The sequence below is a fragment of the Chiloscyllium plagiosum genome, unplaced genomic scaffold (genome assembly GCF_037043375.1).
Source record: "Chiloscyllium plagiosum isolate Xiang-an unplaced genomic scaffold, Cpla_swu_hap1 HiC_scaffold_4, whole genome shotgun sequence".
Lineage (NCBI taxonomy): Eukaryota > Metazoa > Chordata > Chondrichthyes > Orectolobiformes > Hemiscylliidae > Chiloscyllium > Chiloscyllium plagiosum.
In genome coordinates, this window is record NW_028270142.1 from 103,533,135 (window position 1) to 103,655,030 (window position 121,896).

At 55.6% G+C, this 121,896-nt stretch overlaps 1 long non-coding RNA gene across 1 annotated transcript; it reads left to right on the forward strand.

Moving 5' to 3' along the window:
* Window positions 1-27,857: 27,857 nt before the first annotated feature.
* Window positions 27,858-109,254, forward strand: LOC148150193 (uncharacterized). The gene is made up of 3 exons (XR_015756852.1): window positions 27,858-28,054; window positions 103,037-103,119; window positions 109,032-109,254. It is a non-coding gene; the product is annotated as an uncharacterized LOC148150193 (long non-coding RNA).
* Window positions 109,255-121,896: the final 12,642 nt, after the last annotated feature.

Here is a 121,896-nt window from a genome sequence, read left to right on the forward strand (position 1 = left end):
TGAAAGAGCAAAAATGGCCTTTAGTAGAGTGATATGTGCTTCTTGTCAGATGTGGGAATTTAAAGAGATTTTAAGGGTTACTGTGGATTATATCTGCAATAAATGCTGTTGGTTGCGAATCTTATCAGATTGAATGGAGAGATAGTTAGAAGCAATGAGGAATTTGCAGCAGCACCAGTATGTGATGAATGGCAATTATAGGAAGGGGAGAAAGTCTCAGATACAGTCACATAGATGGGTTAACTCCAGGGAAGGTAAGGGAGGTAGACAGTTGGTGCAGGAGTCTTCTGTGGCTATTCCCATTTCAAACAAGTATACTGTTTTAGAAAATGTAGAGGTGATGGATTCTCAGGGGAACATAGCACGAACAGCCAAGTTTCTGGTATTGAGACTGGCTCTAATACAACGAGGGGTACGTCAGGTTCCAAGAGATCAATTGTGTTAGGGGATTCTCTATTCTGAGTTACAGACAGACATTTCTGTGGCCAGAAGCGAAAAATCAGAATGGTGTGTTGCTTCCCTGGTGCCAGCATCAAGGATGTCTCAGAGAGAGTGCAGAATGTTCTCACAGAGAGGGGAGAGGGGAAAGCAAGAGCTCATTGTCCACATTGGAACAACGACATAGGAAGGGAAAATGTTGAGATTCTGAATGGAGATTAGAGAGAGTTAGGCAGGAATTTAAAAAGGAGGTCCTCGAGAGTAGTAATATCTGGATTACTCCTGTTGCTACGAGTGAGTGAGGGCAGGACTAGGAGGATAGAGCAGATGAATGCATGGCTTAGGAGCTGGTATATGGGAGAAGGATTCACATTTTTGGATCATTGGAATATCTTTTAGGGTAGAAGTGACCTGTATAAAAAGGACGGATTGGAATGGGACTAATATACTGGCAAGAAGATTTGCTATAGCTGCTCGGAAGGATTTAAACTGGTAAGGTGGGGGAGGAACCAGGGAGATAGTGAGGAAAGAGATCAATCTGAGACTGATACAGTTGAGAAAGAAGCGAGTCAAACAGTCAGGGTAGGCAGGGACAAGGTAGGACTAATAAATTAAACTGCATTTATTTCAATGCAAGGGGCCTAACAAGGAAGGCAGATGAACTCAGGGCATGGTTAGGAACATGAGACTGTGATATCATAGCAATTACATAAACATGGTTCAGGGATGGGCAGGGCTTAATGTTCCAGGATATAAATGCTACAGGAAGGATAGAAAGGAAGGCAAGAGAGGAGGGGGAGTGGCATTTTTGATAAGGGATAGCATTACAGCTGTGCTGAGGGAGGATTTGCCTATTAAAAAAAGACTATATCCATTCATCCTATCGATGCCTCTCATGATTTCACACACCTCAATAAGGGTCACCCCTCATTTTCCTACATTTCGAGGAATAAAATCCTATCCTAGTTAACCTCTCCCTATAAGTCAGGGCAATTAGTCCTGGCAACATCCTTGTAAATATTCCCTGCACTCTTTCCAGTTTAACTATGTCTTTCCTACAACAGGGTGACCAAAACTGTACACAATACTCCAAGCATGCCCTCACCAACAAGTTATACAACTGTAGCATAATGTCCCAACTCCTGTACTCAGTGCCTCGACCGATGAAGGCCAGCATGCTAAGTGCCTTCTTCACCATCCTATCTATCTGTGACACTGCTTTCAATGAATGATATACTTGTACTCCTCGGTCCCTCTGTTCCTCAACAATCCTCGGGACCTTACCATTTACTATATAAATCCTACCTTCACTTAACTTTCCAAAGTGCAACACCTCACACTTATCTGTATTAAATTGCATTTGCCAATCTTCAACCTACTTTACCATCTGATCACGATCCCTCTGTTATTTTTGATAATCTTCCTCAGTATCAATGATACCTCCTAATTTTATATCATTTGCAAACTTTCTAAACATGCCTTGTACATTCATATCCAGATCATTTATGTAAATAACAAACAACAAAGGTTCCAGCACTGACTTCTGTGGCACACCAAGAGTCACAGGCCTCCGGTCCGAGAAACAACCTTCAACCATCACCCTCTGCTTCATACCATCGAGCCAGTTTCATTGGCAATAAATTGAGAGAGAGAATATGCATTCAGATAATAATCTGTCTTCATGTTTTTGCTACCAAAGTAGATAACTTCACATTTATCCATATTATACTGCATCTTCTGTGCATTTGCCCATTCACTCTGTTAGTTCAAATCACACTGAATCATCACTGCATTCTCCTCACAGCTTAACCTCCTGCCCGGCTTTGTGGCATCTGCAAATTTGTAGATATTACATTTAGACCCCTTATCTAAATCATTAATATATATTGTGACTAGTGAGGATCCAAGCACTGATCCCAAGGTAGCCCACTAATCACTGCCTGCCTTTCAAAAAAAGAGCTGATTATTCCTACTCTTTGTTCCCTGTCTGCCAATGAGTTTTTTTTATTTATCTCAATACACTAACTCTAATTCCATGGATTTTAATTTTATGTAATGATCTCTTATGTGGGACTTTGTTGAAAGCATTATCTCTGCATTGAATTTCAGCTCCCATCTATCCACTCGCTCCGTCAATTGTCTATGACCTTTTGAGATTCTACACTGTCTTCACAGCTTAAACAATTTTGTATCATCCACGAATTTTGCAAATGTCCTCTACATACCAAGATCCAGATTATTAATATATATCACTCAAAACAAGGGTCCCAGCACTGATCCTGATGAACTCCACTACAAATTTTCCTACTGCCTGAAAAATTACTCTCTGCTTCCTATTGATCAGTGAAATTTGTTATTAATCCACTTTTATTCCATGAGTTGTAACTCTTCCAGCAAGTGTATTGTGTTGCATTCTGGAAGTACGTGTACACAACATCAACAGCACTGCCCTCTTCTACCCTTGCTGTTACCTCTTCAAAACTTTCTAGCAAATTAGTCAAATATAATTTCCCCTTTAAAAATCCCTGCTAGCTCCTTTTAATCAACCCAGATTATTCCATGTGACTACTAACTTAATTCAGAATAATTGTTTCTCGAAGCTTTCCCACCACTGAAGTCAAACAAGCTGGTCTGTAATTGCTGGGGTAATGCTTATAACCGTCTAATGTCAAATTGACTAAGACAATTTTCTGGCATCTCATGTAGCCTTTCAAATAATGTGTGTCCTTTTGCATATTCTAATTAACAGCCGATTACTTATTTAAGAATTCTTCAGCAAAGTTTTTCAGCTTCAGATGGACTTCAGTCTCATTGAAAAGATACATTAGAATATCATAAATTTGAAGGTAGAGCAGTGAATGAAATATAAAAGTGTTAAAAATGGCCTGAAGTGAAGAGGGAAAGGTACATCAAACAGTGGATAAGCTGAAATAAATTCATAAAGTGACAAGGTGACTGTAGAAAATAACAGGCTGTGTTGCTGGGAGAATACTCGACATGCCACAAACATTCCAAGAAGATGCCTGCGGCATACGCTACCATTGATGTCAACGCCATGAATTATATTTCAGTGATACAACATAGCTGCAGAGGAGTAAGCCCATGAGTAGTCTCTGCAAATACATTAAAATGCAACACTTTCATTGTATATAATGATTACGAACATAGAATCAGTATGACATTACTGTTATTGCCAAACCTACCTAATTTGTTAAATTCCTTCTGTTTTTGAAAAAAGGAAGAATGTATTTTACGTTTGTAAACAATACAGGCATTCAAATTTGGAAACCTAACTAAATAGGATGTTTGAGTGTCAAACATACTTATAGTTTATGACTTTTTTTTTAATAATAGGAATTTATCATAGGATGATGATGTGATGCTTCCCCACTGCCAGGGATCCAGGATATCACAGAATGAGGGCATAACATTTTTCCGGGAAGACAGAACAGCCAGAGGTTGTGGTCCATGTCATCCCAATGAATTAGGTAGGAAAGAGAACCCTGAAAGCAGATTTCAAGGAGTTAGGAAGGAGGTTGAAATCAACACCTGTAAAGCAGTGATCTCAGGATTACTCCCCGTCCCACATACTAGTGAGTATAGAAATTAGGAGCATTGAGCCACTGGCTAGCACATGAATGTTGGAGACAGATATCGGATTTTTGAGACATTGGGACTGGTTCTGTAGCAAGTTGTACCTGAAGCATCGGAGGTACTAAATAGAATCAGAAGAGGATGAACAGAATGAACAGAATTAAAATGAACAGAATTAAAAGCAGCCTATAAAATGCAAGTAGTGTTTGAATGCATAAATTGATGTAATGGGGTTCAATTGCCATTAAAGAGATGTGGTCACAAGGTGACTAGGATTAGGAACTAAATATCTATGGTTATTCAGTGTTTAGGAGGAACTGATAAAAAGGGAAAGTACATGGGATAGCACTCTTAATAAGGGATGAGATGATTACGTAGGTATCAGAGGACACATTGACAGATCGAGATGTAGAATCAGTTTGGGTGGAGCTAGGAAACAATAAAGAACAATAAACATTGGTGGGAGTGTTTTATAGACGACCAAACTAAGGTAGTATTGTTGGGAACAATCTTGATTGGAAATAAGGAATCTTTGTAATATGGGTAATACAAGAGAAATGGGCAACTTCAATTTTCATGTCATTCCTGAAGCATGTACTACATGCATTTCTGGACCAATACATTGAGCAGCTATCTAAGGATTAGGCAACTTTGGATACTGTGTAATAAGAAAGGGTTCAATAATACTCTTGCTGTAAAGGAGCTTTTGGAAAATAGTGACTACAATAAAATAGAATTTTACATTAATTTTGTATGCAATATAGTCGGTTCTGCTATAACATGTGTTTGTTCAATGTGAATTAGCTTTAACATGATCTAAGAACTTAGACTGCTATTTGTAGAATGTGAACTTTCCTTACCTGTATTGGCTATAACACGTTTCCAGCCCCATCAATTTAAAGGGCATAGCTATTGCACGATATATTTTATAATGCGAGATCACACGAGAATGGAACTATTATATTATATCAGAACCAACTGTATAATTCATTCTGAAATTAGGGTCTTACATCTGAGCAAAGGAAACAATGAGGGTAGGAGGGGCAAGTTACCTGTGGTGGATTGGGAAATGCACTACAAGCTTTAATAGTACACAGACAATAGCTAGTAGTTCAAGAAATGCAATAAGGTCTACAACAGATATAGATTCTTCTAAGGCACAAGCACCAGAAGAGAAAAGTAAATCAACCATGGTAATGAAAAATGTTAAATATTGCATTAGTTCAAAGGAAGTGGCCTATAAGGATGCCAGAAAGAATGGCAAATCTGAGGATTTAGCTCAACATAGAATGGATCAAAGAAGGACCAAGAAAGTGATTACTAATGGGAAAAGACAATATGAATGCAAATAGTAAGACAGATGTAGACTGTGAAAACTTCTTTGAGTCTGTGTAAAGAAAGATTAATTAGCACAAATATGGGTGCTGTAAAGGTGGAAACCGGAGAATATATTGTAGAAAACTATATTAGCTCAAAAATATCATACTTCTGAGAAAGGACACACTTTGTTAGAGCTTTTCATCTTGCACTTATCCAGACATTTGTGGGTGGCACAGTGGTTAGCACTGCTGCCTCACAGTGCCAGAGACCCAGGTTGAATTCCCGCCTCAGGCGATTGACTGTGTGAAGTTTGCATATTCTCCCCGTGTCTGCGTGGGTTTCCTCTGGGTGCTCCAGTTTCCTCCCACAGTCCAAAAATGTGCAGGTTAGGTGAATTGGCCATGCTAAATTGCCCATAGTATTGGGTAAAGGGGTAAATGTAGGGGACTGGGGGGTTGTGCTTCGGCGGGTCGGTCTGGACTTGTTAGGCCGAAGGGCCTGTTTTCACACTGTAAGTAATCTAATCTAATTTCATGAGAAAACAAATACAATGGAAATCCAATACTGAAATTGAATGAAAGGACAGTGGTGATTGGTTGGCAAGTGGACACTGATGGTAGAGGCATTACAACAGAGATTGTACCCATCATTTTGTTTAAACTTTAAACCAGGGAGGATGACATTGCATGAGAAGTGAATAAGAAAATGGCTGTTACTTGCTTTGCTGAGTTGACCCAGGCACAGTGTATGTACCTGTCTTTCCCCCTCAAAGTACAGGGCCCTGTGTGTTAACATTTGTAGTTCCTAGTACATGCCACACTATAAGCTCAAAAGATGTCAATGTAAATCCTCACACATTCAGGATTATCCAACAAATGGTCAACTACAAGATCACATCTCATGTATCACACTGTTGCAAGTTTTATGTTGATTGGGTATGGTCAGTATTTTGCTTGTTGAAAACAGCTGCAGGGACATGTTGTGTGATGGGAACCACCATATTTTGGGAGGTACAACTTGTACATCTGGCATCACACCATCTTCAGCATCAATATCACATTGTCCTAACTGTTATCAGTTCTGGTGAAGAGTCATTGGACTCAAAAACATCAACTCTGCTTTCTTTCCACAAATGCTGCCAGACCTGCTGAGTTTCGCCAACAATTCCTGTTTCGGTTTCAGAATGTAACAGATTTCTGCTGTGAAAAGGGGGTGTGGTTTGCTTTCTGCTAACAATCCTGCACTAACATAAAACTCTCGGATTGGAGGCATTGCTCTGCATTTCTGAAGGAATCCTGATCGGAATCCTTCTTTGGCAAAAAAGAAGGGCTGGAAAGGTCTGTGCAAGATTGCTATTCCAGAAATTTGGGCCCATTATTTAAACACTCGTAGCTTATTCTTTATGAAACAAACATCCTATGGTATAGCTGATTGTGTGCTAAGCATCTTTTGCATTAATACTGTAATTTTACTTTGTAAAATCTAACAAATCCTTCTGCAACTGTAGCTACTGAGAAATGACCCAAGTAATAGAAACATTTATTACAAGTGTGTAAGAAGAAAGAGAAATTCTGTTCCCGAGGACAATAGAGCCTCCTTTGCTGAACAGATGATTTATATTCTCAAGTAGTAGAGTGTCTTATTGTGCAGGTAATTGGCGAAGAGCTTGACCTGAGAATGAGGTATTGTATCTAATCACCTGAGTCAAGGGAAGCAATAGAAAGGAAAGTAGAAGCCCCATCTGTCAGACTGTAATGATTGTGCTATTTGAAGGCAAAAAGGTTTGTCTGTAGCAGCTGGTATCTCTCTGAGTGACCTTTTACCATTTCTCTTCTTGCAGTCTGACAGATGTGTCAACTCGATAATTTCAAAAGGCCTTGAATAAATAACCAATTGTGAACAAGGATGACCCAAAGCGATGACAAAATGGGTGCATGCCGCGCATTATGGCAAAAAGCTCAAAACATTATATAGTAAAGAGTCTTTTGCTCTTTATTTTTGGCTAAATGACTTTCATGCCTACAGATCCAGTTTTTGTTTCTGAAAAGAAGGAATGCATAGTGAATTGTAGGTTGTTATAATGTGTTTGCCCTTGAAGGAGTGCTATTAGCTGGTCACAGGACTCAGCTGGTGTGTCAGAATACAGAATGGATTCTTGCTCAGACACACAGCCACAGCTGAAGAAGAAGACTTAGCCAAGCTAATTGGCTCTGTGAGTTATTGGAGAGTTGCAGAGAGATGACTGCAATCAGACCATGTTTTATAGAGCTTAAACCTTCTAAATAGTTGGAGAAAAACTGACATGACTGCCTCACACCATTGCCAGCACACCTGCGACAGGGGGCTGTATAAAACGGGAACAGCAATAAAAGGTTTGAAGAAGCTTATTTGCCTCTCTGTCCTCTCAGGTCAAGGAGGTTATTTGGAGGTGAAATTCCAGGAGGGAGCAAACTACAGTGAGGCTTCTAATTTTGACTTTGTGTGATCCTATAAAATTGATAATATTGATTCAACTTTTTGTTAAACATCCCTCTTGACTTTTATTTCTATTGACTTCAATTTGGGTGAGATGCATAAGGGGCAATTGAATTGATAACATTAGTTTTAAACTTTGATCCAACGTTAAACCACCTTACTGAGTGTACTATGGATGTGAACTATGCTTTAATTTTGCAGGTTCTGCAACTGTGGATTTATGTTCTATTTTAGAATAGCTAATATATTTTACATTCAAAATGAAAAAGCAGTTGTTGTGATTGTGATGTTAGACTGACCTGAGATTCATAATAATTAAATCAGTTCTGCATTCTAGTTTACAGCAATTAAAGCATTAAGATCTTGTGAATGTAACTGAACATTAAAATATCACTTCTTATGAAAGAAATGATTTGAAGTTCTCAGTGTAATTTACTGTTGATAAAATACACAATGTTTTTTAATAAGCCCTGGCTTTGTAGATCAATAAAAATTGGACTGAGTGTTTAAAGTGAACTGTATTGAGGAACAAATCCACTGTATGACATTTTATGATATAAAATATATGCTATAAAGGAAAAATGATCATCATGTATTTTTCTAATTTAACAGCTTGACTCTTAATATCAACCTTTTTTTATTCAAAACAAAGCTATATCAAGATTTTCAAGCACTTACCTAATATAACTGATTACGAATGCTAAATTATTCATTTAGTTCTGTTTCAATGTTCTTTTACAGCTTCTTTGAGATATTTCTTAGCTTGGAGTGGGTAGACAGTGCATCGTACTGAACTATTGGGAAGCTGTATTTCCATAATTCAAATATCCCTTACATCACGTTCTCAGCTTTCTGCTCCTCACCTCTTACTTCACAGCGACCAATCCCCCTCCAGCCTCAACCTCCATCCTCAAACTGTATTCTGTTCAATAATGCATAGAAAAATGTTTTGGCTGTCCTTCCCACAATCTTTCTTCTATGTAACATGAGAAGAGTGGTTACCACTTCCTTGTTGCTACCGGGGTACTCCTATATTTTAGATGACAGCACACATTCTTCTGTTGAAATTTTCTTTGAGCCTCTCCATGATTGTCCTTCACTAATTTACTCCAAACCTCTGCAAAATTAATGTACGTCATATTTTTAATTTAACTTTCAGTGTCTCCTACAATGTTCTCTCAGTGGCTTGGGTCCCTGCATCATTTAAATTCCTATTGGGCCTTTCTCACAATGTTTCTCTGCAAAAGTATTTATACATTTCCTGAGCAAACTGAAAGTTGAACTGAACTTTTACCTTTCAAGTTACTGAACGCTTTAGTCAAGAACACCATTTATCAAACTTCAAGCGTATCAAATCATCACAAATGTTTTAACTTCTTGATTTGTATTTGTCAATATACATCACATGGTTCTTGCAACATTTCACATTAACCTTTAAGCACATGTAATTTTATGAATTCAGAAAAGTACAGAATAGCATTTAGATTTTTTCTTAAATATGCCCAGGTATTTAAGCTGAAAGAATATGTACCAACAAAATGTGTTTACCAATATGTGGGAACTTCAACATTTGTTTTTGAACATGGATCAGTGCCCTCTGATCACATAATTCATTAAGTAACACTTAATGCCTTTGATGAAATCCCAAACTGTGTTATCTGATAAAGTTCTGAAGAAGGGTCACTGGACGCAAAACATTAACACTAATTTCTCTCACAGATCCTGCCAGACCTGCTGAGATTTCCAGCAATTTCTGTTTTTGTTTATAATTTCCAGCATCCACAATTCTTTTTAATCCTCTAAGGAATGGATATTTCTGGGACCTTTTGTTGACATGACCACTTCAGTCAATTGTCATTTAAGAATAAATCGGAAACATTGAGATTGATTGACAGAATACGCAGAATTATGTTCTGTACCTATGTTCTATATTGGATCTTGGGAAATGAAAAGGAAAAAAATCAATTGTAGTAGAGGGATAACAATGAAATATTTTTAAATCCTTCAAAATGTGATGATTGATTCAATTGAGAAGAATGCAAACAGAAACCAGTATAAAAATTGTTAAATTCAAAGGAACATGATGAAACTATGACTCACTACAAAATATTTCAAAGTGACAATTTGAAAATCCTGCAGAGGAGCTTAAGACTTCTGCCAGTCTAGCATGGAAAATTAATTAAAAGGATTTAATATCCTTTGAAATGCATTAATCAGATGAGCTGATGTATGACAAGATTTTTCATTTCAAACTTACCATTTACATATTAGACATTATTTTGTTGCATTGAAAATAAACAATAGTTTTTTTCCACAAAAGATTTAAGTCTTAATTATTGATAGATCCATTCATAGTATGATTGTTTATTTGGTATATTTGCCAGTTCATAATATTAAATGAAAACGTATCATATTGCTTTTATTAAATCAATATGTTTCAAAATGAACCTGATATTCATAATGACTGGTTAATCATTGGATTTGGATGGATATTTTGAAATGCTTGTATCATCTAACTGATAATATCCATGGCTAATAAGTCTGTCAAACTGCCACGAAAAATATAGGATTAACTTCTTGGCAAGTCATTCAGTTCAGTCTATCGTGTGAGTATGTTATTTGCAAGGTGAAGGTTGATTATTTCATTGAAGGCACAGAGTTATAAGTTGTTTACAATCACAAGAAAGGTAAAAATCCAAACATAAATGTTTTTAAAAAAACTAATTGAACCAGTTTCCCTTTACCCTCCTCCCAAAACACCATCACAAAACTTACATTGTTTTTATGTGAAGCCAAAAAGATTATTGCTGTCTTAATTGATAAATTGATATTGTCATTTCTTTTTTAAAACAGACAGTGGTTTTGTTGCTTCTTGATTTGTTGCAGAATGTATTAAGTTCGCTTTACACTTATTGCTGAAGGTAATGTTTGGTCTTTTATCAACTACCAATTTTAGATGTCTTTTGAAGAGGCAATATGTTGACTTGATCTGATCCTGAGGTAACTATATTTGTTTGAATCTTAACAATAGGAATTTTCCTTACTTCTACTTCATGCTACTTGAACAAAAATTCAAGCCATCCTTTATCTTCCATCTCTGCACTAATATTCTGATACTTGCATTGATTCATCTACTTGGTGTTTGACACTAGTGACACCTCCTTACCACTTTCTTTCATGGAAGACTGCAGAGATGCCAGAACTGTTGCTTGGCATGGTTAGCACAACAGCACAAATTTGTTCACAGAATACAGTAACTTTAAATTGTCACAGCACGTATAAATGAAGTTATACAAATTGTTTAACTCATCAGATGCTGGCAATACAAACATTCTGCCATGTCATCTATGAATTTGGTAAGTTTTCTGGCTTTTGTCAATGTGATACCTTTTGACCTACTACACTGACATTGCTAAAGTATTTAAAACCCAAGCTGTTGCATTCACCTCTGATAGAATGCTTCCAGTGTTGTCCAGAACTCGTTTCATTTTTCAAACAATGAGATGAGTAATTGGACTGTAGAATGCAACTGATTTCTGTTGGCTGTGGCTGAGATTGTAGAACTGTATTGTCCTTTCTTGAGTTGTTTAAATTTGCTAAGATTCACATGGAATGTTTTGACAGGCACTGAAGGCAAACTCTACACATACCAGTTCTCCCAGTATTGGGTGCAATAGTGGGCATGTCCCTTGAAACACAGCAGGATTTGGAGAATAAGCATTTGCAATGCAGAGCAGGATAATCTGGTAGAAGATGACGAAAGATAAAGGGCGGCATGGTGGTTCAGTGGTTAGCACTGCTGCCTCACAGCATCAGGGTCCCAGGTTCAATTCCAGCCTCGGGTGACTGTCTGTGTGGAGTTGGCACATTCTCCCTGTGTCTGAGTGGGCTTCCTCCGGGTGCTCCGGTTTCTACCCACAGTCCAAAAATGTGCAAGTCTTGTGAATTGGTCATGCCAAATTGCCCATAGTGGTAGGTGCATTAGTCGGAGGGGAAATGGGTCTGGGTGGGTTACTCTTCAGAGGGTCGGTGTGGACTGGTTGGGCGGAAGGACCTGTTTCCACACTGTAGGGAATCTGAAAAAAAGGGTTCTTTGCCAAAGTCCATATCCACTCTGGATGTTCACGAAGCAACTATCTTAGCTAAAGCTCAGCAAGGAACAGATGATCAATTTTTCAGTAAGGACATTTTCACAGAAATCTGTTGCTGACTGTAGCCAAAACAGTAATCTAAAAGCAAAGTAAGGACCATATTACCAATGGCTGTGGAGGTGACCATGAACTTTGATCTTTATACTGCTGCTTTGTATTGAAAGAAAACTGAATATTTCCCATTTTCTCTTGCAAGAGAGCAGCAGGTGGAGAGAACATGTGCCTTCACTAGGATTACAGACTGCCTATTATGTGAAATGCAATTGACTGTATACAGGAACATACTACAGGTCCACTCTGAATGTACTGCAACAGAAAGAAATTCCAAACCCTCTGACTAGCAGGTTTGTGATCAAACCATCGCTGAAGAAAATTTAGATGAAGAAAGCAGTAAAGTTTGTACAAATATGTAGACAATGAGAAAAGGTTGAGAAGAACAACCCATTTGAGCTCTTTGGCAAATGTTTACCTAAATTTGTTCAGGCACTAACACAGCCTGTTGAACAAAATATAACTGTAGATTTAAATATGACAGCTGATGGTACAACAACGCAAGTCCAAGAAAAAAACATCTGATGAAGAATTATTAGTGATAAATCAACAGCAATCTTGAAAGTAACCTGGCTGAAGATGTGAACAACTTGGGTTTAGCAGTGCAAAAATCATTGAGGGCACATGAAGACTTTCAATCTAACCCACAAGTTAAAATAAAGTCTTTATCTATTTCAACACAGACGTATCAGCAGATTGAGAATAAAGATGTAATTACACAGATTGGTGGCGTACTAAACACGATTCCATGGAAGGGATTCTGGATCAGTGGTGCTGGAAGAGCACAGCAATTCAGGCAGCATCCGAGGACAGGCAAAATCGACGTTTCGGGCAAAAGCCCTTCATCAGGAATAAAGGCAGAGAGCCTGAAGCGTGGAGAGATAAGCTAGAGGAGGGTGGGGGTGGGAGAGAGTGGCATAGAGTACAATAGGTCAGTGGGGAAGGAGATGAATCCAACATTGAGGTGGGAAGGCCAATGTTCACAGATTCAGGATATGGTGAAGAAGAAATTGCTTTGTCCAGGCTCTGGGATACTGAAAAAAAGAAATACCTGCTTCAACAGAGTAGCCTTAATCTCAGAACTATTAAGGGCTTCCAGGTGATCTTATGGGACAACAATTTGATTCAACAGCGAACAATTCCTCTGCAAAAGAAATTCAAGACACTAGGTTCCACCAGGTGAATTATTTAGTTTAGCAGGGATGATGTCCTCAATAAAGAGCATCCAGGAGATTAAAAATCCTCCAGTGTAGAGAAACTTTCCAGACCACACAGGGTCAACAGCAAAATCAAAATTTAGATGAAGCATCCTCAAAACAAAGATCTTCCAAGTCAGAAGAGGATGAATTCATATTAATATACGTGAATGTACAAATGTTAACTATAGAAAAGTCTTGGAGGATGAGATTTTGTGTTAGATCATGCTTCTAAAGGGTCAGGTTGGAGAACACATTAAACTCCACCAAATCTGATGATAAGGACTTGGGTAAGAAAACGCAGAACATCACAAGATTCTGTAGGATAAAGTCCTATATCCACACATCTCCCAATACTCTGAGTAACATTGGACCATAAGACGGAGGAGCAGGAGTAGGCCATTCAGTCCATTGAGTCTATTCCACATTCAAAAAGGGCAAGGCTGATCTGATAATCCTCAACTCCACTGACCTGAATTTTACCTTTAACCTCTGATTCTTTTGGGTGTACGACCATTCGGCACAGCCATTCTGGCACGAGCGATTCGGCGTGGCTGGTTTGGCGTGACCCATTTCGGCGCAGACCCATTTCGTTGCGAGCGATTTGGCACAGCTCTTATTTATTCCTTTTCAGGCACACTTACAAGCATTAATGAAAGCAATAAAAAGGAAAATAATGTTTATCCTCTTCAGTAAAAATGTTAAAAAGAAAATAAAAATGAAAGAAATAAGGCAAACACAAAATTGTTGATGGCATTTTAACGGGGTTTTATTTTATTTTAATAATTTGTATATTAATATGTTTTATTTTAATATAGTTTAATAATTTTAATAATAGTAGTTTAGTAACTACTACTGAATAACTACAAAACAGTTCTGTGCCAAATGGGTCTGCGCCGAAATATATTTTATTTTATTAATTTTGATAATTTGATAATTTTAATAATAGTAGTTTATAACTATTACTGAATAACTGCAAAATAGTTCTGTGCCAAATGGTTCTGCACCAAAATATATTTTATTTTATTAATTTTGATAATTTGATAATTTTAATAATAGTTTAATAACTATTACTGAATAACTGCAAAACAGTTCTGCGCCAAAATGGGTTGTGCCAAACCAGCCGCGCCAAATCACTTGCGCCAAAGTGGCTGCGCCGAATGGTCCCACTCCGGATTCTTTTACTGATTAAAAATCTGTTTTTGCCTTCAATATACTTTGTGATGGAGCCTCAATGGCCCCCTATGGTAAAAAATCGAAACACAGCAGACATCCACATGGAATTTAAAATATGTATGCGACATACAGAGCTATGATTTTAAGATTCAGGTGTGTTCAATGAAGAAAAAACAAGCCATTAAGATCTTCTTAGCAATGGGACTGCAGTTCAACATAGACTTAAGATCCCCAAAATATCTGAACCACATGAAGACTAAATCAGAAGATGATTAAACTTCTGTATTAATCGACTCAAATTATGTCATTTAGACACAAGTTTGCTAAATCTATCGATCATTTTGTGAGCAGAGACAGATTAAATAACTCATTTTGATTTTTCAGTTAGGGTTCCAGAAAACAGAATTGTTGGGTGAAAACATCCACCCTCAGGGAATATTTCCAGAAAGGTTTTCAGGTCCATCCAAAAATACATAGTATATTGAATGATTGCCATAATTATGATTGACACAATAACGTCACATATCTCTACAGGTCGTTCTTCTATAATGTGCATTTGATTAATGCAAATTTGGTGTAATGTGATCGATAAACCGAGGACACTGTTCCTAAACCGCGAACTTTTAAAATGTGGGTTGGCTGTAACACAATTAGATCGCTAACACTTTAAGCACTGTTTGTAAAATGTGATTTTTCTGTAATGCGGAGTTGCACAAGATCACAACCAGAAGAACTGGCTACAATGGCTTTTTTTCTGCCTTTTTTTAAGCTTGCCATTTTCCAAAACCAACAGAACCCTTCATTGTTCAAAATGTTGTTATAACCTTATATCTGTGTTTTAGAAGCTCAATATTTTGAAATAAGCTACCACTGTATTATGTTTCCCACTATCCTTCAAACACAAACTTCATAAACCTGTCAGTTATATCATTTGCGATTTAGTCAAAGATTGCAAAAGTATATACTTGTTTCTAACAAGTTCTTACTGGTATATCTTACTTGGTCAACTCACACATTCCAATTGCTGTGTCACATGACAAATTACACCATATTCTGTCTTACAAAGAATATAAATTATGGACTAACCCACATAAAACATGCTACAACACTAATAACTTGGAGTTTCCAGGCTATTTAATTGCATTGACTTCTTCAGATGAAAGGAGAAGTGTTAAAGAGCTCACCAATCATTCTCGTAAATCAATCACCATGATTGAGAATATTTTATATGGTACTGTTTAAAATTACCTCAAAACTCATGAAGATAGTCAAGAGGAATTATTATGCCTCATTAAAACACTGGAACGTATTGAGGAGGAAATTAAATTCAATGAACATGACAATCCAATCAATATTATCGATACATTTTCTAGAAATCATTTTGTTCCACATTTGTTGCCTATAAAGAAAAATAAAACTTTGCAGTGATTAGCAAATAGGCTAATTAAATTGAAAGCAGTTTATCAAGCATTAAGCTGCAAGTTTTGTTCAAACAGGTTCTGCTTAAGGGTAGTGGTGAATGGTGTTCTGCAGGAATTAACTCTGTATCATTAACAGTTCAATGTTTGTAATGCGTTATATGACCTTTGTTGATAACAGAAAGTGTAAAAGAGGATTGATTGCCGACTATGCCGACTATACCAATTAGGAGGTAGTAAAGCATGATGAATGGATTTAAAATAAATATAAATGCACATATGTAAGAAATATGAAAAGTGAGAATGAGGCAAAAATTTACTTCAGATAATTCAAGATAATAATACTGTATTTCAACTAACTCAGACAATGGCAATCTATTTAATGTGAAACTATCATTGAAAGCAAGGGAAATCTTGTCATCTAAGGGGTGGTATCCTTTCTCTGAGCCAGGGATTTGAGTCCCACTCTCAAACCTGGTGGCCATGGAAGGCATATTCATAATGTGGCCAAAGAGGTTGATTATCAGCCTGTTAATCCTATAGCAGGCAGTAAGAAAGGGTAGGTCTCCTGACTGACTATGATTAATATGGCTTGTCAATCTTCAATTACTAGCCACTGGTGAGAGCAACCTGTTCCAGGACAAACTAGCCATGGATGCATGCAGGACCAATTATGCTGTCTCCTTCTTAAACCAAGAGGTGTGGGAAGAGTCATAGAGTCATAGAGATGTACAGCATGGAAACAGACCCTTCGGTCCAACCCGTCCATGCCGACCAGATATCCCAACCCAATCTAGTCCCACCTGCCTGCACCTGGCCCATATCCCTCCAAACCCTTCCTATTCATATACCCATCCAAATGCCTCTTAAGTGTTGCAATTGTACCAGCCTCCACCACATCCTCTGGCAGCTCATTCCATACACATACCACCCTCTGCATGAAAAAATTGCCACTTAGGTCTCTTTCATATCTTTCCCCTCTCACCCTAAACCTATGCCCTCTAGTTCTGGACTCCCCATCCCCAGGGAAAAGACTTTGTCTATCTATCCTATCCATGCCTCTCGTAATTTTGTAAACCTCTATAAGGTCACCGCTCAGCCAAAGATTAAAATGTTTTACTGGCACAGACCTAGAACATGTAAATGAAAAGTGATGGACATCACTCTATTCCAATCTTGCATTGCCATTTGTAAAAGCACATTGTTTTTTTAATGGATTCACAGGATAAGGGAAATCACCGGCTCAGCCAGCATTTACTTATATGCCTGAAGTAATGGTGGATAAGCAGGAGACTGGAAAAACACAGCAAGACAGGCAGCATCAGGCGGTGGAGAAGTCAACGTTTCGAGTGTAACCATTCTTTAGGACTGGGGGATGGTTGTAGTAGAGCTGCAGTTACAGCGAGGGCATGGAGAAAGATTTGGGTGAGGAGAAGTCCAAGTGGTGAGTTAGGCATAGGTGAACAAAGGCAGAGGGTACGGCCTGGTTGGTCAATGGGAGGAATGAATCCGGTTGGTGGCTGGCAGAAAGGGCCGGTCAGAGGAACGGAAAGCTTGGGGGAGGGGCTGGGAAGGGAGTTGAGCAAAGGGAGGTTATTTGAAATTGAAGAACTCAACATTGAGTCATCTCGGCTGTAGGCTGCCCAGGCAGAAGATGAAGTGTTGTTGTTCCAATTGTGGTCTGATTCACTGTGTCAATGGAGGAGGCTGAGGATGGTCTTATCAGAAAGGGAGTGGGAAGGGGAATTAAAATGAGCGGTGACTGGGAGGTCAGGTCATCTGCTGTGGGCCCGGCTGAGATGCTCAGCGAAATGTGCTTCTCTTTACGTTTGGTCTCCCCAATGTGGAGAAGACCACATCAGGAGCAACGTACACAGTAAACTAAGTTGGAGAAGAGGCAGGTGAACCTCTGACTCACCTGGAAGGACTGATGGGGCCCTGGATGGGGGTTTGTGTACCAGCAGGTTTTTTCCATCTTTTACAGCTGCAGGGGAAGGTATCTGGGGCTATGGGTGGCTTTGTGGGGACAGTGGCGTGCACCAAGGGATTAGCGAAGGGAATGGTCCTTGTGGAAGGGGTGGGGAGGAGACGATGTTCTTGGTGGTGGGGTCTAATTGGTATTGGCGGACGTGTTTCAGAATGATTCGTTGGATGCAGAGACTGGTGGGGTGTTAGGTGAGGACAAAGGGGAACCCAGTCTTTATTGGGTTCAGAGGTAGTGTGATTTAGAGAAATGGAGCAAGAAATGGAGGTGATGTGGCGGAGAGCTGTCTGGAAGACAGAGGGGGAAAAACACATTATTTAAAATATGTGAATATCTGGGATGCTTGGGAGTGGAATGTCTCATTGTCCGCTCTGATGCGGCCAAGGTGGAAGAATTGGGAAAACAGGATGGAGTTCTTGCAGAATACTAGGTGAAAGGTGTAGTCCAGGTAGTTGTGGGAGTCTGTAGGTTTATAGTAAATGTCTATATGTAGACTGTCGCCAGAGATGGAAGTGGAGAGGTCAGGAAAGGAGAGGGAGGTGTCTGAGATAAATCAAGTGCATTTAAGAGTAGGGTGGAAGTAATGGGTGAAGTCGATGAACAGCTCCAGTTCAGCCTAGGTGCAGGACGCTGCACTGACGCAGTCATTGATGTAACAGCTAGAGAGATGGGATGTAGTGCCTGTGTAGGTAGTGAAGAGGGACTGTTCGACATAGCCAACAAAGAGGCCGGCGTAGCTCGGGCCCATGTGAATGCCATGGCCACCCCCTGGATTTGGAGGAAATGTAAAAAGTTCAAGGAAAAGTTATTAAGGGTGAGGACCAGTTTGAAGAGGCAGAGGAGAATATTGGTGGAAGGGGACTGGTTGGGTCTGTTGGAGAGGAAGAAGCTGAGGGCCTGAAGGCTTGTGGAGTATGGACATGAATAAGGATTGTACATCCATAGTGAAGGTAAAGCAATAGGGGCCAAGGAACTGGAAATTACTGAAGAGGCACAGGGCGCGGTTCGTGTCACAGATGTAGGTGGGAAACAATGGTGAGCTGCTTTATTGATCCACTGAAGTCCACATGGATATTCTACATCCACAGTTCTGTTAGGGAAGAAATTTAGAGTTTTGAGCCTGTGGAAGTGAAGGATGTCAATTGTTCCAATAAGGATGGTGCGTGGCTTAGAGGTGAACTTGAAGGAAGTGTACTCCACACTCCATAAGGATTTCTTACTTATACAAATTCAATTTACTATTTGAGTCACTGGAAGAGTTTAAGAACTGAACAGACTCCCATTGTACTTTGCTAGAAAGACCTAAGATGGTGGTGTTTACCAACTGCACCTTGGCAACAGCTGCCCCAAGCTTTAATGCATCCCTTAGCATGTAGTCCTGGACTTTGGAGCATGTTAGTCTGCAACGCTCAGTTGAGGTCAACTTCTGGCATTAGAAGATTGACAAGTTTCAGGCCGACCAAAGACCACCAAGTTGATAGTCCTCCAGACCCAGTTGATGTTTGTCTCGGTGGGCGTCCTGGGGAACAGCCTGTAGAGCACAGAGTCCTGCATCACGCAGCTGCTCAGAATGAACCTTGACAAGAACCACTGCATCTCTCTCCAGACTTCCTTTGCAAAGGCACATTCAGCAGGAGATGTGTTACAGTCTCCCCTCCCCGATGCCTGCCCCCCACTCCCACTTTGAGGGCAGCATGTGGAAGCACAGAGACCGGGCATGGAGTGTGGAGTACCACTTCCTTCAAGTTCACCTCCAAGCCACACACCATCCTTATTGGAACAATTGACATTCCTTCACTTCCACGGGGTCAAAACTCTTAACACACGAAGGATCTGACAGGTCATGCCCTTATCAGCCACAGTATGTCTTGGTGTTTGTTGGAAAGTTCTGGTGATGAAGGTTTCTGCCGAATGACTTTAACAGTCTGTTTAGTGAACAGCTGCCTGCGTTGAAAGATCAGCTTCTCTAATTGTATGCATATGTGTAGGGTTACGCCAATAAATCTGATCATTCACCTTGTACAATTGAGGTGACAACTGCTTAACACAGGTCCCAAATTGTCATATGGGTGCACTCTTGCAGAGGACACAATATTTGTACTCGACTGACTCTCCAATGCTCTGACAAGGTCTGAGCAGGTTGATCAAATTTACCCTGATTTTGTCACTTCCACGTGTCACTACCTTTGGCTCTGTAGTTTCTTTCACTATCAGAAGAATAACTTTGGTTTGGCTTGGCATTAGTTTTTGGACTAAACGATGTTCCATGTTTTCAATAAGTCTATTTCTCCATACTAAGATTACACTGTACCAGTCTGTACTTGATTTGCTCGACATTTTTATGATCCCCTTGCCAAATATCATTGCAACCTCAGCCTTTCTGTAGTAATTGGGACCAGGTTGACCTCATTAACTACAAGGTTCTTGATCAGGGTTGTTAACCTGGGACAATCAGGAAAGCCCTGGCTGACCGATATAACCAGGAGAATTTGAATCTCCTCAGTTTAGGGCACTGACTCTGTGCTGGCTGGGCCACAGGCAGTGTGTTACTTCTGCTGTTGGTTTCTGCTTTCTATTTTTGGGGGGAGAACCTGATTCCTAAACTGGCTGGTTTTCAAAGCCAGTTTTGTTCACCAGTATTCCTTTATATTTATATATAAAAAACCAGGAGATCCAGATTCTCCTCAGTTGAGGACAGAGTCTGAGCTGGCTGGTCACAGTCAATGTACTGTGCACTTGTAAATAAAGGGTGACTTAGTGACGGGATCTAGTCTCTGTGCAGTTATTTCAGTGGTGGTGGGAGAAAACAGGATGCACCTGAGGAATATTCATTTACAACTGTCATCTTGGAGTTGGGGGTAAGCATTTCTAGCATTCTGCCTCGAGGGAGTTTGACTGACTTGACCCTGCTGGGCCCTGTATGTCGAAAGAACATGATTTTTTTCTGGGCAAATGACACTGGGGCAGATGAAAAGCAATGAGTAATCTTTCTGACTGTGTGTTGAAGGGTTTGCCAGACTATTCAGGCCTCTTGGCATCATGGTAGCCCACAAACCCACCAACACACTAAAACAGCAGCTAATGAACATGAAAGACTCTATACAGACAACAAGCAAAACTAAGTCATTTACAAAATACGTTGCAAGCACTGTAACAAACATTGGACAAACAGGCAGACAACTAGCCACCAGGACATATGAACATCAACTAGCCACAAATAGACATGAACTACTGTCACTAGTATCTTACATCCAGATGAGGAAGGACACCACTTCGACTGGGACAACACATCCATCCTAGGACAAGCCAAACAGAGACATACACGAGAATTCCTAGAAGGATGGCACTCCAACCAGAACCCTATCAACAAACACATTGACTTGGATCTCATTTACCACCCCATGGGAAAAAGAACAGGAAATGACATCACCAACCTAAGGAAACCTAAATACATAAATAAAAAGCAGGCTATACCACCAGTGCTTCACCCGGAGGCTCACTGATGGTTTTACCTAGTATGGTGACGAAACATCTGAAAACAAGCCTTCCAGCTCAGCGAGCACACATACATCCAGAACACCATGTGAGTGTAAGTAATCACAGAGCCTCATGTGGGGCATGTCCTTAGCCAAGGTACCCTAGGACAGCCCACAGCAGAAGCCCATAACAAAGCCAAGCCTGGGCCAAGCGGCGAAACAGTTTTTCAGGATCTGGCCCCAAAAGCCATGGTAATTGCTGCTGGCATGTGGTCTTACTGAGTAGGAAAACTCAGCGGCGGGTACCCAGGAGACAGCAAAAATCAGGAAAAATCCCCCTACTTGTATGATGTAATAATTAAATTGTTTAGTGACACCTAAATTGGAGCCAATTAAAATTAATGTTTGGTTAAATGGTCACCCAGTTCCCATGGAGGTCAATACTGGCATGGTTGTATCTGTGGTTGCAGAGTCTGTCTATAACAAGATTCACTTGGGACTCCAACCTTTAAGTTTGTGCAATACCTCAGCCAAACTGAGAATATACACTGGGAATCATTGCAAATTAAGGGTATAACTTTGGTTCTGGTCTCTTATGAGAAATAGTTGGTGCCGTCACCACAGACAGTAGTAAAAGGCTCGGACCCAAGCCTATTGGAGCAAAATTGGTTGAGAAAGATTTGGCTGGTTTAGATCAATATTATTCAATTGGAAAATGGCTACCTCAGTGAAGTCCTAGTGAAATGCCCAGGAATATTTCAAGAAGGGCTTGGGACTATCAAAGGAGCCAAAGCCGCTTTATGTGTTCACCAGGAAGCAATTCTGCAATTTTGCAAGGCCTGCCCGGTGCCATTTGCCTTGTGGGCAAAAGTAGAGGAGGAAATAAGGAGGCGAACGAATAATCAGACCAGTGCAGTTTGTAGATTGGGCAGTACCGGTCTATGAAGCCTGAAGGTTCAATTTGCCTTTGTGGGTATTTTAAGCAAACAGCAAACAGCTTCTTGACCCTGGATAAATGTCCCCCACGCACAGAGAACTTGTTGGAGGGGTGGCAGGCAGCGGGAGATGGGTGTGTTGGTGGTGGGGAGGGGGTGCTAACCTTTATGAAGCAACACTTTCCTGCAATTGTGACTGGATGAGGAGTCCCAAAAGTACATTACAATTAATAACCTTAAGGGTTTATATATCAATAAACAAGTTTGTCATTTGGGGTCAGCCTGTACTCTTTTCCAGTGGACCATGGAGAACCCCAGGTAGCCATTTAACTGGATGACTCACTGATAACAGGCAAGACCAATAAAGAGGATTTGGAGAACTTGGACATGGTCCTTAAATGTTTCTCCCCAGTGGAAATAGAATGTTTCTCCCCAGGTGGGAAAAGAATGTATGTTCCAGGCACCCCAAGTGACCTGCTTGGGTTACAGAATCAACAAAATTGGTTTACACCCTTTGGGAAATAAAGTGAGTGTGATCAAAAGAGCCCCATCTCCCACAAAAAATTGAATGCTGGGGATCTGAAATAGAATGGCAATTACTGGCAAAACACAACACATTTGCCATTTTTGGTCTTGTAACTCTTCATCAGAGCCATTTAATTCACATCTGCAATTGGCTGTAAATTCCTCTTCTCAATAACACATGTTGGAATTACAAGTTTAAAAATGTTCACAATATTCAAGGTTCTGACCTATCATCGTGAGGTTAGCTTAATATTTATTACAAGTATTGCACTGGTTGATGTAGTCCTTAAATTCAATGCTCATGTTTGGCCAGTGTAGCACTTAGCTTGTCTTTGTCAAACTAGAGGAGAAAGTGAGGTCTGCAGATGCTGGAGATCAAAGTTGAAACTTTATTGCTGGAACAGCACAGCAGGTCAGGCAGCATCCAGGGAACAGGAGATTCGACGTTTCGGGCACAGGCCCTTCTTCAGGAATGAGCAGAGAGTGTTCAGCAGGAGAAGATAAAAGGTAGGGAGGAGGGACTTGGAGGAGGGGCGTTGGAAATGTGATAGGTGGAAAGAGGTCAAGGTGAGGGTGATAGGTCGGAGTAGGATGGAGGCGGAGAGGTCAAGAAGAAGACTGCAGGTCAGGAAGGCGGTGCCGGGCTGGAGGGATTCGGCTGAGACAAGGTGGGGGGAGGGGGGATGAAGAAACTGGTGAAGTCCAAGTTCATCCCCTGTGGTTGGAGGGTTCCCAGTCAGAAGATAAGACGCTCCTCCTCCGACCGTCGCGTTGTTGTGGTTTGGCGGTGGATGAGTCCAATGACCTGCATATCCTCGGTGGAGTGGGAGGGGGAGTTGAAATGCTGTGCTACAGGGTGGTTGGGTTGGTTCGTCCGGGTGGCCCAGACCGCCTCTGGGATCGCCGCACAGACAACCTGCTCTGCGATCGTCATGAAGAAAATCACCAACAGATTGGCGACCTCCGCGGCTACGGGGAAGAACTCTGTCTGCGTGGTCGCCGCAGCTACTTCCGCCCCCAGTGACGTCAGCAATCTACGTTTGGACCACATCGCCGCATGTGTCTCCGCCCCCCCGCCGCGTTCCATCACCACGCCTAACCCTGCCCCCCGCTGCGTTCCATCACCGCGCCTAACTCCGCCCCCACGCCGCGTTCCGCCACCGCGCCTAACTCCGCCCCCACGCCGCGTTCCGCCACCGCGCCTAACCCCGCCCCCCCGCCGGTCTCCATCACCATGTCCAACTCCGCCCCCACGCCGACCTCTGTCCCTGCCCCCAGGCCTAACCCCGCCCCCACATCCAGCTCCAGCCCCACACCAGGTCCTAGCTCCCAGCCCTGCCGTGTGTTCACCATCCCTCCAGACTTGCCCCTCTCTGAGGATGAAAGATCAGTCCTCAGCAGAGGTCTCACCTTCGTTCCCACACGTTCTCGGGTCAATGAATTCAATACACGGAGTGACATCGAACAATTCTTCCGCCGCCTTCACCTCCGTGCCTTCTTCTTCAATCAAGACTCTCGCCCACCCTCTGACGACCCCTTCTCCCACCTCCAACACACCCCGTCCACCTGGACACCCCGTGCTGGCCTCCTACCTGCCCTCGACCTCTTCATAGCAAACTGCCGCCGCGATATTAACCGCTACCTGAACTCCCACACCCCTCCCACCCACTCCAACCTCTGACCCTCGGAACGCACAGCCCTCCACTCCCTCCGTTCCAACCCCAACCTCACCATCAAACCAGCTGACAAGGGAGGCGCGGTAGTAGTTTGGCGCACTGACCTTTACACCGCTGAGGCCAAACGCCAGCTCGCAGATACCTCCTCCTACCGTCCCCTTGACCATGACCCCACCCCCCACCACCAAACCATCATCTCCCAGACCATCCATAACCTCATCACCTCAGGGGACCTCCCATCCACCGCCTCCAACCTCATAGTCCCACAACCCCGCACCGCCCGTTTCTACCTCCTGCCCAAAATCCACAAACCTGACTGCCCCGGACGACCCATCGTCTCAGCCTGCTCCTGCCCAACCGAACTCATCTCGGCATACCTCGACACGGTCCTGTCCCCATTAGTCCAAGAACTCCCCACCTACGTTCGTGACACCACCCACACCCTCCACCTCCTCCAGGATTTCCGCTTCCCCGGTCCCCAACGCCTCATCTTCACCATGGACATCCAGTCCCTGTACACCTCCATCCCCCATCACGAAGGACTCAAAGCACTCCGCTTCTTCCTTTCCCGCCGTACCACCCAGTACCCTTCCACCGACATCCTCCTTCGATTGACCGAAATGGTCCTCACCCTGAACAACTTTTCTTTTCAATCCTCCCACTTTCTCCAAACAAAAGGAGTAGCCATGGGCACCCGCATGGGCCCCAGCTATGCCTGCCTCTTCGTAGGGTATGTGGAACAATCCATCTTCCGCAACTACACTGGCCCCACCCCCCATCTTTTCCTTCGCTACATCGATGACTGTATCGGCGCTACCTCGTGCTCCCACGAGGAGGTTGAACAGTTCATCCACTACACTGACACCTTCCACCCTGACCTCAAATTCACCTGGACAGTCTCGGACTCCTCCCTCCCCTTCCTAGACCTTTCTGTTTCTATCTCAGGCGACCGAATCAACACGGACATCTACTACAAACCAACCGACTCCCACAGCTACCTGGACTACACCTCCTCCCATCCTGCCCCCTGTAAAAATGCCATCCCATTCTCCCAATTCCTTCGTCTCCGCCGCATCTGCTCCCAGGAGGACCAGTTCAAAATACGTACAACACAGATGGCCTCCTTCTTCAAGGACCGCAATTTCCCCCCCGACGTGGTCGACGGTGCCCTCCACCGCATCTCCTCCACTTCCCGCTCCTCCGCCCTTGAGCCCCGCCCCTCCAACCGCCACCAGGACAGAACCCCACTGGTCCTCACCTACCACCCCACCAATCTCCATGTACAGCGCATCATCCGCCGTCACTTCCGCCACCTCCAAACAGACCCCAGCACCAAGGATATATTTCCCTCTCCTCCCCTATCAGCTTTCCGTAGAGACCACTCCCTCCGCGACTCCCTTGTCAGATCCACACCCCCCACCGACCCAACCTCCACTCCCGGCACCTTCCCTTGCAACCGCAGGAGGTGCAACACTTGCGCCCACACCTCCCCCCTCACTTCTCTCCAAGGCCCCAAAGGAAACTTCCATATCCGCCACAGATTCACCTGCACCTCCACCCACATCATCTACTGCATCCGCTGCAGCCGGTGTGGCCTCCTCTATATTGGGGAGACAGGCCGCCTACTTGCGGAGCGATTCAGAGAGCACCTCTGGGCCACCCGGACGAACCAACCCAACCACCCTATAGCACAGCATTTCAACTCCCCCTCCCACTCCACCGAGGATATGCAGGTCATTGGACTCATCCACCGCCAAACCACAACAACGCGACGGTCGGAGGAGGAGCGTCTTATCTTCTGACTGGGAACCCTCCAACCACAGGGGATGAACTTGGACTTCACCAGTTTCTTCATCCCCCCTCCCCCCACCTTGTCTCAGCCGGATCCCTCCAGCCCGGCACCGCCTTCCTGACCTGCAGTCTTCTTCTTGACCTCTCCGCCTCCATCCTACTCCGACCTATCACCCTCACCTTGACCTCTTTCCACCTATCACATTTCCAACGCCCCTCCTCCAAGTCCCTCCTCCCTACCTTTTATCTTCTCCTGCTGAACACTCTCTGCTCATTCCTGAAGAAGGGCCTGTGCCCGAAACGTCGAATCTCCTGTACCCTGGATGCTGCCTGACCTGCTGTGCTGTTCCAGCAATAAAGTTTCAACTTTGTCAAACTAGACTCCGCCTACGATGGCTCATATAGAATGTACTTCAGCTTATTGTTTCTCATTTCACTTTTTGCATACCTTTTGGAGCTGATAAAAGCAGTTTAAGGAAGATTTGCTGAAGTGACCTGTGACCAGTCTCTACTGTCCCTTCATCTCTCCAAAATAAGTATTGATTAAAATACTCACAAGCAAACTGTTCCTCCACATGAGTGTAGTATTGTTCATTTTGTGTGAATGCACTGGATACAAATGTAACTGGTTATTCATGCTGCATAAAGATTGCTCTAAGATATGCCTTTCTGAGGTGACATTGAAATATGAATTTGTCATTGACATGGTAACACTGGCATTGTCATCATTAATTGCTTGATTCCAGTGAAAGCTGCTTCTGGTCTTGTGCTCGATACCATTTTGTATCCTTAGCAATGAGCTTGAGGGCAGATTCACGCTCATGAGAAATTAGACAAGAACTTTGCTAATAACTTGCTACAGCTCTCACCTTGTAAGGATTCAGGCAAATTCCTTTTGCAGTCAATACATGACCTATGTACTTGACTTCAGGCATCATCAAATACATCTTTTTCTTATTCAGCTTCAGGTCTACAAAGTTCATGATGCACCTGGGTCTATCTGACACTTTACATCTGCTTGATACTCTCCTCCTGCAGTCATCGTTCTAGCATTCACAAACTATTTGTCATTTTTAGACCTAATGATGCCAACTTTTTATATGGTGTTGAGTGATTTGTCAGAAGCATCAGCTGACAATTCTCCAGCAGCTATTTTTATAGTTTTGCTTTGCTCATTTCCAGCTCATTTCCATAAACCACATGCAAAATGACTCAGCTACTTTCAATTAAAGTACTGCTTTCTTCCTTCATAGAATCGTAGAATCCCTACATTGCTGATAGAGGCCAGTTGGCCCATGCAGACTGTGGTTTTAATTCTTCCTGAGTTTGTTTTGGTCGCAGCTAGCTCACTTCTAGCTCTGAAAATTGACTCAGTCTCAGCCTTCCATTTCTGACATCTTGGTTCAAGTAATGTGTTTAACCATTGCTTCATGGTGCAAGCTACAGAGGAGGGAGAGATTATGTAACAATGGTAAGGTAGCCAGCGCACTGTGTATGAACGTATTCGCCAATCACATATGTGGGTTATAGATAAGATGTTGGCAGAGCAAGACGCTGCAGCCGAAACTCCTCTGTTCACCAGCTGCTTTTCCTCTCTCTCTTTTTTCTTATTTTTTCTCCTTGCTGCAGTTTTTCTTCAAATCCCCCGCACCCCCCCAAACTTTTAACTTCTAAACGTACTCGATCTGGAAGGAATGGAGAATGGAGTCTGAGACCAGCCCTGTGTAGGAGATGTGTCACAGCGTGTGGGGCTGAGTGCTGGAAGTGAGTCACATCGGAGTGGGTAAAAGAGCAAGCGCAGACCGAACTGGGAGAAGAGTCACCTCCGGAGCCTGGAACGTCAGCAGTGTGAGTGCGAAGCGAGCTGGGAGCAGAGTCAGTGCAGGCCGAGCTGGGAACAGAGCAAGTTGCAGGCTGAGCAGGAAGCAGAGAGAGTGCAGGCCGAGCTGGGAGCAGTGTGAGTGCGAACCGAGCTGGGAGCAGAGTCAGTGCAGGGCGAGCTAGGAGCAGAGTCAGTGCAGGCCGAACTGGGAGCAGAGCGAGTGCGGACAGAGCTGGGAGCAGAGAGAGTGCCGACCGAGCTGGGAGAAAACCGAGTGCTGACCGAGCTGGGACAATGCTAGTGCAGGACGAGCTGGGAGCAGAACAAGTACGGACCAAGCTGGGAGCAGAGAGATTGCGGGCCGAGCTGGGAGCAATGCAAGTGCAGGCCGAGCTGGGAGCAGAGCGAGTGCGGGCCGAGCTGGGAGCAGAGAGAGTGCGGGCTGAGCTGGGAGCAGAGCGAGTTCTGGCCGAACTGGGAGCAGGGGGAGTGCAGGCCGAGCTGGGAGCAGAGGGAGTGCAGGCCGAGCTGGGAGCAGAGGGAGTGCAGGCCGAGCTGGGAGCAGAGGGAGTGCGGACCGAGCAGGGAGCAGAGGGAGTGCGGACAGAGCTGGGAACAGAGTGAGTGCGGACTGAGCTGGGAGCAATGCGAGTGCAGGACGAGCAGGGAGCAGAGAGAGTGCGGACGGAGCTGGGAGCAGAGAGAATTCTGGCCGAGCTGGGAGCAGAGGGAGTGCAGGCCGAGCTGGGAGCAGAGCGAGTGGGAGCCGAGCTGGGAGCAGAGAGAGTTCTTGCCGAGCTGGGAGCAGAGCGATTGCAGACCGAGCTGAGAGCAGAGGGATTGCGGGCCAAGCAGGGAGCAATGCGAGTGCAGGCCGAGCTGGGAGCAGAGCGAGTGCGGGCCGAGCTGGGAGCATTGAGAGTGCAGGCCGAGCTGGGAGCAGAGAGAGTGTGGGCCCAGCTGGGAGCAATGCAAGTGCAGGCCGAGCTGGGAGCAGAGTGAGTGCGGGCCGAGCTGGAAGCAGAGTGAGTGCAGACCGAGCTGGGAGCAGAGAGAGTGCGGGCCGAGCTGGGAGCAGAGAGAGTGTGGACCGAGCTGGGAGCAGAGGGAGTGCGGGCCGGGCTGGGAGCAGAGAGAGTGTGGACCGAGCTGGGAACAGAGTGAGTGCGGGCCGAGCTGGGAGCAGAGTGAGTGCGGGCCGAGCTGGGAGCAGAGCGAGTGCGGACCGAGCTGGGAGCAGAGTCAGTGCGGACTGAGCTGGGAGCAATGCGAGTGCAGGCCAAGCTGGGAGCAGAGAGAGTGCGGACCGAGCGGGGAGCAGAGAGAGTGCGGGCCGAGCTGGGAGCAGAGAGAGTGCAGGCCAAGCTGGGAGCAGTGTGAGTGCAGGCCGAGCTGGGAGCAGAGTGAATGCAGGCCGAGCTGGGAGCAGAGTCAGTGCAGGCCGAGCTGGGAGCAGAGCGAGTGTGGACTGAGCTGGGAGCAGAGAGAGTGTGGACTGAGCTGGGAGCAGAGAGAGTGCGGACCAAGCTGGGAGCAGAGAGAGTGCGGGCTGAGTTGGGATCAGAGAGAGTGCGGGCCAAGCTGGGAGCAATGCAAGTGCAGGCCGAGCTGGGAGCAGAGCGAGTGCGGGCCGAGCTGGGAGCAGAGAGAGTGCGGGCTGAGCTGGGAGCAGAGGGAGTGCGGGCCGACCTGGGAGCAGAGGGAGTGCGGACTGAGCTGGGAGCAGAGCAAGTGCGGACTGAGTTGGGATCAGAGAGAGTGCGGACTGAGCTGGGAGCAATGCGAGTGCAGGCCGAGCAGGGAGCAGAGAGAGTGCGGACGGAGCTGGGAGCAGAACAAGTGCGGACCAAGCTGGGAGCAGAGAGAGTGCGGGCCAAGCTGGGAGCAATGCAAGTGCAGGCCGAGCTGGGAGCAGAGAGAGTGCGGGCTGAGCTGGGAGCAGAGGGAGTGCAGGCCGACCTGGGAGCAGAGGGAGTGCGGGCCGAGCTGGGAGCAGAGGGAGTGCGGACTGAGCTGGGAGCAGAGCAAGTGCGGACTGAGCTGGGAGCAATGCGAGTGCAGGCCGAGCAGGGAGCAGAGAGAGTGCGGACGGAGCTGGGAGCAGAGGGAGTGCAGCCCGAGCTGGGAGCAGAGGGAGTGCAGGCCGAGCTGGGAGCAGAGCGAGTGCGGGCCGAGCTGGGAGCAGAGGGAGTTCTTGCCGAGCTGGGAGCAGAGGGAGTTCTTGCCGAGCTGGGAGCAGAGCGATTGCAGACCGAGCTGAGAGCAGAGGGATTGCGGGCCAAGCAGGGAGCAATGCAAGTGCAGGCCGAGCTGGGAGCAGAGTCAGTGCAGGCAGAGCTGGGAGCAGAGTCAGTGCAGTCCGAGCTGCGAGCAGAGCGAGTGCAGGCCTCACTGAGAGCAGAGCGAGTGCTGACTGAGCTGGGAGCAATGCGAGTGCAGGCCAAGCTGGGAGCAGAGAGAGTGCGGGCCGAGCTGGGAGCAGAGAGAGTGCGGGCCGAGCTGGGAGCAATGCAAGTGCAGGCCGAGCTGGGAGCAATGCAAGTGCAGGTCGAGCTGGGAGCAGAGCGACTGCGGGCCGAGCTGGGAGCAATGCGAGTGCAGACCGAGCTGGGAGCAGAGCGAGTGCGGGCCGAGCTGGGAGCAGAGCGAGCGCGGACCGAGCTGGGAGCATTGTGAGTGCAGGCCGAGCTGGGAGCAGAGTCAGTGCAGGCCAGGCTGGGAGCAGAGCGAGTGCGGACCGAGCTGGGAAGAGAGTGAGTGCGGGCCAAGCTGGGAGCAGAGCTAGTGCAGGCCGAGCTGGGAGCAGAGCGAGTGCAGGCCGAGCTGAGAGCAGAGTCAGTGCAGGCCAAGCTGAGAGCAGAGCGAGTGCGGACTGAGTTGGGATCAGTGAGAGTGCGGACTGTGCTGGGAGCAGAGAGATTGTGGGCAGAGCTGGGAGCAATGCAAGTGCAGGTCGAGCTGGAAGCAGAGCGAGTGCGGACCAAGCTGGGAGAAGAGAGAGTGCCGGCCGAGCGGGGAGCAGAGAGAGTGGGGGCCGAGCTGGGAGCAGAGCGAGTGGGGGCCGAGCTGGGAGCAGAGCGAGTGCGGGCCGAGCTGGGAGCAGAGCGAGTGCGGGCCGAGCTGGGAGCAGAGTGAGTGCGGGCCGAGCTGGGAACAGAGTGAGTGCGGGCCGAGCTGGGAGCAGAGCGACTGCGGACCGAGCTGGGAGCAGAGTCAGTGCAGGCCAGGCTGGGAGCAGAGCGAGTGCGGACTGAGCTGGGAGCAATGCGAGTGCAGGCCGAGCTGGGAGCAGAGTGAGTGCGGGCCGAGCTGGGAGCAGAGTGAGTGCGGGCCGAGCTGGGAGCAGAGCGAGTGCAGGCCGAGCTGGGAGCAGAGGAAGTGCAAGCCGAGCTGAGAGCGGAGTGAATGCGGCCGAGCTGGGAGCAGAGAGAGTGCGGGCTGAGCTGGGAGCAGAGAGACGGGGGGCCGAGCTGGGAGCAGAGTGAGTGCGGGCCAAGCGGGGAGCAGAGCGAGTGCGGACTGAGTTGGGATCAGTGAGAGTGCGGACTGAGCTGGGAGCAATGCGAGTGCAGGCCAAGTTGGGAGCAGAGAGAGTGCGGACCAAGCTGGGAGCAGAGAGAGTGCGGGCCGAGCTGGGAGCAGAGCGAGTCCAGACCGAGCTGGGAGCAGAGAGAGTGCGGACCAAGCTGGGAGCAGAGTGAGTGCGGACCAAGCTGGGAGCAGAGCGAGTGCGGACCAAGCTGGGAGCAGAGAGAGTGCGGACCAAGCTGGGAGCAGAGCGAGTGGGGGCCGAGCTGGGAGCAGAGCGAGTGCGGGCCGAGCTGGGAGCAGAGCGAGTGCAGACCGAGCTGGGAGCAGAGTGAGTGCGGACCAAGCTGGGAGCAGAGTGAGTGCGGACCAAGCTGGGAGCAGAGAGAGTGCGGGCCGAGCTGGGAGCAGAGAGAGTGCAGACCGAGCTGGGAGCAGAGGGAGAGCGGGCCGAGCTGGGAGCAGAGTGAGTGCGGGCCGAGCTGGGAGCAGAGGGAGTGCGGGCCGAGCTGGGAACAGAGTAAGTGCAGACCGAGCTGGGAGCAGAGTGAGTGCAGGCCGAGCTGGGAGCAGAGTGAGTGCGGGCCGAGCTGGGAACAGAGTAAGTGCAGACCGAGCTGGGAACAGAGTGAGTGTGGGCCGAGCTGGGAGCAGAGTGAGTGCGGGCCGAGCTGGGAACAGAGTAAGTGCAGACCGAGCTGGGAGCAGAGTGAGTGCAGGCCGAGCTGGGAGCAGAGTGAGTGCGGGCCGAGCTGGGAACAGAGTAAGTGCAGACCGAGGTAGGAACAGAGTGAGTGCAGGCCGAGCTGGGAGCAGAGTGAGTGCGGTCCGAGTTGGGAGCAGAGCGAGTGCGGGCCCAGCTGGGAGCAATGCAAGTGCAGGCCGAGCTTGGAGCAGAGCGAGTGCAGACCGAGCTGGGAACAGAGTGAGTGCGGGCCGAGCTGGGAACAGAGTGAGTGCGGGCCGGGCTGGGAGCAAAGAGAGTGCGGGTCGAGCTGGGAGCAGAGCGAGTGCAGACCGAGCTGGGAGCAGAGCGAGTGCGGACGGAGCTCTGAGCAGAGCGAGCGCAGGCCGAGCTGGGAACAGAGTGAGTGCAGGCTGATCTGGGAGCAGATTCAGTGCAGGCCAAGCTGGGAAAAGAGTCAGTGCGGGCCGAGCTGGGAGCAGAGCGAATGCGGGCCGAGCTGGGAGCAGAGCGAATGCGGGTCGAGCTGGGAGCAGAGAGAATGCAGTCCAGGCTGGGAACAGAGCGAGTGCGGACTGAGCTGGGAGCAATGCGAGTGCAGGCCGAGCTGGGAGCAGAGAGAGTGTGGGCCGAGCTGGGAGCAGAGTGAGTGCGGGCCGAGCTGGGAGCAGAGAGAGTGTGGGCCGAGCTGGGAGCAATGCAAGTGCAGGTCAAGCTGGAAGCAGAGCGAGTGCGGACCAAGCTGGGAGAAGAGAGAGTGGTGCCGAGCTGGGAGCAGAGCGAGTGCGGGCCGATTTGGGAGCAGAGCGAGTGCGGGCCGAGCTGGAAGCAGAGCGATTGCGGGTCGAGCTGGGAGCAGAGCGAGTGCGGGCCGAGCTGGGAGCAGAGCGAGTGCGGGCCGAGCTGGGAGCAGAGCGAGTGCGGGCCGAGCTGGGAGCAGAGCGAGTGCGGGCCGAGCTGGGAGCAGAGCGAGTGCGGGCCGAGCTGGGAGCAGAGCGAGTGCGGGCCGAGCTGGGAGCAGAGCGAGTGCGGGCCGAGCTGGGAGCAGAGCGAGTGCGGGCCGAGCTGGGAGCAGAGCGAGTGCGGGCCGTGCTGGGAGCAGAGCAGAGCGAGTGCGGGCCGAGCTGGGAGCAGAGCGAGTGCGGGCCGAGCTGGGAGCAGAGTCAGTGCGGGCCGGGCTGGGAGCAGTGTCAGTGCAGGCCGAGCTGGGAGTAGATTCAGTGCAGGCCGAGCTGGGAGCAGAGTGAGTGAGGAACGAGCTGTGGGCAGACTCAGTGCAGGCCGAGCTGGGAGCAGAGCGAGTGCAGGCCGAGCTGGGAGCAGAGGAAGTGCAAGCCGAGCTGAGAGCGGAGTGAATGCGGCCGAGCTGGGAGCAGAGAGAGTGCGGGCTGAGCTGGGAGCAGAGAGACGGGTGGCCGAGCTGGGAGCAGAGTGAGTGCGGGCCAAGCGGGGAGCAGAGCGAGTGCGGACTGAGTTGGGATCAGTGAGAGTGCGGACTGAGCTGGGAGCAATGCGAGTGCAGGCCAAGTTGGGAGCAGAGAGAGTGCGGACCAAGCTGGGAGCAGAGAGAGTGCGGGCTGAGCTGGGAGCAGAGCGAGTGGGGGCCGAGCTGGGAGCAGAGCGAGTGCGGGCCGAGCTGGGAGCAGAGTGAGTGCGGACCGAGCTGGGAGCAGAGTGAGTGCGGACCGAGCTGGGAGCAGAGTGAGTGCGGACCAAGCTGGGAGCAGAGCGAGTGCGGACCAAGCTGGGAGCAGAGTCAGTGCAGGCCGAGCTGGGAGCAGAGAGAGTGCGGGCCGAGCTGGGAGCAGAGAGAGTGCAGACCGAGCTGGGAGCAGAGGGAGAGCGGGCCGAGCTGGGAGCAGAGTGAGTGCGGGCCGAGCTGGGAGCAGAGGGAGTGCAGACCGAGCTGGGAACAGAGTGAGTGTGGGCCGAGCTGGGAGCAGAGTGAGTGCGGGCCGAGCTGGGAACAGAGTAAGTGCAGACCGAGCTGGGAGCAGAGTGAGTGCAGGCCGAGCTGGGAGCAGAGTGAGTGCGGGCCGAGCTGGGAATAGAGTAAGTGCAGACCGAGGTGGGAGCAGAGTGAGTGCAGGCCGAGCTGGGAGCAGAGTGAGTGCGGTCCGAGTTGGGAGCAGAGCGAGTGCGGGCCCAGCTGGGAGCAATGCAAGTGCAGGCCGAGCTTGGAGCAGAGCGAGTGCAGACCGAGCTGGGAACAGAGTGAGTGCGGGCCGAGCTGGGAGCAGAGTGAGTGCGGGCCGGGCTGGGAGCAGAGTCAGTGCGGACCGAGCTGGGAGCAAAGAGAGTGCGGGTCGAGCTGGGAGCAGAGCGAGTGCAGACCGAGCTGGGAGCAGAGCGAGTGCGGACGGAGCTCTGAGCAGAGCGAGCGCAGGCCGAGCTGGGAACAGAGTGAGTGCAGGCTGATCTGGGAGCAGATTCAGTGCAGGCCAAGCTGGGAAAAGAGTCAGTGCGGGCCGAGCTGGGAGCAGAGCGAATGCGGGCCGAGCTGGGAGCAGAGCGAATGCGAGTCGAGCTGGGAGCAGAGAGAATGCAGCCCAGGCTGGGAACAGAGCGAGTGCGGACTGAGCTGGGAGCAATGCGAGCGCAGGCCGAGCTGGGAACAGAGTGAGTGCAGACCGAGCTGGGAACAGAGTGAGTGCGGGCCGAGCTGGGAACAGAGTGAGTGCGGGCCGAGCTGGGAGCAGAGCGAATGCGGGCCGAGCTGGGAGCAGAGTGAGTGCGGGCCGAGCTAGGAACAGAGTAAGTGCAGACCGAGCTGGGAGCAGAGTGAGTGCAGGCCGAGCTGGGAGCAGAGTGAGTGCGGGCCGAGCTGGGAATAGAGTAAGTGCAGACCGAGGTGGGAGCAGAGTGAGTGCAGGCCGAGCTGGGAGCAGAGTGAGTGCGGTCCGAGTTGGGAGCAGAGCGAGTGCGGGCCCAGCTGGGAGCAATGCAAGTGCAGGCCGAGCTTGGAGCAGAGCGAGTGCAGACCGAGCTGGGAACAGAGTGAGTGCGGGCCGAGCTGGGAGCAGAGTGAGTGCGGGCCGGGCTGGGAGCAGAGTCAGTGCGGACCGAGCTGGGAGCAAAGAGAGTGCGGGTCGAGCTGGGAGCAGAGCGAGTGCAGACCGAGCTGGGAGCAGAGCGAGTGCGGGTCGAGCTGGGAGCAGAGTGAGTGCAGGCTGATCTGGGAGCAGATTCAGTGCAGGCCAAGCTGGGAAAAGAGTCAGTGCGGGCCGAGCTGGGAGCAGAGCGAATGCGGGCCGAGCTGGGAGCAGAGCGAATGCGGGTCGAGCTGGGAGCAGAGAGAATGCAGCCCAGGCTGGGAACAGAGCGAGTGCGGACTGAGCTGGGAGCAATGCGAGCGCAGGCCGAGCTGGGAACAGAGTGAGTGCAGACCGAGCTGGGAACAGAGTGAGTGCGGGCCGAGCTGGGAACAGAGTGAGTGCGGGCCGAGCTGGGAGCAGAGCGAATGCGGGCCGAGCTGGGAGCAGAGTGAGTGCGGGCCGAGCTGGGAGCAGAGTGAGTGCGGGCCGGGCTGGGAGCAGAGTCAGTGCGGACCGAGCTGGGAGCAAAGAGAGTGCGGGTCGAGCTGGGAGCAGAGCGAGTGCAGACCGAGCTGGGAGCAGAGCGAGTGCGGACGGAGCTCTGAGCAGAGCGAGCGCAGGCCGAGCTGGGAACAGAGTGAGTGCAGGCTGATCTGGGAGCAGATTCAGTGCAGGCCAAGCTGGGAAAAGAGTCAGTGCGGGCCGAGCTGGGAGCAGAGCGAATGCGGGCCGAGCTGGGAGCAGAGCGAATGCGGGTCGAGCTGGGAGCAGAGAGAATGCAGCCCAGGCTGGGAACACAGCGAGTGCGGAATGAGCTGGGAGCAATGCGAGTGCAGGCCGAGCTTGGAGCAGAGCGAGTGCAGACCGAGCTGGGAACAGAGTGAGTGCGGGCCGAGCTGGGAACAGAGTGAGTGCGGGCCGAGCTGGGAACAGAGTGAGTGCGGTCCGAGTTGGGAGCAGAGCGAGTGCGGGCCCAGCTGGGAGCAATGCAAGTGCAGGCCGAGCTTGGAGCAGAGCGAGTGCGGTCCGAGTTGGGAGCAGAGCGAGTGCGGGCCCAGCTGGGAGCAATGCAAGTGCAGGCCGAGCTTGGAGCAGAGCGAGTGCAGACCGAGCTGGGAACAGAGTGAGTGCGGGCCGAGTGGGAACAGAGTGAGTGCGGGCCGTGCTGGGAGCAGAGCGAATGCGGGCCGAGCTGGGAGCAGAGCGAATGCGGGTCAAGCTGGGAGCAGAGAGAATGCAGCCCAGGCTGGGAACAGAGCGAGTGCGGACTGAGCTGGGAGCAATGCGAGTGCAGGCCGAGCTGGGAGCAGAGAGAGTGTGGGCCGAGCTGGGAGCAGAGTGAGTGCTGGCCCAGCTGGGAGCAGAGAGAGTGTGGGCCGAGCTGGGAGCAATGCAAGTGCAGGTCAAGCTGGAAGCAGAGCGAGTGCGGACCAAGCTGGGAGAAGAGAGAGTGGTGCCGAGCTGCGAGCAGAGCGAGTGCGGGCCAATTTGGGAGCAGAGCGAGTGCGGTCCGATTTGGGAGCAGAGCGAGTGCGGTCCGATTTGGGAGCAGAGCGAGTGCGGGCCGAGCTGGAAGCAGAGCGAGTGCGGGCCGAGCTGGGAGCAGAGCGAGTGCGGGCCGAGCTGGGAGCAGAGCGAGTGCAGACCGAGCTGGGAGCAGAGTGAGTGCGGACCAAGCTGGGAGCAGAGTGAGTGCGGACCAAGCTGGGAGCAGAGAGAGTGCGGGCCGAGCTGGGAGCAGAGAGAGTGCAGACCGAGCTGGGAGCAGAGGGAGAGCGGGCCGAGCTGGGAGCAGAGTGAGTGCGGGCCGAGCTGGGAGCAGAGGGAGTGCGGGCCGAGCTGGGAACAGAGTAAGTGCAGACCGAGCTGGGAGCAGAGTGAGTGCAGGCCGAGCTGGGAGCAGAGTGAGTGCGGGCCGAGCTGGGAACAGAGTAAGTGCAGACCGAGCTGGGAACAGAGTGAGTGTGGGCCGAGCTGGGAGCAGAGTGAGTGCGGGCCGAGCTGGGAACAGAGTAAGTGCAGACCGAGCTGGGAGCAGAGTGAGTGCAGGCCGAGCTGGGAGCAGAGTGAGTGCGGGCCGAGCTGGGAACAGAGTAAGTGCAGACCGAGGTAGGAACAGAGTGAGTGCAGGCCGAGCTGGGAGCAGAGTGAGTGCGGTCCGAGTTGGGAGCAGAGCGAGTGCGGGCCCAGCTGGGAGCAATGCAAGTGCAGGCCGAGCTTGGAGCAGAGCGAGTGCAGACCGAGCTGGGAACAGAGTGAGTGCGGGCCGAGCTGGGAACAGAGTGAGTGCGGGCCGGGCTGGGAGCAAAGAGAGTGCGGGTCGAGCTGGGAGCAGAGCGAGTGCAGACCGAGCTGGGAGCAGAGCGAGTGCGGACGGAGCTCTGAGCAGAGCGAGCGCAGGCCGAGCTGGGAACAGAGTGAGTGCAGGCTGATCTGGGAGCAGATTCAGTGCAGGCCAAGCTGGGAAAAGAGTCAGTGCGGGCCGAGCTGGGAGCAGAGCGAATGCGGGCCGAGCTGGGAGCAGAGCGAATGCGGGTCGAGCTGGGAGCAGAGAGAATGCAGTCCAGGCTGGGAACAGAGCGAGTGCGGACTGAGCTGGGAGCAATGCGAGTGCAGGCCGAGCTGGGAGCAGAGAGAGTGTGGGCCGAGCTGGGAGCAGAGTGAGTGCGGGCCGAGCTGGGAGCAGAGAGAGTGTGGGCCGAGCTGGGAGCAATGCAAGTGCAGGTCAAGCTGGAAGCAGAGCGAGTGCGGACCAAGCTGGGAGAAGAGAGAGTGGTGCCGAGCTGGGAGCAGAGCGAGTGCGGGCCGATTTGGGAGCAGAGCGAGTGCGGGCCGAGCTGGAAGCAGAGCGATTGCGGGTCGAGCTGGGAGCAGAGCGAGTGCGGGCCGAGCTGGGAGCAGAGCGAGTGCGGGCCGAGCTGGGAGCAGAGCGAGTGCGGGCCGAGCTGGGAGCAGAGCGAGTGCGGGCCGAGCTGGGAGCAGAGCGAGTGCGGGCCGAGCTGGGAGCAGAGCGAGTGCGGGCCGAGCTGGGAGCAGAGCGAGTGCGGGCCGAGCTGGGAGCAGAGCGAGTGCGGGCCGAGCTGGGAGCAGAGCGAGTGCGGGCCGTGCTGGGAGCAGAGCAGAGCGAGTGCGGGCCGAGCTGGGAGCAGAGCGAGTGCGGGCCGAGCTGGGAGCAGAGTCAGTGCGGGCCGGGCTGGGAGCAGTGTCAGTGCAGGCCGAGCTGGGAGTAGATTCAGTGCAGGCCGAGCTGGGAGCAGAGTGAGTGAGGAACGAGCTGTGGGCAGACTCAGTGCAGGCCGAGCTGGGAGCAGAGCGAGTGCAGGCCGAGCTGGGAGCAGAGGAAGTGCAAGCCGAGCTGAGAGCGGAGTGAATGCGGCCGAGCTGGGAGCAGAGAGAGTGCGGGCTGAGCTGGGAGCAGAGAGACGGGTGGCCGAGCTGGGAGCAGAGTGAGTGCGGGCCAAGCGGGGAGCAGAGCGAGTGCGGACTGAGTTGGGATCAGTGAGAGTGCGGACTGAGCTGGGAGCAATGCGAGTGCAGGCCAAGTTGGGAGCAGAGAGAGTGCGGACCAAGCTGGGAGCAGAGAGAGTGCGGGCTGAGCTGGGAGCAGAGCGAGTGGGGGCCGAGCTGGGAGCAGAGCGAGTGCGGGCCGAGCTGGGAGCAGAGTGAGTGCGGACCGAGCTGGGAGCAGAGTGAGTGCGGACCGAGCTGGGAGCAGAGTGAGTGCGGACCAAGCTGGGAGCAGAGCGAGTGCGGACCAAGCTGGGAGCAGAGTCAGTGCAGGCCGAGCTGGGAGCAGAGAGAGTGCGGGCCGAGCTGGGAGCAGAGAGAGTGCAGACCGAGCTGGGAGCAGAGGGAGAGCGGGCCGAGCTGGGAGCAGAGTGAGTGCGGGCCGAGCTGGGAGCAGAGGGAGTGCAGACCGAGCTGGGAACAGAGTGAGTGTGGGCCGAGCTGGGAGCAGAGTGAGTGCGGGCCGAGCTGGGAACAGAGTAAGTGCAGACCGAGCTGGGAGCAGAGTGAGTGCAGGCCGAGCTGGGAGCAGAGTGAGTGCGGGCCGAGCTGGGAATAGAGTAAGTGCAGACCGAGGTGGGAGCAGAGTGAGTGCAGGCCGAGCTGGGAGCAGAGTGAGTGCGGTCCGAGTTGGGAGCAGAGCGAGTGCGGGCCCAGCTGGGAGCAATGCAAGTGCAGGCCGAGCTTGGAGCAGAGCGAGTGCAGACCGAGCTGGGAACAGAGTGAGTGCGGGCCGAGCTGGGAGCAGAGTGAGTGCGGGCCGGGCTGGGAGCAGAGTCAGTGCGGACCGAGCTGGGAGCAAAGAGAGTGCGGGTCGAGCTGGGAGCAGAGCGAGTGCAGACCGAGCTGGGAGCAGAGCGAGTGCGGACGGAGCTCTGAGCAGAGCGAGCGCAGGCCGAGCTGGGAACAGAGTGAGTGCAGGCTGATCTGGGAGCAGATTCAGTGCAGGCCAAGCTGGGAAAAGAGTCAGTGCGGGCCGAGCTGGGAGCAGAGCGAATGCGGGCCGAGCTGGGAGCAGAGCGAATGCGAGTCGAGCTGGGAGCAGAGAGAATGCAGCCCAGGCTGGGAACAGAGCGAGTGCGGACTGAGCTGGGAGCAATGCGAGCGCAGGCCGAGCTGGGAACAGAGTGAGTGCAGACCGAGCTGGGAACAGAGTGAGTGCGGGCCGAGCTGGGAACAGAGTGAGTGCGGGCCGAGCTGGGAGCAGAGCGAATGCGGGCCGAGCTGGGAGCAGAGTGAGTGCGGGCCGAGCTAGGAACAGAGTAAGTGCAGACCGAGCTGGGAGCAGAGTGAGTGCAGGCCGAGCTGGGAGCAGAGTGAGTGCGGGCCGAGCTGGGAATAGAGTAAGTGCAGACCGAGGTGGGAGCAGAGTGAGTGCAGGCCGAGCTGGGAGCAGAGTGAGTGCGGTCCGAGTTGGGAGCAGAGCGAGTGCGGGCCCAGCTGGGAGCAATGCAAGTGCAGGCCGAGCTTGGAGCAGAGCGAGTGCAGACCGAGCTGGGAACAGAGTGAGTGCGGGCCGAGCTGGGAGCAGAGTGAGTGCGGGCCGGGCTGGGAGCAGAGTCAGTGCGGACCGAGCTGGGAGCAAAGAGAGTGCGGGTCGAGCTGGGAGCAGAGCGAGTGCAGACCGAGCTGGGAGCAGAGCGAGTGCGGGTCGAGCTGGGAGCAGAGTGAGTGCAGGCTGATCTGGGAGCAGATTCAGTGCAGGCCAAGCTGGGAAAAGAGTCAGTGCGGGCCGAGCTGGGAGCAGAGCGAATGCGGGCCGAGCTGGGAGCAGAGCGAATGCGGGTCGAGCTGGGAGCAGAGAGAATGCAGCCCAGGCTGGGAACAGAGCGAGTGCGGACTGAGCTGGGAGCAATGCGAGCGCAGGCCGAGCTGGGAACAGAGTGAGTGCAGACCGAGCTGGGAACAGAGTGAGTGCGGGCCGAGCTGGGAACAGAGTGAGTGCGGGCCGAGCTGGGAGCAGAGCGAATGCGGGCCGAGCTGGGAGCAGAGTGAGTGCGGGCCGAGCTGGGAGCAGAGTGAGTGCGGGCCGGGCTGGGAGCAGAGTCAGTGCGGACCGAGCTGGGAGCAAAGAGAGTGCGGGTCGAGCTGGGAGCAGAGCGAGTGCAGACCGAGCTGGGAGCAGAGCGAGTGCGGACGGAGCTCTGAGCAGAGCGAGCGCAGGCCGAGCTGGGAACAGAGTGAGTGCAGGCTGATCTGGGAGCAGATTCAGTGCAGGCCAAGCTGGGAAAAGAGTCAGTGCGGGCCGAGCTGGGAGCAGAGCGAATGCGGGCCGAGCTGGGAGCAGAGCGAATGCGGGTCGAGCTGGGAGCAGAGAGAATGCAGCCCAGGCTGGGAACACAGCGAGTGCGGAATGAGCTGGGAGCAATGCGAGTGCAGGCCGAGCTTGGAGCAGAGCGAGTGCAGACCGAGCTGGGAACAGAGTGAGTGCGGGCCGAGCTGGGAACAGAGTGAGTGCGGGCCGAGCTGGGAACAGAGTGAGTGCGGTCCGAGTTGGGAGCAGAGCGAGTGCGGGCCCAGCTGGGAGCAATGCAAGTGCAGGCCGAGCTTGGAGCAGAGCGAGTGCGGTCCGAGTTGGGAGCAGAGCGAGTGCGGGCCCAGCTGGGAGCAATGCAAGTGCAGGCCGAGCTTGGAGCAGAGCGAGTGCAGACCGAGCTGGGAACAGAGTGAGTGCGGGCCGAGTGGGAACAGAGTGAGTGCGGGCCGTGCTGGGAGCAGAGCGAATGCGGGCCGAGCTGGGAGCAGAGCGAATGCGGGTCAAGCTGGGAGCAGAGAGAATGCAGCCCAGGCTGGGAACAGAGCGAGTGCGGACTGAGCTGGGAGCAATGCGAGTGCAGGCCGAGCTGGGAGCAGAGAGAGTGTGGGCCGAGCTGGGAGCAGAGTGAGTGCTGGCCCAGCTGGGAGCAGAGAGAGTGTGGGCCGAGCTGGGAGCAATGCAAGTGCAGGTCAAGCTGGAAGCAGAGCGAGTGCGGACCAAGCTGGGAGAAGAGAGAGTGGTGCCGAGCTGCGAGCAGAGCGAGTGCGGGCCAATTTGGGAGCAGAGCGAGTGCGGTCCGATTTGGGAGCAGAGCGAGTGCGGTCCGATTTGGGAGCAGAGCGAGTGCGGGCCGAGCTGGAAGCAGAGCGAGTGCGGGCCGAGCTGGGAGCAGAGCGAGTGCGGGCCGAGCTGGGAGCAGAGCGAGTGCGGGCCGAGCTGGGAGCAGAGCGAGTGCGGGCCGAGCTGGGAGCAGAGCGAGTGCGGGCCGAGCTGGGAGCAGAGCGAGTGCGGGCCGAGCTGGGAGCAGAGCGAGTGCGGGCCGAGCTGGGAGCAGAGTCAGTGCAGGCCGGGCTGGGAGCAGTGTCAGTGCAGGCCGAGCTGGGAGCAGATTCAGTGCAGGCCGAGCTGGGAGCAGAGTGAGTGAGGAACGAGCTGTGGGCAGACTGAGTGCAGGCCGAGCTGGGAGCAGAGCGAGTGCGGGCCGAGCTGGGAACAGAGCGAGTGCGGGCCGAACTGGGAGCAGAGCGAGTGCGGGCCGAGCTGGGAGCAGAGTCAGTGCAGGCCGGGCTGGGAGCAGTGTCAGTGCAGGCCGAGCTGGGAGCAGATTCAGTGCAGGCCGAGCTGGGAGCAGAGCGAGTGCAGGCCGAGCTGAGAGCGGAGTGAATGCGGCCGAGCTGGGAGCAGAGAGAGTGCGGGCTGAGCTGGGAGCAGAGAGACGGGGGGCCGAGCTGGGAGCAGAGTGAGTGCGGGCCAAGCGGGGAGCAGAGCGAGTGCGGACTGAGTTGGGATCAGTGAGAGTGCGGACTGAGCTGGGAGCAATGCGAGTGCAGGCCAAGTTGGGAGCAGAGAGAGTGCGGACCAAGCTGGGAGCAGAGAGAGTGCGGGCCGAGCTGGGAGCAGAGCGAGTCCAGACCGAGCTGGGAGCAGAGAGAGTGCGGGCTGAGCTGGGAGCAGAGCGAGTGGGGGCCGAGCTGGGAGCAGATCGAGTGCGGGCCGAGCTGGGAGCAGAGCGAGTGCGGACCAAGCTGGGAGCAGAGTGAGTGCGGACCAAGCTGGGAGCAGAGTCAGTGCAGGCCGAGCTGGGAGCAGAGAGAGTGCGGACCAAGCTGGGAGCAGAGTGAGTGCGGACCAAGCTGGGAGCAGAGTCAGTGCAGACCGAGCTGGGAGCAGAGTGAGTGCGGACCAAGCTGGGAGCAGAGTGAGTGCGGACCAAGCTGGGAGCAGAGCGAGTGCGGACCAAGCTGGGAGCAGAGTCAGTGCAGGCCGAGCTGGGAGCAGAGAGAGTGCGGGCCGAGCTGGGAGCAGAGAGAGTGCAGACCGAGCTGGGAGCAGAGGGAGAGCGGGCCGAGCTGGGAGCAGAGTGAGTGCGGGCCGAGCTGGGAGCAGAGGGAGTGCAGACCGAGCTGGGAACAGAGTGAGTGTGGGCCGAGCTGGGAGCAGAGTGAGTGCGGGCCGAGCTGGGAACAGAGTAAGTGCAGACCGAGCTGGGAGCAGAGTGAGTGCAGGCCGAGCTGGGAGCAGAGTGAGTGCGGGCCGAGCTGGGAACAGAGTAAGTGCAGACCGAGGTGGGAACAGAGTGAGTGCAGGCCGAGCTGGGAGCAGAGTGAGTGCGGTCCGAGTTGGGAGCAGAGCGAGTGCGGGCCCAGCTGGGAGCAATGCAAGTGCAGGCCGAGCTTGGAGCAGAGCGAGTGCAGACCGAGCTGGGAACAGAGTGAGTGCGGGCCGAGTGGGAACAGAGTGAGTGCGGGCCGTGCTGGGAGCAGAGTGAGCGCGGGCCGGGCTGGGAGCAGAGTCAGTGCGGACCGAGCTGGGAGCAAAGAGAGTGCGGGTCGAGCTGGGAGCAGAGCGAGTGCAGACCGAGCTGGGAGCAGAGCGAGTGCGGACGGAGCTCTGAGCAGAGCGAGCGCAGGCCGAGCTGGGAACAGAGTGAGTGCAGGCTGATCTGGGAGCAGATTCAGTGCAGGCCAAGCTGGGAAAAGAGTCAGTGCGGGCCGAGCTGGGAGCAGAGCGAATGCGGGCCGAGCTGGGAGCAGAGCGAATGCGGGTCGAGCTGGGAGCAGAGAGAATGCAGCCCAGGCTGGGAACAGAGCGAGTGCGGACTGAGCTGGGAGCAATGCGAGTGCAGGCCGAGCTGGGAGCAGAGAGAGTGTGGGCCGAGCTGGGAGCAGAGTGAGTGCGGGCCGAGCTGGGAGCAGAGAGAGTGTGGGCCGAGCTGGGAGCAATGCAAGTGCAGGTCAAGCTGGAAGCAGAGCGAGTGCGGACCAAGCTGGGAGAAGAGAGAGTGGTGCCGAGCTGGGAGCAGAGCGAGTGCGGGCCGATGTGGGAGCAGAGCGAGTGCGGGCCGAGCTGGGAGCAGAGCGAGTGCGGGCCGAGCTGGGAGCAGAGCGAGTGCGGGCCGAGCTGGGAGCAGAGCGAGTGCGGGCCGAGCTGGGAGCAGAGCGAGTGCGGGCCGAGCTGGGAGCAGAGCGAGTGCGGGCCGAGCTGGGAGCAGAGCGAGTGCGGGCCGAGCTGGGAGCAGAGCGAGTGCGGGCCGAGCTGGGATCAGAGCGAGTGCGGGCCGAGCTGGGAGCAGAGCGAGTGCGGGCCGAGCTGGGAGCAGAGCGAGTGCGGGCCGAGCTGGGAGCAGAGCGAGTGCGGGCCGGGCTGGGAGCAGTGTCAGTGCGGGCCGAGCTGGGAGCAGAGTGAGTGAGGAACGAGCTGTGGGCAGACTTAGTGCAGGCCGAGCTGGGAGCAGAGTCAGTGCAGGCCGGGCTGGGGGCAGAGTCAGTGCAGGCCGAGCTGGGAGTAAAGCGAGTCCGGGTCAAGCTGGGAGCAGAGCGAGTGCGGGCCGAGCTGGGAGCAGAGGGAGTGGGGGCCGAGCTGGGAGCAGAGGAAGTGCGGGCCGAGCTGGGAGCAGAGGGAGTGCGGGCCGAGCTGGGAGCAGTGTCAGTGCGGGCCGAGCTGGGAGCAGAGTGAGTGAGGAACGAGCTGTGGGCAGACTTAGTGCAGGCCGAGCTGGGAGCAGAGTCAGTGCAGGCCGGGCTGGGAGCAGAGTCAGTGCAGGCCGAGCTGGGAGTAAAGCGAGTCCGGGTCAAGCTGGGAGCAGAGCGAGTGCGGGCCGAGCTGGGAGCAGAGGGAGTGGGGGCCGAGCTGGGAGCAGAGGAAGTGCGGGCCGAGCTGGGAGCAGAGGGAGTGCGGGCCGAGCTGGGAGCAGAGGGAGTGCGGGCCGAGCTGGGAGCAGAGCGAGTGCGGACGGAGGTGGGAGCAGAGTCAGTGCAGGCCGAGCTGGGAGCAGAGAGAGTGCGGGCCGAGCTGGGAGCAGAGCGAGCGTGGGCCGAGCTGGGAGCAGAGCGAGCGCGGGCCGAGCTGGGAGCAGAGCGAATGCGGGTCGAGCTGGGAGCAGAGCGATTGCGGGCCGAGCTGGGAGCAGAGCGAGCGCGGGCCGAGCTGGGAGCAGAGGGAGTGCGGGCCGAGCTGGGGGCAGAGCAAGTTCTTGCCGAGCTGGGAGCAGAGCGATTGAAGACCGAGCTGGGAGCAGAGTCGGTGCAGACCGAGCTGGGAGCAGAGCGAGTGCGGACCGAGCTGGGAGCAGAGTCAGTGCAGGCCAGGCTGGGAGCAGAGCGAGTGCGGACTGAGCTGGGAGCAATGCAAGTGCAGGTCGAGCTGGAAGCAGAGCGAGTGTGGACCAAGCTGGGAGAAGAGAGAGTGCGGGCCGAGCTGGGAGCAGAGAGAGTGGTGCTGAGCTGGGAGCAGAGCGACTGCGGGCCGATTTGGGAGCAGAGAGAGTGCGGGCCGATTTGGGAGCAGAGTGAGTGCGGGCCGAGCTGGGAGCAGAGCGAGTGCGGGCCGAGCTGGGAGCAGAGCGAGTGCGGGCCGAGCTGGGAGCAGAGCGAGTGCGGGCCGAGCTGGGAGCAGAGCGAGTGCGGGCCGAGCTGGGAGCAGAGCGAGTGCGGGCCGAGCTGGGAGCAGAGCGAGTGCGGGCCGAGCTGGGAGCAGAGCGAGTGCGGGCCGAGCTGGGAGCAGAGCGAGTGCGGGCCGAGCTGGGAGCAGAGCGAGTGCGGGCCGAGCTGGGAGCAGAGCGAGTGCGGGCCGAGCTGGGAGCAGAGCGAGTGCGGGCCGAGCTGGGAGCAGAGTGAGTGAGGAACGAGCTGTGGGCAGACTCAGTGCAGGCCGAGCTGGGAGCAGAGTGAGTGAGGAACGAGCTGTGGGCAGACTCAGTGCAGGCCGAGCTGGGAGCGGAGTCAGTGCAGGCCGAGCTGGGAGCAGAGTCAGTGCAGGCCAAGCTGGGAGCAGAGGGAATGCAGACCGAGCTGAGAGCATAGGGATTGCGGGCCGACCTGGGAGCAGACCGAGTGCAGACCGAGCTAGTAGCAGAGTCAGTGCAGGCCGAGCTGCGAGCAGAGTCAGTGCAGGCCGGGCTGGGAGCAGAGTCAGTGCAGGCCGGGCTGCGAGCAGAGTCAGTGCGGGCTGAGCTGGGAGTAAAGCGAGTCCGGGTCAAGCTGGGAGCAGAGGGAGTGCGGGCCGAGCTGGGAGCAGAGGGAGTGCGGGCCGAGCTGGGAGCAGAGGGAGTGCGGGCCGAGCTGGGAGCAGAGGGAGTGCGGGCCGAGCTGGGAGCAGAGGGAGTGCGGGCCGAGCTGGGAGCAGAGGGAGTGCGGGCCGAGCTGGGAGCAGAGGGAGTGCGGGCCGAGCTGGGAGCAGAGCGAATGCGGACCGAGGTGGGAGCAGAGCGAATGCGGACCGAGGCGGGAGCAGAGTCAGTGCAGGCCGAGCTGGGAGCAGAGAGAGTGCGGGCCGAGCTGGGAGCAGAGCGAGTGCAGACCGAGCTGGGAGCAGAGAGAGTGCGGGCCGAGCTGGGAACAGAGTGAGTGCGGACCGAGGTGGGAACAGAGTGAGTGCAGGCCGAGCTGGGAGCAGAGAGAGTGCGGGCCGAGCTGGGAGCAGAGCGAGTGCAGACCGAGCTGGGAGCAGAGAGAGTGCGGGCCGAGCTGGGAACAGAGTGAGTGCGGACCGAGGTGGGAACAGAGTGAGTGCAGGCCGAGCTGGGAGCAGAGCGAGTGCGGTCCGAGTTGGGAGCAGAGCGAATGCGGGCCCAGCTGGGAGCAATACAAGTGCGGACCGAGCTGGGAGCAGAGCGAGTGCAGACCAAGCTGGGAGCAGAGGGGGTGCGGGCCGAGCTGGGAACAGAGTGAGTGCGGATCGAGCTGGGAGCAGAGCGAGTGCGGACCAAGCTGGGAGAAGAGAGAGTGCCGGCCGAGCGGGGAGCAGAGAGAGTGGGGGCCGAGCTGGGAGCAGAGCGAGTGGGGGCCGAGCTGGGAACAGAGTGAGTGTGGGCCGAGCTGGGAACAGAGTGAGTGCGGGCCGAGCTGGGAGCAGAGTCAGTGCAGGCCAGGCTGGGAGCAGAGCGAGTGCGGACTGAGCTGGGAGCAATGCGAGTGCAGGCCGAGCTGGGAGCAGAGTGAGTGCGGGCCGAGCTGGGAGCAGAGCGAGTGCAGGCCGAGCTGGGAGCAGAGGAAGTGCAAGCCGAGCTGAGAGCGGAGTGAATGCGGCCGAGCTGGGAGCAGAGAGAGTGCGGGCTGAGCTGGGAGCAGAGAGACGGGGGGCCGAGCTGGGAGCAGAGTGAGTGCGGGCCAAGCGGGGAGCAGAGCGAGTGCGGACTGAGTTGGGATCAGTGAGAGTGCGGACTGAGCTGGGAGCAATGCGAGTGCAGGCCAAGTTGGGAGCAGAGAGAGTGCGGACCAAGCTGGGAGCAGAGAGAGTGCGGGCTGAGCTGGGAGCAGAGCGAGTGGGGGCCGAGCTGGGAGCAGAGCGAGTGCGGGCCGAGCTGGGAGCAGAGTGAGTGCGGACCGAGCTGGGAGCAGAGTGAGTGCGGACCGAGCTGGGAGCAGAGTGAGTGCGGACCAAGCTGGGAGCAGAGCGAGTGCGGACCAAGCTGGGAGCAGAGTCAGTGCGGGCCGAGCTGGGAGCAGAGAGAGTGCGGGCCGAGCTGGGAGCAGAGAGAGTGCAGACCGAGCTGGGAGCAGAGGGAGAGCGGGCCGAGCTGGGAGCAGAGTGAGTGCGGGCCGAGCTGGGAGCAGAGGGAGTGCAGACCGAGCTGGGAACAGAGTGAGTGTGGGCCGAGCTGGGAGCAGAGTGAGTGCGGGCCGAGCTGGGAACAGAGTAAGTGCAGACCGAGCTGGGAGCAGAGTGAGTGCAGGCCGAGCTGGGAGCAGAGTGAGTGCGGGCCGAGCTGGGAATAGAGTAAGTGCAGACCGAGGTGGGAGCAGAGTGAGTGCAGGCCGAGCTGGGAGCAGAGTGAGTGCGGTCCGAGTTGGGAGCAGAGCGAGTGCGGGCCCAGCTGGGAGCAATGCAAGTGCAGGCCGAGCTTGGAGCAGAGCGAGTGCAGACCGAGCTGGGAACAGAGTGAGTGCGGGCCGAGCTGGGAACAGAGTGAGTGCGGGCCGAGCTGGGAGCAGAGTGAGTGCGGGCCGGGCTGGGAGCAGAGTCAGTGCGGACCGAGCTGGGAGCAAAGAGAGTGCGGGTCGAGCTGGGAGCAGAGCGAGTGCAGACCGAGCTGGGAGCAGAGCGAGTGCGGACGGAGCTCTGAGCAGAGCGAGCGCAGGCCGAGCTGGGAACAGAGTGAGTGCAGGCTGATCTGGGAGCAGATTCAGTGCAGGCCAAGCTGGGAAAAGAGTCAGTGCGGGCCGAGCTGGGAGCAGAGCGAATGCGGGCCGAGCTGGGAGCAGAGCGAATGCGGGTCGAGCTGGGAGCAGAGAGAATGCAGCCCAGGCTGGGAACAGAGCGAGTGCGGACTGAGCTGGGAGCAATGCGAGTGCAGGCCGAGCTTGGAGCAGAGCGAGTGCAGACCGAGCTGGGAACAGAGTGAGTGCGGGCCGAGCTGGGAACAGAGTGAGTGCGGGCCGAGCTGGGAGCAGAGCGAATGCGGGCCGAGCTGGGAGCAGAGCGAATGCGGGCCGAGCTGGGAGCAGAGCGAATGCGGGTCAAGCTGGGAGCAGAGAGAATGCAGCCCAGGCTGGGAATAGAGCGAGTGCGGACTGAGCTGGGAGCAATGCGAGTGCAGGCCGAGCTGGGAGCAGAGAGAGTGTGGGCCGAGCTGGGAGCAGAGTGAGTGCGGGCCGAGCTGGGAGCAGAGAGAGTGTGGGCCGTGCTGGGAGCAATGCAAGTGCAGGTCAAGCTGGAAGCAGAGCGAGTGCGGACCAAGCTGGGAGAAGAGAGAGTGGTGCCGAGCTGGGAGCAGAGCGAGTGCGGGCCGATTTGGGAGCAGAGCGAGTGCGGGCCGATTTGGGAGCAGAGCGAGTGCGGTCCGATTTGGGAGCAGAGCGAGTGCGGGCCGAGCTGGAAGCAGAGCGAGTGCGGGCCGAGCTGGGAGCAGAGCGAGTGCGGGCCGAGCTGGGAGCAGAGCGAGTGCGGGCCGAGCTGGGAGCAGAGCGAGTGCGGGCCGAGCTGGGAGCAGAGCGAGTGCGGGCCGAGCTGGGAGCAGAGCGAGTGCGGGCCGAGCTGGGAGCAGAGCGAGTGCGGGCCGAGCTGGGAGCAGAGCGAGTGCGGGCCGAGCTGGGAGCAGAGTCAGTGCAGGCCGGGCTGGGAGCAGTGTCAGTGCAGGCCGAGCTGGGAGCAGATTCAGTGCAGGCCGAGCTGGGAGCAGAGTGAGTGAGGAACGAGCTGTTGGCAGACTCAGTGCAGGCCGAGCTGGGAGCAGAGCGAGTGCAGGCCGAGCTGAGAGCGGAGTGAATGCGGCCGAGCTGGGAGCAGAGAGAGTGCGGGCTGAGCTGGGAGCAGAGAGACGGGGGGCCGAGCTGGGAGCACAGTGAGTGCGGGCCAAGCGGGGAGCAGAGCGAGTGCGGACTGAGTTGGGATCAGTGAGAGTGCGGACTGAGCTGGGAGCAATGCGAGTGCAGGCCAAGTTGGGAGCAGAGAGAGTGCAGACCAAGCTGGGAGCAGAGAGAGTGCGGGCCGAGCTGGGAGCAGAGCGAGTCCAGACCGAGCTGGGAGCAGAGAGAGTGCGGGCTGACCTGGGAGCAGAGCGAGTGGGGGCCGAGCTGGGAGCAGAGCGAGTGCGGACCGAGCTGGGAGCAGAGTCAGTGCAGGCCGAGCTGGGAGCAGAGAGAGTGCGGACCAAGCTGGGAGCAGAGGGAGAGCGGGCCGAGCTGGGAGCAGAGTGAGTGCGGGCCGAGCTGGGAGCAGAGGGAGTGCAGACCGAGCTGGGAACAGAGTGAGTGTGGGCCGAGCTGGGAGCAGAGTGAGTGCGGGCCGAGCTGGGAACAGAGTAAGTGCAGACCAAGCTGGGAGCAGAGTGAGTGCAGGCCGAGCTGGGAGCAGAGTGAGTGCGGGCCGAGCTGGGAATAGAGTAAGTGCAGACCGAGGTGGGAGCAGAGTGAGTGCAGGCCGAGCTGGGAGCAGAGTGAGTGCGGTCCGAGTTGGGAGCAGAGCGAGTGCGGGCCCAGCTGGGAGCAATGCAAGTGCAGGCCGAGCTTGGAGCAGAGCGAGTGCAGACCGAGCTGGGAACAGAGCGAGTGCGGGCCGAGCTGGGAACAGAGTGAGTGCGGGCCGAGCTGGGAGCAGAGTGAGTGCGGGCCGGGCTGGGAGCAGAGTCTGTGCGGACCGAGCTGGGAGCAAAGAGAGTGCGGGTCGAGCTGGGAGCAGAGCGAGTGCAGACCGAGCTGGGAGCAGAGCGAGTGCGGACGGAGCACTGAGCAGAGCGAGCGCAGGCCGAGCTGGGAACAGAGTGAGTGCAGGCTGATCTGGGAGCAGATTCAGTGCAGGCCAAGCTGGGAAAAGAGTCAGTGCGGGCCGAGCTGGGAGCAGAGCGAATGCGGGCCGAGCTGGGAGCAGAGCGAATGCGGGTCGAGCTGGGAGCAGAGAGAATGCAGCCCAGGCTGGGAACAGAGCGAGTGCGGACTGAGCTGGGAGCAATGCGAGTGCAGGCCGAGCTTGGAGCAGAGCGAGTGCAGACCGAGCTGGGAACAGAGTGAGTGCGGGCCGAGCTGGGAACAGAGTGAGTGCGGGCCGAGCTGGGAGCAGAGCGAATGCGGGCCGACCTGGGAGCAGAGCGAATGCGGGCCGAGCTGGGAGCAGAGCGAATGCGGGTCCAGCTGGGAGCAGAGAGAATGCAGCCCAGGCTGGGAACAGAGCGAGTGCGGACTGAGCTGGGAGCAATGCGAGTGCAGGCCGAGCTGGGAGCAGAGAGAGTGTGGGCCGAGCTGGGAGCAGAGTGAGTGCGGGCCGAGCTGGGAGCAGAGAGAGTGTGGGCCGAGCTGGGAGCAATGCAAGTGCAGGTCAAGCTGGAAGCAGAGCGAGTGCGGACCAAGCTGGGAGAAGAGAGAGTGGTGCCGAGCTGGGAGCAGAGCGAGTGCGGGCCGATTTGGGAGCAGAGCGAGTGCGGTCCGATTTGGGAGCAGAGCGAGTGCGGGCCGAGCTGGAAGCAGAGCGAGTGCGGGCCGAGCTGGGAGCAGAGCGAGTGCGGGCCGAGCTGGGAGCAGAGCGAGTGCGGGCCGAGCTGGGAGCAGAGCGAGTGCGGGCCGAGCTGGGAGCAGAGCGAGTGCGGGCCGAGCTGGGAGCAGAGCGAGTGCGGGCCGAGCTGGGAGCAGAGCGAGTGCGGGCCGAGCAGGGAGCAGAGCGAGTGCGGGCCGAGCTGTGAGCAGAGCGAGTGCGGGCCGAGCTGGGAGCAGAGTCAGTGCGGGCCGGGCTGGGAGCAGTGTCAGTGCAGGCCGAGCTGGGAGCAGAGTCAGTGCAGGCCGAGCTGGGAGCTGAGTGAGTGAGGAACGAGCTGTGGGCAGACTCAGTGCAGGCCGAGCTGGGAGCAGAGCGAGTGCGGGCCGAGCTGGGAACAGAGCGAGTGCGGGCCGAGCTGGGAGCAGAGCGAGTGCGGGCCGGGCTGGGAGCAGTGTCAGTGCAGGCCGAGCTGGGAGCAGATTCAGTGCAGGCCGAGCTGGGAGCAGAGTGAGTGAGGAACGAGCTGTGGGCAGACTCAGTGCAGGCCGAGCTGGGAGCAGAGCAAGTGCAGGCCGAGCTGAGAGCGGAGTGAATGCGGCCGAGCTGGGAGCAGAGAGAGTGCGGGCTGAGCTGGGAGCAGAGAGACGGGGGGCCGAGCTGGGAGCAGAGTGAGTGCGGGCCAAGCGGGGAGCAGAGCGAGTGCGGACTGAGTTGGGATCAGTGAGAGTGCGGACTGAGCTGGGAGCAATGCGAGTGCAGGCCAAGTTGGGAGCAGAGAGAGTGCGGACCAAGCTGGGAGCAGAGAGAGTGCGGGCCGAGCTGGGAGCAGAGCGAGTCCAGACCGAGCTGGGAGCAGAGAGAGTGCGGGCTGAGCTGGGAGCAGAGCGAGTGGGGGCCGAGCTGGGAGCAGAGCGAGTGCGGGCCGAGCTGGGAGCAGAGCGAGTGCGGGCCGAGCTGAGAGCAGAGCGAGTGCGGGCCGAGCTGGGAGCAGAGTCAGTGCGGGCCGGGCTGGGAGCAGTGTCAGTGCAGGCCGAGCTGGGAGCAGATTCAGTGCAGGCCGAGCTGGGAGCAGAGTGAGTGAGGAACGAGCTGTGGGCAGACTCAGTGCAGGCCGAGCTGGGAGCAGAGCGAGTGCGGGCCGAGCTGGGAACAGAGCGAGTGCGGGCCGAGCTGGGAGCAGAGCGAGTGCGGGCCGAGCTGGGAGCAGTGTCAGTGCAGGCCGGGCTGGGAGCAGTGTCAGTGCAGGCCGAGCTGGGAGCAGATTCAGTGCAGGCCGAGCTGGGAGCAGAGTGAGTGAGGAACGAGCTGTGGGCAGACTCAGTGCAGGCCGAGCTGGGAGCAGAGCAAGTGCAGGCCGAGCTGAGAGCGGAGTGAATGCGGCCGAGCTGGGAGCAGAGAGAGTGCGGGCTGAGCTGGGAGCAGAGAGACGGGGGGCCGAGCTGGGAGCAGAGTGAGTGCGGGCCAAGCGGGGAGCAGAGCGAGTGCGGACTGAGTTGGGATCAGTGAGAGTGCGGACTGAGCTGGGAGCAATGCGAGTGCAGGCCAAGTTGGGAGCAGAGAGAGTGCGGACCAAGCTGGGAGCAGAGAGAGTGCGGGCCGAGCTGGGAGCAGAGCGAGTCCAGACCGAGCTGGGAGCAGAGAGAGTGCGGGCTGAGCTGGGAGCAGAGCGAGTGGGGGCCGAGCTGGGAGCAGAGCGAGTGCGGGCCGAGCTGGGAGCAGAGCGAGTGCGGACCGAGCTGGGAGCAGAGTGAGTGCGGACCAAGCTGGGAGCAGAGTCAGTGCAGGCCGAGCTGGGAGCAGAGTGAGTGCGGACCAAGCTGGGAGCAGAGTGAGTGCGGACCAAGCTGGGAGCAGAGTCAGTGCAGACCGAGCTGGGAGCAGAGTGAGTGCGGACCAAGCTGGGAGCAGAGTGAGTGCGGACCAAGCTGGGAGCAGAGCGAGTGCGGACCAAGCTGGGAGCAGAGTCAGTGCAGGCCGAGCTGGGAGCAGAGAGAGTGCGGGCCGAGCTGGGAGCAGAGAGAGTGCAGACCGAGCTGGGAGCAGAGGGAGAGCGGGCCGAGCTGGGAGCAGAGTGAGTGCGGGCCGAGCTGGGAGCAGAGGGAGTGCAGACCGAGCTGGGAACAGAGTGAGTGTGGGCCGAGCTGGGAGCAGAGTGAGTGCGGGCCGAGCTGGGAACAGAGTAAGTGCAGACCGAGCTGGGAGCAGAGTGAGTGCAGGCCGAGCTGGGAGCAGAGTGAGTGCGGGCCGAGCTGGGAACAGAGTAAGTGCAGACCGAGGTGGGAACAGAGTGAGTGCAGGCCGAGCTGGGAGCAGAGTGAGTGCGGTCCGAGTTGGGAGCAGAGCGAGTGCGGGCCCAGCTGGGAGCAATGCAAGTGCAGGCCGAGCTTGGAGCAGAGCGAGTGCAGACCGAGCTGGGAACAGAGTGAGTGCGGGCCGAGTGGGAACAGAGTGAGTGCGGGCCGAGCTGGGAGCAGAGTGAGCGCGGGCCGGGCTGGGAGCAGAGTCAGTGCGGACCGAGCTGGGAGCAAAGAGAGTGCGGGTCGAGCTGGGAGCAGAGCGAGTGCAGACCGAGCTGGGAGCAGAGCGAGTGCGGACGGAGCTCTGAGCAGAGCGAGCGCAGGCCGAGCTGGGAACAGAGTGAGTGCAGGCTGATCTGGGAGCAGATTCAGTGCAGGCCAAGCTGGGAAAAGAGTCAGTGCGGGCCGAGCTGGGAGCAGAGCGAATGCGGGCCGAGCTGGGAGCAGAGCGAATGCGGGTCGAGCTGGGAGCAGAGAGAATGCAGCCCAGGCTGGGAACAGAGCGAGTGCGGACTGAGCTGGGAGCAATGCGAGTGCAGGCCGAGCTGGGAGCAGAGAGAGTGTGGGCCGAGCTGGGAGCAGAGTGAGTGCGGGCCGAGCTGGGAGCAGAGAGAGTGTGGGCCGAGCTGGGAGCAATGCAAGTGCAGGTCAAGCTGGAAGCAGAGCGAGTGCGGACCAAGCTGGGAGAAGAGAGAGTGGTGCCGAGCTGGGAGCAGAGCGAGTGCGGGCCGATTTGGGAGCAGAGCGAGTGCGGGCCGATTTGGGAGCAGAGCGAGTGCGGGCCGAGCTGGGAGCAGAGCGAGTGCGGGCCGAGCTGGGAGCAGAGCGAGTGCGGGCCGAGCTGGGAGCAGAGCGAGTGCGGGCCGAGCTGGGAGCAGAGCGAGTGCGGGCCGAGCTGGGAGCAGAGCGAGTGCGGGCCGAGCTGGGAGCAGAGCGAGTGCGGGCCGAGCTGGGAGCAGAGCGAGTGCGGGCCGAGCTGGGAGCAGAGCGAGTGCGGGCCGGGCTGGGAGCAGAGCGAGTGCGGGCCGGGCTGGGAGCAGTGTCAGTGCGGGCCGAGCTGGGAGCAGAGTGAGTGAGGAACGAGCTGTGGGCAGACTTAGTGCAGGCCGAGCTGGGAGCAGAGTCAGTGCAGGCCGGGCTGGGAGCAGAGTCAGTGCAGGCCGAGCTGGGAGTAAAGCGAGTCCGGGTCAAGCTGGGAGCAGAGCGAGCGCGGGCCGAGCTGGGAGCAGAGGGAGTGGGGGCCGAGCTGGGAGCAGAGGAAGTGCGGGCCCAGCTGGGAGCAGAGGGAGTGCGGGCCGAGCTGGGAGCAGAGGGAGTGCGGGCCGAGCTGGGAGCAGAGCGAGTGCGGACGGAGGTGGGAGCAGAGTCAGTGCAGGCCGAGCTGGGAGCAGAGAGAGTGCGGGCCGAGCTGGGAGCAGAGCGAGCGTGGGCCGAGCTGGGAGCAGAGCGAGCGCGGGCCGAGCTGGGAGCAGAGCGAATGCGGGTGGAGCTGGGAGCAGAGCGACTGCGGGCCGAACTGGGAGCAGAGCGAGCGCGGGCCAAGCTGGGAGCAGAGGGAGTGCGGGCCGAGCTGGGGGCAGAGCAAGTTCTTGCCGAGCTGGGAGCAGAGCGATTGAAGACCGAGCTGGGAGCAGAGTCGGTGCAGGCCGAGCTGGGAGCAGAGCGAGTGCGGACCGAGCTGGGAGCAGAGTCAGTGCAGGCCAGGCTGGGAGCAGAGCGAGTGCGGACTGAGCTGGGAGCAATGCAAGTGCAGGTCGAGCTGGAAGCAGAGCGAGTGTGGACCAAGCTGGGAGAAGAGAGAGTGCGGGCCGAGCTGGGAGCAGAGAGAGTGGTGCCGAGCTGGGAGCAGAGCGATTGCGGGCCGATTTGGGAGCAGAGCGAGTGCGGGCCGAGCTGGGAGCAGAGCGAGTGCGGGCCGAGCTGGGAGCAGAGCGAGTGCGGGCCGAGCTGGGAGCAGAGCGAGTGCGGGCCGAGCTGGGAGCAGAGCGAGTGCGGGCCGAGCTGGGAGCAGAGCGAGTGCGGGCCGAGCTGGGAGCAGAGCGAGTGCGGGCCGAGCTGGGAGCAGAGCGAGTGCGGGCCGAGCTGGGAGCAGAGTCAGTGCAGGCCGAGCTGGGAGCAGAGTGAGTGAGGAACGAGCTGTGGGCAGACTCAGTGCAGGCCGAGCTGGGAGCAGAGTGAGTGAGGAACGAGCTGTGGGCAGACTCAGTGCAGGCCGAGCTGGGAGCAGAGTCAGTGCAGGCCGAGCTGGGAGCAGAGTCAGTGCAGGCCGGGCTGGGAGCAGAGGGAATGCAGACCGAGCTGAGAGCATAGGGATTGCGGGCCGACCTGGGAGCAGACCGAGTGCAGACCGAGCTAGTAGCAGAGTCAGTGCAGGCCGGGCTGGGAGCAGAGTCAGTGCAGGCTGGGCTGGGAGCAGAGTCAGTGCGGGCTGAGCTGGGAGTAAAGCGAGTTCGGGTCAAGCTGGGAGCAGAGGGAGTGCGGGCCGAGCTGGGAGCAGAGGGAGTGCGGGCCGAGCTGGGAGCAGAGGGAGTGCGGGCCGAGCTGGGAGCAGAGGGAGTGCGGGCCGAGCTGGGAGCAGAGGGAGTGCGGGCCGAGCTGGGAGCAGAGCGAATGCGGACCGAGGTGGGAGCAGAGCGAATGCGGACCGAGGTGGGAGCAGAGTCAGTGCAGGCCGAGCTGGGAGCAGAGAGAGTGCGGGCCGAGCTGGGAGCAGAGCGAGTGCAGACCGAGCTGGGAGCAGAGAGAGTGCGGGCCGAGCTGGGAACAGAGTGAGTGCGGACCGAGGCGGGAACAGAGTGAGTGCAGGCCGAGCTGGGAGCAGAGCGAGTGCGGTCCGAGTTGGGAGCAGAGCGAATGCGGGCCAGCTGGGAGCAATACAAGTGCAGGCCGAGCTTGGAGCAGAGCGAGTGCGGGCCGAGCTGGGAGCAGAGAGTGTGCGGACCGAGCTGGGAGCAGAGCGAGTGCAGACCAAGCTGGGAGCAGAGGGGGTGCGGGCCGAGCTGGGAACAGAGTGAGTGCGGATCGAGCTGGGAGCAGAGCGAGTGCGGACCAAGCTGGGAGAAGAGAGAGTGCAGGCCAAGCTGGGAGTAAAGCGAGTGCGGGTCGAGCTGGGAACAGAGTCAGTGCAGGCCGACCTGGGGGCAGAGCGAGTGGCGACTGAGTTGGGAGCAGAGAAAGTGTGGACTGAGCTGGGAGCAGAGGATCTGCGGGCCAAGCTGGGAGCAGAGAGAGTGCAGGCCGAGCTGGGAGCAGAGCGAGTGCGGGCCCAGCTGGGAGCAATGCAAGTGCAGGCCGAGCTGGGAGCAGAGCAAGTGCGGGCCGAGCTGGGAGCAGAGGGAGTGCGGGCCGAGCTGGGAGCAGAGGAAGTGCGGGCCGAGCTGGGAGCAGAGGGAGTGCGGGCCGAGCTGGGAGCAGAGGGAGTGCGGGCCGAGCTGGGAGCAGAGCGAGTGCGGACGGAGGTGGGAGCAGAGTCAGTGCAGGCCGAGCTGGGAGCAGAGAGAGTGCGGGCCGAGCTGGGAGCAGAGCGAGCGTGGGCCGAGCTGGGAGCAGAGCGAGCGCGGGCCGAGCTGGGAGCAGAGCGAATGCGGGTCGAGCTGGGAGCAGAGCGACTGCGGGCCGAACTGGGAGCAGAGCGAGCGCGGGCCAAGCTGGGAGCAGAGGGAGTGCGGGCCGAGCTGGGGGCAGAGCAAGTTCTTGCCGAGCTGGGAGCAGAGCGATTGAAGACCGAGCTGGGAGCAGAGTCGGTGCAGGCCGAGCTGGGAGCAGAGCGAGTGCGGACCGAGCTGGGAGCAGAGTCAGTGCAGGCCAGGCTGGGAGCAGAGCGAGTGCGGACTGAGCTGGGAGCAATGCAAGTGCAGGTCGAGCTGGAAGCAGAGCGAGTGTGGACCAAGCTGGGAGAAGAGAGAGTGCGGGCCGAGCTGGGAGCAGAGAGAGTGGTGCCGAGCTGGGAGCAGAGCGACTGCGGGCCGATTTGGGAGCAGAGCGATTGCGGGCCGATTTGGGAGCAGAGCGAGTGCGGGCCGAGCTGGGAGCAGAGCGAGTGCGGGCCGAGCTGGGAGCAGAGCGAGTGCGGGCCGAGCTGGGAGCAGAGCGAGTGCGGGCCGAGCTGGGAGCAGAGCGAGTGCGGGCCGAGCTGGGAGCAGAGCGAGTGCGGGCCGAGCTGGGAGCAGAGCGAGTGCGGGCCGAGCTGGGAGCAGAGCGAGTGCGGGCCGAGCTGGGAGCAGAGTCAGTGCAGGCCGAGCTGGGAGCAGAGTGAGTGAGGAACGAGCTGTGGGCAGACTCAGTGCAGGCCGAGCTGGGAGCAGAGTGAGTGAGGAACGAGCTGTGGGCAGACTCAGTGCAGGCCGAGCTGGGAGCAGAGTCAGTGCAGGCCGAGCTGGGAGCAGAGTCAGTGCAGGCCAAGCTGGGAGCAGAGGGAATGCAGACCGAGCTGAGAGCATAGGGATTGCGGGCCGACCTGGGAGCAGACCGAGTGCAGACCGAGCTAGTAGCAGAGTCAGTGCAGGCCGAGCTGGGAGCAGAGTCAGTGCAGGCCGGGCTGGGAGCAGAGTCAGTGCAGGCCGGGCTGGGAGCAGAGTCAGTGCGGGCTGAGCTGGGAGTAAAGCGAGTTCGGGTCAAGCTGGGAGCAGAGGGAGTGCGGGCCGAGCTGGGAGCAGAGGGAGTGCGGGCCGAGCTGGGAGCAGAAGGAGTGCGGGCCGAGCTGGGAGCAGAGGGAGTGCGGGCCGAGCTGGGAGCAGAGGGAGTGCGGGCCGAGCTGGGAGCAGAGCGAATGCGGACCGAGGTGGGAGCAGAGCGAATGCGGACCGAGGTGGGAGCAGAGTCAGTGCAGGCCGAGCTGGGAGCAGAGAGAGTGCGGGCCGAGCTGGGAGCAGAGCGAGTGCAGACCGAGCTGGGAGCAGAGAGAGTGCGGGCCGAGCTGGGAACAGAGTGAGTGCGGACCGAGGTGGGAACAGAGTGAGTGCAGGCCGAGCTGGGAGCAGAGCGAGTGCGGTCCGAGTTGGGAGCAGAGCGAATGCGGGCCAGCTGGGAGCAATACAAGTGCAGGCCGAGCTTGGAGCAGAGCGAGTGCGGGCCGAGCTGGGAGCAGAGAGTGTGCGGACCGAGCTGGGAGCAGAGCGAGTGCAGACCAAGCTGGGAGCAGAGGGGGTGCGGGCCGAGCTGGGAACAGAGTGAGTGCGGATCGAGCTGGGAGCAGAGCGAGTGCGGACCAAGCTGGGAGAAGAGAGAGTGCAGGCCAAGCTGGGAGTAAAGCGAGTGCGGGTCGAGCTGGGAACAGAGTCAGTGCAGGCCGACCTGGGGGCAGAGCGAGTGGCGACTGAGTTGGGAGCAGAGAAAGTGTGGACTGAGCTGGGAGCAGAGGGTCTGCGGGCCAAGCTGGGAGCAGAGAGAGTGCAGGCCGAGCTGGGAGCAGAGCGAGTGCGGGCCCAGCTGGGAGCAATGCAAGTGCAGGCCGAGCTGGGAGCAGAGCAAGTGCGGGCCAAGCTGGGAGCAGAGGGACTGCGGGCCGAGCTGGGAGCAGAGAGAGTGCGGGCCGAGCTGGGAGCAGAGCGAGTGCAGACCGAGCTGGGAGCAGAGTGAGTGCAGGCCGAGCTGGGAGCAGAGTGAGTGCAGGCCGAGCTGGGAACAGAGTGAGTGCGGGCCGAGCTGGGAGCAGAGTCAGTGCAGGCCGAGGTGGGAGCAGAGAGAGTGCGGACCAAGCTGGGAGCAGAGTCAGTGCAGGCCGGGCTGGGAGCAGTGTCAGTGCAGGCCGGGCCTGGAGCAGTGTCAGTGCAGGCCCAGCTGGGAGCAGAGCGAGTGAGGAACGAGCTGTGGTCAGATTCAGTGCAGGCCGAGCTGGGAGCAGAGTCAGTGCAGGCCGAGCTGGGAGCGGAGGGAGTGCAGGCCGAGCTGGGAGCGGAGGGAATGCAGGCCGAGCTGGGAGCAGAGGGAATGCAGGCCGAGCTGGGAGCAGAGGGAATGCAGACCGAGCTGAGAGCAGAGGGAGTGCGGGCCGAGCTGGGAGCAGACCGAGCTAGGAGCAGAGACAGTGCAGGCCGAGCTGGGAGCAGAGTCAGTGCAGGCCAAGCTGGGAGTAAAGCGAGTGCGGGTCGAGCTGGGAACAGAGTCAGTGCAGGCCGACCTGGGGGCAGAGCGAGTGGCGACTGAGTTGGGAGCAGAGAAAGTGTGGACTGAGCTGGGAGCAATGCGAGTACAGGCCAAGCTGGGAGCAGAGAGAGTGCGGGCCAGCTGGGAGCAGAGAGAGTGTGGGACGAGCTGGGAGCAGAGGGTCTGCGGGCCAAGCTGGGAGCAGAGAGAGTGCGGGCCGAGCTGGGAGCAGAGCGAGTGCGGGCCCAGCTGGGAGCAATGCAAGTGCAGGCCGAGCTGGGAGCAGAGCGAGTGCGGGCCAAGCTGGGAGCAGAGGGACTGCGGGCCGAGCTGGGAGCAGAGCGAGTGCGGGCCGAGCTGGGAGCAGAGCGAGTGCAGACCGAGCTGGGAGCAGAGTGAGTGCGGACCGAGCTGGGAACAGAGTGAGTGCAGGCCGAGCTGGGAGCAGAGTGAGTGCAGGCCGAGCTGGGAACAGAGTGAGTGCGGGCCGAGCTGGGAGCAGAGTCAGTGCATGCCGAGGTGGGAGCAGAGAGAGTGCGGTCCGAGCTGGGAGCAGAGCGAGTGCGGGCCGAGCTGGGAGCAGAGTCAGTGCAGTCCGGGCTGGAGCAGTGTCAGTGCAGGCCGAGCTGGGAGCAGTGTCTGTGCAGGCCGGGCTGTGAGCAGTGTCAGAGCACTCGCCAAGCTGGGAGCAGAGCGAGTATGGGCCGAGCTGGGAGTAAAGCGAGTGCAGGTCGAGCTGGGAACAGAGTCAGTGCGGGCCGAGCTGGGAGCAGAGGGAGTGCGGGCCGAGCTGGGAACAGAGCGAGTGCGGGCCGTGCTGGGAGCAGAGCGAGTGCCGACTGAGTTGGGATCAGAGAGAGTGCGGACTGAGCTGGGAGCAATGCGAGTGCAGGCCAAGCTGGGAGCAGAGTCAGTGCAGGCCAGGCTGGGTGCAGAGCGAGTGCCGACTGAGTTGGGATCAGAGAGAGTGCGGACTGAGCTGGGAGCAATGCGAGTGCAGGCCGAGCTGGGAGCAGAGTCAGTGCAGGCCGAGCTGGGAGCAGAGTCAATACAGGCCGGGCTGTGAGCAGTGTCAGTGCAGGCCGAGCTGGGAGCAGAGCGAGTGAGGAACGAGCTGTGGTCAGACTCAGTGCAGGCCGAGCTGGGAGCAGAGTCAGTGCAGGCCGGGATGGGAGCAGAGTCAGTGCAGGCCGAGCTGGGAGCGGAGGGAATGCAGGCCGAGCTGGGAGCAGAGGGAATGCAGGCCGAGCTGGGAGCAGAGGGAATGCAGACCGAGCTGAGAGCATAGCGAGTGCGGGCCGAGCTGGGAGCAGACCGAGTGCAGACCGAGCTAGTAGCAGAGACAGTGCAGGCCGAGCTGGGAGCAGAGTCAGTGCAGGCCAAGCTGGGAGTAAAGCGAGTGCGGATCGAGCTGGGAACAGAGTCAGTGCAGGCCGACCTGGGGGCAGAGCGAGTGGCGACTGAGTTGGGAGCAGAGAAAGTGTGCACTGAGCTGGGAGCAATGAGAGTACAGGCCAAGCTGGGAGTAAAGCGAGTGCGGGTCGAGCTGGGAACAGAGTCAGTGCAGGCCAAGCTGGGAGCAGAGTCAGTGCAGGCCAAGCTGGGAGTAAAGCGAGTGCGGGTCGAGCTGGGAACAGAGTCAGTGCAGGCCGACCTGGGGGCAGAGCGAGTGGCGACTGAGTTGGGAGCAGAGAAAGTGTGGACTGAGCTGGGAGCAATGCGAGTACAGGCCAAGCTGGGAGCAGAGAGAGTGCGGGCCAGCTGGGAGCAGAGAGAGTGTGGGACGAGCTGGGAGCAGAGGGACTGCGGGCCGAGCTGGGAGTAGAGAGAGTGCGGGCCGAGCTGGGAGCAGAGCGAGTGCGGGCCCAGCTGGGAGCAATGCAAGTGCAGGCCGAGCTGGGAGCAGAGCGTGTGCGGGCCAAGATGGGAGCAGAGAGAGTGCGGGCCGAGCTGGGAGCAGAGCGAGTGCGGACCGAGCTGGGAGCAGAGTGAGTGCGGACCGAGCTGGGAACAGAGTGAGCGCAGGCCGAGTTGGGAGCAGAGTGAGTGCAGGCCGAGCTGGGAGCAGAGTCAGTGCTGACCGAGTTGGGAGCAGAGCGAGTGCGGGCCGAGCTGGGAGCAGAGCGAGTGCGGGCCGAGCTGGGAGCAGAGCGAGTGCAGACCGAGCTGGGAGCAGAGGAAGTGCGGGCCGAGCTGGGAGCAGAGCGAGTGCGGGCCGAGCTGGGAGCAGAGCGAGTGCGGACTGAGCTGGGTGCAGAATCAGTGCAGGCCAGGCTGGGTGCAGAGCGAGTTCTTGCCGAGCTGGGAGCAGAGCGATTGCAGTCCGAGCTGAGAGCAGAGGGAGTGCAGGCCGAGCAGAAAGCAATGCGAGTGCAGGCCAAGCTGGGAGCAGAGCGAGTGCGGACCAAGCTGGGAGCAGAGCGAGTGCGGACCAAGCTGGGAGCAGAGTCAGTGCAGGCCGGGCTGGGAGCAGAGTCAGTGCAGTCCGGGCTGGGAGCAGTGTCAGTGCAGGCCGAGCTGGGAGCAGTGTCTGTGCAGGCCGGGCTGAGAGCAGTGTCAGTGCAGGCCGGGCTGGGAGCAGTGTCAGTGCAGGCCCAGCTGGGAGCAGAGCGAGTGAGGAACGAGCTGTGGTCAGACACAGTGCAGGCCGAGCTGGGAGCAGAGTCAGTGCAGGCCGGGCTGGGAGCAGAGTCAGTGCAGGCCGGGCTGGGAGCAGAGTCAGTGCAGGCCGAGCTGGGAGCGGAGGGAATGCAGGCCGAGCTGGGAGCAGAGGGAATGCAGGCCGAGCTGGGAGCAGAGGGAATGCAGGCCGAGCTGGGAGCAGAGGGAATGCAGGCCGAGCTGGGAGCAGAGGGAATGCAGACCGAGCTGAGAGCAGAGGAAGTGCGGGCCGAGCTGGGAGCAGACCGAGTGCAGACCGAGCTAGTAGCAGAGACAGTGCAGGCCGAGCTGGGAGCAGAGTCAGTGCAGGCCAAGCTGGGAGTAAAGCGAGTGCGGGTCGAGCTGGGAACAGAGTCAGTGCAGGCCGACCTGGGGGCAGAGCGAGTGGCGACTGAGTTGGGAGCAGAGAAAGTGTGGACTGAGCTGGGAGCAATGCGAGTACAGGCCAAGCTGGGAGTAGAGAGAGTGCGGGCCAGCTAGGAGCAGAGAGAGTGTGGGACGAGCTGGGAGCAGAGGGACTGCGGGCCGAGCTGGGAGCAGAGCGAGTGCGGGCTGAGCTGGGAACAGAGTGAGTGCGGGCCGAGCTGGGAGCAGAGTCAGTGCGGGTCGAGCTAGGAGCAGAGAGAGTGCGGGCCGAGGTGGGGGCAGAGCGAGTTCTTGCCGAGCTGGGAGCAGAGCGATTGCAGACCGAGCTGAGAGCAGAGCGAGTGCAGGTCAAGCTGGAAGCAGAGCGAGTGCGGACCAAGCTGGGAGAAGAGAGAGTGGTGCCGAGCTGGGAGCAGAGCGAGTGCGGGCCGAGCTGGGAGCAGAGCGAGCGCAGGCCGAGCTGGGAGCAGAGCAAGTGCAGACCGAGCTGGGAGCAGAGTGAGTGCGGGCCGAGCTGGGAGCAGAGGGAGTGCAGGCCGAGCTGGGAGCAGAGTGATTGCAGACCGAGCTGGGAACAGAGTGAGTGCGGACCAAGCTGGGAGAAGAGAGAGTGCGGGCCGATCTGGGAGCAGAGTGATTGCAGACCGAGCTGGAAGCAGAGCGAGTGCGGACCAAGCTGGGAGAAGAGAGAGTGCGGGCCGAGCTGGGAGCAGAGCGAGTGCGGGCCGAGCTGGGAGCAGAGCGAGTGCGGGCCGTGCTGGGAGCAGAGCGAGTGCGGGCCGAGCTGGGAACAGAGCGAGTGCGGGCCGAGCTGGGAGCAGAGCGAGTGCGGGCCGAGCCGGGAGCAGAGCGACTGCGGGCCGAGCTGGGAGCAAAGTCAGTGCAGGCCGGGCTATGAGCAGTGTCAGTGCAGGCCGAGCTGGGAGCAGAGTCAGTGCGGGCCGAGCTGGGAGCAGAGGGAATGCAGACCGAGCTGAGAGCAGACGGAGTGCGGGGCGAGCTGGGAGCAGACCGAGTGCAGACCGAGCTAGTAGCAGAGACAGTGCAGGCCGGGCTGGGAGCAGAGTCAGTGCAGGCCGAGCTGGGAGTAAAGCAAGTGTGTGTCAAGCTGGGAGCAGAGCGAGTGCGGACCAAGCTGGGAGCAGAGTGTGAGCGGGCCGAGCTGGGAGCAGAGCGAGTGCGGGCCGAGCTGGGAGCAGAGCGAGTGCGGGCCGAGCTGGGAGCAGAGCGAGTGCGGGCCGAGCTGGGAGCAGAGCGAGTGCGGGCCGAGCTGGGAGCAGAGAGAGTGCGGGCCGAGCTGGGAGCAGAGCGAGTGCGGGCCGAGCTGGGAGCAGAGCGAGTGCGGGCCGAGCTGGGAGCAGAGCGAGTGCGGGCCGAGCTGGGAGCAGAGCGAGTGCGGGCCGAGCTGGGAGCAGAGCGAGTGCGGGCCGAGCTGGGAGCAGAGAGAGTGCGGGCCGAGCTGGGAGCAGAGAGAGTGCGGGCCGAGCTGGGAGCAGAGAGAGTGCGGGCCGAGCTGGGAGCAGAGAGAGTGCGGGCCGAGCTGGGAGCAGAGAGAGTGCGGGCCGAGCTGGGAGCAATGCAAGTGCAGGCTGAGCTGGGAGCAGAGCGAGTGCAGACCGAGATGGGAGCAGAGGGAGTGCGGAACGAGCTGGGAGCAGAGTCAGTGCAGGCGGAGCTGGGAGCAGAGCGAGTGCGGACTGAGTTGGGTTCAGTGAGAGTGCGGACTGAGTTGGGTTCAGTGAGAGTGCGGACTGAGCTGGGAGCAATGCGAGTGCGGGCCAAGCTGGGAGCAGAGCGAGTGCGGGCCAAGCTGGGAGCAGAGCGAGTGCGGACCAAGCTGGGAGCAGAGCGAGTGCGGACCAAGCTGGGAGCAGTATCAGTCCAGGCCGGGCTGGGAGCAGTGTCAGTGCAGGCCGGGCTGGGAGCAGAGCGAGTGAGGAACGAGCTGTGGTCAGATTCAGTGCAGGCCGAGCTGGGAGCAGAGTCAGTGCAGGCCGAGCTGGGAACAGAGTGAGTGCGGGCCGAGCTGGGAGCAGAGTCAGTGCAGGCCGAGGTGGGAGCAGAGAGAGTGCGGTCCGAGCTGGGAGCAGAGCGAGTGCGGGCCGAGCTGGGAGCAGAGTCAGTGCAGTCCGGGCTGGAGCAGTGTCAGTGCAGGCCGAGCTGGGAGCAGTGTCTGTGCAGGCCGGGCTGTGAGCAGTGTCAGAGCACTCGCCAAGCTGGGAGCAGAGCGAGTATGGGCCGAGCTGGGAGTAAAGCGAGTGCAGGTCGAGCTGGGAACAGAGTCAGTGCGGGCCGAGCTGGGAGCAGAGGGAGTGCGGACCGAGCTGGGAGCAGAGGGAGTGCGGGCCGAGCTGGGAACAGAGCGAGTGCGGGCCGTGCTGGGAGCAGAGCGAGTGCCGACTGAGTTGGGATCAGAGAGAGTGCGGACTGAGCTGGGAGCAATGCGAGTGCAGGCCAAGCTGGGAGCAGAGTCAGTGCAGGCCAGGCTGGGTGCAGAGCGAGTGCCGACTGAGTTGGGATCAGAGAGAGTGCGGACTGAGCTGGGAGCAATGCGAGTGCAGGCCGAGCTGGGAGCAGAGTCAGTCCAGGCCGAGCTGGGAGCAGAGTCAATACAGGCCGGGCTGTGAGCAGTGTCAGTGCAGGCCGAGCTGGGAGCAGAGCGAGTGAGGAACAAACTGTGGGCAGACTCAGTGCAGGCCGAGCTGGGAGCGGTGTCAGTGCAGGACGGGCTGGGAGCAGAGTCAGTGCAGGCCAAGCTGGGAGCGGAGGGAATGCAGGCCAAGCTGGGAGCGGAGGGAATGCTGGCCGAGCTGGGAGCAGAGGTAATGCAGGCCGAGCTGGGAGCAGAGGGAATGCAGGCCAAGCTGGGAGCAGAGGGAATGCAGACCGAGCTGAGAGCAGAGGGAGTGCGGGCCGAGCTGGTGCAGACCAAGTGCAGACCGGGCTGGTAGCAGAGTCAGTGCAGGCCGAGCTGGGAGCAGAGCGAGTGCGGTACGAGCTGAGAGCAGAGCGAGTGCGGGCCGAGCTGGGAGCAGTGCAAGTGCAGACCGAGCTGGGAGCAGAGGGAGTGCGGACCGAGCTGGGAGCAGAGCGAGTGCGGACTGAGTTGGGTTCAGTGAGAGTGCGGACAGAGCTGGGAGCAATGCGAGTGCAGGCCAAGCTGGGAGCAGAGCGAGTGCGGACCAAGCTGGGAGCAGAGCGAGTGCGGACCAAGCTGGGAGCAGAGTCAGTGCAGGCCGGGCTGGGAGCAGTGTCAGTGCAGGCCGGGCTGGGAGCAGTGTCAGTGCAGGCCCAGCTGGGAGCAGAGCGAGTGAGGAACGAGCTGTGGTCAGACTCAGTGCAGGCCGAGCTGGGAGCAGAGTCAGTGCAGGCCGAGCTGGGAGCAGAGTCAGTGCAGGCCGAGCTGGGAGCGGAGGGAATGCAGGCCGAGCTGGGAGCAGAGGGAATGCAGACCGAGCTGAGAGCAGAGGGAGTGCGGGCCGAGCTGGGAGCAGACCGAGTGCAGACCGAGCTAGTAGCAGAGACAGTGCAGGCCGAGCTGGGAGCAGAGTCAGTGCAGGCCAAGCTGGGAGTAAAGCGAGTGCGGGTCGAGCTGGGAACAGAGTCAGTGCAGGCCGACCTGGGGGCAGAGCGAGTGGCGACTGAGTTGGGAGCAGAGAAAGTGTGGACTGAGCTGGGAGCAATGCGAGTACAGGCCAAGCTGGGAGTAAAGCAAGTGCGGGTCGTGCTGGGAACAGAGTCAGTGCAGGCCAAGCTGGGAGCAGAGAGAGTGCGGGCCAGCTGGGAGCAGAGAGAGTGTGGGACGAGCTGGGAGCAGAGGGACTGCGGGCCGAGCTGGGAGCAGAGAGAGTGCGGGCCGAGCTGGGAGCAGAGCGAGTGCGGGCCCAGCTGGGAGCAATGCAAGTGCAGGCCGAGCTGGGAGCAGAGCGAGTGTGGGCCCAGCTGGGAGCAATGCAAGTGCAGGCCGAGCTGGGAGCAGAGGGACTGCGGGCCGAGCTGGGAGCAGAGAGAGTGCGGGCCCAGCTGGGAGCAATGCAAGTGCAGGCCAAGCTGGGAGCAGAGCGAGTGCGGGCCAAGCTGGGAGCAGAGAGAATGCGGGCCGAGCTGGGAGCAGAGCGAGTGCAGACCGTGCTGGGAGCAGAGTGAGTGCGGACCGAGCTGGGAACAGAGTGAGTGCAGGCCGAGCTGAGAGCAGAGCGAGTGCGGACTGAGCTGGGTGCAGAATCAGTGCAGGCCAGGCTGGGTGCAGAGCGAGTACTTGCCGAGCTGGGAGCAGAGTGATTGCAGTCCGAGCTGAGAGCAGAGGGAGTGCGGGCCGAGCAGAAAGCAATGCGAGTGCAGGCCGAGGTGGGAGCAGAGAGAGTGCGGTCCGAGCTGGGAGCAGAGCGAGTGCGGGCCGAGCTGGGAGCAGAGTCAGTGCAGTCCGGGCTGGGAGCAGTGTCAGTGCAGGCCGAGCTGGGAGCAGTGTCTGTGCAGGCCGGGCTGTGAGCAGTGTCAGAGCACTCGCCAAGCTGGGAGCAGAGCGAGTATGGGCCGAGCTGGGAGTAAAGCGAGTGCAGGTCGAGCTGGGTGCAGAGCGAGAGCGGGTCAAGCTGGGAGCAGAGTCAGTGCAGGCCGAGCTGGGGGCAGTGTCAGTGAGCAGAGAGAGTGCGGGCCGAGCAGAAAGCAATGCGAGTGCGGGCCGAGCTGGGAGCAGAGTGAGTGCGGGCCGAGCTGGGTGCAGAGCGAGTGCGGGCCGTGCTGGGAGCAGAGCGAGTGCGGGCCGAGCTGGGAGCAGAGCGAGTGCGGGCCGTGCTGGGAGCAGAGCGAGTGCGGGCCGAGCTGGGTGCAGAGCGAGAGCGGGTCAAGCTGGGAGCAGAGTCAGTGCAGGCCGAGCTGGGGGCAGTGTCAGTGCAGGCCGGGCTGGGAGCAGAGCGAGTGCCGACTGAGTTGGGTTCAGTGAGAGTGCGGACTGAGCTGGGAGCAATGCGAGTGCAGGCCAAGCTGGGAGCAGAGTCAGTGCAGGCCGGGCTGGGAGCAGTGTCAGTGCAGGCCCAGCTGGGTGCAGAGCGAGTGAGGAACGAGCTGTGGTCAGACTCAGTGCAGGCCGAGCTGGGAGCAGAGTCAGTGCAGGCCGGGATGGGAGCAGAGTCAGTGCAGGCCGGGCTGGGAGCAGAGTCAGTGCAGGCCGAGCTGGGAGCAGAGGGAGTGCGGGCCGAGCAGAGAGCAATGCGAGTGCAGGCCGAGCTGAGAGCAGAGCGAGTGCGGTACAAGCTGGGACCAGAGGGAGTGCGGACCGAGCTGGGAGCAGAGCGAGTGCGGACTGAGTTGGGTTCAGTGAGAGTGCGGACTGAGCTGGGAGCAATGCGAGTGCAGGCCAAGCTGGGAGCAGTGTCAGTGCAGGCCGGGCTGGGAGCAGTGTCAGTGCAGGCCGGGCTGGGAGCAGTGTCAGTGCAGGCCCAGCTGGGTGCAGAGCGAGTGAGGAACGAGCTGTGGTCAGACTCAGTGCAGGCCGAGCTGGGAGCAGAGTCAGTGCAGGCCGGGCTGGGAGCAGTGTGAGTGCAGGCCAAGCTGGGAGCAGAGTCAGTGCAGGCCGGGCTGGGAGCAGAGTCAGTGCAGGCCGAGCTGGGAGCGGAGGGAATGCAGGCCGAGCTGGGAGCAGAGGGAATGCAGGCCGAGCTGGGAGCAGAGGGAATGCGGGCCGAGCTGGGAGCAGACCGAGTGCAGACCGAGCTAGTAGCAGAGACAGTGCAGGCCGAGCTGGGAGCAGAGTCAGTGCAGGCCAAGCTGGGAGTAAAGCGAGTGCGGGTCGAGCTGGGAACAGAGCGAGTGGGGGCCGTGCTGGGAGCAGAGCGAGTGCAGGACGAGCTGGGAGCAGAGCGAATGCGGGTCAAGCTGGGGGCAGTGTCAGTGCAGGCCGAGCTGTGAGCAGAGTCAGTGCAGGCCGGACTGTGAGCAGTGTCGGTGCAGGCCGAGCTGGGAGCAGAGCGAGTGAGGAACAAACTGTGGGCAGACTCAGTGCAGGCCGAGCTGGGAGCAGAGCGAGTGCGGGCCGAGCTGGGAGCAGAGTCAGTGCAGGCCGAGCTGGGAGCGGAGTCAGTGAAGGCCGGGCTGGGGGCAGAGTCAGTGCAGGCCGGCCTGGGAGCAGAGTCAGTGCAGGCCGAGCTGGGAGCAGAGGGAGTGCGGGCCGAGCAGAGAGCAATGCGAGTGCAGGCCGAGCTGAGAGCAGAGCGAGTGCGGTACGAGCTGGGAGCAGAGCGAGTGCGGGCCCAGGTGGGAGCAATGCAAGTGCAGGCTGAGCTGGGAGCAGAGCGAGTGCAGACCGAGCTGGGACCAGAGGGAGTGCAGGGTGGGATGGGAGCAGAGTCAGTGCTGGCCGGGCTGGGAGCAGAGTCAGTGCAGGCCGAGCTGGGAGCAGAGGGAGTGCGGGCCGAGCAGAGAGCAATGCGAGTGCAGGCCGAGCTGAGAGCAGAGCGAGTGCGGTACGAGCTGGGACCAGAGGGAGTGCGGACCGAGCTGGGAGCAGAGTCAGTGCAGGCGGAGCTGGGAGCAGTGAGAGTGCGGACTGAGCTGGGAGCAATGCGAGTGCAGGCCAAGCTGGCAGCAGAGCGAGTGCGGACCAAGCTGGGAGCAGAGCGAGTGCGGACCAAGCTGGGAGCAGAGCGAGTGCGGACCAAGCTGGGAGCAGAGTCAGTGCAGGCCGGGCTGGGAGCAGTGTCAGTGCAGGCCGGGCTGGGAGCAGTGTCAGTGCAGGCCCAGCTGGGTGCAGAGCGAGTGAGGAACGAGCTGTGGTCAGACTCAATGCAGGCCGAGCTGGGAGCAGAGTCAGTGCAGGCCGGGATGGGAGCAGAGTCAGTGCAGGGCGGGCTGGGAGCAGAGTTAGTGCCGTCCGAGCAGAGAGCAATGCGAGTGCAGGCCGAGCTGAGAGCAGAGCGAGTGCGGACCAAGCTGGGAGCAGAGTCAGTGCAGGCCGGGCTGGGAGCAGTGTCACTGCAGGCTCAGCTGGGTGCAGAGCGAGTGAGGAACGAGCTGTGGTCAGACTCAGTGCAGGCCGAGCTGGGAGCAGTGTGAGTGCAGGCCAAGCTGGGAGCAGAGTCAGTGCAGGCCGGGCTGGGAGCAGAGTCAGTGCAGGCCGAGCTGGGAGCGGAGGGAATGCAGGCCGAGCTGGGAGCAGAGGGAATGCAGGCCGAGCTGGGAGCAGAGGGAATGCAGACCGAGCTGAGAGCAGAGGGAGTGCGGGCCGAGCTGGGAGCAGACCGAGTGCAGACCGAGCTAGTAGCAGAGACAGTGCAGGCCGAGCTGGGAGCAGAGTCAGTGCAGGCCAAGCTGGGAGTAAAGCGAGTGCGGGTCGAGCTGGGAACAGAGCGAGTGGGGGCCGTGCTGGGAGCAGAGCGAGTGCAGGACGAGCTGGGAGCAGAGCGAGTGCGGGCTGAGCTGGGAGCAGAGCGAGTGCGGGCCGTGCTGGGAGCAGAGCGAGTGCGGGCCGAGCTGGGAGCAGAGCGAGTGCGGGTCAAGCTGGGAGCAGAGTCAGTGCAGGCGGAGCTGGGAGCAGAGCGAGTGCGGACTGAGTTGGGTTCAGTGAGAGTGCGGACTGAGTTGGGTTCAGTGAGAGTGCGGACTGAGCTGGGAGCAGAGCGAGTGCGGGCCGAGCTGGGAGCAGAGTCAGTGCAGTCCGGGCTGTGAGCAGTGTCAGTGCAGGCCGAGCTGGGAGCAGTGTCTGTGCAGGCCGGGCTGTGAGCAGTGTCAGAGCACTCGCCAAGCTGGGAGCAGAGCGAGTATGGGCCGAGCTGGGAGTAAAGCAAGTGCAGGTCGAGCTAGGAACAGAGTCAGTGCGGGCCGAGCTGGGAGCAGAGTGAGTGCGGGCCGAGCTGGGAGCAGAGCGAGTGCGGGCCGTGCTGGGAGCAGAGCGAGTGCGGGCCGTGCTGGGAGCAGAGCGAGTGCCGGCCGTGCTGGGAGCAGAGCGAGTGCGGGCCGAGCTGGGAGCAGAGAGAGTGCGGGCTGAGCTGGGAGCAATGTGAGTACAGGCCAAGCTGGGAGCAGAGAGAGTGCGGGCCAGCTGGGAGCAGAGAGAGTGTGGGACGAGCTGGGAGCAGAGGGACTGCGGGCCGAGCTGGGAGCAGAGAGAGTGCGGGCCGAGCTGGTAGCAGGGCGAGTGCGGGCCCAGCTGGGAGCAATGCACGTGCAGGCCGAGCTGGGAGCAGAGCGAGTGCGGGCCAAGCTGGGAGCAGAGAGAGTGCGGGCCGAGCTGGGAGCCGAGCGATTGCAGTCCGAGCTGAGAGCAGAGGGAGTGCGGGCCGAGCAGAAAGCAATGCGAATACAGGCCGAGGTGGGAGCAGAGAGAGTGCGGTCCGAGCTGGGAGCAGAGCGAGTGCGGGCCGAGCTGGGAGCAGAGTCAGTGCAGTCCGGGCTGGGAGCAGTGTCAGTGCAGGCCGAGCTGGGAGCAGTGTCTGTGCAGGCCGGGCTGTGAGCAGTGTCAGAGCACTAGCCAAGCTGGGAGCAGAGCGAGTGTGGGCCGAGCTGGGAGTAAAGCGAGTGCAGGTCGAGCTGGGAGCAGAGGGAGTGCGGGCCGAGCTGGGAGCAGAGGGAGTGCGGACCGAGCTGGGAGCAGAGGGAGTGCGGGCCGAGCTGGGAGCAGAGCGAGTGCGGGCCGAGCTGGGAGCAGAGCGAGTGCGGGCCGAGCTGGGAGCAGAGCGAGTGCGGGCCGAGCTGGGAGCAGAGCGAGTGCGGGCCGAGCTGGGAGCAGAGCGAGTGCGGGTCGAGCTGGGAGCAGAGTCAGTGCAGGCCAGGCTGGGTGCAGAGCGAGTGCCGACTGAGTTGGGATCAGAGAGAGTGCGGACTGAGCTGGGAGCAATGCGAGTGCAGGCCAAGCTGGGAGCAGAGCGAGTGCAGGCCGAGCTGGGAGCAGAGTCAGTGCAGGCCGAGCTGGGAGCAGAGTCAATACAGGCCGGGCTGTGAGCAGTGTCACTGCAGGCCGAGCTGGGAGCAGAGCGAGTGAGGAACAAACTGTGGGCAGACTCAGTGCAGGCCGAGCTGGGAGCGGAGTCAGTGCAGGCCGGGCTGGGGGCAGAGTCAGTGCAGGACGGGCTGGGAGCAAAGTCAGTGCAGGCCGGGTTGGGAGCAGAGTCAGTGCAGGCCGAGCTGGGAGCAAAGCGATTGCAGGCCGAGCTGGGAGCAGAGCGAGTGCGGTCCGCATTGAGAGCAGAGCGAGTGCCGACTGAGCTGGGAGTAGAGCGAGTGCGGGCCCAGCTGGGAGCAGAGCGAGTGCGGGCCCAGCTGGGAGCAGAGCGAGTGCGGGCCCAGCTGGGAGCAGAGCGAGTGCGGGCCCAGCTGGGGGCAGAGCGAGGGCGGGCCCAGCTGGGAGCAGAGCGAGTGCGGGCCCAGCTGGGAGCAGAGCGAGTGCGGGCCCAGCTGGGAGCAGAGCGAGTGCGGGCCCAGCTGGGAGCAGAGCGAGTGCGGGCCCAGCTGGGAGCAGAGCGAGTGCGGGCCCAGCTGGGAGCAGAGCGAGTGCGGGCCCAGCTGGGAGCAGAGCGAGTGCGGGCCCAGCTGGGAGCAGAGCGAGTGCGGGCCGAGCTGGGAGCAGAGAGAGTGCGGCCCGAGCTGGGAGCAGAGCGAGTGCGGGTCGAGCTGGGAGCAGAGCCAGTGCAGGCCAGGCTGGGTGCAGAGCGAGTGCCGACTGAGTTGGGATCAGAGAGAGTGCGGACTGAGCTGGGAGCAATGCGAGTGCAGGCCGAGCTGGGAGCAGAGCGAGTGCAGGCCGAGCTGGGAGCAGAGTCAGTGCAGGCCGAGCTGGGAGCAGAGGGAGTGCGGGCCGAGCAGAAAGCAATGCGAATACAGGCCGAGGTGGGAGCAGAGAGAGTGCGGTCCGAGCTGGGAGCAGAGCGAGTGCGGGCCGAGCTGGGAGCAGAGTCAGTGCAGTCCGGGCTGGGAGCAGTGTCAGTGCAGGCCGAGCTTGGAGCAGAGTCAGTGCAGGCCGAGCTGGGAGCAGAGTCATTGCAGGCCGGGCTGGGAGCAGAGTCAGTGCAGGCCGAGCTGGGAGCAGAGCGAGTGAGGAACGAGCTATGGGCAGACTCAGTGCAGGCCGAGCTGGGAGCAGAGTCAGTGCAGGCCAGGTTGTGAGCAGTGTCAGTGCAGGCCGAGCTGGGAGTGGAGGGAATGCAGGCCGAGCTGAGAGCAGAGGGAATGGAGACCGAGCTGAGAGCAGAGGGAGCGCGGGCCGAGCTGGGAGCAGATTCAGTGCAGGCCGGGCTGGGAAAAGAGTCAGTGCGGGCCGAGCTGGGAGCAGAGCGAGTGCGGGCCGAGCTGGGGGCAGAGCGAGTTCTTGCCGAGCTGTGAGCAGCGTCAGTGCAGGCTGGGCTGGGAGCAGAGTCAGTGCAGGCTGAGCTGGGAGCAGAGCGAGTGCAGTCCGAGCTGAGAGCAGAGGGAGTGCGGGCCGAGCAGAGAGCAATGCGAGTGCAGGCCGAGCTGGGAGCAGAGAGAGTGCGGGCCAAGCTGGGAGCAATGCAAGTGCAGGCCGAGCTGGGAGCAGAGCGAGTGCGGGCCAAGCTGGGAGCAGAGGGAGTGCGGACCGAGCTGGGAACAGAGTCAGTGCGGGCCGAGCTGGGAGCAGAGTGAGTGCGGGCTGAGCTGGGAGCAGAGCGAGTGCGGAACGAGCTGGGCGCAGAGAGAGTGCGGACTGAGCTGGGCGCAGAGAGAGTGTGGGCTGAGCTGGGCGCAGAGAGAGTGTGGGCCGAGCTGGGAGCAATGCAAGTGCAGGTCGAGCTGGGAGCAGAGCGAGTGCGGGCCAAGCTGGGAGCAGAGGGAGTGCGGACCGAGCTGGGAACAGAGTCAGTGCGGGCCGAGCTGGGAGCAGAGTGTGTGCGGGCCGAGCTGGGAGCAGAGCGAGTGCGGAACGAGCTGGGAGCAGAGTCAGTGCAGGCCAGGCTGGGAGCAGAGCGAGTGCGGACTGAGTTGGGATCAGTGAGAGTGCGGACTGAGCTGGGCGCAGAGAGAGTGCGGACTGAGCTGGGCGCAGAGAGAGTGCGGACTGAGCTGGGCGCAGAGAGAGTGTGGGCCGAGCTGGGAGCAATGCAAGTGCAGGTCGAGCTGGAAGCAGAGCGAGTGCGGACCAAGCTGGGAGAAGAGAGAGTGCGGGCCGAGCGGGGAGCAGAGAGAGTGGGGGCCGAGCTGGGAGCAGAGCAAGTGCGTTCCGAGCTGGGAGCAGAGCGAGTGCAGGCTGGGCTGGGAACAGAGTCAGTGCATGCCGAGCTGGGAGCAGAGTGAGTGCGGACCGAGCTGGGAGCAGAGTCAGTGCAGGCCGGGCTGTGAGCAGAGGGAGTGAGGAACGAGCTGTGGGTAGACTCAGTGCAGGCCGAGCTGGGAGCAGAGCGAGTGCGGGCCGAGCTGGGAGCAGAGCGAGTGAGGAACGAGCTGTGGGCAGAATCAGTGCAGGCCGGGCTGGGAGCAGAGTCACTGCAGGCCGGGCTATGAGCAGTGTCAGTGCAGGCCGAGCTGGGAGCAGAGCGAGTGATGAACGAGCTGTGGGCAGACTCGGTACAGGCCGAGCTGGGAGCAGAGTCAGTGCAGGCCCGGCTGGGAGCAGAGTCAGTGCAGGCCAAGATGGGAGCAGAGGGAATGCATGCCGAGGTGGGAGCAGAGGGAGTGCGGGCCGAGCTGGGAGCAGAGGGAGTGCGGGCTGAGCTGGGAGCAGAGAGAGTGCGGGCCGAGCTGGGAGCAGTGCGACTGCGGCCGAGGTGGGAGCAGAGATAGTGCGGGCCCAGCTGGGAACAGAGCAAGTGCAGGCCGAGGTGGGAGCAGAACGAGTGCAGTCCGAGCTGGGAGCAGACTGAGTGCAGGCCAAGCTGGGAGCAGACTGAGTGTAGGCCGAGCTGGGAGCAGAGTCAGTGCAGGCTGGGCTGGGAACAGAGTGAGTGCAGGCCGAGCTGGGAGCAGAGTGAGTGCAGGCCAAGCTGGGAGCAGATTCAGTGCAGGCCGGCCTGGGAAAAGAGTCTGTGTGGGCCGAGCTGGGAGCAGAGCAAGTGTGGGTCGAGCTGGGAGCAGAGCGAGCGCCGACCAAGCTGGGAGCAGAGCGAGTGCGGACCGGGCTGGGAGCAGAGACATTGCGGGCCAAGCAGGGAGGAGAGAGAGTGCGGACGGAGCTGGGAGCAGAGGGAGTCCGGGCCGAGCTGGGAGCAGAGTCAGTGCAGGCTGAGCTAGGAGCAGAGTCAGTACAGGCCGGGCTGGGAGCAGAGTCAGTGCGGGCCGGGCTGCGAGCAGAGCGAGTGCGGGCCGAGCTGGGAGCAGAGTCAGGGCAGGCCAAGCCTGGAGCAGAGTCAGTGCAGGCCAAGCCTGGAGCAGAGTCAGTGCAGGCCGAGCTGGGAGCAGAGCGAGTGCGGGTCGAGCTGTGGGCAGAGCGAGTGCGGGTCGAGCTGTGGGCAGAGCGAGTGCAGGCCGAGCTGTGGGCAGAGAGAGAGCGGACCGAACTGGGAGCAATGCGACTGCAGGCCGAGCTGGAAGCAGAGTGAGTGCCGGCCGAGCTGGGAGCAGATTCAGTGCAGGCTGGGCTGGGAACAGTGTCAGTGCAGGCCGAGCTGGAAGCAGAGTGAGTGCCGGCCGAGCTGGGAGCAGATTCAGTGCAGGCTGGGCTGGGAACAGTGTCAGTGCAGGCCGAGCTGGAAGCAGAGTCAGTGCGGGCCGAGCTAGGAGCAGAGCGAGTGCGGGCCGGGCTGGGAGCAGAGTGAGTGCAGGCCGAGCTGGGAGCATAGTCAGTGCAGGCCGGGCTGGGAACAGAGTGAGCGCAGGCCGAGCTGGGAGCAGATTCAATGCAGGCCGGGCAAGGAAAAGAGTCAGTGCAGGCCGAGCTGGGAGCAGAGCGAGTGCGGGCCGAGCTGGGAGCAGAGCGAGTGCGGGCCGAGCTGGGAGCAGAGTGAGTGCGGGCCGAGCTGGGAGCAGAGCGAGTGCAGGCTGGGAGCAGAGTCAGTGCAGGCCGAGCTGGGAGCAGATTCAGTGCAGGCCGAGCTGGGAGCAGATTCAGTGCAGGCCGGGCTGGGAGCAGAGTCAGTGCAGGCCGGCCTGGGAGCAGAGACAGTGCAGGCCGGGCTGGGAGCAGAGTCAATGCAGGCCGGGCTGGGAGCAGAGTCAGTGCAGGCCGGGCTGGGAGCAGAATCAGTGCAGGCCGGGCTGGGAGTAGAGCGAGTGCGGGCTCAGCTGGGAGCAGAGCGAGTGCAGGCCGGGATGAGAACAGAGTCAGTGCAGGCCGAGCTGGGAGCAGAGCGAGTTCGGGTCGAGCTGGGAGCAGAGAGAGTGCTTCCGAGATGGGAGCAATGCAAATGCAGGACGAGCTGGGAGCAGAGGGAGTGCGGACCGAACTGGGAGCAGAGGGAGTGCGGACTGAGCTGGGAGCAGGGGGAGTGCGGACTGAGCTGGGAGCAGGGGGAGTGCGGACTGAGCTGGGAGCAGACCGAGTGCAAACCGAGCTGGGAGCAGGGAGAGTGCAGGCCGAGCTGGGAGCAGAGCGAGTGCGGGCCGAGCTGGGAGCAGAGCGATTGCGGCCCGAGCTGGGAGCAGAGTCAGTGCAGGCCGGGCTGGGAACAGAGTCAGTGCAGGCTGAGCTGGAAGCAGAGTGAGTGCAGGCCGAGCTGGGAGCAGATTCAATGCAGGCCGGGCTGGGAAAAGAGTCAGTGCGGGCCAAGCTGGGAGCAGAGCGAGTGTGGGCCGAGCTGGGAGCATAGTCAGTGCAGGCTGGGCTGGGAACAGAGTGAGTGCAGGCCGAGCTGGGAGCAGTGTCAGTGCAGGCCGGGCTGGGAGCAGAGCGAGTGCAGGCCAAGCTGGGAGCATAGTCAGTGTAGGCTGGGCTGGGAACAGAGTGAGTGCAGGCCGAGCTGGGAGCAGAGTGAGTGCAGGCCGAGCTGGGAGCAGATTCAATGAAGGCCGGGCTGGGAAAAGAGTCAGTGCGGGCCGAGCTGGGAGCAGAGCGAGTGCCGACCAAGCTGGGAGTAGAGGGAGTGCAGGCTGAGCTGGGAGCAGAGCGAGTGCGGACCGAGCTGGGAGCAGAGTCAGTGCAGGCCGGGCTGGGAGCAGTGTCAGTGCAGGCCGGGCTATGAGCAGTGTCAGTGCAGGCCGGGCTGTGAGCAGTGTCAGTGCAGGCCGTGCTGGGAGCAGAGTCAGTGCAGGCCGGGCTGGGAGCAGAGGGAATGCAGGCCGAGCTGGGAGCAGAGGGAATGCATGCCAAGCTGGGAGCAGAGGGAATGCAGGCCGAGCTGAGAGCAGAGGGAATGCGGACCGAGCTGGAAGCAGAATCAGTGCAGGCCAAGCTGGGAGCAGAGTGAGTGCAGGCCGAGCTGGGAGCAGAGTCAGTGCAGGCCGGGTTGGGAGCAGAGCAAGTGCGGGCTCAGCTGTGAGCAGAGGGAGTGCAGGCCAGGTTGGGAACAGAGTCAGTGCAGGCCGAGCTGGGAGCATAGTCCGTGCAGGCCGAGCTAGGAGCAGAGTCAGTGCAGGCCGGGGTGGGAGCAGAGTCAGTGCAGGCCGGGCTGGGAGCACAGTCAGTGCAGGTCGAGCTGGAAGCAGAGCAAGTGCGGGCCGAGCTAGGTGCAGAGTCAGTGCAGGCCGGGCTGGGAACAGAGTCAGTGCAGGCCGAGCTGGAAGCAGAGTGAGAGCGGGCCGAGCTAGGAGCAGAGTCAGTGCAGGCCGGGCTGGGAGCAGAGTGAGTGCAGGACGAGCTGGGAGCATAGTCAGTGCAGGCCGGGCTGGGAACAGAGTCAGTGCGGGCCGAGCTGGGAGCAGAGGGAGTGCGGACCGAGCTGGGAGCAGAGGGAGTGCGGGCCGTGCTGGGAGCAGAGCGAGTGCGGGCCGTGCTGGGAGCAGAGCGAGTGCGGGCCGTGCTGGGAGCAGAGCGAGTGCGGGCCGTGCTGGGAGCAGAGTCAGTGCAGGCCAGGCTGGGTGCAGAGCGAGTGCGGACTGAGCTGGGAGCAATGCGAGTGCAGGCCAAGCTGGGAGCAGAGCGAGTGCGGACCAAGCTGGGAGCAGAGCGAGTGCGGACCAAGCTGGGAGCAGAGTCAGTGCAGGCCGGGCTGGGAGCAGTGTCAGTGCAGGCCGGGCTGGGAGCAGAGCGAGTGAGGAACGAGCTGTGGTCAGACTCAGTGCAGGCCGAGCTGGGAGCAGAGTCAGTGCAGGCCGGGCTGGGAGCAGAGTCAGTGCAGGCCGAGCTGGGAGCGGAGGGAATGCAGGCCGAGCTGGGAGCAGAGGGAATGCAGACCGAGCTGAGAGCAGAGGGAGTGCGGGCCGAGCTGGGAGCAGACCGAGTGCAGACCGAGCTAGTAGCAGAGACAGTGCAGGCCGAGCTGGGAGCAGAGTCAGTGCAGGCCAAGCTGGGAGTAAAGCGAGTGCGGGTCGAGCTGGGAACAGAGTCAGTGCAGACCGACCTGGGGGCAGAGGGGGTGGTGACTGAGTTGGGAGCAGAGAAAGTGTGGACTGAGCTGGGAGCAATGCGAGTACAGGCCAAGCTGGGAGCAGAGAGAGTGCGGGCCAGCTGGGAGCAGAGAGAGTGTGGGACGAGCTGGGAGCAGAGGGACTGCGGGCCGAGCTGGGAGCAGAGAGAGTGCGGGCCGAGCTGGTAGCAGGGCGAGTGCGGGCCCAGCTGGGAGCAATGCAAGTGCAGGCCGAGCTGGGAGCAGAGCGAGTGCGGGCCAAGCTGGGAGCAGAGAGAGTGCGGGCCGAGCTGGGAGCCGAGCGATTGCAGTCCGAGCTGAGAGCAGAGGGAGTGCGGGCCGAGCAGAAAGCAATGCGAATACAGGCCGAGGTGGGAGCAGAGAGAGTGCGGGCCGAGCTGGGAGCAGAGGGAGTGCGGACCGAGCTGGGAGCAGAGGGAGTGCGGGCCGAGCTGGGAACAGAGCGAGTGCGGGCCGAGCTGGGAGCAGAGCGAGTGCGGGCCGAGCTGGGAGCAGAGCGAGTGCGGGTCGAGCTGGGAGCAGAGCGAGTGCAGGCCAGGCTGGGTGCAGAGCGAGTGCCGACTGAGTTGGGATCAGAGAGAGTGCGGACTGAGCTGGGAGCAATGCGAGTGCAGGCCAAGCTGGGAGCAGAGCGAGTGCAGGCCGAGCTGGGAGCAGAGTCAGTGCAGGCCGAGCTGGGAGCAGAGTCAATACAGGCCGGGCTGTGAGCAGTGTCACTGCAGGCCGAGCTGGGAGCAGAGCGAGTGAGGAACAAACTGTGGGCAGACTCAGTGCAGGCCGAGCTGGGAGCGGAGTCAGTGCAGGCCGGGCTGGGGGCAGAGTCAGTGCAGGACGGGCTGGGAGCAAAGTCAGTGCAGGCCGGGTTGGGAGCAGAGTCAGTGCAGGCCGAGCTGGGAGCAAAGCGATTGCAGGCCGAGCTGGGAGCAGAGCGAGTGCCGACTGAGCTGGGAGTAGAGCGAGTGCGGGCCCAGCTGGGAGCAGAGCGAGTGCGGGCCCAGCTGGGAGCAGAGCGAGTGCGGGCCCAGCTGGGAGCAGAGCGAGTGCGGGCCCAGCTGGGAGCAGAGCGAGTGCGGGCCCAGCTGGGAGCAGAGCGAGTGGGGGCCCAGCTGGGAGCAGAGCGAGTGCGGGCCCAGCTGGGAGCAGAGCGAGTGCGGGCCCGGCTGGGAGCAGAGCGAGTGCGGGCCCGGCTGGGAGCCGAGCGAGTGCGGGCCCGGCTGGGAGCCGAGCGAGTGCGGGCCCGGCTGGGAGCCGAGCGAGTGCGGGCCCGGCTGGGAGCCGAGCGAGTGCGGGCCCGGCTGGGAGCCGAGCGAGTGGGGGCCGAGCTGGGAGCAGAGCGAGTGCGGGCCGAGCTGGGAGCAGAGCGAGTGCGGCCCGAGCTGGGAGCAGAGCGAGTGCGGGTCGAGCTGGGAGCAGAGTCAGTGCAGGCCAGGCTGGGTGCAGAGCGAGTGCCGACTGAGTTGGGATCAGAGAGAGTGCGGACTGAGCTGGGAGCAGAGCGAGTGCAGGCCGAGCTGGGAGCAGAGCGAGTGCAGGCCGAGCTGGGAGCAGAGCGAGTGCAGGCCGAGCTGGGAGCAGAGCGAGTGCAGGCCGAGCTGGGAGCAGAGTCAGTGCAGGCCGAGCTGGGAGCAGAGTCATTGCAGGCCGGGCTGGGAGCAGAGTCAGTGCAGGCCGAGCTGGGAGCAGAGTCATTGCAGGCCGAGCTGGGAGCAGAGTCAGTGCAGGCCGAGCTGGGAGCAGAGTCAGTGCAGGCCGGGTTGTGAGCAGTGTCAGTGCAGGCCGAGCTGGGAGTGGAGGGAATGCAGGCCGAGCTGAGAGCAGAGGGAATGGAGACCGAGCTGAGAGCAGAGGGAGCGCGGGCCGAGCTGGGAGCAGATTCAGTGCAGGCCGGGCTGGGAAAAGAGTCAATGCGCGCCGAGCTGGGAGCAGAGCGAGCGCAGGCCGTGCTGGGAACAGAGTGACTGAAGGCCGAGCTGGGAGCAGAGTGAGTGCAGGCCGACATGGGAGCAGATTCAGTGCAGGCCGGGCTGGGAAAAGAGTCAGTGCGCGCCGAGCTGGGAGCAGAGCGAGTGCGGGCCGAGCTGGGGGCAGAGCGAGTTCTTGCCGAGCTGTGAGCAGCGTCAGTGCAGGCTGGGCTGGGAGCAGAGTCAGTGCAGGCTGAGCTGGGAGCAGAGCGAGTGCAGTCCGAGCTGAGAGCAGAGGGAGTGCGGGCCGAGCAGAGAGCAATGCGAGTGCAGGCCGAGCTGGGAGCAGAGAGAGTGCGGTACGAGCTGGGAGCAGAGCGAGTGCGGGCCCAGCTGGGAGCAATGCAAGTGCAGGCCGAGCTGGGAGCAGAGCGAGTGCGGACCAAGCTGGGAGCAGAGGGAGTGCGGGCCAGGCTGGGAGCAGAGGGAGTGCGGACCGAGCTGGGAACAGAGTCAGTACGGGCCGAGCTGGGAGCAGAGGGATTGCGGACCGAGCTGGGAGCAGAGCGAATGCGGACCGAGCTGGGAGCAGAGTCAGTGCAGGCCAGGCTGGGAGCAGAGCGAGTGCGGACTGAGTTGGGATCAGTGAGAGTGCGGACTGAGCTGGGCGCAGAGAGTGTGTGGGCCGAGCTGGGAGCAATGCAAGTGCAGGTCGAGCTGGAAGCAGAGCGAGTGCGGACCAAGCTGGGAGAAGAGAGAGTGAGGGCCGAGCGGGGAGCAGAGAGAGTGGGGGCCGAGCTGGGAGCAGAGCAAGTGCGTTCCGAGCTGGGAGCAGAGCGAGTGCAGGCTGGGCTGGGAACAGTGTCAGTGCAGGCCGAGCTGGGAGCAGAGTGAGTGCGGACCGAGCTGGGAGCAGAGTCAGTGCAGGCCGGGCTGTGAGCAGAGGGAGTGAGGAACGAGCTGTGGGTAGACTCAGTGCAGGCCGAGCTGGGAGCAGAGCGAGTGCGGGCCGAGTTGGGAGCAGAGCGAGTGAGGAACGAGCTGTGGGCAGAATCAGTGCAGGCCGGGCTGGGAGCAGAGTCAGTGCAGGCCGGGCTATGAGCAGTGTCAGTGCAGGCCGAGCTGGGAGCAGAGCGAGTGATGAACGAGCTGTGGGCAGACTCGGTGCAGGCCGAGCTGGGAGCAGAGTCAGTGCAGGCCCGGCTGGGAGCAGAGTCAGTGCAGGCCAAGATGGGAGCAGAGGGAATGCATGCCGAGGTGGGAGCAGAGGGAGTGCGGGCCGAGCTGGGAGCAGAGGGAGTGCGGGCTGAGCTGGGAGCAGAGAGAGTGCGGGCCGAGCTGGGAGCAGTGCGACTGCGGCCGAGGTGGGAGCAGAGCGAGTGCGGGGCGAGGTGGGAGCAGAGATAGTGCGGGCCCAGCTGGGAACAGAGCAAGTGCAGGCCGAGGTGGGAGCAGAACGAGTGCAGTCCGAGCTGGGAGCAGACTGAGTGCAGGCCAAGCTGGGAGCAGACTGAGTGTAGGCCGAGCTGGGAGCAGAGTCAGTGCAGGCTGGGCTGGGAACAGAGTGAGTGCAGGCCGAGCTGGGAGCAGAGTGAGTGCAGGCCAAGCTGGGAGCAGATTCAGTGCAGGCCGGCCTGGGAAAAGAGTCTGTGTGGGCCGAGCTGGGAGCAGAGCAAGTGTGGGTCGAGCTGGGAGCAGAGCGAGCGCCGACCAAGCTGGGAGCAGAGCGAGTGCGGACCGGGCTGGGAGCAGAGACATTGCGGGCCAAGCAGGGAGGAGAGAGAGTGCGGACGGAGCTGGGAGCAGAGAGAGTCCGGGCCGAGCTGGGAGCAGAGTCACTGCAGGCTGAGCTAGGAGCAGAGTCAGTGCAGGCCGGGCTGGGAGCAGAGTCAGTGCGGGCCGGGCTGCGAGCAGAGCGAGTGCGGGCCGAGCTGGGAGCAGAGTCAGTGCAGGCCAAGCCTGGAGCAGAGTCAGTGCAGGCCGAGCTGGGAGCAGAGCGAGTGCGGGTCGAGCTGTGGGCAGAGCGAGTGCGGGTCGAGCTGTGGGCAGAGCGAGTGCAGGCCGAGCTGTGGGCAGAGAGAGAGCGGACCGAACTGGGAGCAATGCGACTGCAGGCCGAGCTGGCAGCAGAGCGAGTGCAGGCCGAGCTGGAAGCAGAGTGAGTGCCGGCCGAGCTGGGAGCAAATTCAGTGCAGGCTGGGCTGGGAACAGTGTCAGTGCAGGCCGAGCTGGAAGCAGAGTCAGTGCGGGCCGAGCTAGGAGCAGAGCGAGTGCGGGCCGGGCTGGGAGCAGAGTGAGTGCAGGCCGAGCTGGGAGCATAGTCAGTGCAGGCCGGGCTGGGAACAGAGTGAGCGCAGGCCGAGCTGGGAGCAGATTCAATGCAGGCCGGGCAAGGAAGAGTCAGTGCAGGCCGAGCTGGGAGCAGAGTGAGTGCGGGCCGAGCTGGGAGCAGAGCGAGTGCGGGCCGAGCTGGGAGCAGAGCGAGTGCGGGCCGAGCTGGGAGCAGAGCGAGTGCAGGCTGGGAGCAGAGTCAGTGCAGGCCCAGCTGGGAGCAGATTCATTGCAGGCCGGGCTGGGAGCAGAGTCAGTGCAGGCCGGCCTGGGAGCAGAGACAGTGCAGGCCGGGCTGGGAGCAGAGTCAGTGCAGGCCGGGCTGGGAGCAGAGTCAGTGCAGGCCGGGCTGGGAGCAGAATCAGTGCAGGCCGGGCTGGGAGTAGAGCGAGTGCGGGCTCAGCTGGGAGCAGAGCGAGTGCAGGCCGGGTTGGGAAAGAGTCAGTGCAGCACGAGCTGGGAGCAGAGTCAGTGCAGGCCGAGCTAGGAGCAGAGTGAGTGCAGGCCGGGATGAGAACAGAGTCAGTGCAGGCCAAGCTGGGAGCAGAGCGAGTTCGGGTCGAGCTGGGAGCAGAGAGAGTGCTTCCGAGATGGGAGCAATGCAAATGCAGGACGAGCTGGGAGCAGAGCGAGTGCGGACCGAACTGGGAGCAGAGGGAGTGCGGACTGAGCTGGGAGCAGAGGGAGTGCGGACTGAGCTGGGAGCAGAGGGAGTGCAGACTGAGCTGGGAGCAGGGGGAGTGCGGACTGAGCTGGGAGCAGACCGAGTGCAAACCGAGCTGGGAGCAGGGAGAGTGCAGGCCGAGCTGGGAGCAGAGCGAGTGCGGGCCGAGCTGGGAGCAGAGCGATTGCGGCCCGAGCTGGGAGCAGAGTGAGTGCAGGCCGAGCTGGGAGCAGATTCAATGCAGGCCGGGCTGGGAAAAGAGTCAGTGCGGGCCGAGCTGGGAGCAGAGCGAGTGTGGGCCGAGCTGGGAGCATAGTCAGTGCAGGCTGGGCTGGGAACAGAGTGAGTGCAGGCCGAGCTGGGAGCAGTGTCAGTGCAGGCCGGGCTGGGAGCAGAGCGAGTGCAGGCCGAGCTGGGAGCATAGTCAGTGCAGGCTGGGCTGGGAACAGAGTGAGTGCAGGCCGAGCTGGGAGCAGAGTGAGTGCAGGCCGAGCTGGGAGCAGATTCAATGAAGGCCGGGCTGGGAAAAGAGTCAGTTCGGGCCGAGCTGGGAGCAGAGCGAGTGCCGACCAAGCTGGGAGTAGAGGGAGTGCAGGCTGAGCTGGGAGCAGAGCGAGTGCGGACCGAGCTGGGAGCAGAGTCAGTGCAGGCCGGGCTGGGAGCAGTGTCAGTGCAGGCCGGGCTATGAGCAGTGTCAGTGCAGGCCGGGCTGTGAGCAGTGTCAGTGCAGGCCGGGCTGGGAGCAGAGTCAGTGCAGGCCGGGCTGGGAGCAGAGTGAGAGCGGGCCGAGCTAGGAGCAGAGTCAGTGCAGGCCGGGCTGTGAGCAGAGTGAGTGCAGGACGAGCTGGGAGCATAATCAGTGCAGGCCGGGCTGGGAACAGAGTCAGTGCGGGCCGAGCTGGGAGCAGAGGGAGTGCGGACTGAGCTGGGAGCAGAGGGAGTGCGGACTGAGCTGGGAGCAGAGGGAGTGCAGACTGAGCTGGGAGCAGGGGGAGTGCGGACTGAGCTGGGAGCAGACCGAGTGCAAACCGAGCTGGGAGCAGGGAGAGTGCAGGCCGAGCTGGGAGCAGAGCGAGTGCGGGCCGAGCTGGGAGCAGAGCGATTGCGGCCCGAGCTGGGAGCAGAGTCAGTGCAGGCCGGGCTGGGAACAGAGTCAGTGCAGGCCGAGCTGGAAGCAGAGTGAGTGCAGGCCGAGCTGGGAGCAGATTCAATGCAGGCCGGGCTGGGAAAAGAGTCAGTGCGGGCCGAGCTGGGAGCAGAGCGAGTGTGGGCCGAGCTGGGAGCATAGTCAGTGCAGGCTGGGCTGGGAACAGAGTGAGTGCAGGCCGAGCTGGGAGCAGTGTCAGTGCAGGCCGGGCTGGGAGCAGAGCGAGTGCAGGCCGAGCTGGGAGCATAGTCAGTGCAGGCTGGGCTGGGAACAGAGTGAGTGCAGGCCGAGCTGGGAGCAGAGTGAGTGCAGGCCGAGCTGGGAGCAGATTCAATGAAGGCCGGGCTGGGAAAAGAGTCAGTGCGGGCCGAGCTGGGAGCAGAGCGAGTGCCGACCAAGCTGGGAGTAGAGGGAGTGCAGGCTGAGCTGGGAGCAGAGCGAGTGCGGACCGAGCTGGGAGCAGAGTCAGTGCAGGCCGGGCTGGGAGCAGTGTCAGTGCAGGCCGGGCTATGAGCAGTGTCAGTGCAGGCCGGGCTGTGAGCAGTGTCAGTGCAGGCCGGGCTGGGAGCAGAGTCAGTGCAGGCCGGGCTGGGAGCAGAGGGAATGCAGGCCGAGCTGGGAGCAGAGGGAATGCAGGCCGAGCTGAGAGCAGAGGGAATGCGGACCGAGCTGGAAGCAGAATCAGTGCAGGCCAAGCTGGGAGCAGAGTGAGTGCAGGCCGAGCTGGGAGCAGAGTCAGTGCAGGCCGAGCTAGGAGCAGAGTCAGTGCAGGCCGGGCTGGGAGCAGAGTCAGTGCAGGCCGGGCTGGGAGCACAGTCAGTGCAGGCCGAGCTGGAAGCAGAGCAAGTGCGGGCCGAGCTAGGAGCAGAGTCAGTGCAGGCCGGGCTGGGAACAGAGTCAGTGCAGGCCGAGCTGGAAGCAGAGTGAGAGCGGGCCGAGCTAGGAGCAGAGTCAGTGCAGGCCGGGCTGTGAGCAGAGTGAGTGCAGGACGAGCTGGGAGCATAATCAGTGCAGGCCGGGCTGGGAACAGAGTCAGTGCGGGCCGAGCTGGGAGCAGAGGGAGTGCGGACCGAGCTGGGAGCAGAGGGAGTGCGGGCCGTGCTGGGAGCAGAGCGAGTGCGGGCCGTGCTGTGAGCTGAGCGAGTGCGGGCCGTGCTGGGAGCAGAGCGAGTGCGGGCCGTGCTGGGAGCAGAGCGAGTGCGGGCCGAGCTGGGAGCAGAGCGAGTGCGGGTCGAGCTGGGAGCAGAGTCAGTGCAGGCCAGGCTGGGTGCAGAGCGAGTGCCGACTGAGTTGGGATCAGAGAGAGTGCGGACTGAGCTGGGAGCAATCCGAGTGCAGGCCAAGCTGGCAGCAGAGCGAGTGCAGGCCGAGCTGGGAGCAGAGTCAGTGCAGGCCGAGCTGGGAGCAGAGTCAATACAGGCCGGGCTGTGAGCAGTGTCAGTGCAGGCCGAGCTGGGAGCAGAGCGAGTGAGGAACAAACTGTGGGCAGACTCAGTGCAGGCCGAGCTGGGAGTGGAGTCAGTGCAGGCTGAGCTGGGAACAGAGTGAGTGCAGGCCGAGCTGGGAGCAGAGTGAGTGCAGGCCAAGCTGGGAGCAGATTCAGTGCAGGCCGGCCTGGGAAAAGAGTCTGTGTGGGCCGAGCTGGGAGCAGAGCAAGTGTGGGTCGAGCTGGGAGCAGAGCGAGCGCCGACCAAGCTGGGAGCAGAGCGAGTGCGGACCGGGCTGGGAGCAGAGACATTGCGGGCCAAGCAGGGAGGAGAGAGAGTGCGGACGGAGCTGGGAGCAGAGAGAGTCCGGGCCGAGCTGGGAGCAGAGTCACTGCAGGCTGAGCTAGGAGCAGAGTCAGTGCAGGCCGGGCTGGGTGCAGAGCGAGTGCCGACTGAGTTGGGATCAGAGAGAGTGCGGACTGAGCTGGGAGCAATCCGAGTGCAGGCCAAGCTGGCAGCAGAGCGAGTGCAGGCCGAGCTGGGAGCAGAGTCAGTGCAGGCCGAGCTGGGAGCAGAGTCAATACAGGCCGGGCTGTGAGCAGTGTCACTGCAGGCCGAGCTGGGAGCAGAGCGAGTGAGGAACAAACTGTGGGCAGACTCAGTGCAGGCCGAGCTGGGAGCGGAGTCAGTGAAGGCCGGGCTGGGGGCAGAGTCAGTGCAGGACGGGCTGGGAGCAAAGTCAGTGCAGGCCGGGTTGGGAGCAGAGTCAGTGCTGGCCGAGCTGGGAGCAGAGGGAATGCTGGCCGAGCTGGGAGCAGAGGGAATGCTGGCCGAGCTGGGAGCAGAGGGAATGCAGGCCGAGCTGGGAGCAGAGGGAATGCAGACCGAGCTGGGAGCAGAGGGAGTGCGGGCCGAGCTGGAGCAGACCAAGTGCAGACCGAGCTGGTAGCAGAGTCAGTGCAGGCCGAGCTGGGAGCAGTGTGAGTGCAGGCCGAGCTGGGAGCAGAGTCAGTGCAGGCCCAGCTGGGAACAGAGCGAATGCGGGCCCAGCTGGGAGCAGAGCGAGTGCGGGCCCAGCTGGGAGCAGAGCGAGTGCGGGCCCAGCTGGGAGCAGAGCGAGTGCGGGCCCAGCTGGGAGCAGAGCGAGTGCGGGCCCAGCTGGGAGCAGAGCGAGTGCGGGCCCAGCTGGGAGCAGAGCGAGTGCGGGCCCAGCTGGGAGCAGAGCGAGTGCGGTCCCAGCGGGGAGCAGAGCGAGTGCGGGCCGAGCTGGGAGCAGAGCGAGTACGGGCCGAGCTGGGAGCAGAGCGAGTGCGGGCCGAGCTGGGAGCAGAGCGAGTGCGGGCCGAGCTGGGAGCAGAGCGAGTGCGGGCCGAGCTGGGAGCAGAGCGAGTGCGGGCCGAGCTGGGAGCAGAGCGAGTGCGGGCCGAGCTGGGAGCAGAGCGAGTGCGGGCCGAGCTGGGAGCAGAGCCAGTGCGGGCCGAGCTGGGAGCAGAGCCAGTGCGGGCCGGGCTGGGAGCAGGGTCAGTGCATGCCGAGCTGGGAGCAGAGTCATTGCAGGCCGGGCTGGGAGCAGAGTCAGTGCAGGCCGAGCTGGGAGCAGAGCGAGTGAGGAACGAGCTATGGGCAGACTCAGTGCAGGCCGAGCTGGGAGCAGAGTCAGTGCAGGCCGGGCTGTGAGCAGTGTCAGTGCAGGCCGAGCTGGGAGTGGAGGGAATGCAGGCCGAGCTGGGAGCAGAGGGAATGCAGGCCGAGCTGGGAGCAGAGGGAATGGAGACCGAGCTGAGAGCAGAGGGAGCGCGGGCCGAGCTGGGAGCAGAGCGAGCGCGGACCGAGCTGGGAGCAGAGGGAGCGCGGACCGAGCTGGGAGCAGAGCGAGCGCGGGCCGAGCTGGGAGCAGAGCGAGCGCGGGCCGAGCTGGGAGCAGAGCGAGCGCGGGCCGAGCTGGGAGCAGAGCGAGCGCGGGCCCAGCTGGGAGCAGAGCGAGCGCGGGCCCAGCTGGGAGCAGAGCGAGCGCGGGCCCAGCTGGGAGCAGAGCGAGTGCGGGCCCAGCTGGGAGCAGAGCGAGTGCGGGCCCAGCTGGGAGCAGAGCGAGTGCGGGCCCAGCTGGGAGCAGAGCGAGTGCGGGCCCAGCTGGGAGCAGAGCGAGTGCGGGCCCAGCTGGGAGCAGAGCGAGTGCGGGCCGAGCTGGGAGCAGAGCGAGTGCGGGCCGACATGGGAGCAGATTCAGTGCAGGCCGGGCTGGGAAAAGAGTCAATGCGCGCCGAGCTGGGAGCAGAGCGAGCGCAGGCCGTGCTGGGAACAGAGTGACTGAAGGCCGAGCTGGGAGCAGAGTGAGTGCAGGCCGACATGGGAGCAGATTCAGTGCAGGCCGGGCTGGGAAAAGAGTCAGTGCGCGCCGAGCTGGGAGCAGAGCGAGTGCGGGCCGAGCTGGGAGCAGAGCGAGTTCGGGTCTAGCTGGGAGCAGAGAGAGTGCTGGCCAGGTTGGGAACAGAGAGAGTGCGGGCCGAGCTGGGGGCAGAGCGAGTTCTTGCCGAGCTGTGAGCAGCGTCAGTGCAGGCTGAGCTGGGAGCAGAGTCAGTGCAGGCTGAGCTGGGAGCAGAGTCAGTGCAGGCTGAGCTGGGAGCAGAGTCAGTGCAGGCTGAGCTGGGAGCAGAGTCAGTGCAGGTCGAGCTGGGAGAAGAGCGAGTGCAGTCCGAGCTGAGAGCAGAGGGAGTGCGGGCCGAGCAGAGAGCAATGCGAGTGCAGGCTGAGCTGGGAGCAGGGAGAGTGCGGTACGAGCTGGGAGCAGAGAGAGTGCGGTACGAGCTGGGAGCAGAGGGAGTGCGGACCGAGCTGGGAACAGAGTCAGTGCGGGCCGAGCTGGGAGCAGAGTGAGTGCGGGCTGAGCTGGGAGCAGAGCGAGTGCGGACTGAGCTGGGAGCAGAGCGAGTGCAGGCCGAGCTGGGAGCAGAGTCAGTGCAGGCCAGGCTAGGAGCAGAGCTAGTGCGGACTGAGCTGGGAGAAGAGAGAGTGCGGGCCGAGCGGGGAGCAGAGAGAGTGGGGGCCGAGCTGGGAGCAATGCAAGTGCAGGTCGAGCTGGAAGCAGAGCGAGTGCGGACCAAGCTGGGAGAAGAGAGAGTGCGGGCCGAGCGGGGAGCAGAGAGAGTGGGGGCCGAGCTGGGAGCAGAGCAAGTGCATTCCGAGCTGGGAGCAGAGCGAGTGCAGGCTGGGCTGGGAACAGTGTCAGTGCAGGCCGAGCTGGGAGCAGAGTGAGTGCGGACCGAGCTGGGAGCAGAGTCAGTGCAGGCCGGGCTGTGAGCAGAGGGAGTGAGGAACGAGCTGTGGGTAGGCTCAGTGCAGGCCGAGCTGGGAGCAGAGCGAGTGCGGGCCGAGCTGGGAGCAGAGCGAGTGCGGACCGAACTGGGAGCAGAGTCAGTGCAGGCCGAGCTGGGAGCAGAGCGAGTGAGGAACGAGCTGTGGGCAGAATCAGTGCAGGCCGGGCTATGAGCAGAGTCACTGCAGGCCGGGCTGGGAGCAGTGTCAGTGCAGGCCCAGCTGGGAGCAGAGCGAGTGATGAACGAGCTGTGGGCAGACTCGGTGCAGGCCGAGCTGGGAGCAGAGTCAGTGCAGGCCCGGCTGGGAGCAGAGTCAGTGCAGGCCAAGATGGGAGCAGAGGGAATGCATGCCGAGGTGGGAGCAGAGGGAGTGCGGGCCGAGCTGGGAGCAGAGGGAGTGCGGGCTGAGCTGGGAGCAGAGAGAGTGCGGGCCGAGCTGGGAGCAATGCAAGTGCAGGCCGAGCTGGGAGCAGAGGGAATGCGGGCCGAGCTGGGAGCAGTGCGACTGCGGCCGAGGTGGGAGCAGAGCGAGTGCAGGCCAAGCTGGGAGCAGAGTCAGTGCAGGCTGGGCTGGGAACAGAGTGAGTGCAGGCCGAGCTGGGAGCAGAGTGAGTGCAGGCCGAGCTGGGAGCAGATTCAGTGCAGGCCAGCCTGGGAAAAGAGTCTGTGTGCGCCGAGCTGGGAGCAGAGCAAGTGTGGGTCGAGCTGGGAGCAGAGCGAGCGCCGACCAAGCTGGGAGCAGAGCGAGTGCGGACCGGGCTGGGAGCAGAGACATTGCGGGCCAAGGAGGGAGGAGAGAGAGTGCGGACCGAGCTGGGAGCAGAGACATTGCGGGCCAAGCAGGGAGGAGAGAGAGTGCGGGCCGAGCTGGGAGCAGAGGAAGTGCAGGCCGAGCTGGGAGCAGAGTCAGTGCAGGCCAGGCTCGGAACAGAGCGAGTGCGGGCCGACCTGCGAGCAGAGTCAGTGCAGGCCAAGCCTGGAGCAGAGTCAGTGCAGGCCAAGCCTGGAGCAGAGTCAGTTCAGGCCGAGCTGGGAGCAGAGTCAGTGCAGGCCGAGCTGGGAGCAGAGCGAGTGCGGGTCGAGCTGTGGGCAGAGCGAGTGCAGGCCGAGCTGTGGGCAGAGAGAGAGCGGACCGAACTGGGAGCAATGCGACTGCAGGCCGAGCTGGGAGCAGAGCGAGTGCAGGCCGAGTTGGGAGCAGAGTGAGTGCCGGCCGAGCTGGTAGCAGATTCAGTGCAGGCTGGGCTGGAAGCAGAGTGAGTGCGGGCCGAGCTAGGAGCAGAGTCAGTGCAGGCCGGGCTGGGAACAGAGTCAGTGCAGGCCGAGCTGGAAGCAGAGTCAGTGCAGGCCGGGCTGGGAACAGAGTCAGTGCAGGCCGAGCTGGGAGCAGAGCGAGTGCAGGCCAAGCTGGGAGCAGAGCGAGTGCGGGCCGAGCTGGGAGCAGAGCGAGTGTGGGCTCAGCTGGGAGCAGAGTCAGTGCAGGCCGAGCTGGGAGCAGATTCAGTGCAGGCCGGGCTGGGAGCAGAGTCAGTGCAGGCCGGCCTGGGAGCAGAGACAGTACAGGCCGGGCTGGGAGCAGAGTCAGTGCAGGCCGGGCTGGGAGCAGAATCAGTGCAGGCCGAGCTGGGATCGGTGGGAATGCGGACCGAACTGGAAGCAGAATCAGTGCAGGCCGGGCTGGGAGTAGAGCGAGTGCGGGCTCAGCTGGGAGCAGAGCGAGTGCGGGCTCAGCTGGGAGCAGAGCGAGTGCAGGCCGAGCTAGGAGCAGAGTCAGTGCAGGCCGGGCTGGGAGCAGAGTGAGTGCAGGCCGAGCTGGAAGCAGAGCAAGTGCGGGCCGAGCTAGGAGCAGAGTCAGTGCAGGCCGGGCTGGGAGCAGAGTCAGTGCAGGCCAAGCTGGAAGCAGAGCAAGTGCGGGCCGAGCTAGGAGCAGAGTCAGTGCAGGCCGGGCTGGAAGCAGAGTGAGAGCGGGCCGAGCTAGGAGCAGAGTCAGTGCAGGCCGGGCTGGGAGCAGAGTGAGTGCAGGCCGAGCTGGGAGCATAGCCAGTGCAGGCCGGGCTGGGAACAGAGTGAGTGCAGGCCGAGCTGGGAGCAGAGTGAGTGCAGACCGAGCTGGGAGCAGGTTCAATGCAGGCCGGGCTGGGAAAAGAGTCAGTGCGAGCCGAGCTGGGAGCAGAGCGAGTGTGGGCCAATTGGGAGCAGAGCGATTGCGGCCCGAGCTGGGAGCAGAGCGAGTGTGGGTCGAGCTGGGAGCAGAGCGAGTGCAGCCCGAGCCGAGAGCAGATCGAGTGCGGACCGAGCTGGGTGCAGATCGAGTGCGGGCCGAGCTGGGAGCAGAGCGAGTGCGGGCCGAGCTGGGAGCAGAGCGAGTGCGGGCCGAGCTGGGAGTAGAGGGAGTGCAGGCCGAGCTGGGTGCAGATCGAGTGCGGACCGAGCTGGGTGCAGATCGAGTACGGGCCGAGCTGGGAGCAGAGCGAGTGCGGGCCGAGCTGGGAGCAGAGCGAGTGCGGGCCGAGCTGGAAGCAGAGCGAGTGCGGGCCGAGCTGGAAGCAGAGCGAGTGCGGGCCGAGCTGGAAGCAGAGCGAATGCGGGCCGAGCTGGGAGCAGAGTCAGTGCAGGCCGAGCTGGGAGCAGAGTCAGTGCAGGCCGGGCTATGAGCAGTGTCAGTGCAGGCCGGGCTATGAGCAGAGTCAGTGCAGGCCGGGCTGGGAGCAGATTCAGTGCAGGCCGGGCTGGGAGCAGAGGGAATGCAGGCCGAGCTGAGAGCAGACCGAATGCGGACCGAACTGGAAGCAGAATCAGTGCAGGCAGAGCTGGGGGCAGAGTGAGAGCAGGCCGAGCTGGGAGCAGAGTCAGTGCAGGCCGGGCTGGGAGCAGAGCGAGTGCGAGCTCACCTGGGAGCAGAGCAAGTGCAGGCCGAGCTAGGAGCAGAGTCAGTGCAGGCCGGGCTGGGAGCAGAGTGAGTGCAGGCCGGGCTGGGCGCAGAGTCAGTGCAGGCCGGGCTGGGAACAGAGTCAGTGCAGGCCGAGCTGGGAGCAGAGCGAGTTCGGGTCGAGCTGGGAGCAGAGAGAGTGCGGCCGAGCTGGGAGCAGAGCAAGTGCGGACCGACCTGCGAGCAGAGTCAGTGCAGGCCAAGCCTGGAGCAGAGTCAGTGCAGGCCAAGCCTGGAGCAGAGTCAGTTCAGCTGGGAGCAGAGCGAGTGCAGGCTGGGAGCAGAGTCAGTGCAGGCCGGCCTGGGAGCAGAGACAGTGCAGGCCGGGCTGGGAGCAGAATCAATGCAGGCCGAGCTGGGATCGGAGGGAATGCGGACCGAACTGGAAGCAGAATCAGTGCAGGCAGAGCTGGGGGCAGAGTCAGTGCAGGCCGAGCTGGGAGCAGAGTCAGTGCAGGCCGGGCTGGGAGCAGAGCGAGTGCGGGCCGAGCTGGGAGCAGAGCGAGTGCGGGCCGAGCTGGGAGCAGAGCGAGTGCGGGCCGAGCTGGGAGCAGAGCGAGTGCGGGCCAAGCTGGGAGCAGAGCGAGTGCGGGTCGAGCTGTGGGCAGAGCGAGTGCAGGCCGAGCTGTGGGCAGAGAGAGTGCGGACCGAACTGGGAGCAATGCGACTGCAGGCCGAGCTGGGAGCAGAGCGAGTGCAGGCCGAGCTGGGAGCAGAGTGAGTGCCGACCGAGCTGGGAGCAGATTCAGTGCAGGCTGGGCTGGGAACAGATTCAGTGCAGGCCGAGCTGGAAGCAGAGCAAGTGTGGGCCGAGCTAGGAGCAGAGTCAGTGCAGGCCGGGCTGGGAACAGAGTCAGTGCAGGCCGAGCTGGGAGCAGAGTGAGCGCAGGCCGAGCTGGGAGCAGATTCAATGCAGGCCGGGCAAGGAAAAGAGTCAGTGCGGGCCGAGCTGGGAGCAGAGCGAGTGTTGTCCAAACTGGGAGCAGAGCGAGTGTGGGTCGAGCTGGGAGCAGAGCGAGTGCCGATAAAGCTGGGAGTAGAGAGAGTACAGGCCAGCTGGGAGTAGAGGGAGTGCAGGCCGAGCTGGGTGCAGAGCGAGTGCGGACCGAGCTGGGAGCAGAGCGAGTGCGGGCCGAGCTGGGAGCAGAGCGAGTGCGGGCCGAGCTGGGAGCAGAGCGAGTGCGGGCCGAGCTGGGAGCAGAGCGAGTGCGGGCCGAGCTGGGAGCAGAGCGAGTGCGGGCCGAGCTGGGAGCAGAGCGAGTGCGGGCCGAGCTGGGAGCAGAGCGAGTGCGGGCCGAGCTGGGAGCAGAGCGAGTGCGGGCCGAGCTGGGAGCAGAGCGAGTGCGGGCTCAGCTGGGAGCAGAGCGAGTGCAGGCTGGGAGCAGAGTCAGTGCAGGCCGGCCTGGGAGCAGAGACAGTGCAGGCCGGGCTGGGAGCAGAATCAGTGCAGGCCGAGCTGGGATCGGAGGGAATGCGGACCGAACTGGAAGCAGAATCAGTGCAGGCAGAGCTGGGGGCAGAGTCAGTGCAGGCCGAGCTGGGAGCAGAGTCAGTGCAGGCCGGGCTGGGAGCAGAGCGAGTGCCGGCCGAGCTGGGAGCAGAGCGAGTGCGGGCCGAGCTGGGAGCAGAGCGAGTGCGGGCCGAGCTGGGAGCAGAGCGAGTGCGGGCCGAGCTGGGAGCAGAGCGAGTGCGGGCCGAGCTGGGAGCAGAGTCAGTGCAGGCCGAGCTGGGAGCAGAGTCAGTGCAGGCCGAGCTGGGAGCAGAGTCAGTGCAGGCCGGGATGAGAACAGAGTCAGTGCAGGCCGAGCTGGGAGCAGAGCGAGTTTGGGTCGAGCTGGGAGCAGAGAGAGTGCTTCCGAGATGGGAGCAATGCAAATGCAGGACGGGCTGGGAGCAGAGCGAGTGCGGACCGAACTGGGAGCAGAGGGAGTGCGGACTGAGCTGGGAGCAGAGGGAGTGCGGACTGAGCTGGGAGCAGGGGGAGTGCGGACAGAGCTGGGAGCAGACCGAGTGCAGGCCGAGCTGGGAGCAGAGCGAGTGCGGGCCGAGCTGGGAGCATAGTCAGTGCAGGCTGGGCTGGGAACAGAGTGAGTGCAGGCCGAGCTGGGAGCAGTGTCAGTGCAGGCCGGACTGGGAGCAGAGCGAGTGCAGGCCGAGCTGGGAGCATAGTCAGTGCAGGCTGGGCTGGGAACAGACTGAGTGCAGGCCGAGCTGGGAGCAGAGTGAGTGCAGGCCGAGCTGGGAGCAGATTCAATGCAGGCCGGGCTGGGAAAAGAGTCAGTGCGGGCCGAGCTGGGAGCAGAGCGAGTGTGGGCCAATCTGGGAGCAGAGCGAGTGCGGGCCGAGCTGGGAGCAGAGCGAGTGCGGGCCGAGCTGGGAGCAGAGCGAGTGCGGGCCGAGCTGGGAGCAGAGCGAGTGCGGGCCGAGCTGGGAGCAGAGCGAGTGCGGGCCGAGCTGGGAGCAGAGCGAGTGCGGGCCGATCTGGGAGCAGAGCGAGTGCGGGCCGAGCTGGGAGCAGAGCGAGTGCGGGCCGAGCTGGGAGCAGAGCGAGTGCGGGCCGAGCTGGGAGCAGAGCGAGTGCGGGCCGGGCTGGGAGCAGAGTCAGTGCAGGCCGGGCTGGGAGCAGTGTCAGTGCAGGCCGGGCTATGAGCAGTGTCAGTGCAGGCCGGGCTGGGAGCAGAGTCAGTGCAGGCCGGGCTGGGAGCAGAGTCAGTGCAGGCCGGGCTGGGAGCAGAGTCAGTGCAGGCCGGGCTGGGAGCAGAGGGAATGCAGGCCAAGCTGGGAGCAGAGGGAATGCAGGCCGAGCTGAGAGCAGAGGGAATGCAAGCCGAGCTGGGAGCAGAGCGAATGCGGACCGAGCTGGAAGCAGAATCAGTGCAGGCAGAGCTGGGAGCAGAGTGAGTGCAGGCCGAGCTGGGAGCAGAGTCAGTGCAGGCCGGGCTGGGAGCAGAGCGAGTGCGGGCTCAGCTGGGAGCAGAGCGAGTGCGGGCTCAGCTGGGAGCAGAGCGAGTGCAGGCCGGGTTGGGAACAGAGTCAGTGCAGCACGAGCTGGGAGCAGAGTCAGTGCAGGCCGAGCTAGGAGCAGAGTCAGTGCAGGCCGGGCTGGGAGCAGAGCGAGTGCGGTCTCAGCTGGGAGCAGAGCGAGTGCGGGCTCAGCTGGGAGCAGAGCGAGTGCAGGCCGGGTTGGGAACAGAGTCAGTGCAGCACGAGCTGGGAGCAGAGTCAGTGCAGGCCGAGCTAGGAGCAGAGTCAGTGCAGGCCGGGCTGGGAGCAGAGCGAGTGCGGTCTCAGCTGGGAGCAGAGCGAGTGCGGGCTCAGCTGGGAGCAGAGCGAGTGCAGGCCGGGTTGGGAACAGAGTCAGTGCAGCACGAGCTGGGAGCAGAGTCAGTGCAGGCCGAGCTAGGAGCAGAGTCAGTGCAGGCCGGGCAGGGAGCAGAGTGAGTGCAGGCCGAGCTGGGCGCAGAGTCAGTGCAGGCCGGCCTGGGAACAGAGTCAGTGCAGGCCGAGCTGGGAGCAGAGCGAGTTCGGGTCGAGCTGGGAGCAGAGCCAGTGCGGGCCGAGCTGTGGGCAGAGCGAGTGCGGACCGAGCTGGGAGCAATGCGACTGCAGGCCGAGCTGGGAGCAGAGAGAGTGCAGACCGAGCTGGGAGCAGAGCGAGTGCGGACTGAGCTGGGAGCAGAGCGAGTGCGGGCCGAACTGGGAGCAAAGCGAGTGCGGACCGGGCTGGAAGCAGAGCGAGTGCGGACCGAGCTGGGAGCAAAGAGAGCATGGGCCGAGCTGGGAGCAGTGCGAGCTGAGGTGGGAGCAGAGCGAGTGCGGTCCGAACTGGGAGCAGAGTGAGTGCGGACCGGGCTGCCAGCAGAGTCAGTGCAGGCCGAGCTGGGAGCAGTGTGAGTGCGAAACGAGCTCGGAGCAGAGGGAATGCAGGTTGAGTTGGGATCAGAGCGAGTGCGGACCGAGCTGGGTGCAGAGTCAGTGCAGGCCGAGCTGGGAGCAGAGCGAGTGCGGACCGAGCTGGGAGCAGAGCGAGTGCGGACCGAGCTGGGAGCAGAGCGAGTGCGGACCGAGCTGGGAGCAGAGCGAGTGCGGACCGAGCTGGGAGCAGAGCGAGTGCGGACCCAGCAGGGAGCAGAGAGAGTGCGGACCCAGCAGGGAGCAGAGAGAGTGCGGACCCAGCAGGGAGCAGAGAGAGTGCGGACCCAGCTGGGAGCAGAGAGAGTGCGGACCCAGCTGGGAGCAGAGAGAGTGCGGGCCGACTGGGAGCAGTGTCAGTGCGGGCCGAGCTGGGAGCAGTGTGAGTGCCGATCGAGCTAGGAGCAGAGTCAGTGCGGGCCGGGCTGGGAGCAGAGTGAGTGCCGACCGAGCTGGGAGCAGAGTCAGTGCGGGCCGGGCTGGGAGCAGAGTCAGTGCAGGCCGGGCTGGGAGCAGAGTCAGTGCAGGCCGAGCTGGGAGCAGAGTCAGTGCCGACCGAGCAGGGAGCAGAATCAGTGCAGGCCGAGCTGTGAGCAGAGTCAGTGCAGGCCGAGCTGGGAGCAGAGTCAATGCAGGCCGAGCTGGGAGCAGAGCGAGTGCGGGTCGAGCTGGGAGCAGAGCGAATGCGGGCACAGTGGTTAGCACTGTTGCCTCTCTGCACCAGGGACCCGGGTTCAGTTCCTGCCTCGGGTGACTGTCTGTGTACTGTTTGTACATTCACCCTGTGTCTGTGTGGATTTCCTCCCACAATCCAAAGCTGTGCAGGCCAGGTGAATTGGTTTTGCTAAATTGCCCATGGTGCTGGTTGCATTAGTTAGAGGGAAATGGGTCTGGTTGGGTTACTCTTCGGAGGGTCGGTGTGGACTGGTTAGGCCAAAGGGCCTGTTTCCACACTGTAGGGAATCTAATTTAACTTCGCAGGACTTATACAATTAATGGTCACGTCCTAAGGAGTGTTGCTGAACAAAGAGACCTTGGAGTGCAGGTTCATAGCACCTTGAAAATGGAGTCACAGGTAAATAGGATAGTGAAGAAGGTGTTTGGTATGCTTTCCTTTATTGGTCAGTGTATTGAGTACAGGAGTTGGGAAGCCATGTTGTGTCTGTAAAGGACATTGGTTAGGCCACTATTGGAATATTGTGTGCAATTCTGGTCTCCTTCTCATCGAAAAGATGTGAAAATTGAAAGGGTTCAGAAAAGATTTACAAGGATGTTGCTAGGGTTGGAGGGTTTGAGGTATAGGGAGAGGTTGAATAGGCTGGAGCTATTTTCCCTGGAGCATCAGAGGCTGAGGGGTGACCTTACAGAGATTTATAAAATCATGAGGGGCATGAATAGGATAAATAGACAAGGTCTTTTTCCTGGGGTGGGGGAGTCCATAAATAGAGGGCATTAGTTTAGGGTGAGAGGGGAAAGATATAAAAGAGACCTAAGGGGCAACGATTTCATGCGGAGGGTGGTACGTGTATGGAATGAGTTGCCAGAGGAAGTGGTGGACTCTGGTACAATTGTAACATTTAAAAGGCATCCGGATGGGTATATGAATAGGAAGGGTTTGGAGGGATATGGGCCAAGTGCTGGAAGGTGGGACTAGATTGGGTTGGGATATCTGGTCAGCATGGACGGGTTAGACCAAAGGGTCTGTTTCCATTCTGTACAACTCTATGACTCTGTGATTCTATGAACTAATACGATATATTGAACAAACCTAGACTGTGGTTAAGTCTTTTATCTTTTGGAATGGGTTGCAAGTTTCAGTTCATTAATATGTACATTCCAGAATTTCTTACAAAGCACATTCTCGAAATAACGCAAGATGTTTAGAAAAAAGTGACATCTCAGCTCAGACAATACATTAAAGGTGTGAGGTTAGAGTCATTCTGTAGCCCAATCTTGAGTCAGACTAGTTCTATTTCCAAAGTAGAAATTTATAAAATGTTACATGGATTGATTGTTTGCAGATCATATGCTTTTTGAACAAAATAGAAGGCATCTGCAAATACAAATTCACCCCATAGACTTATGTGTGTGTTTGTGCATGTGAAGGAGAGACTGTGTGTATGTGAGAGAGTGTGATTGTGCATTTGTGTGTGCATGTTTGGTAGAGTGTGCATGAGTGTGATGGAGTATGAGCCTGTTAGAGGGTGTGTGCGTGCGTGTGAGTGTAGTGCGTATATGTGTGTGCTTGTCTGAAAGAGAGCACGTATATGAGAGAGGGTCTGCGTGAGTGTGTGCATGTATAATGTAATGGGATCACCTGTAGTGTGACATGAACCCAAGGTCCTGGTTGAGGCCATCCTCACGGGTACCGAACTTGGCTATCAGCCTCTGCTTGATCACTCTACATTGTTGTGTATCCTGACGTCTGTCTTGGAGGATGGTCACCGAAAAATCGGAGGCCGAATATCCCTGACCGCTGAAGTGTTTCCTGACTGGGAGAGAATATCTCTGGTTAGCAATTGTTGTGCAGTGTCCATTCATCTGTTGTCATAGTGTCTGCTTGGTCTCATCAATGTACCGTGCCTCAGGGCATCCTTGCCTGCAATGTATGAGGTAGACAAAATTGGCCGAGTCACATGATTATCTGCTGTGTACATTGGACTATAACCTAGCATTGTGTGATTTTTAACTTGGTCCACCCAGTCCAAAACTGGCACCTCCCCATCATCCCTAATTATGCCAAGGCTGTTTAAGAGTCTACCACATTGTTTTGGGTCTGGAGTCATGTGTAAGCCAGAACAGGTAAGGATGGCAGATTTTCTTCCAAAAAGGATATTAGCAAACGAGCACATGAATTATGAGAAGGAATAAACCACTTGGACCATCAAGCCTTCTCTAGCATTCAACAAGAACACATTGCTTTCCACCCAACCCTAATAACCTATTAACCTCCTGCTTATTGAGCATCTATCTAGCTCTGCATTAGAAAGATTACAGATCTCTGCTTCCATCATCTTTTGAAGTAGAGAGTTTCCAAGATCAAAGATATTTACTTATCTCTATTTTAAATGGGTGATCGCCTACTTTAAACACCTTCTAGCTTCTCCCACAAGAGGAAACATCCTTTCCAGAACCACACAGTCCAAACTCTCTCAGGATATTATCTTTCAATCAAGACACCTCATACTCTTCTAAGCTCCAGCAGCTATCAGCCTGGCCCTTCCAACCAGGTATTGATTAACTAAACTTGCTCTGAACTGCAATACGTTTACATTTTATTTTTAAGTAAGGAAACCAGTATTGTACACAGTACCCCAGATGGGGGTCTCATCAGAAGTAGCTGAAGCATAACTTTATTTTTGTATTCAATTCTTCTTACAGTAAATAATAATATTCTATCAGTTTTCCAAACTTCTGCTGTATCTGTATCTAATCTTCTGTGATTCTTATACCAGGACACTTAGATAGCTTTGCATTTCAGAGCCTTAAGACTTTTCATTATTTTGACAAGGTGCTTCTTTTTATTTGTCCTGTCAAAATGGATAATTTCACATTTTCCAACATTATACTCAATTTGCTGATCTTTGTCCACCCATTTGACCTACCTATATTCTTTGAAGTAACCTTATGTCTTCCTCACAACTTGCTTTAATATCTATCTTTGAGCTATCAGCAAATTTGGCAACAACACTTTTGGTTGCTTCATCCAAGTTATTTATCTTTATTGTAAAAGGTTGAGACAGCACCTGATCTCTATGGCACACCACTCATTTCTTCTTTCTAGCCATAAAATGTCTCAATCATGTCTGTTCTCTGTTTCCTGTTAGCTTGCCAATCTTCTATTCATGCTAATTCGCTATCCCCCACACCACGAGGTCTTATTTTCCGCATTAACCTTTGATATATCAATCTTATCAACCCCCCTCTACAAATCAAAATATATTACATCATTTATTTCTCTTTCTCCACAACGTGATCCTAACTGATGGCAATACTGGTTTTATAGAGTACAGGTGTTATTTTTACAATTTGGTTACTAGAGTGGTCAGTTAATGAGCATATTCACAACAGAATACCAATGTACATTTAGCAAAAGAGCATAAGTGTATTACACAAAAGAAAATGAGTATATATACATATATATATGTGATAGTTTGATACTACAAAACTTGATTACTGTTGAGAAAAAAGTCTAAGGCTCATAGTGTGTAGATTTCAGTACATACTGATTAATATACCAAAGATTAATATACAAAGATTAATATGAAGGTTTGTGTTCTTTGCAACCAGAAATAATATGCACATGGACAGTACCTGATTAATTCAACAAAATAGGAGACGGCCAATTTCTGACTTATTTCTCAGAGCAATGTCCTGACCAATAAGAGTCAACATGCTTAGATTAGGGCTTTTTCCCAAAATGTCGATTTTCCTACTCCTCGGATGCTGCCTGCCTGCTGTTCTTTTCCAGCACCACTCTAATCTAGACCCATGCTTAGATTAAAATTTAAACAAGACTTGGCAACTAAGTGTCAGTCATCATTTACTGGTACATTCTACATGACAATGCCTCGACCAATCAAAGTCAATTTTCCAAACTATCAGCACCCTCCTCTCACACAGGGATATTAAATAATTTGGAAAGGTCTCATCATAAGCAACAAAAAGGAAGATTAATACTTTTTTCCCAGCAATATCTTGTAAGAGACTCAACCCAGTGAAGTACCACTCCTATCTTTAGTTTTTAATTTCTCACACAACCAACAAGGTTGCAAGCCTTCCATTTTGTAAATCTTCTGCACATTCAGCAGATGTGATTCCCTCCATCACTGTCTCTCCCTGAGACACACAGACATAGAGTAGCTCTTTGACTTTCTTACTGAACTCGAAGTAAAATCTTCAGGTTTTTGACAGCTCTCAGGCTGATAAACAGCCTACCTGTTTATCAACTCTCAGACCCTTTCTTCTAAATTGACCCTTGTTTCTGTTCTCTGTCCTGTCTTTCTATAGGTTGTAAAAACTCAACTTAGTAAATAGTTCAGCAATTACCTCACGAGGTTGATTCTCCAGTCATTTAGTATAAGCCATGTGATTTCTTGGAAATGCTGTTTAGACCCACTGCTAAAAAAGATAAGTTTCTGACCTTGATTTGAAAAAAAATCATTTTCACAGAACTGAAAACCAAAAATCCATTTACCTCTATTTTAGTACGCAAGTTCATCCAAACAATAACAATATATTATTTACATTCATCACTATGTTACTTCCACAATAAACTCCAATAAATTGATTAAATATGACTTCCCTTTGATAAAACCATGTTTATTCTGCCTGAACCCATCCCACTGATTCTAATCTGTCACCTATTTCACCCTGAAACATCAGAGTATAATAAAGCTTCATTATTTAAAAGATGTACAGGGGAACCTCAATTGCCTAAATGTCATTTATCCGAATTTCAGCTTATCCAAGCAAGATCGCAGGGTCCCGATGCTTGGCTAAACTGTGTAATCCGGCATTCAATTATCCGAACATTCAATTATCCGAACATTCAATTATCCGAACAAAATATTCCCCGCCCGTGTCATTCGGATAACCAAGGTTCCTCTGTACTGTGACTCTCTGACTATGAGAGATTATTTTATTTTACTGTAAAACAGCATCAAAGTAATGTTAGCTAGGGGAAAAGAAGTAGTGTTATTGTCACTGAGCTACTACACCAATACCATGCTAATTCTCTGGTGAGGAGTTAAATCCCACTGGAATAACAGGTAGAATTTATTTTACTTTAATATAGTAGATTCAAAAGTGGGTCAGAGGCTAGGAATCCTTTGGCAAGTAACTGACCTCCTGACTCCACAAAGCCTGTCCATCTTCTCCAAGGCACAAGTAAGGATTGTAATGGATTACTTCCCACTTTGTGTGGATGTGTACAGTTCCAACTGCATTCAAAACGTTTTATACCATCCAGGTAAGGCAGCCACTTGATTGGCATTGCATCCACAAACATTCACTTCCTCCTTGCTAACACTTAGTAGTAGCAGTGTGTCCTACCTACAAGGTGCACTGCAGACATTCACCAAAGATCTTTAGACAGCATCTTTTAATCCCATTAGCTGTACCATCCAGAAGGACCAGAGCAGTAGGTACATGGGAACAATACCACCTGCAAGTTCCCCATTAAGCAGCTCATCATCCTGACTTGGAAATGTATTCCTTTAGTATTGCTTGGTCAAAATCCTGGAACTTCCTCCATAATGGCATTGTTGGCCAACCTACACCAAATGGGCTCCAGTGATTCAAGAAGGCAGCTCACCACCACCTCTTTAAGGGTGATTAGGAATGGGCAATAAATGCTGGCCTAGCAAGCAATGCCCACATCCCATTAATGAATAGAAAAGGATGAAAAGGTGACTTTAAGCACATTTTCCTGATACTTTTTATGTCCTGGTATAATTTGGATATATCATGAATAATTAGGCTTTTTAAATGTTGTATGCAGTCTCATTCTCTTTTTAAATATACTTATTTTTTAGTTAATGTTTGAAATGGATCTATTGTATTTCTGAAGGCCAAAGGCATCCTGAGCATGTTCAGGATAAAACCTACAGCGTACAATTTAATAAAACATTCTCTATCCATTATCCTGAGAAGAAACCTAGCTACATTTCAGAGCAAGTGAAAAAAAATTCTCAGTTCATTTAAAAGAGCAGGCTGAAGCATAGAAATCAAAAATAAATCAAGGAAAAAGATGCAGGAAATGAAGAAGCACCCTTAGGAAATTATGTTTCATTTTATATTGTCGCAATCAAAAATTCTGCAAGTAAGAAGGTAGCAAAAAAGGGCCAGCAAATAAAATTCGAATAAAAGAATAGTAACAAAGACGTCCTTAAAAATTAACATGGTGAGTTCTTTAACAAGCAAACTTCTGAAACTACAGAAAATACCCGACTTTCATTACCCATTTTACACGAGTGAACTGAATACAGAGCACAATCATCATAAGAAAATCTGGGAATTATGTTATGGTGTTTTGTAATACCATTACCATCAATTTAAATATGATAATAAAGCTCTTGCACTGACTGTAATTCAGACAGGAATGTGACAATATGATTTTCTGTGCAATTTCCTAGCCCTCGCATGCCTGTTCCACCAACTAGAAAATATATCCTGTGAATGGAGACATGCAAATTGTAGGAGCACCCACGCGCATTCCCCTGCACAGAAGAAAATGTTATCTCTGCTGTTCACAGGTCTTATCTCTGCCACTCATTATTTCTCCTGCACATGGTGGAAGCTGATAATTCACTGTCCTGCCCTACTCTTACAATACACATCTCACTTTCATACTCAGAATGCTATCTCCATTGTATTGAGAAAGGTTAGACAAAATTGTTTTAGCTGCAAGTGATGGAGTAAATCTACTTTTTGCAGATGCTCTTCTGCAATGGAAATGGAAGCAGTAGCGATAGACAGCTATGCAAAAGAATTCCCAAGAATGAAAATTGCGGGGGAAGGTAAGAGCAGGAGACTGAATTATAAATGGCAGCCTTGCTCCCACATTGAATCTTTTTCTGTTCTAATTTAATTAGGTTTATCCATAGCAACAGCAGAGATAGTGCAACTGGCCTCAGCTTATGAAGTGATGGTAGTGAATTTATTGTGCTATTGATAAGTAACATGATTAAGCAGCATGCTTTCAGTTTACTTAGATCTCACACAGGTAATTTTCACAGCTCAAACTATAACTTGCAGATAAAGGTAATTATGTATGCATCCTCTTTCTAACTTGCTTCTTATGAATTACATATGGCAATTGGTCATGTGGTATCATTCTGGTTCTTACCTCATTAGCATATCTAGTTCTTAAAGCAGCACAGCTCTTAAAACAATAACTTTCATCCACATTTATTACACATTTTGTCCCCAACACTAATCCCTGTGGCACCCACAAATTGATGAGAATGTTTGAGGAGGTAACAAGCAGAACAGACATATGGGAAGTAGTGGATGTACAGATTGTCATCCTGAAAATGCTCCTCTTGTCCCAACTCTGTGTTCTATTAATTAGTTAATCTTTTATCCATGCTAATACACTACCCACAACACCATGGGCGTGTCTCCTATTAAGTAGCCTATGGTGTGGTAAACACCTTCTGAAATCCAAATATATTGCATATATATCACCTGCTTGTTTTTTTATCTGTCCTGCTTGTTGTTACCTCCTCAAATAATTCTAATACATTTGTCATGCATGATTTCTCCTTTATGAAACCATGCTGATTCTGCTTGATAATACTATGCATTTATAAATGCTGTGTAATAACATCTTTATAATAAATTCCAGCATTTTCTCAGTAACAGACGTCAAATTAACTGGCCAATAATTCTTATTTTTATCTCCTTCCTAATTTAAATAAATGGGTTATATTGGCAGTTTGCCACTCCTTTGGGATGTTTTCAGAATCAAAACATACTTGGAAGATTGTGACTGGTGTGTCCACTATCTTCTTTTTTTATTTCCTTTAATATCCTAAGATGCATCCCATCAGTTCCAGGGGACTTATCAGTCTTTAGCCCCATCAGTTTCCCTAGTACATTTTCTCTACTGATAGTTCATAGAGTCATAGAAATGTACAGCACAGAAACAGACCCTTTGGTCCAACTTTAAATACACTGGCCAGATATCCCAACCTAATCTAGTCTCATTTGCCAACACTTGGCCCATATCTCATTAACCCTCTCCTATTCATAAACCCATCCAGATGCCTTTTAAATGTTCTAATTGTACCAGTCTTCACCACTTCCTCTTAGTTATTTCCTCTCCTTCTTTAGCTGTTTGCATATTTAAGTATGAAATAGTAAGTAAATATTAAGAACATGAGGTAATTTTGGAATTCTATTACTAACTTATGTCTTGGCCCTGCTGTACAGAGGGGAGGGACAAAGTGTGGTAGAGCAATAGTAATTGGAGATTCGATAGTCAAGAGCACAGACACGAGGTTCTGTGGCCACAAGGCAGGATGGTATGTTGCCCCCCTGGTGCTAGGTCATGGATTTCTCTGATCAGGTGCAGGGCATTCTGAAATGAAAAGGTAAACAGACAGAAGTCATCGTCCATATTGGCACAAATGAGATAGGTAGGAAGAGAGACAAGGTCCTGTAATGACAATTCCATGAGTTAGGTAGTAATCTCAGGATTACTCCCCATACTACATGAGGCTCGGAAGAGAGACATAGCACAACTGAACATGTGGCTAAAGAGATGGATGGGGGAGGACTTCCGAAATGTGGATCATTGGGATGTCTTCTAGGGAAAATGGGGCCTGTACAAAAGGGATAGTTTACACCTAAACCGGAGGAGCACCAATATCCTGTAGTGCCCTTAGGATGGTTTAAACTAGTGTGGTTGGGGTAAGAACCAGAGAAGCAGGTCAGTAAGTATAGAGACTGGTGAAGAGCTTGAGACTAAAACAAATACAGCAAAGAGGACAAGCAGTCAGGAAGAGGTTGCTGAACTCAGCAGAATGGACGTTTGGACTGTATTTGCTTCAATACAAAAAATGTAACAAGTAATATGGATGAACTTAGAACCTGAATTAATGAATTCAATTATGATCTTGTTGCTCTCTCAGAGACATAGTTGAAAGAGGGACAGAATTAGCATCGTAATGTTCCAGGATATTGATGTTTGACACAAGATAGAGAATGAAGCAAAAGAGGTGGGGAGTTGCATATCAAGCTATGTTGAGTGAGGACATCCTGGAGGGATCTTGCAGTAAGGCATTGTGGATAGAACTCAGGAATAGAAAGGATGTAATCATAATGCTAGGATTGTACTACAGACTTCCCAGCTGCCAGTGGGAGATAGAGGAAGAGATATGTAGGCAGATTCTGGAAAGATGTGAAAATTACAGGGTTGTTGTCATGGGTGATTTTAACTTTCCTCATATTGACTGAGACTCCCTTAGTACCAAGTGGTTTAATAGACAGCAACTTGTTAGGTGTGTCCAGGAGGGCTTTTTGAAACTTGTGGATTGTCTAATAAGGGAGGGGGCCATACTAGGGGAAAGTGAGGACTGCAGATGCTGGAGATCAGAGCTGAAAATGTGTTGCTGGAAAAGCGCAGCATGTCAGGCAGTATCCAAGGAGCAGGAGAATCGACTTTTTGGGCATGAGCCCTTCTTCAGGAGCCCTTCCTGAAGAAGGGCTCATGCCCAAAACGTCGATTCTCCTGCTCCTTGGATGCTGCCTGACCTGCTGCGCTTTTCCAGCAATACATTTTCAGGGGGCCAAACTAGACCTGGTATGGGGAAACAGGCCTGGCCAAATGATCAAAGATTCAGTGGGGGAGCAATTTGGGAATAGTGACCATAACTCCCTAAGTTTTCAGATACTTATGGATAAGAACAACGGTGAATGTCAGATGAAGTTGTTAAATCGAGGGAAGGCCAACTATAACCAAATTAGGAAAGTGTTGGATAATGTGGATAGGGAATGACTGTTTGAGGGTAAATCCACATCTGACATTTTAAAGACCAATTGATTAGAGTACACGACAGACATGTTCCTGGGAAAATGAAGGAGAGGAATGGCAGGATTTGGGTACCTTGGATGACAAGGGAAACTATCAGCATTGTCAAAAACAAAGCAAGTATACCTAAGGTCTAGGCAAATAAATACAGTTGAAGGCCTTGTAGAATATAAGAAAGTAGGAAGAAGCTCAAATGAGAAGTTAGGAGAGCTAAAAGAGCTATGCAATGTCCTTGGCCAACAAGGTTAAGGAGAATACCAAGGTATTTTATACATAGATTATGAGAAAAAGGGTAGCTAGGGAAAGCATAGGTCCACTCAAAGGTAAAGGATGAAGGTTGTGTGTGGAGCCAGAGGAAACAGGTGAGATCCTTAATGAGTATTTTATATCAGTATTCAACAAAGAAAGGGACATGTGGGATGCTGAGGCCAGGGAAAGGTGTGTGATTACTCTTGGGTAGGACAACATGATGAAGGAGGAAGTGTTTGGTGTCTTGAAAAGTATTAAGATAGATAAGTCTCCACAGCCAGATGGGATGTATCCCAGGAAACTGTGAGAGGCAAGGGAGGAAACATCCCAGGCCTTAACAGATACATTTGCATCCTCTTTGGCTTCAGATGAGGGTACAGAGGACTGGAGAATGGCCAATGTTGTTCCTTTGTGTAAGAAAGGAAACAGAGATAATCCAAGTTATTACAGATTGAAAGAATAAAAATGCTTGTTGTGGGAAGTAGGAAATTGGTAAGTGACTTACAGGGAAATGATGAATAGACCAGGGCTATATTCTCTGGAGTGGCAGAGGCCAGGGGTAACCTTGTAGGGGTTTATAAAATCATAAGGGATATGAATAGGAAAAATATCCAAGGTCTTTTTCATAGAGTACAGGAGTCCAAAACTAGAGAGCATAGGTTTAAAGTGAGAAGGGAAAGATTTAAAAGGACCTGAGATGTAGCTTTTTCATGTAGAGGGTGATGCATGCATGGAATGAGTTGCCAGAGAAAGTGGTGGAGGCGGATACAATTACAACATTTAAAAGACATCTGGATGGGTACATGAATAGGAAGGGTTTAGAGGGATATAGGCCAAGTGCTGGAAAATGGGACGAGGTCAGGTTGGGATGTCTGGTTAGCATGCACAAGGTGGACCAAAGAATCTGTTTCGAGCTGTATGACTCCATGACTGTATGAAAGTAGAAGGTACCAGAAACAAATATCACCATCAAATTCAGTAAAAAAGGTTGTAAAATTTTAAAAGCAGAATTAAAGGCACTCTACCTGAATGCACACTGTATTCAAAACAAAGTAGGTGAATTGAAAGCTCAGATAGAAGTAAATGGGCATTATCAAGTTGGCACAATCAAGAATTGGCTGGAGGGTGATCAAGGCTGGAGAATGAACATTCAAGGATATTTCATGTTTCAGAAGAACAGACAGCAAGGAAAGAAGATAGGATAGTGTTGTTATTCAGGGACAGAATCAGTGTATTACTGACAATATAGCTACATTCACCCATATTGTAACTAATGTAACCCATATTCACTCATACATTTTATTATCTGTGAGTTTAATTATTGTGCATTGGAATTATATTTCAAGCTATTCATATAACAGGAACAGAAGAGGTCCCCCTTCTAGGCACCTCACAGAATTGTCACCTCACTCCTTAACTAAAACCTCATCATGTCTTACCTTTCATACGTTTATGTAATGTCAAGGAATCATTCATTTTGTACTTGATCATGCCTTTTTGGAAGATTCCAGCATGCAGCTTTCTGCTAATTGAGATTTTGTCTCCTTACAAAAATCTGTGAAATGAGTCAAGTATAATATACCCTTCCATTCTTGGCTGTCATTTTAAAGATTACTTGCCCCAGAACATTCTTCCATTACAATCTGATTACAGTATTGGCTTGTTTGGTTTGCAAATTGTAGCGATCAGCCTGATGGGTCTGTCATAGCTGGATATTGTTCTGTCACCTTTCTGAATTTCAGCAGTTCATTGGCATCCATCCAGTTAGTAAGAAGCTCTCTAGTGACATTTGAGTTCCATAATGATCTCGCTTTCCTTTGTGAAATAAAACAATGTAAATAAATATAATTAAAGTAAGATTAAAACCTTATTTTTAGAAAAGTGTTTTTGATAGAGAAAGATAAAATATTAAAAGAAAAGGATAAATAGACAACATTAGGCAAAGAAAAAGAGAATACACTGAGCTACAGAGTAAAGTTAATTTTAGTACTTTAAACTATTTTAAGTACATACTTTAGTACTGAAGTTAATAATGTACTAATAAAGTCATTCTGATATTTGAGCAGCTTTTCTGCTGTAGAATTAGTGTTTTTTCAGCCCTGCAATGTGTGAACTGAAATAATTGGTTCAAGACTTGCTGGCAATGCATGTTCTAATAGCTCTGTAATTGTGAACATTTTAGATAGGATTCTTATAAATGCATGCTATAATTTAAGGTGAATTTTTAAACAATACAGTAATAAGCATATTCTGCATATTATGACTTAATGAATGGATCAAATGCATCTATCAGCAGCTGATTCTGTTTTATTTTTTATTACATTATTTTGAAATAATTTGTATTTTACAATTCATTATAAGAATAAACCTGGCCATGTTTAAATTTAAAATAAAATTATGGAATTATGAATACAATAAATTCTGTTACAGTAATTTTTTTTTCTCAATTATTTGGCATATAATGTTTTAATTTACCTTTATATGCCATTCATAACAGCTATGATTTTTTTTAAACTTACATACTGAGTACTTTGAAAAAAAAATTTTAATTAAAATTATTGCAGAGTTGGTTACTAGTAATTTGACAATAACAATAACAATAATCTTGAAAATGTTTATTTCTGTGATCAAAATGTGTTGTTTTAGCTCCAAGCTACAAAGGACCTTCAGAACTCTAGACATGAAGCATTATGTTTTTCTGAGAGAAAAACATGATGCCAGGCTGCCACCTCCTGAATTTTCATCTCTTCCACTTGCTGTGAAGGCTTGGCCTTGGTTCCCCTTCTTCAAGAAGCTCACTAGATAACAGAAGAAGTTTGTCTTCCTGGTGTCTGCCTATGATTTAAGTGAAGCAATAAACAGAAATGAAAGCGTGAAGGTACTTAGTTAATTGACCTTTATTGTGCCTTCTGGTTCATTTGGGAATGGAAATTAAATTAACATGATAATTCAGTCCTACTGTGTTAAGGCTGCCATAAACCTTTTGATTTTATGGCTCTTGATTTAATACTTTTTTTTGCTAACTGCTTTTAATTTTCAGTTTGGCCGTGTATTTCTCAGGCTCATGTTGTGACTTTATGTTTTACATGTTCAAAGAGTGAGTTTCAGAAAAAGATATAGTGCATTTTGGCAGCATGTGGTAAGTTTTAAGAATCCTAAAGCCTACCATCTTTTATTTAGATTTTTTAATAGCCATTGTTTTGTACTTTCTAATTTTCCTGTGGACTTTTTTAATAAGTAAATTCTACAGTCAGGGCATGTAAGACAAATGCATATTAATATGCGTTTACATCTGTTTCATATTAATATTCATGCCTGAATCCACATCTCCATGCACAAAGCCAATTTTCTGACCATCTGTGTGATGGCTGGTGGATGCAATGAATAAATTTTATTTGTGAGGGAGAGAATAAATCTTTTATATGCATTTCACTCCCCAAATTTTCCTTTCGTAAGGACTAGATTTTTGTTGTTGTTGAGATACAAATTATTCAGACAATAAAGCCGCTGAATTTATTTGGCAACTTTATTCGGACATCAAAGCATGTTCCTGATCTGATTTATTGTAATAATTTGTGTTTGTGTATGAATATTTTAGTGGCATTCATGTTGATGTCAAAGCGAAGGCATTTGAAAATGTGCTGTATAGATTTAGCTCATGAGGTTTAAATTATATATTTATTTTATGCGAGCTATTCTTGCATAATTTTTTTTACATTCTGTTCATCTGAAAGATGTGTTTCCAGTTTGTTGGTCTCAGAGACATTAACTCTTCACGCACTGAAATTATAGTTGCAATATTTGAAATAACAGCTTTAATTTTAGGTTACCCTATTGTTCCGCATTAGGTTACAATTCATAGCTTTCGCAAGCCAGTTCTGTTTGAATTGGGCAGCACGTGGATTTGATGCTGCCATTTCATTTCCAAGATAGTAGTTTGGCTGATTATTTTGCTGTGCTGCTAAGGGTCAACTGGCATTGGAGTAATAGCACACAGTGCAGGCTACCTTCTGCTTCTAGAAAGAAGTTGTTTCGTGTTAAAGGGAAATTTCGCTGAATAACATTGTTGCAATTTAAAACCTGAAAAATGGAACACAAAGATGGAGAGAGGGTTCCACTGATATGAGAGAGAGAGTGTGTAGTGAACCACATTCAAACAATAGCCAATACAATTGCCTGCCTGTCAAGATGCATGACTATTGTCTACCTCTCACTCATATTGCTCCTACTAGTTTCATACCCACCACTGCACATACCTCCATCTATTCAGCTTGGCAAGGAAACCCACCCAAGGGAAGGGAAGCCCTGAAAGTTTGCACTCTCTTGTGACAAATAAGGTTACAATGAAGAGATAAAAGTAGAACGTAACAGGCAGGGGTCAAAGATACCTGTATCTTCGGAATCCTACAGACCAGCTATGGGAAGGTCACATCTGCAGTAGGTATTGAGGGAAACAATAAGAGGTAAAAACATGCATGACAGCATCCTCACCAATCTAGCTGTAGCGGATGCATCTGTCCCTGACAGTATTGGTAGCAACGGTGACCACATAGTTCTTTTGAAGGTGAAAGCTTTGTTTTTACATTAAGGATAATCAGCATTGAGTTGTGTGCAATTACCACACTGTGCTAATTGGGCTGTATTTCTAGCAGACCTAGAAACTCAAGACTGGGCAGCTATGAGATGCTGAGTGCAATTGACAGCAGAATCGTATTCAATGAAAATTGGCCCAACAGACATCATACTCGACTATTTCCATCCATCTTGGGAATGAACTTTGATTCATTGAAGAGTGCAGGAGAACTTGCCAGCTGAAACAACAGATGCACCTCAAAACCTGGTGAAGCTGCAGCACAGACGAGTTGCATGCTAAGCAGTATAAAAAAACAACCAAAAATAGTGCAATGCAATCTCAGTATAAAAACAGACCAAAGATAGTGCAGTGCAATCTCACCACTAATGGATCATATCTAAGCTTTCAGTCCTGCTGCATCTAATCACAAATAGCAGCAGACAGTTAAACTACTCAATGAATCAGGAGGCTTAACAATTATTGCTGTCCTCAATGTTGAGGGAGCCCAGTATTTCAGTGCAAAAGGCAAGTCTGAAAGAATTTTGCAAGCATGTTCACCCTGATGTGTCAATTGGATAATCCATCTCAGCCTCTTCCTGAAGATCCCAGCATCACAGAAGATAGTATTCAGCCAATTTGATTCATTTCATGTAATATCAATAAATGTCTTTGCACTGGACACTGCAAAAGCTGTGGACCTTAACATCATTCTGGTAATAGTACTGAAAACCTGCACTTCAGAACTATCTGTGCCTTCACCACAAATGTTCCAGCACATCTACAACATTAGCATCAAGCTACAATGTGGAAAATTGCCCAAATATGTCCAGTTTGCTAAAAGCAGGACACCAAATTCTATAAATGCTATGGCAATAAAAATAGGTCAGTGATTAGGAATTCTATGGTAATTGAGCTCTGGACATCTCAAAGCCTATCTACCTACTATAAGGCACAAGTCAGGAATATTATGGAATACTCTCCACCTGCCTGGATGACTGCAGCTCCAACAACACTTAAGAAGCTAACACCACCGGGGCCAAAACAGCACACTTGATTGGGACCTCACTAACTGTCAACATCATTCCCTCCACCATCAAAGCAGTGGCAACAGTGTGTTCCATCTAGAAGATGGCAATAACTCCTTTCTATAGCACCTTTGGATCCATGACATCTATCACCTAAGAGAACAAGACCACCACATGTAAACACTATCATCTGCAAGTTCCCTTCCTAAGCATGCACAATCTTGACTTGGAATTAAATCAACATTCCTCTACTGTTTCTGGGTCAAAATCCTGGAAATCACTTCCTAAAGCCCCTCTAACTGGTCAAAAAGGTCACATCAATTTGGGACAGGCATTAAATGCTGGCCTAACAGGTGAAAAACACATCCTGTGAATGAGTTTTTAAAGATATGTTGTCAGCTGCAACAGACAACTCAAGTTTAAAGTTGATGCAACCTGTGCTATTTGTTTGATATTTAGGGAACTGACTATCAGGCCTTTCAAAGACCCCCAAACAGATATAAAACTTAAAGGCAACCACCACCTCTTACAGTGGAGCTGAATACTGGCTACAGATATAGAATTAGGCTTCAACATGTAATGAGAGGGAATACTTAATCCTCCCCACTCTATTCTTGTACAGAGTAGACAGGAGGAAGGACATCACTTTGTCTTTGTGGAGCCAATTCCTTTGTAAATGAAAATACATCCCAGAAGAGACCAATTTTTGGACGTTAGCTCCAAGAACAAAGTTGCACTGCTTAAAAATGTTTAATAATATCATCAGATTTTTTTGAAGTAAGAATATTTCCCTTTTGCTCTCCATTCACACTTCTAAGTCTAGCAACCCAAGACTGGGCATCCATGAGATGCTGTGGGCCATCGACAGCAGCAGAATTGGACTCCAGCACAATCTGCAACTTCATGGCCTGGCATATGCCCCACTCAACCATTATCAACAAGTCAGGGGATCAATCTTGGTTCAATGGACAGTGCAAGAAGGCATGCTAGGAGCAGAACCAGACATGCCTGAAAATGAGGTTTCAACCCAATGAAATTACCAAATAGGAACAATGGTGTAAGCAACAAGTGATAGGCAAAGCTAAACAATCCCACAGCCAACAGATTAGATCTACATTCTACAGTCCTGCCACATTCAGTCATGATGGCAATGAATAATTAAACAACTCACTGGAGGAGGAGGCTCCACAAATCCCCCATCCTCAATGGGAGTCCTATGGAAGTGCCCATCTGCAAAAGACAAAGCTGAGGCATTCACAGCAGTGTTCAGCCAGAAATGCCAAGTGTATCATCCATCTTGGCCTCCTCCAGTGGTCCCCAGCATCACAGAGATACCAGCCTTTAGCAAATTCAATTCAATCCATGTGAATCAAGAAATGCTTGGAGGTACTGGATACTGCAAAGGGTATTGGTCCTGACAACATTCCAGCAATAATACTGAAGATGTGTGCTCCAGAACTTGCTGCTCCTCTGGCAAAGCTGTTCCAGCACAGTCACAGCACTGGCATCTACCTGACAATGTAGAAAATTGCCCAGGTACGTCTGTACATAAAAATAAGGAAAACTCCAACCCAGCCAATTACCGCCCCATCATTCTACTCTCAATCATCAATAAAGTGATGGAACATGTCACCAACTGTACGATCAAGTAACACCAGCTCAGTGACCCCAGTTTGGTTCTGCCAGGACCACTCAGCTTCTGACCTCATTACAGCCTTGATTCAAGCATGGACAAAGAGTTGAATTCCAAAGGTGAGGTGAGAGTGACAGCTCTTGACATCAAGGCTGCATTTGACTGAGTATGGCATCGAAGAATCCTAGCAAAACTGGAATCAATGGGTATCAGGGACAAATTCTCCACTGGTGGGAGTCTTACCTGGTCCGTAGGAGGATTATTGTAGTTATTGAAGAACAGTCACCTCACCTCCAGGAAATCTCTGCAGGAATTCCCCAGGGTAGTGGCCAAGGCCCAACCATCTTCAGTTGCTTCATCATTGACCTTCCCTCTATAGTAAGTTCAGAAGTGGACTGTTCACCAATAATTCTACAATGTTCTGCACCATTCATGATTCGTCAGTTAATGAAACAGTCCATGTTCAAATGCAACAAGATCTAAACAATATCCAGGTTGGGCTGACAAGTGGAAAATAACATTCGTCCCAGACAAATGCCAGGCAATGATCATCTCCAATAAAAGACAATTTAACCATCACCCCCTGATTTTCAATGGTGTTACCATCACTGAAGTCTCCCATTATTAACATCCTGGGAGTTATCATTGACCAGAAACTCATCTAAACTCACTATATAAACACAGTGGCTACAAGAGAAATTCAGAGGCTAGGAATTCCGTGTCACGAAACTCTCCTCCTGACTCCCCAAAACCAGTCTACCATCTACCAGGTACAAGTCAAGAATGTGATGGAATACTCCCCATTGCCTAGATGAGTGCAGCTCCAAAAATACTCAAGAAGCTTGACACCATCCAGGACAAAGCAGCCCACCTCATTAGCACCACATTCACAAGCACCCACTCCCTCCACCAAGTCAGCAGCAGTTTGTACTGTCTACAAGATGCACTGTAGAAATTCAGCAAAGATCCTCAGACAGCACCTTCCAAACCCACAAAAGCTTTCATCTAGAATGACAAGGGCAACAAATACATGGGAAACGCTAAGAAATCAGCAAATTCCCCGCCAACTCACTCACCATCTTGACTTGGAAATGTATCGCCATTCCTTCACTGTTGCTGGATCAAAATCCTGGAATTCTCTCTCTCTCAGGGCATTGTGGGTCTACCTACAGCACATGGACTACAGAAGTTCAAGAAGGCAGCTCAACGCTACCTTCTCAAGGGCAACTAGAGATGGGCAAAAAATAGTGGGCTGACATCAACACCCACATCCCATGAGTGAATAAAGAAAAATCAATAAAAACTGAAAGAACTGCAGATACTGGAAATCAGAAACAAAAACAGAAATTGCTTGAAAAACTCAGCAGATCTGGCAGCATCTGTGGAGAGAAATCAGTGTAAACATTTCGGATCCAGTGACCCTTCTGCAGAATGAGGTTCTGCTGAGCTTTACCAGCAATTTCTGTTTTTGTTTGTAATAAAAAAGTCTCACTACTCCTAACACTTCCCCACTTCCTTTATGCAACTACACAATGCATTACATTTCACACATCTCATCCTCAGACTGAAACACCTAACACTGTTGAATCCTAATTTTGTTACAACTCACATTTGACATTCTTGAAAACAACTTCAACTGTGACAGACAGTCAGTAAACATTTGACAAGATTGTTGGTAATACATGCCTTACTTATTGCAGGAGAAGGTTGTAATAGTCCAGGCTAAATACTCTCCCTTTTTGGAAATGTGTTTCTTTGGGAAATTCATGGTGGTTGATCCATTTGGTTCCATGTTGATTTTTCTAATGTAACCTTCTGCTCTTCAGCTCATTTATTGTGCAACTGGCCTCCCGTTCCCACCTTCTCGAATCATGCTGGATGAGAAGTGGAAATGCTCATCTCTACCAGGACTTTGTGGCCTACCTGTCACTGCTCAATAGTTAAACCTCTGCTGCTCACAACTTTAGATGTTTCAGATCATGAATTGCCCTTCCGCACTTCAATCTGGTCCTGTAATCCCAAAGGTAAGGGCCCAGAAAAGAGAAGGCAGCTCCTTGGTTTATCTACAAGGACCTGGAGTTGTTGATGGATTGGAGTTGGTGGTGGGGCATGGGGGGAGTGGGGGTAAGGTGGTGACAAGGATGGTTCTGATTCTTTCTGCTGACTGGGAAAGGCGACCATGCCTCCAAACTCAACTACCCTAGACTGAGATAGCCAACTCCATCAGTGCAGTCTCCTGGTTAAAATTTAGTATGGAGCAGTAGAGAAAGAAAGTTATTGATTTTCTCTGCTCTGCAAAGGATATCTATCACTTATTTTCTCTGCTACCTTATTCAAGGGCCACTATTCACTCTAGCAATGCCACTGCACACCACACACCTCACCAAGTCCAATGGACTACAGAAGCATGTATCATGTCCATTCAATGGATCTCGTGCTTCAAAACTATGAATCCCTCCTTCCTCTCTGCTTCCTACTCACTCATTGGGGAGACCTCACCACTGGTCTGCATCACCACAAATTGCTGAACTATTTTCTTCTGTCACTCCCATTGTTTCATTGTAAGAAGACGCCTCTGGGCTGATATCTCCACAATATCCCAATAGTCATACCTATAATCTCTGGACTGGTTGCACCTGACCTTACGAACAGGAATCAGATGAGCTCCTTGGCCTACTGTTGTGGTACCACCTGACTAACCAGTTTGGGAAAACGTAGTCAGGTTGGGATGGTGGAGGTTGGAGGGCTAGGGACCTCAAGAAGCTGGGATTGAAAGGAAAGTAGTGCAGAATTGTGAGTAGTTCAGGTTGGAGGAGATGAGGTCAAGTTGAGAAAGCAATTCAAGGGATCATTCCACAGAGCTCTATGGATGTTGAGAGAAAGAATTGGGGGATCTGTCAGGTACAGAAGGGAAAGCCCTTTCTGCAGTTATGTCCTTGTCCCTGCCAAGGGTCATGAGCAAAGCCTGGAGAATATATACTTTACCCAGTCTGTGACTTTATAGCTTTGTTAGAATGGAGAGGACTGACATAGGCTGAAACAGTCTTTTTTTTGCCACACTACTGTGTTTGCAAACTGCCTGCACATCAAAACTGGTGATACCGAGCACAAGTGTTAATGTAGGGCCAGACATTGTCATCTTGCAGAGAGCTGGTGAAACACAGAACTCTGTTGTTCAGTTTCAATGTCCATTGGAAAGATGGAGCTGTTCCTGGTTTAGAGAGACTTAGTGACTTCCTAGATACAGTGTGTGCTCCAAACTGGGATATGTTGTTTAAGTCACTTGCTGTAGCCTAAAAGGAGCTAGAGGCCAAAAAGCTAAAGGCCATGTTGATTTTGACAAACACAGACAGAGGTTTCCTTGCCATGCTATAAGACTACTGCACATAACCACACTTGGTAACGGAGTGGTTTGTTTCCAGTTATTGCTTCTCAGCGAAGCTGAGCTGAGGTACGTTTTCCTTGCCCACAAAACCTTCTCCTGTCTTTTCTGGCAGCTAATGCTGACTTCATTGCCTCTCTCCCTGTCATCCAGCCTTGAGTAGCACCATGTAACCACTTGTGACTATAATTCAACTATTTTGAAAAGAACCAAGCACACTGAAACACCAATAAAACATGCTTCTTTGGCAGGCAAGCCAGAATCATAGTATGTATCAAAATATCGAGAAGTTAACCAGCAACCTGAAATAACAAACTAGCAACCAACCTGTCAGCTTTGCATGTTCTTTCAAATATTATTGGCAAAGGGCCCTGTCTGCCAGATGCCACAGCTGTTGCTGCGCGAGTCCAGCTTGGAGCAAGTCAGGACTTGGAAGAGGTGCAAAATCCTAATTTAAATAATCTTTTCAGTGTTTTCTATTGTTTCCTGAGACCAGTATGCACTTCTAGCCACAATGTTCACATGTTTTCTGCTCGCTGATTTTGAGGTTTTAATGTCTGTGATGTGTGAGAAAAATGGGCTCTGAAATTTTAGACCAGTGCATTTTGTAACTCCTCCCCTCCTCGCTTCACCAGATTCCAACTGGAATAGAAGAGCTTGCACACAAAGTCACCCCATGTGAGGGGGAGGATGTAGCACATGGAGTGGCTTGTACATTTATTTGTGTAATGAATCAAAAGTGTATTTATTGCTTTAATTGTTAAGATATTCATTGTAAATTCTGTGAAGTACTATACATGTTAACGATTTGTAATCCACACTGTGGTTTTATTTATTATCCTTTGGTATGGTATATGTATATGAGCCTTTCGAGGTTCAGCACCTTAAACTGCTGTCAATCACTACCACCTTGACAGAATGTGATGATTTGGTCCCAGTTTTGAATCTAGTCTACAGCAGCAGATAGTGGTAGGAGTCAGACATGTAAGCTTAACCTCCTCGTTAACAGTATCTGTGTGCAGTAGTTCCTTTAAGTCAAGAACCATATTTTCTCTCCAAATATTTGCCATGGCTGGTACGTTTATGTTGACGCAAAGAAGAAGAGTCACTTCGGAGAGAATTGCTGAAGAAAAAAAACACAATGTCAAAGTTAATTTTTCTTAATTATTTAGCTGAAAGAAATTTTACATCGGGGTACCACAAGTTTTCAAATATTTTCTGATTATGATTAATGTTTGAATTGCACTTAATGGATTTTGAAGTTTGAACTTTTTTTTTTCATTTTTATAGTTTATAGCCAGGGTTCTGAATGACTGAGCCTTATGAGGTAGAGAAGTTATAAAAAACCAACTGGTCCAACTGCTATGTGAATAGACTTTTCAATGGGAATAACTCCTTTTGATGTTCCTTCATGTTCCTTCGGGAGTCAGGAGCACACTGGCATACAGCGGTGTGAAAAACCATATGCCTCCATATTTGTTAAATTATTAATCCAGCCAAATTTCTAACAGGGTGAACAGATTGATCCTCATAAGATCAGCAACTTTTTCCATTTTTTTTTAAATGTGCATTTGGACAATATTTAATGGAATAAATATACATGTCAATGCAAGGAAAATTGGACAATCCAGATACAATCATAATGCATTTTAAAAACTGAATTATTTGGCTTTATCACTTCAGTGATTGTTACAAAGAAAAAATATTTTGATTGCTGTTAAATGCAAAATAATATTCACAAATCACTTATCCAGCCTTCGTGCTTGTTTTCAATGATATCAAACAGTGTCAAAATGCATCAAATTCTTTTTACAATATTTCATGCTATTGTCCATTCTCTGCATGAGTTCAAAGAAACATTTTGCACACATTCCTAGTGGTGAGAAAGATTTCTAAACTGAAAAAAGTTCTAAAATAACTACTTGCTGGGAGGAAAATATACCCCAGTGAATGCTGGTCAAAGAAAATGTAGGTGACGCAAGAAGCTTGAAATGAGAATAGCAGATGTCTTTGATAATGAAAAATATTCTAACATGCAGGAAAGGATTAGAAGGTTAAAAGTTAAGTAAGTTATATAATGAAATGTTTTGATCTTATAAATTATTAGATATCTACCTGGTCCAAAATGAAAATGTTTGCAACCTTTTGTGCAAGATTGTTTTAATCATTAGAAAACATCATGCATTTTAGGCAGATGTCCTCTTTTCAACTAATTTCATGATTTCTTTAATTTGTGATTAAAAATAAACTTAATTCAATAAACATGTTAAAATAATTTAAGAATAATATTGTAAGATTTCTGCATCCATTAGATAGAGTCACATATACCAAAGCACTTCACACATATAAACCAATTTACAATTCTTGATTTCCCAATACCTGTACTACTATTAATTTAATATTTTAAAATATTCACTGTCTAGAAGAGGTAAATGAGACCAAGGATAAAGGAATGAAAAGCAGCATGTTTAGCAATCCTGTGATGGAATTCCACAGAGACATAGCAGATAAAAGCACTGCCTGATAAGGTACTGGATCACATAGACCAGAAAGCACCCGTTTTGATTTAGATTTGTGCTCAACAATCCTAAATTAGGAGTGGAAAACTCAGCCAGGACTTCCCTTGTCTTCCTATCCAGTGGAAATAGACTACATGGAGATGTCAGTTGAGAGCAGGATTGATATCAGTTATTAGACTGTGGAGTGGCAAAACCTGCTGAAAGTCACTTAGCCAATGTAGTATAATGGTTTGAAAAGGTTAATAGGAGAAAGTGAGGACTGCAGATACTAGAGATCAGAGTTGAAAAGTATGGCGCTGGAAAAGAACAGCAGGTCAGGCAGCACCTGAGGAGCAGGAGAGTCAACGTTTCCGGCAAGAGACCTAAGGGGCAACTTTTTCATGCAGAGGGTGGTACGTGTATGGAATGAGCTGCCAGAGGATGTGGTGGAGGCTAGTACAATTGCAACATTTAAGAGATAGTTGGATGCATATATGAATAGGAAGGGTTTAGAGAGATATGGGCCAGGTGCTGGCAGGTGGGACTAGATTGGGTTGGGATATCTGGTCAGCATGGACGGGTTGGACCGAAGGGTCTGTTTCCATGCTGTACATCTCTATGACTTTATGACTCGATAAGCACTTCATCAGAAATGTGGGGAAGTGAAATGGTGGGGGTTAGTAGAAGGTAGCTGGAAAGGCAATAAGGTAGATGTAGATGGAGGGGTGATAGTGATAGGTCAGAGGGGAGGATGGAGTGGGTAGGTGGGGAGGATGAGGGACAGGTAGGACAGGTCAAGAGGGTGGTGCCAAGTTGGAGGGTGGGATCTCGGATGAGGTGGGGGAGGGAAGGTAAGGAAACTGGTGAAGTCAATGTTTAGGCTGAGTGGTTGGACGGTCTCAAAGCAGAAGATGAGGCATTCTTCTTCCAGTCATCGGGTGGCTTGGATTTGGTGGTTGAGGAAGCCCAGGACTTGCATGTACTTGGCAAAGTGTGAGGGTCAGCTACAGGGTGTTGAGGTTATTTGGTATGTGTGTCCCAGAGATGATCCCTGAATCATTCCACAAGTTGGCGTCCTGTATCCCCGATATAGAGAAGACCACATCGAGAGCAACGGACACAGTAGATGAGGTGTTTAGATATGCAGGAAAACCTCTCCTGGATGTGAAAAGATCCTATGTGGCCTTGGACAGAGGTGAGGGAGGAGATGTGGGCACAGGTTTTGCACGTATTGCGATGGCAAGGAAAGATGCCAGCTGTGGAGGGTGGGTTGATGGGGAGTTGTGGACCTAACAAGGGAGTCATAGAGGGAATGGTCTCTGCGGAACACAGATAGTGGTGGGGAGGGAAGTATATCTCTAGTGGTGGGGTCTGATTGTAGGTGGAGGAAATGGCAGATGATAATGCGTTATAGTCAGAGATTAGTAGGATGGAAGGTGAGGACCAGGGAGTCAATCCTTGTTGCGGTTGGAGGGGTGGGATTGAGGGCGGAGGTGTGGGAGGTGGAGGAGATGCACTGGAGGGCATTGTTGATGACATGGGAGGGGAAATTGCAGTCCTTGAAATAGGAGGCCATCTGGGATGGAATGGAATTGCTCCTCCTAGTAGTAGATACGGGGAGGCAGAGGAATTGGGAGTAGGGAATCACGTTTTACAGGAGAGTGGTTTGGGAGGAGGTGTAGCCCAGGTATCAATGGGAATGGGTGAGTTTGAAATAGATGTCCATGCTAAAGTTGGTCACCTGGAGATGGAAACAGAGAGGTTCAGGAGGGGGAGGGAGGTATCTGGGATGGTCCAGATGAAGTTAAGGTCAGATTAGAAGGTGTTTGTGAATTTAATGAAGTGTTAAACTGCCTTGTGGGAGCACAAGGTGGCGCCAATATAGTCATCATTGTAGTGGAAGAAAAGGTGCGGGATGGTGCCAGTGTAACTGCGGAAGATGGACTGTTCAATGTATCCTACGAAGAGGGAGGCATAGCTGGGGCCCATGCAGATGCCCATGGCTATCCCTTTGGTCTGAAGGGAGTGGAAGGATTCGAAGCAGAAGTTGTTAAGGGTGAGGACCAGTTCCACCAAACGAATGAGTGTGTCGGTGAAGGGGTACTGGTTGTTTTGGTGGGAGAGGAAGGAACGGAGGGTTTGAAGGCCTTTTACCATGGCGGATGGGCATGTGCAGGAATTGGATGTCCAAGGTGAAGATGAGGCATTGAGGGCCTGGAAAACGAAAGTCATGGAGGAGGTGGAGGGTGTCCTGAAGGTCGTGGGGAATTTGAAAAGCTGAACGTCAGGGACTGTCAGAGCAAAACCTCCCACTGTGATGGTGGAAGAAATCAAATGGGAGAGAGAGATCTTCAGAGAGAGAATTAGCTAGGACTTCCATACAGGAATCAGATTTGTTAT